The sequence below is a fragment of the Scaptodrosophila lebanonensis genome, unplaced genomic scaffold (genome assembly GCF_003285725.1).
Source record: "Scaptodrosophila lebanonensis strain 11010-0011.00,11010-0021.00 unplaced genomic scaffold, SlebRS2 tig00000197-arrow-arrow-pilon, whole genome shotgun sequence".
Classification (NCBI taxonomy): Eukaryota; Metazoa; Arthropoda; class Insecta; order Diptera; family Drosophilidae; genus Scaptodrosophila; species Scaptodrosophila lebanonensis.
The window spans coordinates 488,041-632,219 of record NW_022060610.1 but is presented as its reverse complement, the minus strand read 5'-3'; the positions used below and the strand labels follow the sequence as shown (position 1 = coordinate 632,219).

Below are 144,179 nucleotides of genomic sequence, written 5' to 3'. Positions count from 1 at the left end.
GTAAAACTGTGCCGTAAAAAAGGGTACTTAGCCTGAATCCCAAAAAAAAAAGGATGGTGGCTGGCTCCAACTACGGCCGAGGTCCCGCACAGTATGTAGCGTCAACGGTCGGTGCTGTCGCTGTCCTTTGCCGCGGATACAATAACGCCCTCCTGCTTCTAGGCGACGCTCGGCGCCGATGCCGCACACAGCACACTTTCCAGGCCGCCCATTGCTACTGCTCTCTATCGCCTATCCTACGTACGTGTCTTTCCTAGTCCTCTTCTTTTCTTTTTAGCCTCTTTTTTTCTTTTTTCTTCGTATCCAAAATTTGCACGTGCGTATCACTTGTGAAAACTGTGCCATTTTGCCCTTGACCGTCTGTCCATTTTATGCATTTTGGACTGCCCTTTCAATGTATCATGCACTTGGACCATGGAGACTTGTGCCCAACGCGTCGTCAGCCTTGGTGCCTTCGCTTCTATGGCTCGTCTGCACCGATTTTCCTCCCTTTGCGGCTCAGCCGCGAACAATCTCTGCACCAGATCCAGTTTTTGTCTCTCCCTTAAACGCGGAGTCGATGGTGTCGCTATTCCGCCACTCGCAACATCCTCTTCTGCGATTGCCAGGGCATCGTCCTCCGCCGCTTCTATTGGCATTGGCACTGGGGAATGAGTGAGCTCCTGCGCCGCTTCTTGCACTACAGGGCTCCGCTTGGCTGAGCGCAGAGTCTGCCTCTCTGATCCTTCGCATAAAAGATAGCATGCTCTCATGCATCGAGTTGCGGAACGCAGCTATCTCGCTGACATCGCTGCGCGAAAGGTTTCGTGCGCCAAATTGATTGCCGACCGGATTTCGCTCGGTATTACGGACTCCGTCCTACTGCTATGCGCCTGCCCACTAAGGGCTCGGTCTTGCCTGCACGCCGTCGCATTGGTCTCGCTTGGCCTTTCATCTGCCATTCTCTCACTCGACTCTGCGTAAGTTGGCGAGGACAAGTGCCTATGCCTGCCGGCCCCCTGATTGCGCCTCACTATACGGATAACATTCGGATTCAAGCCCATTTTAAATCCCAATACCTTTCACGACCACAAAAAATTTACACAAAAACATCTAAATATGTCGACTCGACGACTATATAGTCGGCGAGCATCAATATTACCACCCAAACACATGCATAAACAAATGTAAGAATAAATAGATGCCACAAACCAAGAAAGTCTAAATTAATAAATAAAGGCCACACATGCCCAAAAAACAAAGAATAAAACAAAAACGCAATAAATAAATAAATAGGAGAATAATTGCTACACAGAAAATTGAATAAATAAATGATTCTCTACCTAAATGAATAGAGATTTAAAACTAGGAAACACAAAAAAAAAAAATTCAAAACCCAATGGGACTTAAAAACAGGTCTTATGCAGGGACTTGCTAATATGTACCAAAATATACTTACGATGGTTATTAATATCGATGGTTCCGTCCTCACTGACGTAAATAATAATCTTTCACACTTACAGACTCAACATTGGGCAGGTAACCGTCCTACCGTCTTTGCGGTAGGTACCAAAAGCAAAATAAATTTAATTTTCGCACGCTTAATGCCACCAAACTGCTTTTAGGCCACCACAAAACTAAAATCCTGATTTTATGTTGCTTCTATGCTCTACTGTGTAGGGGAACGATGCTCCATCCGACAAGGACAGGACGTAGACCTTCTACAAGACACAAAAATGTATTAAAACAAGTAAAAAAGCTAAAGTCGGGTGTCCCGACTTTGAAATACTCTGTACATATGTTTAAAATAATTATATAAATTAAAACAAGTAAAAAAGCTAAAGTAGGGTGTACCGACTTTGAAATACTCTGTACATATGTTTACAATAATTATAGAAATTTAAAAAAATTAAGAAAATTAAAACAAAAAATTTTTGATCGATTTTACCTTTCTTGGTATTCGAACTCACGTAAAGGGTGTATAATTGCACATTTACATAGCAATTGCGTCTGTGTGAGTGTATGTATGCCTATTCGCATCTATTCGTGTCTGTGTAAACATGTGTGCAGTCAACCAAAGCACCAGCATTAACAACAGCCGAGGGCAGCGCTTGAGCAGCGCTGCAGCAGCAAATATATTTATGGCTATAACTTCTCATTAAATCGGTCTATTATAATGAAAATAGGCATACGGACACATAATCACTAACAGGGGGTATTTGCAAAATTTTAAATTCCAAGAATTACGGGAGTTAGAGAAAATCACGATATGCGTGGGAGAGGGAGGAGGGACGGAAATTCCAAAATATACAATTTTGTGTATTTTGCGTAGTCACAAAAGGTATCTTTGACCAAAATTTGGTGTTTCTAGGTCTTATAGTCTCCGAGATATAGGCGATTGTACGAAGGGAAGAAGGGTAAACCCCCATAGGGGGAAAATCAAACAAATAAATCAAACTTGCACAGCGTGCACACATAAGGCATCTTCGTGCAAAATTTGGTGTCTCGATCTCTTATAGTCTCTGAGATCCAGGTGTTCATACGGACAGAAGGACGGACGGACAGACAGACATGGCTAGATCAACTCTTCGTGTCACGCTGAGCAAGAATATAAGTTAACAAGTAACCTTCGCACATAATTTTTAAGCGGCCCCTGCACGCGCTGACACATACAATTCTTGAGTTCAGCGGCCTAGCTGCAACAGTCAGCGGCGGTAACCTGATGCTGTTGCTGTGTCGCAAGAGTTTTCGTTATCGCCTGCAATACTGCTGAGTCGGCTCGCCGACTATGACTTTTGCAGCGTTTTATTTAGAATTAAGCTTTTCAATTATTGTCTTTAGCTTAAGTTGCACCAAATTTGGATTCTTGTATTCAGTTCTGTATCAGCGTTAAGCAGGTGTAATACCTTAACAAGATAGAATGCTACAGTCGAGCAAGCCCGACAGTAAAATAGCCTGTACTCTCCACAAAAAAGAAATATTAAAAAAAAAAAACAAGATAGAACGCTACAGTCGAGCAAGCCCGACCATTTTACGCCTGTACACTCCACAAAAAAAAAATTAAAATAAATTAAATTATTAAAAAAATGAATGAATTAATTAATTAAAATTAATTATTTAAATTAAATTAAAATACATGTTTATGTTAAGTTGTATGCTGTTACATTTACATCACGTACCTATGCGTGTTTATATGCGTGTATGTATGCAGCACAAAGTTGAACCAAAGCAGCAACAACAACAGCTGCGGGCAGCGCTGCCGACAGAGCTGCAGGCAGTGCATGAGCAGCGATTTTACTTATGGCTATAACTTTCTTCAGAATTGACCTATCATGATGAAATTTGGCACACGGACACATTAGTACTAACTGGATGTACCTACCAAAATTGATTTCAAAATTCCGAGAATTACGGAAGTTATAAGAATAAACACGAATTGCGGGGGAGTGGAGGGGTGCATCAGAAAAAAAAACACAAACTCGTCCTTTCTCGGACTTAGGAGAACCTGGATACCAAGTTTGGTTATTCTATTTGGGTCGGGCTGATGAGTTGGTCAGGTCCGTGCAGGGAAATAAAGGTTGAACCCATAAATAGTAATCAGATTAATACCCAGGTAGAAAGACTCATAGATGTGAACCAGGTGCAGGCTTTGGTAGCGGTTGCTGTTAGCCAGGCCTTGGCTTAGCAGGAGGAGATTTTCCGATCGCAGCTCGATGCAGTGAAGGCTCATGATGAATATGTGGCGTGGAACATTATAGCGAGGTTAGATTGTACATACGCCGATAGAACGTCAATGCGCCTACTGCGACAGGGTCTGGAAATGGTAAGGCAGGGCGATTTGAGCCTGATGGAGTATTACGACTTGGTCGAGCGAAAGTTAACTCTCGTAACCAATAAAATCGTTATGTCTCACGACAGGGAGAGCTCGGATTTGCTCAACAGGGAGGTTAGATCTGATGCAGTACATGCATTTATTTCGGGCCACAAAAAAGGCTCTAAAGCCAATCGTGTTTCCGGCACAGCCGAAGGACTTACCGCCCGCGCTGGCACTGGCCAGGTTGGCAGATGCGAATATCGAGCGGAGCATGTTTTCGACTTCGTACGCCAAGGCCATCGAAGAAATGGCTCAAGCTACCGGGTCCAGTAAGAACTGCTCGCAGTTTAGGCAGGGAAAGAATGGCAGGGACGAAAGAGGTCAGGAGAAAAACCCTCATTTTGACAACCGTCAGCACAATAATTCTGGCCATGAGCAGGGTAGAAGGGAACAGCAATGACAGGCCCCAGAGCCCATGGAAGTTGATTCCACTGCAAGGTTCAGACAGCGCACAGAATTTGGGAAGCCCCAGATCAATAGTGTGCCGGCCCAGAAGCGGCAGAACACGCCTGAGCGCATGACGGGCCCAAGGCGGCAGCGTTTTAATGTCGTGCAGATTGCTCCTGACGGTCAGGAGATCAGTTATGAGAGCGCAGCCACGGCAGCGGTCAATGATATAGACGACGATAGCGACTCGGCATGTGGCAGTAAGTCGGTGAATTTTATAGCGAACGCTCCCGCCTACCACTCATTGAACGGCAGTTGGCTGGGAGAACCTAAAGAATTTTGATAGACATTGGGGCGACAAGGAACTATGTGAAGCCCATAAAGGAGCTGAACAATGTAGTTCTGGTCGGTAGACCTTTTGCTGTGAGCTCAATACTTGGCTCCAGTAGAATAGAAAGTAAATGCCTGATGAAGATTTCTCGACAGGTCTCCCCATTTTTTTACTTGACACGCTCGATGATTTCGACGCCATCATAGGTTTTGACCTGCTAACGCGGGCAGGAGTGACATTGAATAAGAACATTTAAACGGAGGAAAATAATAATTCTGTCGTCTGCCATTCGGCCTGAAAAATGCAGGAAACATATTCCAAGGAGCCATAGATGAAGTTCTAAGAGAACACATCGGTAAGATATGTTACGCCTATGTGGATGATGTGATCATATTCTCAATCAGGCGCTGGAACTATTCATGGCGAACTTTCATTGACTTACAGAATTGTCGACAAGCCGATGAATTGCTTCAGAAACCAGATCATACTGGAAGAAGCGCTTTTTCCGTTAAAACGGAACTTAAATCCTGGTGTCGTAAACGCGATACACTGCGATTTGCCGACACTGGCAAGTTCCCAAAACGACATGGTTGCATATTTCCCTGCAACGAAATTCTGGCACTGCAAGAATATGGTGTCGGATATAACCAATAGAAACGAGCCTATTGAGATCATCACTGCTGAACATAAACGCGCACACAGAGCCGCTCAGGAAAACGTCAAACTGGTCCTTCGTGAATATTTTTTCACAAAAAATGAGCAAATTGGTCAGCGAAATTATTACAAACTGCAGAGTTGGCACTCAGGCCAAATACGACAGATATCCGAAAAAGCAAGAGCTGGTGAAAACCCCCATTCCAACATATGCAGGCGAAATGCTGCATATCGTTATTTTTCAACAGATAAAAAACTGTTTTCGACCGGCCTTGACAAATTTTCTAAATTCGCCATCGTGAAGCCTATAGCGTCAAGGGCAATAGTCGATGTCAGGATACCCATAATTCAGCTGGTGAATTTGTTTTCAAATATCAAAACAATATATTGTGACAACGAGGCTGCGTTCAATTTGGAGACAACCCATCATAAAAGTGATTAAATACAATTCAAATCAACTTTAAAAAACTGCTATTCAAAATTCATATAAGTCTCCAGCATCAATTGCCTTTATACAGACTTATAAAAGCTCTTTACGGCCATTATCGGCCCTCCTACTGCTTACTTATACAAGGTAAGTGAGCTTGTATTTGTGCTGCTTACTCGTGGATTTGCTATTCTGCCTTTGCTTCTGTGTTTACTTTCCCCGCCACTGACTTTTGCTTATTACACTTTGCATTTTACACACGCACACATTAACATTCCATAAAGCTCCAGCGCTGCATCGGCTACGAATGTGCGCGCGCGCCTTAGAATTTGAACACATAAAAGCTTTCAGCCTATTCCTCATGCCTATGCGTATGCCGCTACGTCATAACTAAAAGCTTAAAGCTTTTATATATTTCTGCTGCCGCTGCCAATTGCTTTATTCTGCATCGTGCAAGCCTCCAGTGTCGCTCGTGGCTATATTAACTCTGCAATCAGTTGTTTATACTCGAATATGACAATATAGAGTATTCATTTTGTGTTACTCTGAATAAAAATAACCTGCAAAATTATCATACAAACTCGCTACAACTCCAAATTGTGTATAAATTAATGAGAAATTAAATTTAAAACCTCATAAAGTGCAACGAATTTAATTTTCAAAGCAACTATTTTTTTACACTTTTTGTTCCTGTGCCACAAAAAATCTCTCTCTGAGAGTAATATACATTGAAAATATTTTATTATAAATTTTTTTCCGTGCCAAACAACTATAAAAAGTGTCCATACAAAGTGTCTGCATCGTAAAAAAAAAGGAAATTATTTTTACAAATTTTTCCTTGTCCCGGCGTCAGCATAAGTCAATGTACAATTGATAAAAGCCTTCGAAAAGTACGTTCTAAAATTACAAATGTGAATCTGTGCTAGTGCACTACACCAAAACGAGCTAAAATTTTGATTAAAACAATCTAAAATCGACCACAATATAACACACTACCTAAATTCTGCTACGAAACAATATAAAAAACCTGCTAAAACCATTCTTACATGCGATACAACCAGCTAAAACCATCATAAAAGTGATTAAATACAATTCAAATCAACTTTAAAAAACTGCTATTCAAAATTCATATAAGTCTCCAGCATCAATTGCCTTTATACAGACTTATAAAAGCTCTTTACGGCCATTATCGGCCTTCCTACTGCTTACTTATACAAGATTATTCAATAATTCTATAAACTACAAAATATTCATATACTACAAAATAAAATTATTAATTAATAAATTATTAAATATAAACTATTCAGTACACACATAAACTACAAATTATAACAACTCCATATTAAGGAATATTAATATAAAAAAAAAAAAAAAAAAAATTAATCAATACACGCAATCTTCAATACATAAGAGGCCTGCGTCAGGTACCATTATGAGTACCAGCTCTGCTGCGGCCAGGACCAAGCCTGGTACCTGCTCTCCAAGTAAGCGGTCCTCATCAGCAAAATCACCACCACCTGCAACTCCAACTCTGGCTGCTAATACTCCTGCCTCTGCCAGGATACCACGTCAATGCGGATTAATGTATATGAGCTCCGTCGTAAGCGTCAACAGTCCCAGGCTCAGGCCCAACCAGAGCTGATCCAGCTGAATAATCAACCAGACGTACCACTAGATAGCAATGTTAATGAAATGAGGAAGCTGTTCCAGGATCTTATTGCCTCACAAGAAAGGGCCCAAGCTGAGATGCGTGAGATGATGCGCGAAGCCATGGCTAGGACGGACAAAATTATGGACTTCATGATGAATATCATGATGACCCTGTCAGGAATGGCATCAAAAAGCAAATAGGTATATCCATTGGCATTTGGAATGCCAATGGACTAGTGAGGAAAGCCAAAGAACTGGAGCTGTTCCTCAAGTCACACCACATCGACATGATGCTGGTCAGTGAAACACACCTTACCACCAGGTCTCATCTTGTTATCTACAGGCGCCTCCTCAAATCCTCCTGGCTCGCCAGTATATTCGGCTCCCACTACATCTGCTGCAGCACTCCTAGCAGCAAAATCTAAAAAACTTGCTAGTGCTACTAAGGCACTAGACAAAGGCAGTGCTCCTCGCTCCTCTGAAGATGCTGATCGGATGGGAAAATATCCTCTGCTGCGCGAGACTCTCTACTAGTGTCATCAAACCGCCGAAACTTGGCTCATGATTCGAACAGGTTCATACTCTTGTCAGAGTCAGATGAACTGAACTCAATGTGTCCCACAGATGATATTCTTGCCAGAAATAATTACAGTGTTAACTCTGCCCCATGTACTAGTGTGCCTGCTGCCAGTGGTTCGGTTCACCAAACTCGCACCGGACTGGTTAAGAAACTGCCTGCACTCGCTGCAGGAGAATCTCTACCTCAACCCAAAACGCCATCACCAAGGACTAGGAGAGCCAATAAAATGGCAAATAGGGTTGTACGTGATCCTGACTTCGACCCAAATTTGGCATCATCTACTGATGACTCCGACTTAGGATCATCTGTTAATAAATCGCAATACGTTAAAAAACAGGCGCCTGCGTCCTCTCCACGTACTGCTGCTGCAAAAGCTCCACCTGCTGGCGCCAGCAACAGCGAGCTCTCCAGCAATCGAGTTGCTAAACCTCCGCCTATCTACACCCAAGGCATGGACTTGGCACTTCTCTTCACCACACTAGATGCTGTCACCGCCAAGGACAGCTATCTAATCAAGATCACTGGAATGAGGTCCTATAGAATTTCAAGCATGAACGCTGAAGCCTATAGACGCATCACCAAAGTCCTTGATGATAAAAGTATGGAATACCATACATATCAACTTAAGGAAGATAGAGCCTTCAAGGTAGTCTTACGGGGCCTTCACTCTAGCACAAGCTCAGATGAGATAACAAAAGAACTCCGTCTCAAAGGCCACGTGGTGAGGTCGCTACATAATCCCTCACGAAAAGGCAGAAATGGTGAACCTGATGCACCAATGAATATGTTCTTTGTGGATTTAGAACCTAGTAGCAATAATGGTGATGTCTACAATATTAAATCCATTTGCCGACAAATAGTCACTGTTGAACTTCCCTACAAAATCAATAAAATCCCGCAGTGCCACCGCTGCCAAGGCCTTGGACACACAGCACGCTACTGCCGTAAAAAAGCCACGAGAAGTCCCTCCCAAATGTGCTCTATGTGGTGGAGACCACCCAGCAAGCTACAAAGGATGCCACGTTTACCAGACCATGGCCAAGAAAGCCCCTCCAACTGCCGCCTCAGCTCGTCATCAAGCCATTCAGATGGAAGCTCCTCAAAACTTTGTGACTGCGCCACCGCCACGCCGCCTTCAGCGATCTTTTGCAGATGTAGCTCGCCAGGCTCCACAGCTTATAACCAACATCATGCCTGATATGCCGTCTGCAGAAGATAACGTGCAGACGTCAATGCGGATTAATGTATATGAGCTCCGTCGTAAGCGTCAACAGTCCCAGGCTCAGGCCCAACCAGAGCTGATCCAGCTGAATAATCAACCAGACGTACCACTAGATAGCAATGTTAATGAAATGAGGAAGCTGTTCCAGGATCTTATTGCCTCACAAGAAAGGGCCCAAGCTGAGATGCGTGAGATGATGCGCGAAGCCATGGCTAGGACGGACAAAATTATGGACTTCATGATGAATATCATGATGACCCTGTCAGGAATGGCATCAAAAAGCAAATAGGTATATCCATTGGCATTTGGAATGCCAATGGACTAGTGAGGAAAGCCAAAGAACTGGAGCTGTTCCTCAAGTCACACCACATCGACATGATGCTGGTCAGTGAAACACACCTTACCACCAGGTCTCATCTTGTTATCCCAGGATACAACTTGCATGTTGCCAACTATCCTGGTAATAGATCGCATATAGGCGGTGCTGCTGTCCTAATTCGAACCTCAATCGGGTACCAACCTCTTCCTTCTATAAGCCTTACTAACTTGCAAATTGCACCTGTCATAGTTAATACGGATAATGACAAAATCACAGTGGCGGCCATTTATTGCCAACCGGCCCGAAGTGATCGTCAGCAATGTACCTTTGACTTCCTAGATACCTTGGGCCCCAAATTCATAATCGGTGGAGATTGGAATGCCAAGCATCGTCTCTGGGGAAGTTATAGATGCTGTCCCAGAGGAGCATCACTTGTCGACTTCATACTAACCAAGTGCATGTCCGTAATTGCTACAGGAGAGCCTACGCACTATCCTCGCAACAGCAATACGCCCTCTGCAATTGACTTTGCGGTAAGCAAAGGCATCCCTAGCTCGCTCGCATGGACTCAGGCCCAAACTACTACCAAAATCATCAAACATAGGTAAATTTAAACGCATCATCGATGAAGGCGTTCAATTGAATATTGAACTAAGGACCCCTCAGGATATTGATGAGACTATTGAGCTATTCACTCAAAAGATTCACAACGCTGCTGCTGAAGCAACTGTCAATGATCGTTACTATAGGCCTCCCCGATTTACTGATGCATCCTGGTCTACTTTAAAAACCGAGGCTCTGCATCAAGTGAAGAGAAGACGAGCCCTACGCAAAGCCTTCATGCGCTCTCGTCACCCTGTGGACTATCAGGAATGGCAACAAGCCTCTAGACAGTTACGAGCCCATCTCAAAGCAACTGAGGAATCTTATATGAGAAGTGCTCTATCCAGACTTGATGCCACAGAAAGAACTGGGTATAGCTTATGGAAAGCAACCAAAAGGTATACTCGGCAGCCTCATGCTCACTTTCCAGTCAAGGCCGCCAATGGCGAATGGTGCCGGTCACCTCAAGAGACAGCGGATGCCTTTGCGGTCTCACTGGCAAATCGTTTCACCACACACACGCTTGCAGATGCTCAACATACAAATGCTATAAAAGCTGCTCTACTTAACCCAGTGAATGTTGGTGTGCCTATTCGACATATCACTTTTCAAGAGTTAAGTATGCATCTTAAAGGGCTTGTGGCAAACAAGGCTCCAGGATATGATTCCATTGATGCTAGAGTTGTCCATGCATTGCCTAAGAGAGGCGTCCTCTACTTGCTTCTGCTTTATAACCGGATGCTGCAGCTGTGCCATTTTCCTACGCAATGGAAATGTGCAACTGTGGTTATGGCGCTTAAGCCAAACAAGTCACCCTCCATTTGTGATTCATACCGCCCCATTAGCCTGCTTCCGATATTCTCAAAAATATTTGAAAGAATACTTTTAGTAAGAGTATTGGAAGAGGTGGAAATAAGCGGCGGTATCCCTTCCCACCAGTTTGGCTTTCGACAAGGACACGGTGCTCCTGAACAAATATATGTATTTGTTATCGACCATATCAGAAAAGCATCTGACAGAAGAGAGTTCACCTCAGCGATCTTCATTGATGTCCAACAAGCCTTTGACCGTGGCTGGATTGATGGGCTTATTTACAAACTTAAGCAGATCCTTACTGGAAATCTTTACAGAATCATGTGCAGTTATCTAAATGATAGATGGTTCTTTGTGTTGGACAGAGGAACAGTATCTGCTATCACTAATATCCGAGCAGGAGTCCCGCAAGGAAGTGTACTTGGGCCGGTACTATACACTATTTACACAGCTGATATGCCATGCCCACAAGCTAATAAAAAAAAAAAAAAAAAAAAAAAAAAAATTCAAACAAGTTGGCAGCAAGCAGACGTGTTTTACTTTCGCTCCGAGAAGTTGTAAAGTTAAATACAACTTTGTATATTCACGGTGAACTCTTATGAAAACGTGTGAAGTTGTTATCACAATTTAATTGCGCGCCCTAAAGAATTGTTTGTTTTTAAATCAATAAAGGCTTCTTAAAGAAGCAACAACAAAAAGTGATTTTTAAGCGCGCAAAGTTACACAAACAGACTTTACAACACCAATACGTAAACACTCACACTCAGCTAAAGTCACACAAAGCATAATTGCATTAGTGCTCAACCATTCACTCAAAAAAAACACAGCGTAAAAACAACTCAAATTACACCTAACAACATGGCACCGCAACCGAACAAACGCGCGCGTGAAAACACCACCACTGACCTCAAGGAAGGCCGCCAGTCAGAAGCTATATCAGCAAAGATACTGGCCATGATCAATCTTCGTTTTAAGGAGCAGGCCAGCCTAATCACCACCAAGATGGGAGATGCTGAGCAGCGCATCCTCAACGCGCTGCTGGAGCGATGTGACCATTTGGCCGGTGAAGTGAAGCAACTTCATGACAGGGTGGACAGTCTAAATGAGAGGATGAACATTATGGAGCGCGAGGTCGGAGATCTGCCTACGTTAAGGGAGCGGGTTAGGGTGTTTGAGGCGAAGCTCGCTGCGGAGCTTAACGCCAATGCCGCCTGTGATATACGTGTGCATGGAGTTCCACACGTGGAGGGTGAAAATTTGCGTACATTATACAATACCCTTTGCTTTGCTATCCCCATCACACCACCGCCGAGAATACGTGAAATCTTTCGTGCTCGGAAAACACAGGTATCTGAAGTCGATCCCGACATTATTATTAAATTTGAAAATTCGAGAGAAAAATCCACGTTGCTGAAGGCAGCTGCAGCATACCGTCGCGAACACAAAATGCCACTGAACTTGCATATGTTAGGCTTCGACTCTCCGGTCCCCATATACATTAATGACCAGCTAACAAGGGACAACTACAAAATCTTAAAAGAAGCGATAAAGCTTAAGAAGCAGAAGCATGTAGTTGCTGTTTTCTCACGAAGAGGCACAGTACACGTGAAGCGTAGGGAGAACGAGAGCGCGAAGCCCATACTAAGCAGAGACGAGCTTTTAAAGTTCGCTCACTGTAATGAGCGTGAGTTTCGCTCTCCCTCTGACTCTAATTCTGCTCTGGAAACCAATGCAAGCTTTTACTAATAATATAAGTTTTAAGTTTCACTTTAAATTGCTAAATTGCTCTTTCTATATACTCTTAATTGTAAATGTACTTGTATTTATAGTGTGCAGACTCATCAGTGCTTTTGTAAGTTGTAAAATGCGTGGGCGTCTGATTGTTTTTCCGAATCCATGCCAGATGACCTAAGTCATATGTCCACAGCGAACAGTCGAACTATTATTCGAGTTCTATGCAAGCAAAAGAAGGGTCTACATATGTGCCACCTCAACGCACAAAGGCTTGTTAAAAAAATGGATGAGTTTAGATATTTATTTGTCAATTCCAACGTCGATGTAGTTTGTGTGTCTGAAACGTGGTTTGTTTCTAGTCTTAGTGATCAATCTGTATGTTGTGATGGGTATAATGTTTATCGTTCTGATGGTGAGCGGCATGCGGGGGGTGTGGCCATATATGTAAAAAACAGTCTGAAATGTCAGATGATTAGCAAACAGCCGTTGGGAAGCAATATTGAATATCTGTTCTTGAAAATAACAACTCGCAGCAATACTGAAAGCATCCTTGTCGGATGTGCTTATAGACAAACAAGTTCACGGATTATAGCGATTTCATGAGCACATTTCACTCGGTTTCTTTAAAACACAACAATATTGTCCTAGCTGGAGATTTTAACAGCAATATGTTAACCGAACATCACCTGAGGGACGATATGAACTCTCTTGGCATGGGACTAGTAAACAATACTTTACCGACACACTTCTCCAACACTTGTGATACCCTCCTTGATGTATTTTTTGTTAATGACACCGAAAAAGCTATCCTATTTGGCCAACTTTCTGCACCAGCCTTCTCTAAACACGACATGATTTTCTTGACGTATGACATCTACAAAGATCAAAGTAACCACGCAATCTCTTTTAGGGACTTTAGGAATATTGACCATAGGCTATTGTATGAATACTGTGATAACTTAAACCTTGACGAAATATTTACTAAGCCCACTGTTGACGAGCAGCTTGAACTTTTCAATAAACACAGTCAGCATCTTTTTTTATCAAGCCAATCGAAAACGAATGGTTCAGTAGAGATATCGGCTGTGCAATAAAAAGCCGAGATCATGCATACAAAAAGTGGAAACGCTATAGGACTGCGGCTTACCTATTGCATTATAAAAAACTTAGACGAATAGTAGGGCTGAAGGTCACAAGTGCCAAACGTGCCCATTACTCTGCCAAATTCAATTCAGCCCTATCATCAAATCAGGTTTGGACTGAGCTAAAAAAGTTAGGGATTGGGAAATGTAAGCCTTCTTTAACATCTGACGTAAACGTAGATGCGCTTAATAGCAAATTTGTAGATTTAGATGTACCTGAAGTCCACGAAAACGCGTACCTGAACCACACTTCGCCGCTAAATTGTGATATTAGTTTTAGTTTTATGTGTGTACGTCAATGTGATGTTTTAGATTCCATCGTCAAAGTGAAGTCAAACGCCACTGGTCCTGAATAACCAATAATATAGTTTGCGAGAGATATAGATTATCCAGTTCAGAAAAGCACTTTTTCATCTTTGCTGTTCGTCTGTGGAACGAGCTACCACATAACTTAAAAATAATCAGCAACGAGACGCATTTTAGAACTAGAATTGAAGCACACTTCCAAGAGTATAACTAATTGAAAAACAAAAAGCACTAAACCTATACTATACATTTACATTCATTAGGCAACTCTCTTGTACCAATTTAATGATAACGATAAGAGCAAAAGAAAAATCACCTTAAATTTACATATGTATTAATAATAATATAAAAACAGGAAAAAACCGAAAGAAAAACAAGCCTTAAATTTATGTATTAATAATATTAATCTTATAAAAATAGGTTAAGTAGGTTATAAACATCACTATTCATTTTATCTAAGAAAATTGCATACTTTGTGACTAGTACATTAATTTATAAGAAATATTCTTGTCGTACTAGGAATTAATAAACAAACAAACAAACATTAAAAAGGGCCAGCTCCTGGCCACATACGCTGATGATGTGGTCTTTCTTGCCAGCAACTCTGTGGCCAATACTGCATCGCGTGAGACACAGACTTACTTAGACATATTCCACTGTTGGTCCACTAAGTGGAATCTTCTGGTTAATGGTGATTGCCCTGCTGTAACTCTGGGCGGCACAATTATACCCCACAAGCCAAAAGTCAAGTATCTTGGCATGATTCTAGATAGACGCCTTACCTGGAGTGCCCACACAAATCATCTCAAAGGGGCTACCTCTAGCCGTATGAATCAATTACGCTGTCTACTCAATGCTCACAGCGGGGTATCTCTCGCCAATAAACGCCTTACCTATGTGCAAACCATTGCACCAATATGGCAGTACGACATAGGGGTATGGGGTTCAGCTGCCGCCTGCCATATCAACAAGTTGGAGGTGGCACAGAACAAGTGCCTCCGGCTCATGACTGGTGCCCCATGGTACGTTCGAAATGAAATATTGCGTCGTGACCTGCGCATTGATACCGTGTGTGACCAAAAAAATTTCCACACAAGCCGGTATAATGATCGACTCTCACGACATGACAATCCATTAGCCAGGATCCTGGCAAACCAACCCAGGCGACAAAACACTAGCCGCCCTCGGAGGCAGAACAGTCCAGCCCTACCAGATGACCCTCCTCACGTCCACGTCCCAAGGCGAAACCGGGAAGTGTTCTATGGACGCCCATCGACCCAAACATCATTATATTGTGATTTTATTCTTGCAAAGTAATCTTAAGTATTAAATGTATTACCTTTTAAATCATCTTGTAAAATAATCTTGTCAATCTTTGTTTAAAATATGTTCATACTGTCTAAAATCAATTTCATGTTAAAACATAGTACTCACGTTTAATCCATGTCATTAGTATTAAGGTTTCACATGTGGAATATGGCACACTAGTGCTGCTGGCCACTTAATAAAATATATAGAAAAAAAAAAAAAAGATGTCAGGGTACCCATAATTCAGCTGGTGAATTTGTTTTCAAATATCAAAACAATATATTGTGACAATGAGGCTGCGTTCAATTTGGAGACAATCACGTCTTTGCTTAAAAATAGCTACGGTATAGATATCGTGAAAGCGCCTCCCTTATACAGTTCTTCAAATTGTGATGTGGAGCGTTTCCACAACACTCTTACAGATAATGCGCGATGCCTTAGAATTGACAACAAAATCAACGAAACGGAAACATTGGAGTACAACATAACTTTGCACTCAGTCACTGATAAAACTCCCATTGAAGTCATACATGCGGCGTCGGACGAGTTCCGCCAGGCCATACATGAAAGAATACCAAGAGCTCAGCAGGTTAACATGGACAAATGCAAAAGGCAAGACAAAATAGAGTCTTTGATGAAGGCGAAAGAGGGTTTCTGAAAAATAATAAAAGGTTAGGCAATAAATTGACCCCATTGTGCTCTGAGCAACGTCGGTTCTCATTAAGGGGAGTGTAGTCTAGAAGGACAACCTCAATAAACTTTCCTTGTTTCGGAGACATTCAAGAGTTTATGTATAAATTAGGTTAATCACAAAACATTCAGTAGGTTAACGATAGAACTAAGAAGCACAAGAGCCTCATAGTCCATTTTCTCTCTTGCAGGTTTGTGGGAGCGATCCTCTCTATCATAGTAATAGTGAACGCTCGGATTACCGACTATTCACATTCCAGCCTCATACCCGTAGTAGACGAGAATGCTCTGGTGTGGGAGCAGCGGGACTACTTGAGTCACTCCAGTAATTTGACGGACTTTGAGAACATCACCGATGATATAAGAAAGTTGTCCGAGTTGTTTCCGAAATCGCACATGCGAAAGTTGTTGGACGTCGACACAGATCACATTAAAAGCCTTTTGTGCGTATTAAAAATACACCACAGAATTTCCAGAAGCTTAGATTTTCTGGGCACAGCCTTTAAGGTGATAGCAGGCACCCCGGAATAAGAATGTCCGAGTCTCAACTGATCGAAACAAACAATAGGCAGGTAGTGATAAACTCTGAAACGAATAAATCAGCTTACGGGCAGCATTAATCAGATAAGTAAAGAGAAAAAGAATAATTTGGTTGACACTCCACATTTGTGCGAGTGCTGCTGGCGAGAAATAGAATGTTAATAACGGAAATTCAAAATTTAATGCTCACAATCACACTCGCCAAGTCTAACATAGTACAGTTTTTGATCACAATGATTTGAAATCTCTGGTTGAGCACGCCATATACGTACCCATAGTTAGCTTAATGGAGGCATCGCAACCGAGGCAACAACTTATACTACTTTCTACAGGCTGGCGAACCATGACACATGCGCACGAGCACTGCACGCTGGAGGGTCAGCTTTCTGCCACTCGCAGCCAAGTCATCGGAATCGTGGATGACGGCATCATAATCGTCAATGAGAGTCCGGCCCACACACCTCGTGAGCGCTCGGCTGTCAAAACGCCGGGCATAGCGGCATCAGCATGCCGCTCCTCCATAGGATGAGTAACCAAAACTTGCATACCATCCGCGTGTTCAGGGATGCGATTGCGTCGGCCAGGTGACTCAACGTCTGGTTTGCGGCTGGAGTGGCGCTTAGCCTCATGTGCAGCGGCTCTCTGCTCCTTTACCAAGTGCTGAGGCGAAGGCGAGATTCGCGGGAGATGCAGAGAGCCATTGATAAGTTCAACACGGCCGAGGACGGTCGTGGTCTTGAGGGCGGAGTAGTTAACAAGTAACCCGCGCACCTAATTACTAAGCGGACGATCATACAAGCGGCCCTTGCGCTGACACATAAAATTCTTGAGTTCAGCGCCCTAGCTGCAACAGTCAGCGGCGGTAACCTGATGCTGTTGCTGTGTCGCAAGAGTTTTCGTTATCGCCTGCAATACTGCTGAGTCGGCTCGCCGACTATGACTTTTGCAGCGTTTTATTTAGAATTAAGCTTTTCAATTATTGTCTTTAGCTTAAGTTGCACCAAATTTGGATTCTTGTATTCAGTTCTGTATCAGCGTTAAGCAGGTGTAATACCTTAAAAATACATTGCTCCGGCATCGCCGTAAACTATACCGTTTGTACATTCGAAAGGTTTGGCTGTCCCAACGAATTATTTAAACGTGAACCGACATCGTACCGCTTCCGGATTAATCGGGAAGGCGTTTTGTATACTTATATATACTTTGTGGGGTCTGCCACGCCTCCTTCTGCCTGTTACATTTTTCAGCTGGCGCAAACCTAATATACTCTTGTACATGAGTATAGAAACAAAAACAACTTTGACTTTCCAGTTGGTGTAAGGTAAATTGTGGGTTTTGCCATTTAGGTTTTGGTAATTTCTTGAAATCTTGCAATTATTCCTGTGCACTTTCCGCTGCCTCGCCCGGCCGTGGGCTGGTTAGTAGGCGGTTCTCCTGGCCATGCCTGGGCACCTGGGCAGAACTCCTCCGCACTGGCGCACTGTCGGGATACTGATGTGCATCGGTAGCTGTAGTTTTGATGTTTCGAACGTGTGCGGATCTGCCCCGTGCTCCTGCTAATTCGGCCGTAGCCGTACAAAGACTAGAGATATGAACGCTTTCACTGTGTATTGCCCGTCATAGCGTGGAGCCTGATTTGCTACACTTTGCTCTGCAGTATTGAAAAAATGGTGCTGTTTGAACAGAACTTCGTCGCCAATTCGGGGTCGCCATGCATGCCTCCCCAAGTTCCGCGCAGAAGTGGGCCCACGTCTGAGTCGGGTTTCGCCTCGTGCGGTCCCACGTTAGTGCCGTGCCCTCCAGGATGTTTGGTAATATTGGCACTAAGTTATCTACTTGTTCCCCGCTCACTTCTGCTTTCTCTTCCAGCATGCGCAAGAATGCTCGTGGGTCCCCGCTGCCGTCGAAATGCACGTCGAAATCCAGGGGTCGCATGTGGTGTCGGTGGCATGTTTACCGCGTGGTCTTGGACGTGCTTAACCTCACTTTATTCCGGGGTCCCTACTCGGGCGCCACTTGCAACGCTGCCCCGATGATACTCGACGGCCAGAGTTGCTCGGTTATTTTTATTTTCCGAACCCTGAAGTAAAGCTTGGAAACCGCTGGGTGGTTGCGTTTCACTATAACAAAACTCTTTATTCCTGCGCCGCCTCCCGTGGCAAATAAAACACAATTTCGATGCGCTATGACCCTTCGCCTTCGTTGCTGTACTTAGACTCTTAACTTAATATTACATTCTTTCTTATTACTATTATTTCTTAAGTCGTCCTCGCCGTCCTTCTCTAGTAACGACACCCAAACAACATAATAGCTACATAACATTAAACACAAAACAGCAACGCAACACCAAACAATTAACACCAATATAAAAACACACTCATAGCCATAAACACAAACCACCAATTTAAATCAATTTAATTAAAATGCATTTTGTATAGGTTAAGAAAAAACTTTTTATACTCTGTACATGAAATGTACAAGAGTATATTAGGTTTGCGGGAAGTGAAAAATGTAACAGGCAGAAGGAGGCGTGGCAGACCCCACAAAGTATATATATTCTTGATCAGCGTGACAAGACGAGTCGATCTATCTGTCTGTCTGTCCGTCCGTATGAACACCTAGATCTCAGAGACTATGAGAGGTAGAGACACAATGACAATTTTGCGCAAAGATGCGTTATGTGCGTATTCTATACGAGTTTGTTTTATTTTTTTGATTTTCCCCCCACTTCCCCCCTATGGGGGTTTTCCCGATTTTCCATTCGTATAATCGCCTATATCTCGGAGTCTATAAGACCTAGGAACACCAAATTTTAATCCAAGATGCCTTGTGTGAATACGCAGAAAATGTTTATTTTGGAATTTCCCTCCCTCCCCCCTCTCCTCACAAATCACAATTTTCTCTAACTCCCGTAATTCTTGGAATTTCGAACTAAAATTTTGGATACCCCGAGTTGGCTATTATGTGTCCGTGTGCCAAGTTTCACTATGATAGACCGATTTAACAAGAAGTTATAGCCATAAATATATTTGCTGCTGCAGCGCTGCTCAAGCGCTGCCCGCGGCTGTTGATGCTGGTGCTTTGGTTGACTGCACACATATTTACACAGACACATAGATGCGCATAGCCATACATACACTCACACAGACGCAATTGCTATGTAAATGTGCAATTATAAACCCTTTACGTGAGTTCGAATACCGAGAGAGCTAAAATCGATCAAAATTTTTGTTTTTATTTTCTTAATTTTTTTAATTTTCTATAATTATTGTAAACATATGTACAGAGTATTTCAAAGTCGGGACACCCGACTTTAGCTTTTTTACTTGTTTTTTTTAAATTTTTTTTTTTTTTATATTATTTTATTTATTTATATTTTTTTTGGAACCAAACCACAACACTGTAAACTAAGATATGCCACATCGCTTTTATTTGATTAAAAATAATTCTATTTTCACTTTAGCACAAAACAACACGTTACTTTATCTTTAATTTTTTATTGAATTTTCTGCAGCATAACCGGCCGAGATGTTCAGTATTGTAATTTACTTTTACACTTACATATATACTAAAATGTTCCTTCGAACTTTTTTTCCTTTTGCACTGCACCACACTTTCGTTTTTTTTTTTCTTTATTTCTTTTCATTATTTACTGCACTGCACACCACACATTTGTTATATTTTTATTTATTTCACTTATTTCTAATTAGGGTACACCCTCAAGAGGGTGAATACTGCTCGGGCGCAAGTTAAGGTCACCCATATGATGGGTTACCTTTTAGTGTTTATTTATTTATTAAATCTCTCTGTTTTAATACTCTTTATTATTTTATTGTTTATTGGTTTTAAGGGCATTATGTCTCATTTTGGAACCGATAGTCTATTTAGATTTACTTGAACTAGTTGTGAATTCCTAGGTCGAAACATAGAAAATATAGGTCTTGGCAGCGCTGCTGCAGTTTGACGGGTGAACAGCCGACTCTCATTTTCCTCCCCAGTGAGGAGCGTGTGGTGGGATAAATACCCACTGGATTGCTTCATCTGCTAGTTTTCTTGTGACCAAATCGATGTGTGACTGCGCTTGCATTTCATCAAGTGCTCGCATGGCTCCAACAAAATTCGTGCCATTGTCGCTGTAGATTTTGGCACACTTACCCCGCAGGGACATGAAGCGACGCAGTGCAGCTAGGAATGTTTCACTGCTTAGTTCAGTGGCAAGCTCCAGGTGTATTGCCGATGTCACCAGGCAGATAAATAAGCATATGTAGCCTTTGATTATGAGCGGTTTGCGCCCGCTGCCTTCCTTGAGGATGATCGGTCCAGCATAGTCGCAACCTGAATTTACAAAAGGAAGTGCTTGAGTTATGCGTATACTAGGTAAATCAGCCATTTGCTGATGCGATGTATCTTGCCGCTGTCGAAAACACAACAAGCACTCATGAGTGATTCTTCTGAAAATATTACGTGCGCCGAATATCCAGAACCTTTGCCTTACAATGACAAAGAGTGCCGAAACACCAGGGTGTAGGCTTACACGGTGCTCGTATTCCAATAACATTTTTGTAATTCGATGATTCTTGTACTGCAATCGCCCGCCAACCCGTAGTAAGTTTTCCTTGTCAATAATTGGGAAAAGCTTTGCCAGTTGCGATTGGTTCCGTGGTTTGTTGGCGCGGAGCAATTGATAATCATCTTGAAAGCATTTCTGTGCGTGCCGCAAACAAAAAATGCGTGCTGCCTTTATTTCGTCGTATGTAAGCGTTTCTGATGTTCCTTTGCGAAGTTCCCTCTTGCAGCGTTGTATGAAGCGTGAAACGTATGCCCATATGTGTATGAGCTTCGGCCATGATGAAACTTGTTCTATAAGCTCATCTAGAGGGTCAGTTATCATTTCCATAGTTGGTACAAGAAGACGACTTCATTTTGTGAGCGTTTCTGTTGTTCAGCCTTTCCTGAAGTTTTTCCCTGTCCCGTAGCCATGAGGGACCATTCCACCACAGCTCAAAGTTGATGAGTTCGGGTGCCATCATGCCTCTAGATGCACAGTCAGATGGATTTGATTTGGGATCTACATGATGCCAATTCTGCCTTGGAATTACTTCGAGGATTTTGGAAGCTCGGTTTCCGACAAATGTTTTTAGTTGGGATGGTGTATATGATAGCCAGGATAGAACGATTGTAGAATCGCTCCAAGCATATATTGTAACGATTTCGTGGCGTAACGATGCCTTGATTGATCGTATTAGCCGACTTAGAAGCAGTGCTGCGCAAAGTTCCAGGCGTGGCAAAGACTGCTGCTTCAGTGGTGCCACCCTTGTTTTCGCTGCCCTTGTTTTCGCTGCAGTAAACTACTGCAGCGTATGCCTTAATGGATGCATCGGCGAATGCATGCAGTTCGATGTCATTTCCATCGTTTTCCACAAACCTTGGAATATGAAACTGTTTGAGTGTTTCAAGATCAGACCGCCATTTCAGCCAGTCGTCTGCCAGTTTAGTTGGAAGTCGATCATCCCAATCCAGATTGAGAAGCCATAGCCTTTGAAACAGTATCTTGAACTGGACCACGCAGGGTGCCAAAAGTCCAAGAGGGTCGAACACTCGTGAGACATCCGACGGAACTTGTCTTTTTGTGCAACTGGGATTTGCTGTGAGACCCAGATTGTATGTGAGTGTGTCTTCCTCAGGATGCCAGTAGATCCCAAGTACCTTAGCCAGTGTAGATTGGTTTGGCTGTGAAGTTATATTGGTATCGTCAGATTGTATGCGATTTGTATTTGATACCCATTTCACAAGCTCTAGATTAGCGCAGAACATCAGTTTTATGAGTTCATTCCGGTTTTGGAGTAACTCATCCTCGTCATTCCAACCAGTAAGCACGTCGTCTACATAAAAATCCTCCAAAAGGATTTTTGCAGTATGTGGAAACTCGTGTTGATGATCCAACACTCGAACAGCCAGGAATGGTGCGCATGACGTTCCGTATGTAACTGTGTTGAGTTGAAAATGTCTTATTGGTTCCGATGGATTCTCTCTCCAGACGATTCTTTGGAAATCGCGATGCTTGTCGCTCACCCAGATTTGGCGAAACATTTTGACTATGTCTGCCGAGAACACAAATTTGTACATCCTGAAGCGCAGGCACACCGCCATGAAGTTGCGTTGGATGCTTGGCCCTGTGAATTAAATATCGTTTAAAGCCTTACCATTGGCGTCGCGAAATGAACCCTCGAAAACAACTCTCAGTTTTCGACCTACTATCGGATGATGTGGCAAATAGAAATGTTGGTCAGAGTTGACCTCACCTGGCGACAGCTTTCTTATATGCCCCAGATTGGCATATTCGCTCATGAAGTTTATATACTGAGTACTTCGTTCTTTATAGCCATAGCTCAACAGACTTGAAGCGAATGAGAGCCCCTTGTAGAGTGTCTCCGAATTGAAGATTTTCAGTGTTAAATGGAAGTTCCACAATATATTTTGCATTTTTATCGCGTGTGTGCGTGACGAGAAAGTGCTTTTCCACCTGTTCATCTTCGAGTCCAACTGAAATCGCGATGTCGACGTTCTCCAGTTCCCAGAATCTCTGAAGTGACGTGTCAATATCCAATGTTGTCGTGAGTGTGATGGGGTTCCTTAGTTGCGGTGTATTGATTGATGTGATCACCCATCCAAAAATGGTAGAAATTGCGATTATATTTCCCTTGTCGTCATATGTTTTCTCTCCAGTCAGAGTGGACCAAACATAATCGCTACCCAATAGTATGTCAACTGGTGCGTTTCTAATGAAGTGTGAGTCAGCCAGTTGCAGTTTTTCGAAAATCTGAAGTGCTGATGCATCGACAGATTGCCTTTCCGACGGTGATGTGATTTTCGCCACGATGTGTGCGTTGACGACCAAGTGTTGATCGGAAATACGGGATTTGATATGAAGTGTTGTACTTCCCCTTGTGGTACCAGCCTTTACTGATGCCATACCCGTAACCAATAAGCGTGAATGTGAACGTGCTGGCTTGCCAAGAGAATGAACGCAACGTTCCGATACATACGACACTTCCGATCCAGTATCCAATAGTAAACGGCAGGTTATAAAGTCTCCGTTTGCGCTTTTAACCAACACCATGGCAGTTGGTAGTGTGCTTCTGTTTCCTGCTCTCTGAATACATTGTGCAGTTTCCTTTGTCCCCTGTGATCGGACAATGTGATTTAGAGTCACCGATGTATTATAAGGAGCGGTTTGTGTACGCTGATTCTCCTCCACTGCTTGCGCGAGAGTTCCAATGAACCGAGATTGAGTGTTCTCTACGTGTATGAGAGAATGGTGATGACCCTTGCATTGTCTACACGTGTATTTTGATTTGCATTTATTCACTCCATGACCAGGTTTAAGGCAGTTGTAACAAAGATGTTTTTCTCTCACGAAAGATCGATGTAGTTCACCTGTAATATCCAAAAATTGTTGACATGCATACAGACTGTATTCTGTTGACTTGCATTTGATGCAGCTGATGCCTTTAACTGCTCCCAATGACTGTGTAACTCGTCTTTGTCCTTTTACTTGTATTGTTGCTTTCACAACAGCTGAAAGTTCACGGCTGCTCAGCTCCAACTCTTCGCAGCGAGAATCCAAAAACGTAAAGAATTCCTCAAGAGTAGGTGACTTCTTGTCCAGACTTCGCTCAATCCACCTGCGCCACGTGTCAGCATCAAGTTTCTCAAGCACCAAGAATATAATCCAGCAATCACGTCCCTTTTGATCGATAGCATCTAGACCTCTTATTATCTCATTTGCGCCGTCAGCTACCTTTCGCAATATTGGAGCATCAATTTTCGTAGTTGCTGGTAAGCCCATGAATTGTTTCAGAAATGAATTAACAATATGCCGTGGACGGTTATATCGTTCCTTTATACGTTCCCAAGCTGTGGTATAAGCTGTGTCTGTGACTGCCAAATGTCGCACTAAGTTGGCAGCATCCTCTATTAGTAGTGTTTTCAAATGATGAAATTTCTGTGTATTAGACAAATGGTGATTGTTATGAATTGTGCTTCCATAAATATCCTGAAAAGCTCTCCACTCTGTGTGGTTGCCAACAAACCTTTTTATTTGAATTTTGGGTAATTCACTCTGAAGGGCAGGCGCCGCGCTGACCGCTTGCAATGCCGTTGCCGCCTGTGTGGCGTTGTTGCCGTCGTTGTTGCCATGCATCATTGTTGTTGTTGTTGTTTGATTAACTGCAAGCCGTTCGAATAGTTGTTGTTGCTGTTGTAGCAAACCTATAATGACGTCGTTCTGATGAAGCCCGTTGCTTTCATCACCTTTGTTTGTTGTATAGTACTTGCAGTTTTGTGTAGCGAACCATGTTTCTTTAAAAGCAAAGCATTTGCCTTTAAATACTTTTCCTCGTAGATCTCATTATGAGAATCTGGTACCACATAGCCCTCCACCTCGCCTAGAAGGGCTATGGAGTCCCCTAGTGTGGTGAACTCTTTCCAAATAATCTGGAGCTGATCTATCCGTGAGGTTACCTATTCCGATTCAACTGGATGATCTCTCTCACTCCAAGCTAGTATGCGTGTAAAATAAGCCTTTACTCTGGCGCGAACCTTCATCAATGCTTTTAATTGTTCCATTGCAAACAATTAACTTTGAGTAATAAATCAACAATTCACTATCCGAGTAGTGGACTGTAATAATAAAACGCGTGTGTACTGAACTGTTGAAACTTTAATACTGAATGATAATTTCACAATTTTAAGAAATGCCGTAGCAGTGGTCACAAATGTTTTTAAAGGGTGTACACACTAATTAGTATACGTGAACATGGATAATGATTAGAAACATAAATCAAATGTGTATAAACATTGTGTTGGATAGAAAGAAGAAAAATATAAGATATTTTGCAGGCGTTCATCAACACCCGGCCCTGCCGATTTATAGGGCTTGAAGCTTTTTATTTCTCACCTGATATTGTTCCCGGATAATAGATCAGGCAGCTTGAGAGCTGGACCCGCGCTTGGCGTGCTGTTGGTCAGTCTAGTGCTTGTGGAGCTTGGAAAGAGGGTACCTAGAAGCAGCTCGAGAGACTCCTCAGTTGAGGGCGTCCAGGTTTTGTCTGACTTCTGAAGGTATCCCAACGTGGGGAGAGTTTTAGAGAGAACTTTTCTTAACCTTGCGGCGTCAGAGGTCAATAGCGGCGCTTGGCGAAGTGTTCCCAGGTGCAAAATTAGTTGCAGTGAACTGGTGTGATATACCCAGTATACCACGTGCCAAAGTAAGGGTATCGGCTAAGCTGGAAAAGCCAGAGGAGATTTTGAAAATTCTCCAGATCTGCAACACTCATATGAAGACGGACGACTGGAGTGTGGTCAAAGTAGAGGAGCCGGAAGGGACCACGCGCCAGATCGTCATAGTCATAAACAAGGAATCTGTGAGCGAACTAGCTAAAAGCAGTGGTCTAGCGAGGTATGGCTACAAGTCGGTGGGGAGACACAGCGTGTGGTAAGCCAACCACGGAGAACGCGGAACTAGTTGACACGGAGCCAGTCATACCAGAAAATCCTGGAATCGAGGTCGCGTCGGACGAAGAGGATATCCTAAAGGGATATTCCTCTGAGACGTCAGGGCTCGTGAGAGGGCTCGCCACTTTAGACCAGGATGATGAGAACTCTATCCTCGATGACGACGAGGCAGACAGAACAGTGGTGGAGATGGATGTAGATGCCCTTGAGGTTTCAACAAATTAATCTCCACCACTGCAAAGCAGCAGCTGCCCTACTGCATAACCTTAGCAAAGACGATGTCGACGTAGTTCTCATTCAGGAACCTTGGGTTTGCAGAGGCAAGGCAAGACCCGAAAATGCATTTTATTCAAGAAAAATATAAATATTTTCTTGTTATGTAATTTTAGCGACGGCGACAACACAGCGGCATGCATAGAGGCTAAGCCAAAGCCTATAAGAATATGCTCCGCCTACATGGCTCATGAGGAAGCCAATCCCCCCCCTCTGTTGACGAGACAGCTCATAGAGGACAGCAGGCAGAGAAACATAGATCTGCTCTTAGGATGCGACGCCAACGCTCATCACACTCACTGACACCAACGCACGGGGTGAGTCAATTTTCCACTACATCCTGTCTACTAACATACTGCTCTGTAAAGTTGGCTCAGATCCAACGTTTGTGATAAGAAATCGAAGCCAGGTTCTTGATCTCACTCTAGCATCAGACGCACTTTATAACCGCATTTCCAAGTGGAGAGTTCTCTCAGAACACTCTTTTTCGGACAATAGATACATTAATTTCGAGGTATCTCTAAATAGTGGTAGACCAATCGCGACTAGGAATCCCAGACGCACAAATTAGTCCTCGTATTCGAAGCATATCAGTAGGCTACTACCAGACTTCCCTCCCCAGGGTCCAGATTCAGTCGAGTTCACTTCGACCCTAATTAATAAGTTCACGGCAGCATGTGAAACCGCGCTGCAAAAATCGTGCCCCATTGGGAAACCAAGGGGCAAACTTAAGCCTACCTGGTGGACTCCACAAGTCAGCGAGTCAAGGAAAAAAGCCAGGAAACTGTTCAATGCAGCCAGATCCCAAGGGGGAGAAAACTGGTGTGCATACAAGCAGAGCCTGTCAGAGTAAAAGAAAATACTCAGACAGGCAAAACGATCATGTTGGCAAAACTTTTCCTCCGACATCGAGAACACCTCTGACGCCGGAAGGTTAAGAAAAGTTCTCTTAAAAACCCCCCACGTTGGGATACCTTCAGAAGTCAGACAAGACCTGGACGACCTCAAGTGAAGAGTCTCTCGAGCTGCTTCTAGGTACCCACCTTCCAAGCTTCAACATTCCTACAGTAAAGGCAGATCCACAGAAACGGCTATCCACGCCGTTACTTCGAATATTGAAAAGGCCCTCAGTACTAAACTTTACACACTAACCGCACTAGACATAGAAGGCGCTTTCAACAATGTGTCCCCAAATGCCATTAACAGCTCACTTACAGACCTGGGTGTGGACGACTCCACTGTGGAACTGGTAAGACAGCTTCTCACCAGGCGGTCTATCAAATCCACACTGGGGCCACATCATCCAGATAGCATCCAGAAGCAGCGCAACGCCTCAGGGCGGTGTCCTCTCACCCTTTCTATGGAACGTGGCAGTCAACGCACTCCTACGATTCTTGGATGGGATAGGGTGATGCCGCGCGGTGGCTTATGCAGATGATGTGACCATCTCCTTCTCGGGAAAATTCCCTCAAACTCTGTGCGAGCGCATGACCGATGCACTGAGCATACTGTCTACTTGGGCGACGTCAAGTGATCTAAACGTAAACCCCAGCAAAACAGAGCTGGTACTATTTACAAGGAAATACAAAATTCCTCCTCTTCACCCCCCATCACTGAATGGAGTACTTTTACCATAGAGCAGTTCAGTCAAATATCTAGGGTTGATACTAGATAGGAAGCTGGACTGGAACATGAATATCGAAGACAGAGTGAGGAAAGTCATAATCGCACTCTACACCTGTAGGAAAGCCATTGGACTGAAATGGGGCATGGCCCTCTACCTGGTCCATTGGCTGTATACTGCAATTATCAGACCCATACTCCTATATGGAGTCTCTATATGGTGGCCATCGCTGACGAGAAATTCGTCTCTTCAGAGACTAAATAAAGTTCAACGGCAAGCTGAACTAACGATCTCTGGATCTCTCCGCACCACCCCCAGCGACGCACTAGATGCGATTCTGGGAATTTTCCCAATACATCTCATCTGGAAAATGAACGCCACGCTGGCGGCCCTTCGCATAAGAGAAACCAACCAATGGTCAGAGGAATGTGTTGATCACGCCAAAATCCTGAGAGGCAAAGATATAATCCCCTCAGTCACTGACTATTGTACCCCAAAGTAGAACTGGAAAAAACATCGATGTTAACATCGATGTATCGATATTTGGGCAATATTGAAAACATCGATGTTTTATTTGCCAATATCGATAATCGGGTACTTTTTGGAAATTCGACAGCAAACTAGCAGCAAGAAAAATGTAAGTCCCAGTTTTCTGATTTATTAATTGGGTTTTCATATAATTTCCTTTATAAATGTAATCGTTTTGGAAGTAGTGGTGTTGGCAAGAAGTGTGGATGTAACGTGGATGCATACAATGGATAAATATCTACAAAGTAAGTAAACATGAAATACATTTGTATGTATGTATATATGTACATACATATGTATGTACTAGCAGGTATTGCCCGTCTTAATCCGGCTCAATATAATGATTCCAATTGTATTTATTTTGTGTGTGCATAACCTACCCATATGTTTTCACCTTATAAGTAAGTTACCAGTAGGAAGGCATTTAAGGTATTTAAATGAACATTTTCTGTTCTTGACAAAAAATTGTTCAGTAGTCCGTTACATTTTTGTTCTTGCCAAACTATTTCGTTAAACGAACATGACCACTATAACTAATATTTTTTAAAGCTCGTTTTCCCCCCTTTGGAGCTAGAATTTTCCAAAAGCCTTTATTAGTGTGCTCCTACACTATGATGGATACTATGAAAGGATACTTGAGTCCAAATTTCATCTTCTACCGTTTGGGCTGTGCGTTGATCACCAATTAGTCAGGACAAACTGTTTTATATATAGAGATAACGCAACGTTTTAAGATAGACTATGTATATCCTAATATAAATTCACATTTGAGTCTTTTCGTGCCATATTGAGTTAATACGGTCACGCACAAGCTCGGAATATGAAACACGGCACTCGTGTCAATGCCGTGCAGCGATGAGCCACGATCAAAAAGCACTGAAAATTCTTATCTCAATTTGCTAGAGTAAAACTTTCGATAGTTGAAGCCACCGATACCATCAAAATATCGAAGTTTGAATGCAATAAGCAGAATATTTAAATAATAAAATCTAATTATTTATTGAGATCGATAAGAACAAATCATATATGTATATGATACATACATCTGCCCGCAATGCGAAGCAGAATATGCGTAGCTCCGTTATTCGGTTTCTGCTTTACTATCGCTTACGAAGTCGTTGCCAAGCGACGGTAACTGTAAACTTTTGGCGTTTTGCCTTTGCAATTAACATTAAATGGTCAAAACGAAAGATGCGCGAGCCAACAACTTGAAGTTGTTGTTGTTGTTTTGTATGTACATGCTACATACATATACAGGCATACATACATATGTATGTACATATGTATGTATGCATGGGCACACATACACACGAACTGTTGCTTGTTGTATGTATGTGTGAGTGTGTATATGGGATGTCCCCAACTATTTGATATTTGATATACATATGGCAAGTAAAAAACATATTGCTATATTTTAATCGTTGAATGCCAATTTGTTGATATAGTTATGTTGATAACATTACCCAAATTTGAAATCGATCGGACAAAATTTATAACACAAACTATTCATTTGAAAAAGTGAATAAATATAAAAACCCCAATAATAAAATTAAATGCGATATATCGAAAATATCGATACTTGTGTTGATATATCATAATACATGTTGAATACAAATACATCGAAAAACATCGTTTGAGAGTTATTGATTATAATACTGTATTCGATTAATCACTGTACACATACATACATGCATACATACATGCATACATACAAATGTATTTGTATGTGTACTGTAACTGTAAACTTTTGAAGTTGTTGTTTTAAAAATTTTGATTTGAAACCATAGAACACTATTTATTACAATTAAACAACAGTGTTCGATGGCCCACTGCATACATACAAACCTATATATGTATATAGGAATGTATGAACGTACATACATACTTATTGATGTACATACATACATATGTACATACTATACATACAAACGTATGTACATATGTATGTACGTATGTAATACATATGGTGCTGGTGTAATTCATAATGCGAAATTCTTTCAAAGGGGAGAAATGTCCCCCCTGCCCAACCTGCGTACGCCCTTGTAGTCCGTTGTCCCAAAAACCCCTTATGCCAAATGTACTAAACAAAGAAAAAATAACATAAAAATGTTTATGTTATAATGTTAATAATTTTTAATTAATTAACATTTCTTGCCCTGTCAGTGCAAGACGAATGTACTTTTATACATATGTATGTACATACATGTGTACAAAGTAACATTCACACATTAGTGTCTCACATTTTACTTTGGCTACTTCAACCGTTTGCACGCAACTACACGAACAGCTGCTTGTATGTATGTATGTGTGTGTGTGTATGTATACTTAGTTGTCCCCAACTGTTTGATATTTTGTATTGTTTGTTCTGCCTGCATTTGTAAAATGCATATTTTAAAAATCTTTAAATGCAAAGTTGTAATTTTAGTTACGTAGATTATATTACCCAAATTTGAAATCGATCGGACAAAATTTATAACACAAACTTTTCATTTGAAAAAATGCATAAATATTAAAACCCCAATAATTCAAGCTCCAACTCGAAAAACTGAGTATGCAGTTTTGTTTGTATTCTTTTATAGATTATAAAAACCAAATTTAAAGTTAATCGATTCAGAAATGCAGAATTTTCAAACAAACTTTGGAGCTACTTTTCTCCTTTTTGGAGCTCGAATTTTCCAAAATCCCTTCTTAGTGCGCATCTACACCATGATAGGATACTTGAGCCCAAATTTCAGTTTCCTAGCTTTTACCGTTTGGGCTGTGGGGTGTTGATTGTGTTTCAATTTTTCCACGGAAAACCCCCCCTTTTTCATGTCCCAGGAAAAATGGTGAAAAACCAAGTATACAGTTTTTCTTGTATTCTTTTTGAGAGTATACAAACTAAGGTTGAAGTTGATTGGATGAAAATTGTAGAATTTTCATACAAACGTTGGAGCCCGTTTTCCCCCCTTTGGCGTTCGAATTTTCCAAAACCGCTTCTTAGTGCTCACCTACACCACTGAAGACAACATGTGTCCAATTGTCAGCCTCCTACCTCTTACCGTTTGGGCTGTGCGTTGATTGCAAATAGCTTTTCGTTTACCGAATTTTCCACCGGAAAATTCATTATTATTCAGGCCGCAGGAAAAATATTGAAAATCCAAGTATACAGTTTTTTTTTATATTCTTTGTGAGAGTATACAAACTAAGTTTGAAGTTAATCGGATAAAAATTGTAGATTTTTCATACAAACGTTGGAGCTCGTTTTCCCCCCTTTGGAGCTCGAATTTTCCGAAACCCCTTCTTAGTGCTCACTTTCACTATAAGAGGGATCTTGTGTCCAAATTTCAGCTTCCTAGCTCTTACCGTTTGGGCTGTGCGTTGATTGCCAATCAGTCAGTCAGTCAGTCAGTCAGTCAATCAGTCAGTCAGTCAGTCAGTCAGTCAGGACAAACTGTTTTATATATATAGAGATGTATGCATATGCTTGTACATATTTACGAAATAAACACGTGCTCGTTTAGGTTGTAATTGTTTGTTATGAATTCGGCGAAATTGAAGCGTCAATAAATATTTCCCTGTTAATAGTTTCATCGAAGAAAAACTGTGTGGAGAAGGAAGAAAAAAATATTGATAGCCCCAAGAGGAGAAAGGAGCCAACCATTGTGTGAAATCACTTTAAAAAATGTAAGGATTCTCAAACGTCGATTTGTAATTATTGCGGTGCGTATATTAAAACGAAGGGCAATACAACCAACCTTTTCCACCATTTACCAATTGGAAATGCAAGAGCCTGCTTTGGGAACAAACATACAAAAGTATTTTGAGCGTGACCCCTCATATAGTTCTGAGTCAAATCGCAAGCTCCAACTGGACAAAGCGGTTCTTCGTATGATATTAATGATAAAGGGTTTCGCGATCTAGTTAATTGATTAGGTCCAGGGTATAAAATTCCTAGCAAAACTTATTTTCGAAATGTGGTTTTGGAAAATAAGTATGAAGCTTGCAAAGATCAACTTAAGTTGATTTTGCAAGCAGTTGATCATGTCACAATAACGACTGACTGCTGGACTTGAGTTGCAAATGAAGGCTACATCGCAGTAACGTGCCATTTTATAACCAGCAGTTATGAACTAAATTCAGCAGTTTTGGCAACCCAGAAATTGGTTACACCAATTAACCACTGAAACTCTGCTTACTGTACTGACCGAGTGGGATGTTGAAAAGAAAGTGGTGGCAGTAGTAACAGATAACCACTCGGCGATGATAAAAGCAGTTAATATATTAAAACTGGAACATTTGCCATGCATTTCGCATACGCTTAACCTTATTCTACAAGAAGTACTAAAATTGAAAGAACTACAGCCCTTATTGAATAAATGTAAACGGATTGTTACATATTTCAAATCTAGCACAATTGCAAATGAGAAATTAAAGGAAGTCCAAGGTGATGAAAACCCACCAGGCGTTATTCAAGAGGTGCCGACAAGGTGGAACAGTGCCTTCTTGATGATTGACCGGTTACTCAAGATTAATCAGTACATTTCGGAAGTACTTCTTAACACCCTAAAAGCTCCAACGCCTATTTCGGCAGAGGAAATTAAAATTTTAAAAGAGCTTGCGAAAATATTACGACCATTTAATGATGCTACTGAAATCGTATCGGCTGATAAAACCGTGACTATATCGCTAATAATCCCAACAATTTGTGAACTGAAGCAGAAAATGAGTGCTATTGCAGCTGAGCCAATGTCAGGCATAGCTACTGCCGTACAGACATTAATTAATAGACGGCTGGCCGAACGTCTTTTTCCGTACGAAAAGCGAAATATTGCAACAATTGCCACTTTAATAGATGCCCGATTCAAAAAGGAAGGGTTTATAAATAGTGTTAATGGCAAAGAAGCCCACAAATTACTTGAGGAAGAAATTTGCAGATATTTATCAAAACACCCACGGGAGCTGCCAACACTACACGATTCAGCAAAAAAACTTAAATTTGGATTCTTAAAAGAAAGAATTGCTGCTAAAGCACTTACAAATCGGTCAGATGCCATAATTGCGATTATGCAATATTTGGAAAAACCAAACGAATCCGAGGAATGCGACCCATTAGAATTTTGGAAGGTAATTATTCTGAATCTTCTTATTATAGTGAACCATATATTTATTTTTTATTTTAGGCAAACAGTGAAGAATCATTAAAATCTGTAGCCAGGCAGATAATGTGTGTGCCAGCCACATCATGTGCTTCCGAACGCACTTTTAGTAAAGCTGGCCAAATTATTACTCAACGCCGAAGCTCCTTAAAAAGCGGAATCGTAGATAAGTTGATATTTCTCAACAAAAATATTGATTTCATAAAGAAAGAATAAATTAAAATAATTTATTTGAATACATCGATAGTATCGATGTTTTGGTTTTTAAATATCGAAAACATCGATGTTGGTGAACATCGATGTTTTTACAGCTCTACCCCAAAGGAGTACCTCCAGGGGGTATGGATCACACTCATTCCTTCCAAGGATGAATGGAATTTTGGCCCTCCAGGCCCCGAAAATTCAACAAAAATATATACAGACGGTTCTAAGCTGGAAACCACGTATGCGGAGGTGTCTTCTGCGAAGAACTAGGCATCAGAAAAACCTTCAGGCTCCCGGATCACTGCAGTGTATGCCAGGCCGAAATCACAGCCATACTGCCAAGCGCAGTCACAGACATCAGAGAAATCTGCATATATTCGGATAGCCAAGCGGCAATAAAATCCCTAGACAACATCACATCGAACTCGATGTCAGTACAGACCTGTCGCAAATCTCTTCACGAGATGACAGCACATTTCTCAGTCTACCTCATTTGGGTCCCAGGCCATCGGGACATAGAGGGAACCAGAGAACAGCAACGAGTATGTTCGACCACCCTTGCTCAATCAAATCAGATCTTTGCTTGGTTGCAAACGAGTTGAGTACTCTCAGCATTTTTCTTATGATCGAACTTGCATGAGCAATCTTTCCATTTTTACGAAGAAGCACCGTTTTTGATTGGTTTGCTTTTGAGCACACCAGGCTCGCTCACTTTGCTTAATGCGGTCGGTTCGAACGAGTACCGGCCTTGACTGGTTGCTTTCGAACAGTTCAGGCTCGGTCACTTCGTTTAAGATGACTGGGTCCTGATCGAAGCAAACCAGACTTTGCAAAATAAGCGTTTGATCGAACGAGTATAGTGCCGTCGAGTATTGTTTGGGTATTGCGTGAGCTATACTCGGGTAATACTCGAGTATTCCGCGGGTTTTACCCGAGTATGACCGTATGAAATATGCATGTATGTACATATTTATGTATTTGTGCGTGCATGTGTTGTTTGCAATTATGCGCAAACATGTTTATATATTGCAATATATAGATATTTTAAATAAAGAGGTACAGAATGAAAAGAAAACATATGTATACATATATTTATTATAGCCTGTACCCAAAGGGTGAAAGGCTATACTAGTTTTGTGCGCATGTATGTAACACACAGAAGGAGACGTGGCAGACCCCACAAAGTATATATATTCTTGATCAGGATGACAAGACGAGACGATATAGCCATGTCCGTCTGTCTGTATGAGCGCAAGGATCTCAGGAAGTACAAGAGCTAGAATAACCAAACTTGGTATCGAGGTTCCCCTAAGTCCTAGGCAGGTCAAGTTTCTTTTTAAAGCCTGTACCCAAAGGGTGAAAGGCTATACTAGTTTTGTGCGCATGTGTGTAACACACAGAAGGAGGCGTGGCAGACCCCACAAAGTATATATATTCTTGATCAGGATGAGAAGACGAGTCGATATAGCCATGTCCGTCTGTCCGTCCGTCCGTCTGTATGAACGCAAGGATCTCAGAAAGTATAAGAGCTAGAATAACTAAACTTGGTATCCAGGTTCTCCTAAGTTCAATTTTGGTAGGTACATCCAGTTAGTACTAATGTGTCCGTGTGCCAAATTTCATCATGATAGGTCAATTCTGAAGAAAGTTATAGCCATAAGTAAAATCGCTGCTCATGCGCTGCCTGCAGCTCTGTCGGCAGCGCTTCCCGCAGCTGTTGTTGTTGTTGCTGCTTTGGTTCAACTTTGTGCTGCATACATACACGCATATAAACACGCATAGGTACGTGATGTAAATGTATGCTGTTAAAACTGAACATAAACATGTATTCTAATTTAATTGAATTAATTAATTAATTCATTAATTTTTTTTAATAATTTAATTTTTTTTTTAATTTTTTTTTTTAAATTTTTTTTTTTACTGCTATTTTACTGTTGGGCTTGCTCGACTGTAGCGTTCTATCTTGTTTTTATATTATGATATTTAGCATGATTTTATTTCATAAAAAAAGACCTCAAATATCTTAAAATAAGGCTGGCAAAAATCCTCTAACTGAACCCTCCTCGAGGGTGCCGGCTGGACAATGGACACTGTATCTGCCTCGGAGAAAACGGGCTATACCTAGAGTCACTTGCACGCTTACACCTTAGGCGATGCGGTGTCTAGCAGAGACGAAGGTATCATGTACCATAACGGCAGGGGCACGACCACTGGAGTCATGGTTAGAGGTGTCTGCCGGTTAGGCATAAAACGCTAGGAAAGATTCCCCGATATAAAAATCAAACTGGAGGTCACGAAGGAAGAAACAAGGGCTGGGATGTCAGCCCAAACGTCGGTGGGAGGCAAGACCGCTACCACCGGCGGACACGGGGAGGCGAAATCCTCTCAGCGTGTCGCCAGCGGTCACACCTCTACCGTGGTTGGAGCAGGCCACGATAGTTGCAAAGCTACTGGCAAGACGACGGCAACAACGGAAGTGCGCAAGAAAATGCTCCGCAGCAGTGCCGTAGACTCTGACTGCGAGAGCATCTCTACGGAGGCCGAGGAAATGCTTCTGCTCTCCCCAACCCCGGCGGGCATCGAAACCTCTAGCAAGGTCGGGCCCAAGGAGGGCATGCGAGCGAAGGCCCAATACAAGGCAGTCCTGAAGATTAAGGCTCGGCTTAGCAGCAACAGCAACCTAATCGCAGAGGAGAGGAATAAGCTGGCCTGGGCTAATCAGAAAATCGAAGAGGGAAGAAAACACTTTGCCCAGAAACCCTCAATGCAGGCAAGGAGCGGAGAGTACGTTAATAAGGTCGAGGAGCAATTAGCCATGAAACGCCAGCGCTCGGCAGAAACGGCGGCAGAGGTATCAGCCAAGAAGCGGCCCTGTCAACAATAACGCCAAAAGGCGATGGCCAGCGATGCGGACCCCAATGGCAAGATCACGAAGGAGCAGTGGGCGACGGTAGAGTCAAAACTGCTTGAAGCTCTGCTGATGAGGATGGCGAACTCAGAGGCAGTTCCCACCTCAGAATGGGTGACTGAGGTGGTGGCATCGATGGATGCCCCGTGGGAGGGAGCTAAGCTGGAGGTAGTTGACAGGACGAGGATCCCGTATGTACCAAAGGCGAAAGTCTTCTTCCCACGCATCCTGCCAGTGGAGCAGACCCTCAATTTGCTCAAATGGCAAAGTCCTGAAGTGCTGATTGGCAGGTGCTACATGCAAAGCCCGATAACAAGGGTCAGCATGTGGTCCTGCAAATCAGCAAAGAAGGAGAGGATTTGCTGTACCCGAGATTCGGAAAGATGGCGTGGGGCGTAGGAAGAAGTAGAAGTAGAAGTAGAACAAGAACAACCATCCTCGTGAGGAAAGGTATCTACTCGTACTTACTGTCTAATTTCAGTACGGATGATCTCACAGTTGTGGCGATTGAGAATGGCAAGGGCAAGTCGATGCTCTTGGCCTCCTGTTATATGGCACATGAAAGGGAGGCGCCGCCAGAAGAGCTACGCAGGCTAGCAGAAGAGGCATGCGCTAAAAAGCGGCCCCTGATAGTCGGGACAGATGCTAACGCTCACCACACGGTATGGGGCAGCCCAGATACCAATGATAGAGGTGAGTCACTCTTAAACTTCATATTACTTAATAGCATAAGTATAGGAAATGTAGGTCCCACATACGTGGGACCAACCTCTTCCAACGTTCTTGATCTTACGCTTCTCTACGGCGCGGACGGTCTAGGCTTACCACCTATTATAACGTCAGTGGAGGGTATTGAGCAGTCTGTAGCATAACTTTTTTTAATTTAAATAAAAAGGAAGGTATTTCTTTTCGCTAATAGTTTTGTTGGCTTCTTTTATTTATATGCATTTACATACTTGTATACGATGTTACTATTTAACTAATAGCCGAAAAAACAATAGAAAATGCAAGTGCACGTGCACTCGCCGATATCATTGGTCATTTCGGTCATGCGGGCATGATTGTAAATACGACGTTCGATCATTTCTTGTACGCAGGCAAAAAGTTTCGGTCACCGCCGCTCATTCTGTGTCTTTGCAGTTGTGAGTCGAACTAACTGGTTGGCGAGCGTTCGTTCGCAACCGGCCATTGCTTGCATTCATGCAAGAAGTTTCGGGCACAACCGCTCACTTCTGAGTTTTTGCAGTTGTGAGTCGAATTGACTGGTTGGTGAGGGTTCGTTTAAGACCAATCATTGCTTGCATTCATGCAAGAAGTTTCGGGCACAACCGCTCACTTCTGAGTTTTTGCAGTTTTGATTCGAACTGAGTGTTCGTTGAGGGCTCGTTCGCAACCAGTCATTGCTTGTCACTATACCCAAATGAAATAATCATACCGAGTATGGGTAAATACTCGAGTATGACCGAAAATGTAGTACTCGTTGCAGTTCTCTGGAGGGAACCTGCATAGCCGACGAACTGGCAATAGAAGGTACAACCGTTCCCGACCTTCCAGACAAGGAGAGCATCAGTATACCGATGGCCAGCTGTAAACTGTCCATTCGGAACCACTTCGATTTCATTGCAAATCAAATGTGGACCAATGACACTAACACTACAAAATCACACGTCAAACGTGGCCCATCCGCGATAGGAAACGGATTTTAGAACTCTGTAAGCTGAGCAGAAGCTGTAATCAGAGCCATCACGGGGCACTGGCTGTTGAGCTCCCTGCCGCTAGACTAGGACTTTAACGCAACGACTTCTGTAGAAGTTGTAGAGACGAAGAAGAGGAGGAAACAGTTTCCCACCTCTTCTGCGACTGCCCAGTCTTGCTTAGGACCAGACAACGCTTTCCAGGAGATGGCCTCCTCCCAAATCTATCGGCGCTAGCAAAAAGAAAGCCGGTAGACATTTCTAAATTCATCCGGGCATCCGGATGGGTGTAAAAATTTGCGCAGAAATGCAGCCAACGACGGGGATATGGGAAGCGGACTTGTCCACTCGGTGAGTTAGGGTTTGCATAAGCTCTGGCTGCCGCACCTACCTACCTACCTATGGTCCTGTGCTAAAGTTGTATGATGCCAGGTTGGAAACGAAAATTCACACGGACGCGTGTAAATACGGTTTCGGGGGAGTGTTACTCCAAAGAGATTCCGAAGATGGAGCATTTCACCCTGTTCAGTATGTGAGTCAGAAGACCACGACCTGTAAAGAAAAGTATAGCTCTTACGAACTCGAAGATCTTGCAGTATTGGGCATAAAGTTTAAAATAGTAATGGATTGCAACGCGTTCACTATGACGCTCATGAAGAAAGATGTTCCATTGCGTGTTGCAAGGCGGGCGATGTATCTCCAGGATTTTGATTTTAAAAGTGAGCTTCGGTCAGGTTCCAAGATGGGACACGTGGACGCATTGAGTCGGGTATCATGTTATGTATTAACTGATAGCGTTGCTCATCGTTTAATGGAAGCTCAACTTTTGCATAATTGGAAGGTATTGAGAAGCATCGTTGAGGAAAAGGGTTATGAGGATTTTTACATCTAAAACCAAATTCTTTTTAAGGATCAAAGTCGAGAGCTCATAGTCTATCCAAATGGAAAATGAGATAATTTCAATTGCTCATAAGGAAGACCATTTCTCAAAAAAGAAAACACAAGATCTTGTAGAGAAAAACTATTATATTCCAAAGTTGAAAGAAAGGGTTTCTCGCATCGTAAACAGTTGCGTAGAGTGAATTGTAGTTAATGCAAAAGCTGGAAAAAGGGAAGGCTTTTTGGTACCAATAGACAAGAAGGATAAGCCTTTATCCACTTATCATATTGATCACGTAGGGCCTATGGAATTGACAAATAAACGCTATAACCACATCTTAGTGATCGTTGACGCATTTTCAAAATTCGTGTGGTTGTATCCGACACGCAGTACTGGGGCCGATAAAGTAATCAGTTGCTTAGAAAGGCAGGCCACCAATTTTGGGAACCCCTCTAGGATTGTGTCAGATAGCGGGACAGCATTTACATCACATGCGTTTAAGGAATACTGCATTACACAGAATATAGTCCATTTATTAATTGCCACTGGAGTACCACGCGAAAATGGCCAGGTTGAAAGGATGCATAAGATTGTGGTGCCTATGCTTTCAAAGCTGAGCCTTGAATGTCCCGAAAGTTGGTACAAGTATGTAGGAAGAGTACAGCAGGCTATTAGTCCCACACCACCCAGAAGTACAATGTTTTCACCGTTAAGAGTTTTGACAGGTCTAGGAATGCGCTTATCAGATGACAAAGAGGTTAGAAAATTAATCACGGAAGAGTTAATTAAGGAAGCGTAATATCATACGTGAACAGACCCATGAAAACATACAGAAGCTGCAAAATGAGAATAAAAGACAGTATGATTCAGAAAGTGTTCACTAGTGAACATAGTTTTATGAAAAGTATTGTCGCCACACTCAAAATATGAGCTGATAGTGGGACTCAATCCCAGGGAAAATAGACCAAGCCTGCGCGCACATGTGGCAGTCATAAACAATCTAAAAATATACAGTCCACTTAAAATACGAAGGAAAAAACATACAACGTTTTGGGCCGCACGCACACATGCGCACTGCAGGTAGCCTCAACTAATGTCACAGTCGCATGTAGATATAGGACGCTCAACGACTAGATAGTGAGGAAAAGGGGAAATAGAGGTCGACCAATAGCAGCAGGACAACTAGGCGATAAGAAGGATGCGCACATGCATCCATAACATTGATAAGTACACTGTCTCTTACAGCATGACATCATACAGACAGCAATAGCTGAATCACCATGTCCAAGTTATCAGCGCTAGCATGTAAGACAACTGTAGAACCTAATTTCAATGAAGATCGTAATGAAAAATTGTATAAAAACCCGGCATTTGCCAAAAATAAACTGAGATCATCTTTGGAAATTCAAGCGTATGTTTATTTCTAAGCCTTCTGGCGGAGCGAGTGTTTTTGCTCTAGGTGATCTTCACTTGATGCATATATGCAACATTTGGTCCTTCGAAACTATTCGAAATCTTTTTGAACAAGGTGAATCAGCGTGAAAACGCGGGCAGCCTTATCAGCAGGCAATATAACAGTTGCTAGCGTGACATTAAGTTTTAACAGCTTAATGAATAGGAAAAATAAAAAAAAACAAGCCCTAGTTCAGGACCAGCCAGGTCTGACACTCATTCAGCAGAAGACGAGAAGCCCGAATTCAGGACCAGCCAGGTCTGACCCTCAGTCAGAAGAAACCAGAGTTCAGGACCAGCTAGGTTTGACACTCACTCTGCTGCAAAATTGAGTAAACTCGAGTTCAGAACCAGAGTCCAGTCAACGACTCACGAACTTAGACCAGAAGTCAGGTCTGAGTGTCGATTTGAGCAGCCCAAGTCCAGGTGCTGCAACGCAAAATTGGAAGAAGGCGCAGCTGAAGACCATAAGGAAGCCGGTCCCACACTCCAAGCCACTCTGCAACTGTTACTTTTACTGATAGTACTAAGATTAATGGAAGAGTTTAATAGGGCATTTAATAATATTATAAAACAAGTAAAAAAGCTAAAGTCGGGTGTCCCGACTTTGAAATACTCTGTACATATGTTTACAATAATTATAGAAAATAAAAAAAAATTAAGAAAATAAAAAAAAATTTGATCGATTTTACCTCTCTCGGTATTCGAACTCACGTGAAGGGTTTATAATTGCACATTTACATAGCAATTGCGTCTGTGTGAGTGTATGTATGCCTATGCGCATCTATTCGTGTCTGTGTAAGCATTTTCGCAGTCAACCAAACAGCAACATCAACAACAGCCGCGGGCAGCGCTTGAGCAGCGCTTGAGCAGTGCTGCAGCAGCAAATATATTTATGGCTATAACTTCTTGTTAAATCGGTCTATCATAGTAAAACTTGGCATGCGGACACATAATAACTAACTGGGGGTATTTGCAAAATTTTAGTTCGAAATTCTAAGAATTACGGGAGTTAGAGAAAATCGCATTTGCGGGGGAGAGGGGGGAGGGAGGGAAATTCCAAAATATACATTTTCTGCGTATTCACACAAGGCACCTTGGACTAAAATTTGGTGTTCCTAGGTGTTATGGTCTCCGAGATATAGGCGATTATACGAATGGAAAATCGGGAAAACCCCCATAGGGGGGAAGTGGGGGGGAAAATCAAAAAAATAAAACAAACTCGTATAGAATACACACATAAGGCATCTTTGTGCAAAATTTGGTGTCTCTATCTCTTATAGTCTCTGAGATCCAGGTGTTCATACGGACGGACAGACAGACAGACAGACAGACAGGGCTAGATCGACTCGTCTTGTCACGCTGATCAAGAATATATATACTTTGTGGGGTCTGCCACGCCTCTTTCTGCCTGTTACATTTTTCAGCTCCCGCAAACCTAATATACTCTTGTACATTTCATGTACAGAGTATAAATAGCAAAACCCTTTTTAGAAGCAGCGTCTGAACCCAATGCGGGGCTACAGAAACTAACAATACAAGAATACAAAAACAGAAACAAGAACAAAAAAATAAATGAGCCTCCAAAACCACCAAAAAAGAAAAAACGTGGTGGCAAAAATGTGCAGTTAAGAAAGAAATTAAAAGAAACTTTCCAACTAGTTTTAATTACTAAAGGGAAAGAACAGAATAGTTATTTAAAAGAGGAAGAAAATATTAAACTTAAAATAAAAAAATTAAAAAAAAAAACAGAAAATAAATAATTAAAATTTACATGTTAAAGTTTTTGTCAACAAAAATGGTCTACACGAGGGAAAAACTAAATGAAGCCCTTCTTAAACAAGAGGCGAATTTTAATAAATTAAACGACCTGTTAAATTCAAATGATTGTCAGCCAGAAAAATTAAAAAAAGTCGAGGAGCTATGGGCGGAATTTAACAATAACCATAGCTTACTGACTCAGTATAAGGATACGCTCGCAGAGAATAATTATTTCTCATCCGATGCGTATGCTAGAATTAAAATAGCACGAAGCCATTTTACAGATAGGCTAAACAGACAGAGGAACGGTAAATAAATCGAGCCGAAACCTTCAGATGCGAAAGACAGACAGGGGAAAGGTAAACAAATCGAGCCGAAACCTTCAGATGCGGAAGCCAATATCTCAGTGCAATTTAGCGAGTCTCCCAAGCACGTGTACAACCTTTGGGATGAGGACAAAAGAATCTTTTATAGAACCGCAGACACCTTTGAGAAAAGGCATAGCATGTTCGAAGTGATGGAAGCAGAAGAACATAAAAGATTTTTAACAGCGGAATTTTCATATTTTACCGACGTCCATAAACAGCTTAACGACAAAATCCCAGCAGAAAATAGGACAGAAAGAAGAAAAATACAGGACAAATTTGAACAAATAAAAGAATTATATTTTAAGGAAATTCAAAATATCAATAGGAACAAAACAGCTAACGATCACATAAAAATGAGGGAAATCGAAATCCATCCTTTTGATGGTCGTTTAGTACAATGGTCAACCTTTTATGACTTATTTAGCAATTTGATACATAATAATTTCAAGTATACAAAAATAGAAAAGTTTTTAAGATTAAAAGAGTTGATAAGGGGTGAGGGTGATGCTTAATTCAGCACCTCCCAGTCTCAGTAGAAAATTGTGAGAAAGCAGTAGAAATTTGCAAGATAGATATGAAAACAGACGGCAACTATTCTCGTATCAATTAAATAAAATCATGGACCAACCGATGATGAATAGTGAATCTGAAAGTGTACAGCTGTTCTTGGACACAACCAGACAATGCGCTCATGCAATAGAGGGAATGGGGATCGCCTTGAATGACGGAATATTTATTGCGAGAATCCTGTTGAGGAAATTTGATAGAATAGGGCTACAACAATATGAGCAATTCACAAGGAAAACAAAAGAAATACAATCATTAGATGATGTATATGCATTTTTAGAACAGCACTTACAAGCGATAAAAACATTGAATCCTACCCAAAAGGTGTCTTTTAAATATCAGCAAAGAACACAAATAGAGAAATGCGTACATTGCAAATTTAGTGGTCACCAAATAAAAGAGTGTAGAAAATTTTTGGGCTTGCTAGTTGAAGACAAATGGAAAACCGCAAAAGATTATAAGCTATGTTTTAAATGCCTCGACCACGACCTTTTCAAGATATGTCCCGAACCAAAGAAACCCTGTATCAAATGTAATGGCAGACACCACACCCTATTACACCAAGTACTGGAGAAAAAAGAAACCTTAACAACAAAGTCATTAGAAACAACCCTGCTGGCGACAGCATTAGTAGAGGTAAAGTCCGCAACAGGAGATTGGATAATTTTAAGAGCAGTTATAGACCAAGGATCACAATTGACATTTGTGTCTGAAGAAGCAGCTCAAGGACTTCGTCTCCCTAGAGTAAGGAAGAGGATACAGTTATTTGGGATTGGTGACAACCTAATAGGAACCGCCAAATCAGCATTAGAAAACCAAATAAGGCCCAGATTCCCTAGCGAAGCCAGATATACCACAGAAGCTTTAATTATGCCGAAACTTTTAAACCCTCAGCCTCGCAAAAGCTTTGAGTATAACTTAGCTCATTGGAATAATGAAATCCTAGCCGATCCTCTATTTAACAAAAAAAGCAGAGTCGACCTGTTAATAGGTAGCGACCTATTACCGAAAATACTTTCCCAAGGACTAAAACAGGAAGGGTCCCTGATAGGACAAAAAACCAAACTAGATTGGATACTATCAGGACCAATAAAAATTCCAAGAGCAGGACAAGTAAAAACCACAGTAGCGGTTAATTTGGAGAAGTTTTGGGAGTTAGAAGAGGTTTCTGAAGACATAGTAGTAACCAATGATGAAAAAAGCATGTGCCTTTTTGAGAAAGCAACTAGAAGGGATGACAAGGAAGATTTATAGTGAAGATGCCTTTTATAGAGGGGGAGGTATTAGGAGATTCAAGGAAAAAAGCATTAGCTCGAATGATTAACTTAGAGAAACGATTAGCCACAAACAAAAAACAGCGCAAACAATATGTAGAATTTATGGATGACTATATTAATAGAGGACACATGGTAGAAGCAGAAAACAATAGGGAAGGTAAATATTACTTGCCGCACCAATCCGTAATACGGGAAGAAAGCGTCACGACGAAACTACGAGTAGTTTTCGACGCCTCGGCAAAAACTTCAAACGGAAAAAGCTTGAACGACATTCAACACATAGGGCCGCATTTACAAAGAACAATTATGGAACTTGTATTGCAGTGGCGAGGATTTAAATATGTATTGACAGCAGATGTAGAGAAAATGTACAGACAAATAAAGATAGATCCAGAGGATCAAGATTACCTCAGAATTTTCTGGAGAAGGAATAACCAAGAACCTTTGAAAGAATACAAACTAACAACTGTCACATATGGCACAGCGTCGGCTCCTTTCCTAGCTACTAGAGCATTACTGGAAATTTTAAATCGATGCGAAAACGAAACAATAAAGAAAATAATAAAAGAAGATTTTTATATGGACGACCTAATGACAGGAGCTGACAGCATAGGCGAATGCGTTCAAATTCAAAAAGAAATCGCGAGCAAATTAAACAAATATGGGCTTCAATTGACAAATGAAGAAAAAATAAAATCAGAGCTACCAGAGTCAGAGGAAGATAAATTAAAACTCTAGGACTAAAATGGAATCCAAAGGAAGACAACTTCACGTTCCACATAAATGTGGACATATCATCGACAATTACCAAACGGAAAGAATTATCGTCACTAGCAACAATATTCGATCCGTTAGGATGGTTAGCACCCATAACCATAATAGCCAACGGTTATGGCTTTCACAATACAAATGGGACGCCAAACTAAGTGAAGATATGAGCAAAGAATGGAATCAATTTTTGCAAGGATTACCATCAATTAAAGGAATCACAATCCCGAGGTGGCTACATTCAACGAAGGAAAGACCCATCGAAATCCACGGATTTGCAGACGCATCCGAGTTAGCTTACGTAGCGGTCGTTTACGGAAAAACGGAAGAAGGAATAACAATGATCACAAGCAAAACGAAATTGAATCCAATTAAAAATAGGAGAACATTACCGAAATTAGAGCTATGTGCAGCCCATCTACTTTCAAACTTTCTGCAAAAAACAATTGCAACAATAAATACAACGGGGCAGATATACGCCTGAAGTGACTCTACGATAACGCTTTGTTGGATCAACAATTTGAAAAGCAAAGACAAGTTTGTCCGAACTAAGGTGGAACAAATTCATAAATGGCTACCGAAAGCCGTATGGAGACATGTAGGCTCCAAAGAAAACCCTGCTGACATAGCGTCACGATGCCTTCAACCACAAAAATTAAAAGGAAATAAACTATGGTGAGAAGGTCCAGAATGGCTAAAAGGAAATCAAGGGATGTGGCCAAAAGAAGACATAACGCAAAAGCAAACGGTCATGTGTATACACACCAATTCTCATTTCTTAGACAGCCTTATTAATAGATGCAGTCAATTAGGAAAACTTATTCGAGCCGTAGCTATGTGATGAAATTCACAAGACTTTGCAGGAAACAATCAGAAACAAAGAAAATTACAATAACCGAATTAGAAAAAGCAGAGTCGCTTATATACAAGCACCACCAAAGAGTAGAGTTCGTAGATGAAATTAACGCAACAACTAGAAATAGGAACATTGACCAAAAGAGTAAGTTAGTCTCACTCTGCCCGTTTCTCGACAAAGATTAAATCCTTAGGGTAGGGGGGAGATTGAGGTTCGCTGACATAAGTTTCAGTCAAAAACATCCAGTTATATTGAACAAATCACATCTGGCGAAACTAATCATACGGAAAACACATGAAGAAACTCTCCATGGAGGCAACAGATTAATGGAAGCAATATTGGATAATAGGCCTGAAAAACGAAATTAAAAAATGCGTAAGGCAATGCATAAAATGCACGAGGTATCGACAACAAACTGCACAGCAACTAATGGGTCAAATGCCAGAATACAGAGTAAAAGTTTCAAACCCTTTTACGCACACAGGGATTGATTATGCGGGACCCATTCAAATTCGGGTTTCGAAAGGTAGAGTGAACAAATCCTACAAAGGATATGTAGCAGTTTTTATCTGCATGAGCACAAAAGCTATGCATTTAGAAGCAGTCAGCGACTTAACAACTGAAGCCTTTTTCGCAGCATTCAAAAGGTGTATAGCCCGAGGAGGGAAATGCTCTCCCATTTATTAAGACAACGGTACGAATTTTATTGGCGCAGATTGAAAAATACATTTGAATTTCACTAACGCATTGAAACAAAACAGCATATAACCAGTATGGGAGTCAGAAAAGGTACAATGGCACTTTATTCCCCCGGCAAGTCCTCACTTCGGAGGAATCTGGGAGGCTGGTGTGAAATCAATGAAATATCACCTAAAACGAGTAATAGGCGACACCACACTGACCTTTGAAGAAATGAGCACCTTGCTAGCACAGATAGAAGCCGTCTTAAACTCTAGGCCACAATACAAGATAGACAGCAGCAACGAGTTTGACGACATTTTAACTCCGGGTCATTTCTTGACTGGCAAACCAATGTTAGACCCCCCAGAACCAATCGACGATAGAACAGTGTCATCGTTAAACAGATGGAAATTATTAACAAAAATGAAAAATAACTTCTGGGAAAAGTGGAAGGAGGAATATCTAACGACCCTCCAACAAAGGTTCAAATGGACCAAGAACCTACTAAATTTGGAGGTAGGGCAATTAGTTTTTGTAAAGAGCGAAAATTCCAGTGCGGCAAAATGGCCAGTAGGACGAATAGAAGTATTTCATCCTGGGGAAGATGGGAAAGTAAGGATAGCTTCTATAAAAACTATGCCCACTGGAAACAAAAAAATGAAAGGCCAAAACTACCACCAAAACAACCTCAGAAAATGCCACTAATAAATTGTATCTTGATACTCTTAGCAACTAGCATAATAAGACCGATAACAATTGAAGCAGGTTCTATTAACACGTCAGATAGAATAACAGCATTGGACAGCAACACCATGATTTATATGGATCAAATCGGGGAAATGGATATTGTGTCTTCAAAATGGAACCTAATAGTGTATTATGATTTAACAACATTTTTTGAGGGAATGCGTAGTGTAGATAATAATACGAAAAAGTAAATGGATTTGTGTAAAAAAGCTGGTACTCATGAAGACGCGTGCACTTCGTTAGTACTAATAACAAAGGCTAGGTTTCGCCGGTTAGACAAGGGAAATGAATTCCTGAGAATACACGCCTTAACAAACACTACAAGAAACAAAAGAGAGAGAATTATTAACATTAGAACAATTAGGCAAGGAAATAGAAATTATTAGGGGAAAATTACCCCAACGCATGAAATTACCAGGTTCAGGCACAAGCGCTGAAATAAGAGAAATTTATAATCTATTAGAAGCACACGCAATGTTAATTGACACAAAACTAATAATCAATGCGGAAATTCCACTGTTTAAACAAGAAACATCTAGAATATACAAAATGATTCCGATACCATTCGAACGCGAAGGGCATGCAATAACTGTCCGAATTCAAGGCGATTACCTAGTTCATAACTTTGTTTTAGACGCATACGTACTGTTTAAGGCTACACAACTAAATAAATGCCTCCATCAGTTAAACAATAGACTGTTATGTAAGGGAAATTGGGCGTGGAGGTCGGCTAATGACAACTCATGTGAGATATCAGCATTTAAACAAACCAAGGACCCGTTTTTAGAGTTCGCGCATACATTGAAAGAAAACGTTTGGATTGAGTTAGCAAATTCCAACACATGGCTATTTAAGACCTTCGACAAAAGCGCATTAGAATTAAATTGTGGTTCACATCAGAGTTTGCCTCTACACATACCACAACAGGGTATTCTTAAACTCAACCAAGGTTGTACAGCTCGTTATGGAACTCATTTAATGATAGCAGGCAATGAAATCACGTCTCAGAGCGAATTACACAGGGAAGTGTCTGCAATCACAAAGGTCGTCGACTGGGTTGGGATGGACGAAGTCAGACCTTTAGCTTCAATTACAATAAATAATACTTGAGACATTACTATATTGAAACAAATAGTGGAAAAATACAAAAATGAAAACATCGAATTGAGAAATCAGTGGACATAGCTCACTAATTCTAACAGGGATAGGGATTACAATAGCAACAATATATCTCATCAAAAAGAAATGTTGTTCTAGATCTCGAGCGATTAAAGTAGATTATAATGTACCATCAATCAAACCAGCCGAGCAGATAGAGTTAGGTCACATGGGGATAAGTTAAACCAAAACTCAATGCATGATGAACAGCACCTTCTGGGAATTATAGCCCGCCGCAAAATGTTCACTAGTGAACATAGTTTAATGAATAGTATTGTCGCCACACTCAAAATATGAGCTGATAGTGGGACTCAATCCCAGGGAAAATAGACCAAGCCTGCGCGCACATGTGGCAGTCATAAACAATCTAAAAATATACAGTCCACTTAAAATACGAAGGAAAAAACATACAACGTTTTGGGCCGCACGCACACATGCGCACTGTAGGTAGCCTCAACTAATGTCACAGTCGCATGTAGATATAGGACGCTCAACGACTAGATAGTGAGGAAAAGGGGAAATAGAGGTCGACCAATAGCAGCAGGACAACTAGGCGATAAGAAGGATGCGCACATGCACATTAGAAATGAATAAGCAATAGCTGAATCACCATGTCCAAGTTATCAGCGCTAGCATGTAAGACAACTGTAGAACCTAATTTCAATGAAGATCGTAAGGAAAAATTGTATAAAAACCCGGCATTTGCCAAAAATAAACTGAGATCATCTTTGGAAATTCAAGCGTATGTTTATTTCTAAGCCTTCTGGCGGAGCGAGTGTTTTTGCTCTAGGTGATCTTCACTTGATGCGTATATACTCTGCAACAGAAAGAGAAACTAATCGTTTATATAAGATGAATGATTTGGTGGCTATTAAGCGCACGCAGAACGGAACAGGGTTAAAATTAAAAGGAAAGTTTTTTAGATCTTATCAAGTAATTAAAGTAAAGAATCATGGCAGGTATGAGGTAGAGAAAATCGGAATTGGCGAAGGACCTTGTAGAACATTGACTGTTTCGGAATTTGGGACTCCTTCGGGTCGAAGGATACGTCTGGACTGCCGAATGTGGGAATCCAAGATGCGCCACAATTAGAGAGAACAACAAGAAGTGGCCGACGCTACTAAATGTCGCTCTCATTTGTAGCTTTGCTCTCTTGCCATTGCATTTCACCATACTTTTAAACGACAGTTGCCAACAAGTGAATAACTTTCGATCCTATATATACTTGTATATTATTTTCGCATTTCTTTATTTTAATTTCTCTATCTCTTTTTTTTTGTTTTGGGAGTATAATTGATTATTTATAGAAACAAATTCGATTTGAGAATATTCTTAATATCTTATTTTTTTCACAATATTCTGTTTAAACTTACTGTATGCTTAAATTGCATATATATATTTTTTTTATTTCTTTGCTTATTTTTTTTCATCATTTTTTTTCACTTGTTGTTTTAACATTGATCCAGGGACAGCTCGTAATTACAAAAATTCTTAGAATTTTTCTTACAGATAAAAAAGTATACATATTCATATTTTAACTTAATTATGCATTACAAGTTTTTATTTTGGCTTAACTATTAATTTTTCCACTTCGGTGTTTTCCTTCCCGGTCGTCTGGGGCCCATGGGCTCAGGCGGTGCGGGCTGGTCATCGCACAACCTTGGCCACCTTAAAAAGGTTGGCGGTGCCAGTGCTGGTCCTTAATCACTTCTGGAACGGGAACAGGTGATCACGCCTTCACCGAGACGCTTGCTTGCGTCGTCCAGGACGTTGCCCACATGATCCACACACATTGAATTTTCTCCTGCAACTCGACCTGCTTTTCTTTCATCTCGTAGTATTATATAATTTCGAGACGCTGTTGCTGGACGAGACGTCCCTTCTCCATGTTAAACTGTTTTTGTACATCAGCATCGCTAAAAGCCATCTTGAGAGATTTTTTTTTTCGTTTTCATGAAGTTGCTCTAGCTCGGTTTGGAAGTACTTGCACTTCACGTCAAAGTCCATAATGCTATTGCGATTGACTAGCAATGGCACATCCGACAGATCCATAGACAGTTGTTATTCTCGTATATTTTTTAATACTTTTTCCGAATGCACCGAACTTTTAATCACAATAATGCAGAAATTTATAATTTTTGTAGTTCGTGTCCTGTCATGTAGTAATATCACGCACTGTTGTTGTTTGTTGAGTTAGCCCCTAGTAATAAACTAGTAGCTAGGTATTTTTACAATCGGTACTTGAACCAAGTGTAATTCGGAGGAGCTCAAAGGGAATTTGAGATCATAAGAGCACGAGTGTTCTTTTTGTTCTGTCTTTATTAACGAAAGAAAAAAGAAAACAAACTTGCACAGCGTACACACATAAGGCATGTTTGTACAAAATTTGTTGTCTCTAGCTCATATAGTCTCTGAGATCCAGGTGTATGGACGGACAGACTGACAGACGAACAGGCAGACAGACAGACAGACAGGGCTAGATCGACTCGTCTCGTCATGCTGATCAAGAATATATATACTTTGTGGGGTCTGCCACGCCTCCTTCTGCCTCTTACATTTTCAGCTCCCGCAAACCAAATATATTCTTGTACATTTTATGTACAGAGTATAAAAATAAAACAAACTCGTATAGCGTACACACATAAGGCATCTTTGTGCAAAATTTGGTGTCTTTATCTCTTATAGTCTCTGTGATTCAGGTGTTCATACGGACAGACAGACAGGGCTAGATCGACTCGTCCCGCTGATCAAGAACATATGTACTTTGTGGGATCTGCCACGCCTCCTTCTGCCTGTTAAATTCTTCAGCTCCCGCAAACCTATACTCTTGTGCATTTAATTTACAGAGTATAAAAGGGTACTTAGCCCGAATTAGCCCTTTTTCTGAGTCATTCCTAGTCCTCTTCTTGTCCCCAGCTATTAAATCCTCCTTTTAGCCTTTTTTCTTCGTATCCAAAATTTGCATTTAGCCACTTTGCCGAGGTTATCTGCTGGCATTCCTAAGGAGTGCCCACCTGACAAAAAATTTTGCAACAGTGGAGGAAACCATAAGGTCAACTATAGAGGTTACTCTGTCTTAAAAAGTCGCATAAGCCAACAAAGAAGCACAGTTCAAAACACAGTTATTCGACAAAATTTGTCGTACATTCCATAAACTACTGCCCACTGCAAGCCCATCCAAATTGCCTAGGGGGAATTGAATCAATACAATGGAAACAATACAATGGTAGCAATACAATAAACAATGCAGCAACTTATGCGCAATGAAAATCTCCTCCTGGAGCTCTTAATCAGGCAGAAATTTACTTAAATGGCTTCTTTAAATATATCTTTCTGGAATGTGAATGGCATTTCATAGCAGAAATGCGAGTACTTGCAGTTCCTCCATCATCATTGACATCATGCTTATATCAGAGCCTCAATTAACGACCAAAAACTTTTTATCTCAATGGCTACAACTTCAAAGCGAGAAATCATCCTGATGGTAACCCTCATTGAGGTATTGGCATTCTTATCAAGCATCGCATCAGGCATTACCCGTTGCCACCATTTCCTACAATAATTCATATTGAAACTCAAAGCATTTACTTAAACCTAGCCGCAGTATACTTCCCACGGCGCTTCTCAGTTTCTGAAGCAGAAATTGTTAATTTCTTCGACCTGCTAGGTGACCGCTTTTTAGCATCTGGTGACTACAATGCCAAACACACACATTGGGGACCCCGACTCATCAACCCTAAACGATGAGAACTATATAAAGCTATAATCACACCACAAAACAAGCTTGACTTTATTTCTCCAGGCTGATCCAAAGAAGCAATCTGACTTGATTTATTTTGATGCCACGTACTCTGATTCGTGTGAAGCACTTAACAGAGATATCATCGGATCACTCTCCAATCCTTCTTCACCTTTACGACCACCGACAGTTCTCGGAACACCAACACTTTCTAACTTCTATCAAAACATATTCAGCGGTGTCCCAGAAATCTCTTCCGCCCAAGCTTCGCCTCAAAACCAATTCCCAATCCACAGAAATCGCGTTTGGGAACTTACAAATGGATGTTTGCTTTGCTAGGAGTTTTGATTAAAAACACTAACAAAGACATTTTTCATAAAAGTAATCATTGGAATATAAACCTTATAGTTTTTCTGAACAATCTGCATTAAACATATTAAAAAAAAATTTTTTTTTATTCCTTTTTACTCCGCTTGGGAGCTTAGGGCTTCTACAAGAACATTTTTCCATCTGACTCTCAATTTCTAGCCCTCTGTCTGTCTTGGCTGTATCCCATGTGGTGTTGTTTCTGGGTTAAATTCTGAAGGTAATCCGCCGCCAGGTTGTCGTCTTTTTTTTTAGGTCTGTCGACCCACCCGATTGTTTCCTTGGAAGTGTTCTTCCAGAGTATCCGTAACATCGACATCGAAGTGGAGCCGTTTTGGGTTCATTTGTCTTGTATAAGTTTCAATAATCATTTGTTGTAAGTCGACCTGGTGATTGGCCAGATGCGACTTATCCCAGTGGTGGGGCTGCCACCTGTAGCCGCCAGGGAGAGGCGTCTTGGGCGGGTTATACTATTGTGTTGTCCAGATAGCGTGGATGGATGTGTTCTTTTTGGTGGATAAATGACCACGACGTTGAAGGCATGTATTTGTGTGAAAATAGTTGCTATACAGCTAGCATTTCCACATCCTCATCGAGCATCAGTCGTCTCTGATAGCTCTGCGTCACTCGTGTGCTCAGGGCCTCCGGCTAGCTGTTACATTGACGACAAAATCGTCTACTCCGGTTCTCACGAGTGTGGGTGCTACTCTTTCAACATGTTTTGAAATTAACGCAAAACTCATTAGCACACAAAAATTTCACAATTTCTACCGACGGTTGATTCCTTATGCAGCAAAAATACAAATTCCTCTTACTTTTTATCTTCAAGGCGCAAGTGGCAAGTGTGAAATAACATGGACGGCAGAAGTAAACAAAGATATCGAAAATTGCAAACATGTGATAACCGAGCAGTATTACTCTCGCCCTTAGCTCAACTATCCCAAAACACAGATGCATCGGATATAGCAATTACAATGTGATGTCTAGGACCCAGTGGGTTTCTTGCCGTTCGTCACTGTGCCTGCAAAAACTAACTAAACCATATGTACCAGCCAGTATACGACGACGAATTTTTAGTACCCAAAAATGTACAACTAGGAATTATAAATTCCCTTTCTCAAATTTTTAAAAACATGTGATAATTTATTTAAAGATTATGCTATTAATGTATCGATATTTGATAGACAAAAATACCAAAATTCCCACTTTCATTATCAGCTTCGTGATTATATTCTTGAGTTCAACAGCACAACTGGTATAAAAAATAATTTAAAATGGGCTGTGATATTATCTGTCACTCGCAACAGTTAAATACTCGTGCCAAACTAACCGTTACTTCATAGTATTCGTCCCTAATGTTCGTGCTTTGAAAACGTTTGTCATAGGTATAGAAGTTCCAATTCTATATTGAAGTACATTTCAGTTAAAGAACGCCAAAAGTTTAGAAAGGTAAAGTAAAAAAAAACGGTAAAAGAATAGAGTAATATCTTACTACTTGCACTTGCATACGTCAAATTCATATAATGGAGGAAATCAACAAAATTTTGCAACAAGGTGAACATGCCACAACTTCAAGCAGCGAAAGTGATTCAGAAATACCACATGGAAAGCCTGCCAAAAGCAGTGTTAACACCGTAACTGTAGCATGTAAAGGTGTAAAGACAAAGCAGAAGAAAAATGGATCGGCCCGTCTACCAACTAGGCGCCCGGATCCTAATGTGTACAACAGGAATGCAATACTTGCCCGTGAAAACCGTCGTAAAAAAAAAGCCTACTTGGAGGCCGTCGAGAAGGAGCTTGATGAAACACGCAATGCCAACAGATCACTCTTGAGGGCACTCAAAAAGCAGTTAAGGGCCAATGTACGGCTGGAGAAGGAAAGAAATTATCTCAAAAAAATTTTAGGTAACTGCAAGGATAAAACGGATTTGACTTCTTTTTTGAATGGGCCGAATATTACATCTGCTGATGAATCTTTATATCCTATAGATACAATTAGCAATGCAGCTAACTTCGGTGGCGCGTGGTGTAAAAACCCACAGAATTCGGAGACCGAATGTGAACCGCATCAGTCACATACAAAGCAACATTCTGCGACTTCGTGGAGTAATTTTCTTGATGATTTATTTGCAGACAATACGATGATGCCTACATTATACAATAATTGGAATGAACTTCCCGACCAAAATAGTATAGTTCTTACAAACATTTCAAACACACCTGTGGAAATAGACAATCAAATTTCCATTTTAGGTGAAGAGCATAATTACTTTAAGCATGGCACAACTTCCAACTATAGTGGAAAAGATGGCACTTGTTTTCATATTGCTGCCGGGACGATTTCGCTAGATTTTTGCCCAAGTTGTCAGTGCAGTTCTAATCGTGTTCCCCCTATGGAGCTGCTGCAAGATAGCTTTGACCACTCAACCAATTATTGTCAGTAGTTGTTTCTTATTTGAAAATCGATTATATTTTATTATTTAAGCTTTATTCTGTAAAGCACTATAATTGTTCCTTAATTAATGTGAATTGTTAATATTCAATAAATATGTATAAGTTAATAATGATATATTTATATACATACATAAGTTAATAATTTGGGTGTTTATCTATATATATATAAATGAAAGTACAGGGTGCGCCATCTTTTATGTCGGTATGTAAACATTGAATATCTTTGAAAATAAACAACCGATTTTCAAGTATGAGATATTTTTATTTAATTTGGTTCTGTACAAATTCTTGAACTGAGGCTTTCAGCACTGGTCTACTCAAATCAATCGGTTCACTAATGACAAAGCCACTCAATATCTACACACCGACATAAAAGATGGCGCATCCTGTATGTATGCATATACATATACACTTAATTCTGTTTTTACATGGTAGATTGGTTCCAGAAACAACCGTCTAAAAAAAGACATTGATCATATGCAAAAATAGGTGATTGGTTCCTTATCTCTAAAGAAATTTATATGAAATGTTTAATTTTCAAACCGCTAAACCGATTTTGATCAAATTTTGTGGCAATATTCAAAGTAGTCCAATGGGTAATCCTGTGTTTCGTGGCAATTCGTCAACGTTATCAACCATCGTTTGGCAAATGCGCGAAAGGGTATCCAAATCTGATCCAAAAAACACCAACAGGGGGTGATGGACATCCTTTGTACAGACGACGAAAGGTAGACGACAGTGGGTACTAAATCAAGGACGTAATCGAAGCCATAAAAAGCGAAGGACGTATTAGAAAGAAAAGGGCAGCAATGCAAACCGGAAACGCTAGTCTATATATATAAAACAGTTTGTCCTGACTGACTGACTGATTGGTGATCAACGCACAGCCCAAACGGTAAAAGCTAGGAAGCTGAAATTTTGACTCAAGTATACTTTCATAGTGTAGGCTGGCGATAAGAAGGGATTTTGGAAAATTCGAGCTCCAAAGGGGGGAAATCAAGCTCCAAAGTTTGTTTGAAAAATCCTCATTTTCAAATAAATGAATTCAAAGAAAGTTGCATATTTGGTTTTTTGAATATTTTCTTAGAGACTGAATTATTGGGGCATAAGAGGAAACCGCGTCAACAGCCCAAACGGTAAGAGCTAGAAAGCTGAAATTTGGTGTCAAGTATCCTATCATAGTGTAGGTGCGCACTAAGAAGGGATTTAGGAAAATTCGAGCTCCAATGGGGGGAAACTAGCTCCAAAGTTTGTTTGAAAATTCTGAATTTCTGCACCGATCAACTTTAAATGATTGATTTTTATAATCTATAAAAGAATACAAACAAAACTGCATACTCGGATTTTCGAAATTTGTGGTGGAGCTTGAATTATTGGCGTTTTAATATTTATTCACCTTTTCAAATGAAAAGTTTGTGTTATAAATTTTTTCCGATCGATTTCAAATTTGGGGACTGTAAGACTATTTTGTGAGTTTATTCATGCGATTTACAAAAGCAGAAACACCCCTTTTACATTCACAACAATCATATTTGGAATTGAAGACACAAATTAGTGTTGAATTAAAAAATTTAATACATACTTATATATGTATGTATGTATATAGGCGGATAACGCCTGCATGAAAAATTTAAATGTATGTACATATCAGCGTTGCCGAACGCTCCAATTTTGGCGGGACGTCCCGATTTATAAATCAAAATTAAATGTCCCGCGTCGGACTTTTCGGGGATAACTCGACCGTGCGTACAACGTGCTCAGGAAGCACACAATTATGTCAGGACTGGCAGTCCGCCCGGTGCGTAACGAAGACATGTATGTATGTACGTATAACCATACAAAGTACTTATTGCACTATATTTGCTTTTTGGAAAATGAACTCTTGGACTTAACCTAACTTTATTTTGGGGGCTCGCCGTCCTTCTCTAGTGACGACACCCTGAGACGGTGGCCAAGGCGTCGATGCAACCTTTGATTATTACATTATAGATTAACGAAATTGGCTTTACATCTGCAATTTGATTTTTGTGACTTGGCGTTTTTGAATAACAGGCTACCCATGGCTATTGAATGCTTGTAGATATTCAGACCATAAGATGTCTCATTGCCCGATTTGCTGCACAAAAATGGGGGAATGAATACCATTTATGTATTTATACCATATGCCATATAGGGCATTTCAGAGTTGTAGGGGTTTTTTCAGCTCTGACAGATCATCCATGAATGGTTTTCCCAGGGTAGGAAGTCTGCGTCTGCTCAGCGGTGGACATTAACAGAGGAGGTACTCAACACTTTCCTCCTCCTCCTCATCTCTGCAGGCTTAATGCCAACTCTGGCAGCATGTCTACCAACCGGGCAGTCTCTAGTCTCACCCACTCTCTTGGTGGGTGCCACCAAGACTTCCTTCCTGCCCAGTTTTATGAGTTGTTGCGTATTTTCGGGGTCCAGGGACGGCCAAGTCAGTTAGCGGCATACCAATACCCTCCCTTTTATGATGGATTAGTACTGTCGTTCCTTCTCTTCCCTCCCTTCGTGAGCTCATCTGCGATGCAGTTGCCCTCGCTCTGCCGGTGACACGGACATACTGGGCCATCTCGTTAAGAGATCTGTGGCAGTTCATGATGACCCTGGTAAAAGTAGAATGGCCTATTACCAACTGTGTGCGCAAGTAAATATTTTGTGGCCTTCATTAATGCAGTAATTTCTACCTGGTAGACCCTACACAGGTCAGGAACACGGAAGGATAATTTAATCCACAATTCCGGAGGGAAGACTCCTCCACCGACTCTCCCTCTCTTTTGGAGCCATCTGTGCAGACGTTGATGGCGCCGGTTCAGATGAGTGAAAGACCATCCCATCTGTCATAGCACGTAGCAGCTGGTTTACAGTCAGCAGCCACAGAAGAGGAGAGAGAACACCTGTGGAGTGCCCTTAAAAAAGAACTCAGGGGTGGTCTGACCGCTGAACTCAGCATTCATAGCTCTACTGATGAGCAGCTGCCCGACGGGAGGTCCTACCACCCCAAGCTCTATCAGAGGTTGAACAGAATATATACACTCTGTGCGCCTCCTCCCGCAAACCTAATATACTCTTGTACATTTCATGTACAGAATATAAAAAGCACTTATTCAATCCGGTGTCCCTGCCGGCTAGTTCTTTGATATATCCTAATAACAATTGTCAAAAAAGCTAGAATATATTCCTAAATTTCTTAGTTCCCAATACCAAACCGTTAGAGGTATTGCATCGAAGCTTTAGTGATTGCACTCATCTTATTCCTTTATCACAGCATGACTTTTTGGATTGTGTTCTTGAATTTTCTATTGTGCAAATTAACCCGGGTTACGTATATAGTCGAGGCTAGATGGTGGGTATAGGAAAGAGCTTGATCGACTAAAGGTTTCTCTCTAGTTATACTCTGTACATGAAATGTACAAAAGTATGTACATTAGGTTTGCGCGAGCTGAAAAATGTAGCAGGCAGAAGGAGGCGTAGCAGACACGACAAAGTATATATATATTCATGATCAGCATGACAAGACAAGTCGATCTAGACATGTCCGTCCGTTTGTCCGTCCGTATGATTACCTGGATCTCAGAGACTATAAGAGATTGAGACACCAAATTTTGCACCAAGATGCCTTATGTGTGTACGCTATACGAGTTTCCTCTTTTTGACATAAGGACACAATCACTACTTCTCCCTGTTACATACATTCGCACAAAACTAGTATACCCTTTCATCCTTTAGGTGCAGGGTATAATTATGAGGTTAAACAATAAACATCCCTTCTTGGGCTAGCAAATATTCTTGGCTGAGCGGGCGATTTGGTTTTGTTTTTTATTTTAAATGTTTTTTTCCGAAATAAATTTACAAAATAACGTTTTATTGGCCTACAGTCAAGCAAGCCCGACAGTTAAACACCCTGCACTCTCCACAAAAAAGTAAAATTAAAAAACCAATTATTTATTGTTATTGTTATGAACAAGAGAGAGTTGATTTCAGTGAAAGACGTGTTTTCTTGAGCTCTGTGTTTTTTATTATTTTTGCCATTATTTATTGTTTTACTTTGTGAAGTTAATGTCTATTTGGCCCATATTGTGCTCAGTTTAGTGGTTGTGCATTTAACAGGTATTTATTTTATAATTTTATAGTTTCGGCGTCAGTGCACTGCATTTTGTTTTTGCAATTATTTTGCATTTTGTTTTTAAGCAGCTCCCTTTGCGTCCAAAAGGTTTCTGTGAGTGTTCGCGGTAGCCCTCCCATTGTGCACTTTGCTCTCAGTCAGCCTTCTTGTTGTTGTTTTATGTTTGCTGTATGTCGCAGAACCTAAAAGCTCATCTTAGTGGCGCTCAGTTTTTTTTGCTCAGTTTTTGCTTACAGCATTCTTCTTAAGCTTTGCACTAACTACGTTATTTAGGTCATTCATCCTTCTATTTATTCCGCCTACAATGTTTTGCTGCAACAAGTCTTGCACAGTTAAAGATGCAATTGATTCTGATCAACTTCGGTTTGTTAACTGTTGGTTGTGCGAGAATTTTATGCATATTAAATGTGCAGGATTAAGTGGTCGTGACCCCGACAAAGTTTACTCACCTAAAAAAGGCTGTGGTGGTTTGAGGTGGTCATGTCCTGTTATAGCTTCGCGACCTTTTTCGCTTAATATTCTGTATCAGAATGTTAGGGGGCCTTTATCCAAACTCGGGAATTTAATTCTGAGCAGTTTTTCTTTTGATTCTAATATTATTGCGTTTTCAAAAACGTGGTTAAATCCTACGATTTCTAATAATGAATTTTTATCAGATGAGTTTTGTATCTTTCGTCATGATCGTCCGAGTCGTCGAGGCGGAGGGGTACTGATTGCAGTCAAATCCAACCTTCGGTTGGAAATCATTGATGGGAATGTGCCAAATGATGTTGAATTTGTTGCTGTAAAAGTAACTTTTCCGTCTTTTGCTCTTTACATCACTTGCTCGTATATACCTTTCTCATCCGATATTCAGGTTTATATGCAACATATAACTTGTATTAAAGGAATTTCCACTCATCTCTGTGACAGAGACGCGTTTGTTGTGCTACGTGATTTTATTTTGCCTAACATAGAATGGTAATTTTTCAATGAGTCCAAATATTTGGTGCCCTCAGCAGAGCATGAATTTTTGGATTGCCTGTTGGACCTTTCTTTGTTTAGGTATTATGTGATTAGGTATAGCCTAATCACCTCAGCAAAATGCTAGATCTCGTCTACAAGTATGTCGCTGACCCTAGTAGCGCAGTAGTCTCTAGGTCTTCACCCCTGTCAGTGCCTGAAGATACTTACCACCCTACTTTAGAAATCTCCCTATCATTTTCAAATCACACCTTTATTCCTACACTTAGTTCTAACAAAACACGTCGTTGCTTTCGCAAAGGAAATTTTTCTTTGCTTAACGAACTTATTTTATCAACTAATTGGTCCTTTTTATACCCTGTACCCGTAGGGTACACATTTCAAATGCACACATCATATATATATATATATAATTATCTACTGTTGTTTAAAATTTAATTTAATTCGGTTAATTCTAAGAAAAGTTATTAGCGAAACAAGTTCTCGCCAGTTCAACCAACCGCCCCCCCCCCCCCCCCAAACTGCAGCAACAAGTTCGCTCTTATTCTTCCTCTTTTTGCTGCTGCTTTGGGCGCATATAACTCAGTGACGGAAGTTTACCTGGGTACAGGGTATTTCACTGTCGGGCTTGCTCGACTGTAGCGTTCTCTCTTGTTGTATAGTGCGGTTGATATCAACATAGCCGTCAAGTCTTTCTATGACACTATTAATGCTCCTTTTGATGTCTGTATTCCAAATAGTGTCATGTCAACTTATTCCTCTGTCTCTATTAGTAGTACCTCTTATCCTTATAGCATTTCATCTTCCTACACTATTTACGCTCCCATTATTACAGATAGCTGTCTATTTTCTGCTATCAAATCATTAAAATCTTCATACTCTCCTGGAGCAGACAACCTTCCTAGTTGTGTTCTCAAGGAGTGTTCTAGTTGTTTTTACAGGCATTACTTAAAATCTTTAATCTGTCACTTGTTTCCTCAATCTTTCGAACTATTTGGAGAGAATCTTTTATTATTCCTCTTCATAAAAAGGGTGGTAAGTCTGATATTTCCAACTACAGAGGAATTGCAAAGTTGTATCCCATACCGAAATTATTTGACAAAATAGTTTGCAGCACTTTGTAGCACCTCTGTAAATCTGTCATATCTCCAGCTCAACATGGTTTCATAAAGAGACGGTCTACTGCGACCAATTTTCTGGAATTTACTTCCTTGGTATATGAAGCATTTACTCTAAAAATGCAGACTGATGTCGTTTACACTGACTTTAGCAAAGCATTTGACTCTGTGAACCATGATATTCTGCTCTTTAAGCTAAGTCGTATAGGAATTCCCTCCGCTTTTTTGTGTTGGATTTCGTCCTTTCTAAAAGACAGATCCCAACGGATCTTGCTTAGGTTGCACATTTCTAAGCCTGTGTTTGCATCATCAGGTGTATCTCAAGGTAGCCATCTTGGCCCCTTACTTTTTACATTATTTATTAATGACCTCCCCGCTACCTTGTCACACACTCATGGATCTGAACTGCATGCAATCTTGGTGCTTAGCTAACCACTTGCACCTCAAATGCTCTAAATGTAAGTTCATGACATTTCACCGAACTTTGCCTCATTTAGGGACATATACGATTGACAATGTGTCATTGCAACGTATATCGACTGTTGAAGACCTTGGGGTTATTTTTGATTCCAAATTGAACTTTAACCTTCACATATCCAGTATTGTCAATAAGGCCAAGGGATTACTTGGATTCATTAAACGTTGGCCCAAGGAATTTAATGACCCTTATACCACTAAGCTTATTTACACTGCTCTAGTACGCCCTGTGCTTGAATACTGCTCATGCGTTTGGTCTCCACAGTATAGAAAGCATCAGGAAAGTATTGAGTCTGTTCAGAAGCAATTTCTTCTTTTTGCTCTACGTGGTTTAAGCTGGGATCCCAATCTCCGCTTGCCATCGTACTCTAGTAGACTGATGCTTTTAAGCTTTCCTTCCTTATTAAATCGTAGGACGGTTCTCGGAGTAGTTTTTCTCCACAAGTTGGTTATCGGTGAGGTTGACTCCTCTGCCCTCTTAGGTCACCTTAATTTTTCAGTTCCTTGTAGACCAACAAGGAATTATTTGCCGTTCATATTGGCAAGATGCACAACTGTGCAAAGCGTAATGCTTTGCACAATCATTTTCGGGTCATGTGCAGCCATTATAATGATCTTTCACATTTACTTTCGACAGGACTCTCTCTCTGTTCTATCAAAATTATTCTTTATAATTATCTTCGGGGCAATCTGTGACCACTTACTGCTGTGAGTTGGGGCATAGCTTGCCGGACTGGCATTTAAAATTTCCCCCACTGGGTTGGAGATTTCTCTCTTTTTCTTTTCGTCTCTCTCTTTCCACCTTTCTCTTTCCCTGTTTCTCTATCTCTCTTTCCGTCATTCTTTTTCTCTTTTCCTCTTTCTCTTTCTACTTCTTACTTTTTATACTCTGTACATGAAATGTACAAGAGTATATTAGGTTTGCGGGAGCTGAAAAATGTAACAGGCAGAAGGAGGCGTGGCAGACCCCACAAAGTATATATATTATTGATCAGCGTGACAAGACGAGTCGATCTAGCCCTGTCTGTCTGTCTGTCCGTCTGTCCGTCCGTATGAACACCTGGATCTCAGAGACTATAAGAGATAGAGACACAAAATTTTCCACAAAGATGCGTTATGTGTGTATTCTATACGAGTTTGTTTTATTTTTTTGATTTTCCCCCCCACTTCCCCCCTATGGGGGTTTTCCCGATTTGCCATTCGTATAATCTCGGAGACTATAAGACCTAGGCACACCAAATTTTAGTCCAAGATGCCTTGTGTGAATACGCAGAAAATGTATATTTTGGAATTTCCCTCCCTCCCCCCTCTCCCCCGCAAATGCGTTTTTCTCTAACTCCCGTAATTCTTGGAATTTCGAACTAAAATTTTGCAAATACCCCCAGTTAGTAATTATGTGTCCGTATGCCAAGTTTCACTATTATATACCGATTTACCAAGAAGTTATAGCCATAAATATATTTGCTGCTGCAGCGCTGCCCGCGGCTGTTGTTGATGTTGCTGTTTGGTTGACTGCGAAAATGCTTACACAGACACGAATTGATGCGCATAGGCATACATACACTCACACAGACGCAATTGCTATGTAAATGTGCAATTATACACCCTTTACGTGAGTTCGAATACCGAGAGAGGTAAAATCGATCCAATTTTTTTTTTATTTTTTTTTTTTTTATTTTCTATAATTATTGTAAACATATGTACAGAGTATTTCAAAGTCGGGACACCCGACTTTAGCTTTCTTACTTGTTTTAATTAGTTCTTAAATAGAATTAATTTTCTTCCTCTATTTACTTTTTGTATAGTTTTTTAGGTCTATAATGTCTCTGACCACATATGGCTGTGAATCGGGGCATAGCTGGCCAACTGCCAAATAAAATTTCCCCAACGTGTCGGAGGCATTAATAGACGTTATTGTAGAGCTTTGTGTTAGGCTTTCTTAACTTTTAAGTTTAGGTTAAATTGTTATATAAAGTTATATTATATAATCGACAGAACTATTGTTGAGGCTCTAAATAAAATAATAAAAAATAAAATATTTAAAACAAGAAAGGAATGCTAAACTCGAGCGGGCACAACTCTTAAATAACCTGTACCACCCCACAGAATAAATTAAAAAAAAATGAATTAAAATGTTTTTAATTAATTTAATGAATTAATTTCATTAAATATAAAATATTCAACACATACATTTATACAAAAGTGTTTGTGTACAATTTCAACAGCATACATTTACATCAAAGTAGTATCTATGCGTGTTTGTGTCCATAGCAACAATAACAGTTGCGGGCAGAGCTTCAGCAGAGATTATATTTATGGCTATAACTTCCTTCAACATGGAGCTATCATGATGAAACTTGGCATACGGACACTTAATCACTACCTGGCTACTGACTACCAAATTTGAAATTCCAAGAATTACCGGAGTTATGAAAAAATAATTATTGCGGGAGAGAGGGGGTGCATCAGAAAAAAACAAACTCGTCCTTTCTCAGACTTAGAAAAATGTGGATTCAAGTTTGGTTCGTCTAGCTCTTTTACTTTCTGAGATTCTAGAAAGGGGATGTGCGGTTGTTTGGATGCTGTGTGTGAATGCTGGTGTTTTAAGTATACATTTAGTAATTTGCTAATTTAATAATATTTACGTAGGATATGCTAAATATTTTTGATGCAGATTGTTCAGAAAAACTATAAGGCTAATATTCCTAATAATCATGTACATAATATGTACAAGAGCATATTAGGCTTGCGGGAGCTGAAAATTTAACAGGCAGAAGGAGGCGTGGCAGACCCCATAAAGTATATATATCTTGATCTGCATGACGAGACGAGTCGATCAGCCCTGTCTGTCAGTCTGTCTTTTCCATTCGTATTATCGCCTATATCTCGGAGACTATAAGACCTATGGACACCAAGATGCCTTATGTGAATACGCAGAAAATGTGTACTTTTTCCCCCCTCTCCCCCGCAAACCGTAACTCCCGTAATTCTTGGAATTTCGAACTCAAACTCAAGTTTCATCCTGGTAGGCCGATTTAACAGGAAGTTATAGTCATATATGTACATAAGACCAAGTAGTGCCCGCAGCTGTTGTTGTTGTTACTGCTTTGCTCAGGCACACGAGACATACACAGACACACACAAATACACACATACACGCATAATTATTCAACACATATGTGTGTACAGAGTATTTCAAAGTCGGGATACCCGACTTTAGCTTCTTGTTTTTATTTAGAAAAATGTCATTTTTCGTGTTTTGAAACATCCCAAAAGCGATTTCTGTGCCACCGAGAATTGGTTTTGAGGAGAAACTTGTGCCGAAGAGATTTCTGTGGCACCCCTGTATATGATATTTCTCTTCCAACACTCTCTAAAGTTTCATACGAGTTTATTTCCCAAACAGCAAATTACTTTGATACGACTCGAGAGCTCTTTTTTGTACCGTTAGCTCGAGCTTTTATTTTCGGAGCTTTCATAAAAATATTGAATGTACTTAAGTCCCATTTGCTAAGCGTTTCTCTTTTATTACTGAAATGCTCTAAAAATGTCTCATGTAGCAGCTATAAAGTATATAAGATAGACAGAGAATTTTGTTCAGAAGTGGGTGAAGCATTTTAAAGACTCAAAAAGTCTATGATTTTGGCGTATTTTCAAGGAATCCCTTCTTATCCGTGCGTCAAGGACAAATAAAATTGTAGCAAAGGGATTTGATATATCTCACGTGGCTATCCAGGAATATTTACGGGCAATAAATGTGAAATGGCGAAACATTTATTTTAAAAAACCAATGCTGACTAAAAAACACACACATGCAGCGCTGCCTTGAGCAGTATCGTGCAGGCCGGTAGAGGCGGTGTGCAGTTGTGAGCAGGCAGGCAGCGGCCGAGCGCTCGATCGTGCTAGGCAGGCATATGTATGTATGTGTGATGTGTGAATTTGTATGATGGCATGCTTGTGTGTATATATTTCAAGGCAGAATGTGCGCAACCTGTTTCATCCCTTATAGCTACACTCAGTTGTTTTGGGTACGTTTACATAGTGTGCGAATTACGAGACACTCGCTCTTACTTATCATACTGTATATACCAGTAGTATGATAAAAGCTGTACAATTTGACAAAGTTATTTGGTCAACTTATGCAACTGCACAACATTTAAATGAGCATGCACATATATGTATATACATACATACATACATATATCATAATTATTTCTTCTACAAGTACTCTTTAATGAAAGGTTACAAAAATACAACGCAGTTTATTCTGAATTCTTTCTCAGAGTAAATACATAAATCAAGTTTAAAGTTAACTGGATTTCTAATTCTCTAAAACCACTTCTTGGTGCTCCCCTACACTTTGTTAGCTTTTTGAGCCTGTCCTGCAAGGGATATTTAATTTTGATTTAAAAATCGGGACGTCTGGCAACGTTGATATGTACATACATATATCTATATATCGCTATATATCCTCATATGAATGTACATACATATCTGTTGTTGTTTGTTGAGTTAGCCTCTATTAATAAACTAGTAGCTGAGTATTTTATAATCGGTACTTGAACCAAGGGTAATTCGGAGGAGCTGAAAGGGAATGTGAGATCAGAGCTGCACGAGTGTTCTTGTGGTTCTATTTGTTTATTGATTGAAATGCAGGGGTTTATATACAAAATTGACAATGTGCGTAGGTCTAATTATTACTAGTAAGTGATTCTTAAAATAAATCGTTGCTGGGGTGTTGTATGCAGCTAGCTGAGTCGGTGCGTGCATATCCAGCGTAGGTGTAGGCAGACGTGGCACCCGGTTGGTGGTTGTTTTGTGCACATGCGCGGCCGCTATTCTAACAATAGCTAAGAATAGCTTCAGATGCACATGCGTGGCCCGTAGCTCATGATACGGTCAAGTGCGTGTGACATTGACAGTACGATGAACTTCAGCGCTATGGGGCATAAACACCAACATACTCCCGGCCGTTAAACATTTGTTTAACCTTCACTTATGTCAACAGTGAAAGCGTGCGAGGTTTCCTCTGGTTGCCGACAGAGCTCATCCAGTTTGATATTTGTCGGATTCTCCTTTGGTTTGATGCGGTACTTCTTGAAGGTGTACACACCAACAATCATAATTGAAATGACAATTGCAATATATGACACAACGTGGTGGTGTGTAATCGGATCCAAATTGTGCGGTAGCTCCTGGTCCAAAATTGGCAAAAGTTGATTTTTTAGGCTTTCTAAGTCCTCATGTCTGCTTGAATTGTGGCTCCTCGTCAAGTCGTCAGAGGATGGCATTTCAATTTGTCCATATCGAATATGGGACGCCTGTATTGTGTTGGTAGCTGTGTTATGACCAGTAACCGTAATACTTGGATTGCGGATTCTGCATACAGGATCGATTGTAAGTAGTCCTGTTTGGTTCAGTTGTAGATTAAAGAGCTCGTTGTTTCAAATAGCTGAGAACTGCATCGATTCTCGGGTGGCGAAAACCCAATGGTTTCATTGCACAGTCAGGTGGACTATGATCGTTGAAGATTTGAAATTCATAATTGTAGTCACTCGAAAACATCAATTGCTTGTCATAGCATATCCATTCATTATTGTTTAGCAGATTACAGTTGCGTAGATCAGTATGAGTGAGCCAGACAAAATGATCCTTATGATTATTGACTGCTATGATCGGAACTTGAATATTGATCGTTGATATACCATAACCGTGGAGCTATACCGTTGTATAGCTCCAGTGGTTGAGATGCTACGATTGGCACAGTCAATTTGAATATGACATGGTTATCCACCACTGTTCCTTCAGCCTTTATTAATTTATAAAACTGAATTATATGGTTGCTACTAGCTGGTACCATTGGTCCCTGTTGTAGGTGAGCCTGCATGAACTGTAACGCAACTGCCATGGCGAGATTAAAAGCGGGTTTATGGTGCTGTGACGAATGTCTGTGAGAACCTTTAGTATCTCTGATTGCACTCGTTGTAGATTGGATGCCAGTAGTGTAAGTTGTGTGGTTATTGCCACATACCACTGGTATTGTTTTGCCATGGTCTTCTAATCCCGTCAGTTCTTGCAATTGTTGTTCCAAATGGTCCATTCTTTTGTACAACGCAAGCTCGTTGGTTTGGTTTTTGATAAGTACTAGTAGATATTCATTATAGCCTGTACCCACAGGGTGAAAGGCTATACTAGTTTTGTGCGCATGTATGTAACACACAGAAGGAGGCGTGGCAGACCCCACAAAGTATATATATTCTTGATCAGAACGCAAGGTTCTCAGAAGGTACAAGAGCTAGAATTACCAAACTTGGCATCCAGGTTCCCCTAACCCCTAGGCAGGTCAAGTTTGTTTTTTTATTTTGATACACCCCCCCACTCCCCCGCAATTCGTGTTTTTTCTTATAACTTCCGCAATTCTTAGAATTTTGAAATCAATTTTGGTAGTTACATCCAGTTAGTGCTTATGTGTCTGCAGCTCTGCCGGCAGCGCTGCCCGCAGCTGTTGTTGATGTTGCTGCTTTGGTTCAACTTTGTGCTGCATACATACACGCATATAAACACGCATAGGTACGTGATGTAAATGTATGCTATTAAAACTGAACATAAACATATATTCGAATTTAATTAAATTAATTAATTAAATAATTCTTTTTTTTTAATAACTTAATTTGTTTTTTATTTTTCTTTTTTGTGGAGAGTAGACTCCGAATAGACTACTGGCTATGTTTCCAACGATGTCTAGAGGGGATCTCCGGGATCTCCACTCCAACAGCTCGTTTTCGGTCTTAAGGTCTTCCTATATATGACAGAAGTGTTTGTGCAGCGATACACATGCCTGTTTGTTATATGTGTGAGGACATAATTTGTTGAGACTTAGTAGGCCAGATCGGAATACATCCATATAATTCCAATACGGGTCTAAGTCGTAGTAGGCAATTATGTTCCATTCTGCAATTGCTAACTTGGCTGTCCTAATTCGTTCATAGAATATTCCAGACTTCGAGCCGAATTTCGTAATCTTGATTGGTCAGCAACACAGTATTGAGTGCTGGGAAGCCTATCGGCTGGTGCCTTTTTGCTTCGCCATATTTCATTACATCGCTCGGATGCAATAACGTGTTATGTTTTTTATTACAATTAAAGCATCATCGGGAACGGCTTTCTAGGGCTCTATGATTTTTTCCCAAGCAGTTTACGCATAATCTTTTCGTTTGTGCCCAGTTTAGTCTTTCTGAGGCTGATTTTGCTTTAAATTTGTCGCATTGAAAAATCCGGTGGTTAGGCTGATTACAAAATGTGCATGTTTAGTCTTTCTCTGCTGAAACCGATGCACATGCTTTATATTTCTCCTTGTTTCCTTGCTGGCTTCCAATGGCCTCCAAAGCCAAAAAGCGTTGCTCAAAGAAGGATTTAAACTAACTTAATGATTGGAATTTCCGTGTGTCCAGTATGGACTGTTCATACAAAGTGTGAGTTTGGCGATCCAATTTCTTCGTCAGAATGTGCAGTAAAATTGGATCCCATGAAAGAGTGTTTATCTTCATAATTTTTTTTGTGTAATAGTCGCTTTTAAAATAGCTGTGGTTTATTATTTGACCATATAAAGCAACAATAACATTATTATTGCCCGCTTGAAATTGCACCCGAAGATGGCTTAGCCTTTCTTCGTAGTAAGTTTTTGTTTTTCTATCCTGGGAATCCTTTTTGTAATTCCTTATCAGGGTTTGAATTTCTTCAGCGAATCCACTGCTGCCCAACGAAGTCTCGATTAGTCGCCTTGTTGACTAATCGTTCCAATACAAGTTATCGGAAAACTGCCTGATAGCGAAATCTCTAGCACGTAGATTCAGCTGGCACAGCTTCCTTGTTGCGGTTCGTCAATCTTGCTTTGTTGAGGTTTCTTGGGCTTCTTTGAGCACGACAAGAACTGCTGCCCAACAAAGCTCTCTTCAATAGAGTTCAATCAGTTTTGCTTCGTTGAGGTTTCTGGGGCTTCTGTGAGCGCGACCAGAACTGCTGCCCAACGGAAGCTCTCTTCAATAGAGTTTCAATAGAGTTGATGTTGGTCGCCTTGTTGACCAACCCTTCCAATCCAGTTGCGTCCTCAAAGTGTGTGATCCTATATTAAGGATCACGTTGGGGTCACCAAAAATATGTTGTTGTTTGTTGAGCTAGCCCCTAGTAATAAACTAGTAGCTGAGTACTTTACAATCGGTACTTGAACCAAGTGTAATTCAGAGGAGCTGAAAGGGAATGTGAGATCAGAGCTGCACGAGTGTTCTTGTGGTTCTGTATGTTTATTGATTGAAATGCAAGGGTTTATATACAAAACTGAGAATGTGCGTAGGTCTAATTATTACTAATAAGTGATTCTTAAAATAAATCATTGCTGGGGTATTGTATGCAGCTAGCTGAGTCGGTGCGTGCATATCAAGCGTAGGTTTAGGTAGACGTGGCACCCGGTTGGTGGTTGTTTTGTGCACATGCGCGGCCGCTATTCTAACAATAGCTAAGAATAGCTGCCTGCGTTGGCTTCATATGCACATGCGTGGCCCATGCGTTGACAGTACGATGAACTTCAGCGCTATGGGGCATATATGAACACCAACAATATCTATATGTACATATACATATGTATGTAAGTGTTTGTATTCAATTGTACAGTTCAACACTTATCCATATGTGTTTTTTGAATATGAATGTTGTTAGTGTAAAAGGCGTGTTTCTGCTTTTGTAAATCGCAAGAATACATTCACGGAATAGGCTTAACGATTAAGGTCTCCCAGAATTCTTTAGAGTACATTTGTAGCGTTGTTAGCTGACGCAACCATTTAACACGAACGGCAAATCGCTTGTAAATATGCGATCAGCTTAGATGCTACAGATGGGCATGTGTCGGCTTTTTTAGGCCCGTCACGGCGCGATTGGCTGTAAAAATACACGAAATCGTATTCACGGTGAATGGATACACAAATTTTTCTTTGTAAATCGAATAACTAGGATTGTCGATATTTAATTTATGCTTGTATAAATGTTTATATAAATTTTAAATGCCAGTCCAGCAAGCTATGCCCCAACTCACAGCAGTAAGTGGTCAGAGATTTCCCCGAAGATAATTATAAAGAATAGATTTGATAGAACAGAGAGAGAGCCCTGTCGAAAGTAAATGTGAAAGATCAAATGTGAAAAGCAAATAATTCCTTGTTCTGTAGACCTACAAGGCACTGAAAAATTAAGGCGACCTATGAGGGCAGAGGAGTCAACCTCACCGATAACCAACTTGTGGAGAAAAACTACTCCGAGAACCATCCTACGATTTAATAAGGAAGGAAAGCTTAAAAGCGTCAGTCTACTAGAGTACGATGGCAAGCGGAGATTGGGATCCCAGCTTAAACCACGTAGAGCAAAAAGAAGGAATTGCTTTTGAACAGACTCAATACTTTCCTGATGCTTTCTATACTATGGAGACCAAACGCATGAGCAGTATTCAAGCACAGGGCGTACTAGAGCAGTGTAAATAAGCTTAGTGGTATAAGGGTCATTAAATTCCTTGGGCCAACGTTTAATGAATCCAAGTAATCCCTTGGCCTTATTGACAATACTGGATATGTGAAGGTTAAAGTTCAATTTGGAATCAAAAATAACCCCAAGGTCTTCAACAGTCGATATACGTTGCAATGACACATTGTCAATCGTATATGTCCCTAAATGAGGCAAAGTTCGGTGAAATGTCATGTACTTACATTTAGATCATTTGAGGTGCAAGTGGTTAGCTAAGCACCAAGATTGCATGCAGTTCAGATCATCCTGCAGGCGATGAAAATGAGAAGGGTCTTTGTAAGTCAGAATAAGTTTTACATCATCAGCATACATAAGAATATGGGAGTTTGACAAGGTAGCGGGGAGGTCATTAATAAATAATGTAAAAAGTAAGGGGCCAAGATGGCTACCTTGAGATACACCTGATGATGCAAACACAGGCTTAGAAATGTGCGACCTAAGCAAGATCCATTGCGATCTGTCTTTTAGATAAGACGAAATCCAACACAAAAAAGCGGAGGGAAATCCTATACGACTTAGCTTAAAGAGCAGAAGATCATGGTTCACAGAGTCAAATGTTTTGCTGAGGTCAGTGTAAACGACATCAGTCTGCATTTTTAGAGTAAATGCTTCAGTTACCAAGGAAGTAAATTCCAGCAAATTGGTCGTAGTAGACCGTATCTTTATGAAACCATGTTGTTAATTTTGAGTTTTACTTTAAAACTTAACCAATAATCATTATTGATGAGCAAAAAAATAAAACTTATAAAATAATGATTATTCTTTGAGTTTTATTTTTTTGATCAAAAATAAAACTCAAGCTGAAATTGTGTCTATTCCATGAGGATTAAGGACATAATTTATATATATCCTTAATCAGTGAGTCAGGGCGAACATTTTGAATTAATTAATTTTTAAATAAATACACAAAAAAATTTTTTTTTAATTTTAAATTTTTATTTCAGAAAATAATTACTTTAACTATGAATTGTTTAATTTTACAAAAAGTAGTTTTTGTAATGAGTTCGGCGTAATGTTGCACCTCAGATCCAGTAACACAAATTTAAGGGCAGAAAATGCCCTTTCGACACTCACTTGCGTTGCAGGAACAGAGTACACAACTTTAGCTAGTTGGTATAAATTCGGAAACTTGAACATTTTTTAGTTAATTAATTTTTTAATTAATTAAAAATTAATTAATTCAAAATGTTCGCCCTGACTCACTGATTAAGGATATATATAAATTATGTCCTTAATCCTCATGGAATAGACACAATTTCAGCTTGAGTTTTATTTTTGATCAAAAAAATAAAACTCAAGGAATAATCATTATTTTATAAGTTTTATTTTTTTGCTCATCAATAATGATTATTGGTTAAGTTTTGAAGTAAAACTCAAAATTAATCATTAAATTGTGAGCGAATGAATAAAAATTAAAATTTATAAATCATAGTGAAAATGCATAGATAATCCTTAAAAAAGGATATCTGTGAATTCCTCGCTTTCTCAAAGTTACTATAAGTGAATGATTTTTTCGTTTAAAAAAAACAAAATAATCATTATTTCCGGTCCCTGCAAAAAGGACCAATTAGTTGATAAAATAAGTTCGTTAAGCAAAGAAAAATTTCCTTTCATGCTCTGCTGAGGGCACCAAATATTTGGACTCATTGAAAAATTACCATTCTATGTTAGGCAAAATAAAATCACGTAGCACAACAAACGCGTCTCTGTCACGGAGATGAGTGGAAATTCCTTTAATACAAGTTATATGTTGCATATAAACCTGAATATCGGATGAGGGAGGTATATACGAGCAAGTGATGTAAAGAGCAAAAGACGGAAAAGTTACTTTTACAGCAACAAATTCAACATCATTTGGCACATCACCATCAATGATTTCCGACTGAAGGTTGGATTTGACTGCAATCAGTACCCCTCCGCCTCGACGACTCGGACGATCATGACGAAAGATACAAAACTCATCTGATAAAATTTCATTATTAGAAATCGTAGGATTTAACCACGTTTCTGAAAACGCAATAATATTAGAATCAAAAGAAAAACTGCTCAGAATTAAATTCCCGAGTTTGGATAAAAGCCCCCTAACATTCTGATACAGAATATTAAGCGAAAAAGGTCGTGAGTCAAGTTTTTGGAAGCTAAACATGACGTTGGTTTCGAAGAAAGAGTACTAGACTGTAAATCAACAAGCAGTGGCGAAACTCGTTTTTTCTGCCTAAACTCATGAACAATCATATGTGGAGGTCAAAATTTTGGATCACATATAATTGAATCATTAATTGAATATTAACCTGAGCAGGAGAAGGCACAGGGGAAATTTCAAACAAATTTTCAGGGGAAGCAGACAACGAGATTGCTGGCGATAGATCAAGATCTACTGGAGAACTTGGGCGTAATGAGGTTGACGGAGCCGAGCAAGGCAGTACCTCTAGAAATTGAGGCTCTGACCAACGTTTGGGCGGAGACACATACTTATATTGACTAAAGGGTGAAAGGCTATACTAGTTTTGTGCGCATGTATGTAACACACAGAAGGAGGCGTGGCAGACCCCACAAAGTATATATATTCTTGATCAGGATGAGAAGCCGAGTCGATATAGCCTTGTCCGTCCGTCCGTCTGTCTGTCCGTCTGTCTGTCCGTCTGTCCGTCTGTCCGTATGAACGCAAGGATCTCAGAAAGTATAAGAGCTAGAATAACCAAACTTGGTTTCCATATTCTCCTAAGACCGAGAAAGTACGAGTTTGAGTTTTTTTTCGATGCACCCCCCCCACTCCCCCGCAATTCGTGTTTTTTCTTATAACTTCCGTAATTCTCGGAATTTTGAAATCAATTTTGGTAGGTACATCCAGTTAGTACTAATGTGTCCGTGTGCCAAATTTCATCATGATAGGTCAATTCTGAAGAAAGTTATAGCCATAAGTAAAATCGCTGCTCATGCGCTGCCTCTGGCGGCAGCGCTGCCCGCAGCTGTTGTTGTTGTTGCTGCTTTGGTTCAACTTTGTGCTGCATACATACACGCATATAAGCACGCATAGGTACGTGATGTAAATGTATGCTGTTAAAACATAAACATATATTCTAATTTAATTTAATTAATTAATTCATTAATTTATTTAATAATTTAATTTTTTTTTAAATTTTTTTTTTTTTTAATTTTTCTTTTTTGTGGAGAGTACAGGCTATTTTACTGTCGGACTTGCTCGACTGTAGCGTTCTATCTTGTTTTTTTTATTTTCTTAATTTTTTTATTTTCTATAATTATTGTAAACATATGTACAGAGTATTTCAATGTCGGGACACCCGACTTTAGCTTTTTTACTTGTTTTTGAGTAAACTTTTTCGAGGTCACGTCCACTTAATCCTGCACATTTAATATGCATAAAATTCTCGCACAACGAACAGTTAAAAAACCGGAGTTGATCGGAATCAATTTCATCTTTAACTGTGCAAGACTTGTTGCAGAAAAACATTGTGGGCGGAATAAATCAAGGATGAATGACCTAAATAACGTAGTTAGCGCAAAGCTTAAAAAGAATGCTGTAAGCAAAAACTGAGCAAAAAAAAACTGAGTGCCACTAAGATGAGCTTTTAGGTACTGCGACAAACAGCAAACACAAAACATCAACAAGAATGCTGAGTGAGAGCAAAGTGCACAATGGGAGGCCTACCGCGAACACTCACAAAAACCTTTTGGACGCAAAGGGAGCTGCTTAAAAACAAAATGCAAAATAATTGCAAAAACAAAATGCAGTGCACTGACGCCGAAACTATAAAATTATAAAATAAATACCTGTTAAATGCACAACCACTAAACTGAGCACAATACGGGCCAAATAGACATTAACTTCACAAAGTAAAACAATAAATAATGGCAAAAATAATAAAAAACACAGAGCTAAAGAAAACTCGTCTTTCACTGACAACAACTCTCTCTCTCTCTCTTGACTCTCTTTGTACATAATATTACTTTTTCGTAAAATATTAATTTAGTCGATCGGTTAAAAAATGCGGATTTTTAATAAAAACGTTTGGAGCGCGAATTTTCCAAATCTTATCACCAACCTAAGCTATAAAACGATACTTGAGTCCAAATTTCGGCTTCCTAGCTTTTACCGTTTGGGCTGTGCGTTGATCACCAATCAATCAGTCAGTCAGGACAAACTGTATACAAGTATATAGAGATATACCGTAACTCATGCTTGACGTTGCATTAGGCTATAACGAAATTTTATCAGATGACTTTTGGCTTTTCCAGCTTCTTGATAAACCTAAAATAGGCGCAAAAACGCGGAAATACCAGAGACAGACGGGAGTGGAATAGTCGATGTAGTATCGCAATGGGCCAAGCTGGGGCCCATCGATATCGTTGTGTATGTTGTTGACGTATGCGATACATAGCAGAAGGTTACATACAAAGTAAATAAGATAAGTAACATTATCGGAAGAGAGCCAATGCTTCCACCTAAGATTAGGGCTTTTACTTGCCTAAAAACTAGGTACCTCAAAGCCGAAAAAAAGACAGAAAGTAATTATTTGGTCAAAGTAATGTTATGAATCATCCCATTTATTCTCTTTCTGCTGTAGGCTACTTGCCTACAGGATTAAAATTGTCAAGCCAATTTTCAATTACAGGTAGATTTTCCATACTCCATTTCGATTCTTCTTTTATGATTCGTAACGAATTTTGAATAATATGTTCGGCACTACCAAACTCCCCAGAATGTTGTTCATGGAGTTTTTTTACCATTTGATAGCCTTCTTCAGTTGTAAAAATGCCAGTAGCAGAACTAATTAAACTATCCCACAATGTAGTTCTATTAGTAAACCTGAAAATATTCGAAAGAATGTATGAGATATAATTTTGAAAAAAATATGATAATAAAATGATTAAAATTTACTTTTGGCGAAGAATTTGCCAGTTTTCCGTCAAAAAGTTGAACAATGTCATATAGCCAACAGAACTTCCTGCCAACGTTCTAAATATTAAAATCTTATCGGAGTCTGTAAAATATGGGTGTTCTTCAATAATTGCTATTTGCAGCAGACGATTATATTTTTCAGGTTGAATAGGACACCCAGTCAATGATTTCAGTAAAAATGTTCGTTCACTTGGTTGACGTGATTTCGGAAATTCCGCAATTCGTTGCAAGCCAAAATTCCATTCCTCAATAGACCCCCATTTAAAAACAGGGCATATGTACTGATTGGGTACCCTAAAAAATAATAATTTAAGCTTTATTTAAATTTAGAAACTCATAAATGTATACTGACGGATTTTCATAATTAGGGCTAGGGCTGTTTTGCCAGAATTTGAATGCATTTTGAGCTTCTTTTACGCAAGGGTGATAGCCCGCTTGGCATAAAAATTTTTTAGCTAATGCCCGTAGATCTTTTTTCCAATCTTGTTCAGGAAGTTGTTCGGTGCCTAATTCCTCATACAATGGAGCTAGAAGACCTCGGATATATGCCTTAATTAACGATAATAGAAGATTTTCATTACAATTTATGTTTGCTAATAATTTTAAAACTTACCTCAAATTTAGTATGAACTTGTGACATAGCAATATGTCTTCCTATTTGATCAATAAAGGTGAACACCGGATTCCATACAATATGATTCCGTTCAAATTTCATGAAGAGCATCATATTTAATGCAGTCGTAAAGCTTAAATCACCAGCGTAAGCTAAATTCCAAGCGTCATGCAAGAGTTTGGCTCTGTAAAAAGCCAATATTATGTATCAGTTTATAATACATGTATATTATTATACTCTGTATACAAAGAGAAAAAAGTATATATATGTTATGTATGTTAATCGGAGGACAACACTGTTTGGTCTCCCACGCCCTTTTACTCAGTCAGCTCGCATCGGTCAGCGCATTCACATCGCACTTCACAGCGATCGCTGCACCATACAATTCAATACACACACACACGCATTGTTACACACAACTATTACAACACCAACATTGTATACTTATTATTAAATAAATAGTTATTAAATCAGCTAGCGCATATTTAAAACTGGCGACGAGGATGGGATAATCCCAAAAAAATTAATTATTAAAGTGTGCTAGTTGAATTGCGTATACATACACTTCTGCTGTCACAAACGCCGCTGCAAAGATTCCGTTACGGCAGCACAAAAGGGAATTGCAAACAACGTGTGTATGCGGTATGAGCATAGCAACAACAACGCATCTATACGTTCCGTTATTCGTTGATATATCAATACTTGTATATATATTTCTCTCACTACGACTGTGAGCAAATGGAAAACAAAGGTTATGTCGCCCAAGCTTCAGAAACAAGCGCCGACACTGAAATAAAAAACGAAGAAGACGAACTGAGAGCAGCCACACATCCACGTATCGCTGGTGTTTCTGCGGTTAATAAAAAGGTGGAAACTGTTACTTCCAAGTCAGAAGAGAGGAACGCGAAACGCACTACAATGTCAGCTGTAGGAAATCTGGAGCCCAGTCAGTCAGTCAGTCCGACAAGTGGGCCACATATATGCAACGTTTTGAGTTATTCCTACTGGCCAATGACGTCACGGAGGAGGCGCCCAAAAAGGCGGCGTTCCTTACCTTAGCGGGCGCACCGCTGTACGAACTCCTGACGTCATTAGCAGCCCCCAAACAGGTCAGTAATTTAACGCTAGTGGAAATTTACAAAGTACTGACAGATCATTTATCTCCCCGCAAATCGGAAATCGCTACGTTTTTCCATTTCCATAAACGCGACCAACAACTGGACGAGTCTGTTGGCAAGTACATGGCAGCTTTGCGTACGCTTGCAGTAGACTGCAATTTTGGAGCTGCTTTAGACCGCATGCTGCGGGACCGTTTTGTTTACGGAATAACGACAATCTTCAGAAAAGCCTGCTGGAGGAAACCGACCTCACATTGCAATGCGTGATGGAGCGTGCGCGACCCAAAGCTCGTCAAGGTACCTCAGGGGCCCGCCAGCCTTGCCTTGGATGCGGCGGTCGACATTTTCGGAAACAGTGTCCCCATCGCGACACTGTCTGCCATACTTGCGGTCGAACGGGCCACATACGGCGTGTCTGCCGAAGCACACGCAGGCCTTCGTCGAAGTCATCAGGAACAGTATCCCCAACTCTAAGCTACCATTCAACACGTGCACGGACATCACGTCAAGCATATAGCCAAAAGTCTGGCGTGCATCAAATACTTCCATTGGTCAGGCAAAAGAAATCTGCATCTGTCGTCATTAATGGTCGAACTTGTCTATTTGAGGTGGATTCAGGATCACCAGTGACCATCATTAAAGAAGCTACATTCAAGTACATCTGGCCTAGAGGTTGCCCCAACCTCGTCAAATGTAATGTGGATCTCAGCGACCACCAGCGCAACTCGATACCGGTAAAAGGGGTAGTTGACACGTCGATCCATTACGATTGCAGAAAAATAGATAATTTGCCACTAATTGTTGTGTCTGGTGGCGGCTCAAACCTACTGGGATGCAATTGGTTCGAGCCACTTGGCATCCGAATCGAAGGAATTCATGCTATCGGTAGTGGAGTCAGCATCCAATCGATATTCCGCAAGTTCGAACATCTATTTTCGGCTGACCTTGGTCGTTACACCGGACCTCCAGTCACCTTACAAATCGATGCTAGTGTAACGCCGCTACGACTGCCACCACGACGCATTCCATTTCCAATCAAGAGTTTGTACAAAGAGGAACTTGATCGCCTTTGCTCCCAAGGAATCCTGGTGCCTGTGGTGCCACGGTACCCGTCATAAAGAAGGATGGGTCTATTTGCATTTGCGGCGACTACAAATCCACGCTTAATAGAGCCATAAAGCCCCATTGCATTAAATTCCTGCAATTAACACGCTGTTGGTGTCGATCGAAGGTGGTTCAATGTTTGCCAAAATTGATCTGGCGCAGGCATATCAACAATTAGCCGTCGATGACCAGTCGGCTCTGCTGCAAACTATATCTACACACAAGGGTGCATTCAAAGTAACGACTCTACAATTCGGCATATCATCAGCACCGGGAATTTTTCAAAGCTGCATAGAAACAATTCTACAAAATATTCCTGGAGTATTGCCTTATTTCGATGACATTGTCGTCATGGGAAAATCGGAAGAAGAATGAGCGGAAAGACTGCAGGAAGTCTTAGTACGTTTCGACAGAGTAGGCCTACGTCTTCGTAAGGACAAATGCCAATTTGGAGTACCTTCAGTCGAGTTTTTGGGATTTAAAATCGACGCTTTCAGTATAAGACCATCAGCTGAGAAAGTAAAGGCAATCCACAACGCTCCCGCACCAAAAGATAAAAACAAGTAAAAAAGCTAAAGTCGGGTGTCCCGACTTTGAAATACTCTGTACATATGTTTACAATAATTATAGAAAATAAAAAAATTAAGAAAATAAAAAAAATTCAATGATCGATTTTACCTTTCTCGGTATTCGAACTCACGTAAAGGGTGTATAATTGCACATTTACATAGCAATTGCGTCTGTGTGAGTGTATGTATGCCTATGCGCATCTATTCGTGTCTGTGTAAGCATTTTCGCAGTCAACCAAACAGCAACATCAACAACAGCCGCGGGCAGCGCTTGAGCAGCGCTGCAGCAGCGCTGCATCAGCAAATATATTTATGGATATAACTTCTTGTTAAATCGGTCTATCATAATTTGGCATACGGACACATAATAACCAACTGGGGGTATTTCCAAAATTTTAGTTCGAAATTCCAAGAATTACGGGAGTTACGATTTGCGGGGTAGAGGGGGGAGGGAAGCAAAATCCAAAATATACATTTTCTGCGTATTCACATAAGGCATCTGGGATTAAAATTTGGTGTTCCTAGGTCTTATAGTCTCCGAGATATAGGCGATTATACGAATGGAAAATCGGGAAAACCCCCATAGGGGGGAAGTGGGGGGAAAATCAAAAAAATAAAACAAACTCGTATAGAATACACACATAACGCATCTTTGTGCAAAATTTGGTGTCTCTATCTCTTATAGTCTCTGAGATCCAGGTGTTCATACGGACGGACAGACGGACAGACAGACAGACAGACAGGGCTAGATCGACTCGTCTCGTCATGCTGATCAAGAATATATATACTTTGTGGGGTCTGCCACGCCTCCTTCTGCCTGTTACATTTTTCAGCTCCCGCAAACCTAATATACTCTTGTACATTTCATGTACAGAGTATAAACAGTTACAGGCTTTCTTAGGTCTTCTTAATTTTTACCACGCATTTTTGCCGCATAAGGCTACCATCGCAGAGCTGGATCGTTTGCTGGATAAGACCTCGCCATGGCAATGGAAACGACTACACGAAGAAGCTTTTACTACACTCAAACAGTTGGTAGCGTCTGAAGATGTGCTAATACACTACGATGGCACCCTGCCAGTATTATTGACATGTGATGCATCGCCCTATGGAATCGGAGCTGTTCTAAGTCACCGCTTGCCAGACGGAACAGAGAAACCGATTGCATTTTATTCAAGAACACTCTCTAAGGCGGAAAGAAATTATGGACAAATTGATAAAGAGGCGGTCGCACTTATCGCAGGAGTCAAAAAAATTTCCCAACTACGTCTACGGCCGTCCATTTACATTCATTACGGATCACCTTCCGCTACTAGGGATTTTCACAACTGCAAAATCAGTACCAAACGTAATTTCGAATCAGATGCTACGTCGAGAAATTTTCCTTCACGCCTATTATTTTAACTTTATACATCGCCCTGGAACCAGAATAAGCAACGCAGATTTTCTAAGCCGCTGTCCAATGCCTTGTCGACACGAGCCTGAGTGTACTGAAGAAATCATGATGATTGAGTGGGCTACCACACCTATCGTTAGCGCTCATACGCTTGCAGCACAAACTGCTAAAGACCCGCAACTCTCAAAAGTTCTCAACTGGGTGTTAAGGGGATGGTCGAATACCAAAGTTCCGAACTCCGACAAATTGTACCCATTTAGCACTCGCCAAAACGAGCTTACAGCGAACAGAGGAGTCCTGGTCTGGGGAAATCGTGTGGCAGTACCGTCATTGTGTAGAGAAGACATCTTGCATGCGCCTCATCCAGGGATCGTTAAAATGAAGGCCTTAGCATGTAGCTACGTGTGGTGGCCTAATATCGATGCCGAAATTAAGTTGTTGGTTAAACGCAGCGTGCCAGCAAAACAGGAACGAGCCAACAAAAACAGCTACACATCACTGGGAATCTGCCAAGCGTCCATGGTCCCGCCTCCATATCGACTTCGCTGGGCCATTCCAAGGCAACACCTTTTTCTTGGTGGTCGATTCATACACTAAGTGCCTTGAGGTTACTGTGGTTAAGTCTACATCTACTGCTGCTGCAATTAAGTTCCTTCGCCAACTCTTCACAACTCACGGAGTTCCAGACGAAATAGTTTCGGACAATGGCACGGCATTCACTTCCGAAGAATTTAAGTTTTTCATGGATAATAACTTAATCCGACACATTAGATCAGCACCGTTTCATCCTGCGACAAACGGTCAAGCTGAGCGCATGGTCCAGAGTACGAAGAACTACCTCAAAAAATGCGACAGTAACATAAACATTGACCTTGCGTTGGCTCAATATTTGTTTAACCAGCATACTACCCCACATTCAACAACAAATCGTACTCCAGCGGAATTACTGTTTAATCGACAAATCAAGACATACTTCGATAAAATACAACCGCAAGAAATAGCTTATGGTAAGACTTGTGGCATCAACAATACTAAGCATTTTGTTTCAGGCAGCTCAGTCTGGGCCAGAAACTACTCATCTGGGCCCAAGTGGATTACAGGAATGGTTACCGAACAAACTGGGCCCATTGCATATAACGTTCGCCTAAATGATGCACGAGTTGTTCGCCGACATCAATACCAGCTACGCATCCGAGAGCTATTAGGATCAGTTCTTGATTCTGGCGATGGTGAGGTCTCAATCAACGATCGTGAAGAAGATGTTTCACCGAGTTCCCTGGGACATCAGCTCGGTGGCACTGGGCACGCCAGCCAACAACCCCTAGAGGATTAATCAAACCCAGCAGATTCACCGGCATTGCCACCTACGCAGTACTACAATGCATCTGGGTGTTAAGGGGTGTTATGTATGTCAATCGGAGGACAACACTGTTTGGACTCCCACGCCCTTTTACTCAGTCAGCTCGCATCGGTCAGCGCATTCACATCGCATTTCACAGCGATCGCTGCACCATACAATTCAATACACACACACACGCATTGTTACACACAACTATTACAACATCAACATTGTATACTTATTATTAAATAAATAGTTATTAAATCAGCTAGCGCATATTTAAAAATATACATGTATGTATTGGTTTGTGCAAAGTATGTAACAGGTAGAAGGTCTTTCGCCAACTAAAATATTTTGGTACCCAAAGGGTGAAAGGGTGTACTACTTAGTTTTGTGCGAATGTATGTAACAAAATCTCAGAAGGTACAAGAGTTACCAAATTTGGTATCAAGGTTTCCCTAAGCGCTAGGCAGGTCAAGTTGGTTTTTATGTTCTAATACACGTCCCCATTCTCCCGGTTCAACATTGTGCTGCATACATACAGTTAACAACCTACGTCACATCAATACCTGTTTACACTAAAACGCGTGCATACACTTTTACGATGTAGAATATTCTGACACGCACCTATTGCTAGCTGCATACTTTTATTTAATTATTTTCATCCCTTAATGCTATGCTGCGTTTGTAAGGCGCAGCGTTAGCTTAAATTTACTTATGCTATCGCTGAGTTTGTAGGACTCAGCGTTGTCTTAATTCTATTTATAAGTACTATCGCGATCTAAGACCCTTTTACCGTCGCCTACGTGACCTGTGTGCAGCCGTCAATAAATTTTATTGCTGCAAAAAGAATCGCCTAAACAATCAGAGGATCGCCGCATGTGGCAATCGCACATGTCATCAGATAGCCTCGGAGTCTATCTGCTGCAGGTCCGTGACGACAGGTTCTCATGTTCATGTTAGTGCCTGAACATTCTGCGGGCGACCAGGAAACACGACAGCTAGTAGCTCCTGTCTCTGATTCTATTCTATTTTTCTTCGCGTACATTATTATCCAAGCTAATATGATTATCACCAAGCCTAACGGTATGTGTCCATTTACCGTGTGAAACACCAGATCCTCGATGCGCACCCTCTTGCTTTCTAGTTCCTTAAGGTTTTGTTGTACTCGTTGCAATTCGGCTGAGTTGTTGACCACGACATGGTGAAGTGTTGATGGAATCCTTTTCATCTAGTACTTTTACACTTTCTGTGTCAGTCGATGTTGTTATTTGTGGGATGATTATGGTGATATCAGCTATTCTAGTCGTGCATCCAGAGGGTATGTCCGAAATTCCAAGGCTCGGTAATGCTACCACTTCATGGTAGCCTCCGCATGCTATGTGAGCTGACGTGTTTTTAAATATTTTTACAAGCCAGCGGTTCGATCTTCCATATGTTGAATGCTTAACCTACTTGTATTAGTTGTAGGTATTGTAGCGGCACTTGGAACTGACAGGATCATAAGAAGGCTAATGATTGCTTTTGTTGGCGTAATTTTTGCTGCCCTACTGCATCGCTACCTTTTTCCAGTAGCTTTAGTTATTCGTCCCATAGGCCATCTGGCTGGGGGCGTGTTCTCTTGTTTAATAAGAACAAGCTGTCCCTCTTTAGGGTTCAGCTAATGTTCTGGAGCTGCAATTAGTGGTCTTCCCACAAGAAAGTGTCCTGGCGTCAAAATTTCTTCCCCATGGTTATCATTGTTCAGATTAAGCAGGGGGCGTGAGTTTAACACTGCCTTAATTTGACAAAGCAATGTTGTAAACTCTTCGAACGTGAAACTGCTTTCGCCGATGACTCGCCTGAGATGGTGTTTCACCGACTTAACTCCAGCTTCCCATAATCCTCCCATGAGGGGGCTTGCCGGCGGGATATAGTGCCAATGGATGCCTTCTTTTTCGAGAACCGGCGCCAGGCTGTTGTTGCTTTTTACTGCGGCAACAAGGAGCTTTCCTTGTCCAATATTCTGGCTGCTCCCACGAAGTTGGTGCCATTGTCCGAGTATAGGTGCTCACTTTTCCCACGTCTGGCGAAAAATCATCGTAATACTTCCAAAAAACGTTTAGCTGACAGGTCGCTAACGGCTTCCAAATATATAGCCTTTGTTGCCAGACAAACAAAGAGGCATATGTATCCTTTGAATGCTTTTTGTCTTCTATCTTTTGAACATCGGATTTGAAAGGGTCCAGCGTAGTCGATGCCAGTATTTTGGAACGGATGATCACCTGTTACTCGATACACTGGCAAATTCCCCATTAGTTGGCTGGCCATTTCGTTTTTATACCTTATGCAGGCAATACAGTTTTGTAGATACTTTTTCAAGGAGTTTCGTAGTCCAAAGATCCAGTACTCTCCTTGAATGCAGTTTCTCATTAGACCGCCATGCAAGGTTTCCTTATGTGCTTTATTTATAAGAAGCCAAGCCAAATGTGACTTTCCAATAATTATTGGATGTTTTACATCATATGGCAGTAAAGCGTTTTGAAGCCGGCCTCCCACTCGTAACACGCCATCTCCATCCAAAAAGGGGTTGAGCGCCTGTAGTTTACTCTTTGCTTCTAGCACTCTTTTCTTTTGGAGTAAAATAATTTCTCTACCAAAATCTAGCTGTTGTTGTAATTTGACAACAGCTGTTTTGGCTTTTTTAAATTTGTCTACACTCAGGTGTCGGGCTCTTCCTCGTACTTTAGCTATGAAGCGTAATACATAAGCTATTACACTCTTTAGCTTGTCGATTTAGGAATACTTCCTTAGTATTGGAATTAGTCTGTTTTCTTCTTCTGTTATAGTTGAAACTATAATGGATTCCGGTTATTAAGGTTGGACCCATTGACTTGAAGGTTTTGCCAGCCAGTGTGGTCCACCAAATGTCACAAGCTGCCAATTGTTTTGGAGATATTCCCCTTGATGCCACGTCTGCTGGGTTGTCTTCTGATGGTATGTAGTTCCATTTTACGTTGGGTAGTTTTTTGTTTATATCGTCAACTCGTGTTTTGACGAATTTGTCTTTGCTGCGCTTATTCTGAATCCAATCCAGATTAATTTGAGAGTGACTCCATGCCTGCAATTTTCTTTGATCTCCTATTATAGCTTGTATTTTATATAGAAGTTTACTCAACAAATGAGCTGCGCATAGTTCCAATTTGGGAATTGTCTTTTTGTTTTTTATCGGATTCACCTTACTTTTTGCTGCCAGCAAGGTGATCTTAGCTCCGATTTTGGTATACACCACGGCTGCATATGCTTTTTCAGAGGCATCGTAAAACCCATGTAGTTCGATGTCGTCCGTAGATGAGTTTCCAGACCAGCGGGGTATGCTGATATTCACCAAACTTGGTAATTCGCTTGCATATTCTATCCAGAGTTTTGCCAGATTGGGGTCTAACTGTATATCCCATGTAAGCGGCAGTTTCCATAGCTCCTGAATAAAGCATTTTCCTTGTAGTGTTACCGGTGTAAGCCATCCCAGTGGATCGAAGATTCTTGCCAATTGTGATAGAATTAAACGCTTTGAAATGCGATTTAATTTTGGACAATCGACGAAAAATGTGAAGACATCCGTGATAAGATCATCCATGTAGAAGTCCTCTTTTATTGTTGTCAGCAATCGATGGTTTTCCTTGCAGTAGTAGTTTGCCAACTCTTGAAGACATCGGACGGCTAAAAATGGTGCTGAAGTTCCATACGTTACTGTAGTCAACTTGAACTCTTTCACTGCCATTTTTGGACTATCTCTCCAGAGGATATATTGGTATTCTTGGTCGTCTTTCGCTATTTTAATTTGGCGATACATTTTCTCGATGTCAGCTGTCATCACGTATTGCCATTGTCGCCATTTTATCAAGATATCGAAAATATCCTTTTGAATTTTAGGACCGACCAACATTACGTCATTGAGGCTTAGCCCATTGGAGGTTTTGCAGACGCGTCAAACACTACTCTAAGCTTGGTAGTTAGACTGTTAGGTCGGATGACCGCTTGATGTGGCAAGTAGTATTTTCCTTGGCCAATTGTGTGTATTGGTTCCATGTGTCCCAGTCTTAAGTATTCTTGCATGAAATCACTATATTCGGTGAAAATTTTCCATTTGGAGGAGCCTTGCCATGGCTTGCTTTCTGGAGTCTCCGAGCTCAAATTCTTTGCGGAATGGTATGGAGACTACAAGCCGGCCGTCACTATCCCACGTAGTTGTTTTTTGGAACACTTTTTCACACTCAGCAGTTTCTTCTGTTTCGTTGGTATCGCTTTCCAACTCCCAAAAGCGCTCGAGATCGTCTAAGCATATTGTTGTAGCTGCGCTGATGACTTTATTTGTAGAAGCTCTGGATATGCTGCCGGAGATAATCTATCCCAGCTTGGTTTTTTGTCCCAAGGTCTAGTTGACTTTTTTAATTTTCTCCAGCATGATTGATGGAAGCAGGTCAACTCCAATAATTATATCGATCCTGCTGGGTTCATTATTTTTGATGAAATCGACACCTTCTGATATCCCCTGGACTTCCACATTGCTTTTAGTACTCCGAAGTTTCAAAAGTTGTGCCGCTTCCTCTGATATAAGTGTTTTTTGTGAGCCTCCATCAATTAGCGCTCTCAACTGCTCATAATTTCCAGTTTTGTTTTTTACCAGAATCAGAGCCGTGGTCAGTAACGTATCTTGCTCTTTGTGGTTTAAGCAAGTACTTGTTACGACCTGATTTCTGGCTTCATCATCATGAAGCAAGTTGTTATGGGCCTTAGAGCATCGATTGCATGTCCAATTCTTTTTGCAGTCTTTCACGCTATGAGCACCTAAGCATTTGTTGCACAGGGAGTTTTTATCCACAAACTGTCTGCGCTTTTGGCATCTGGCTATTTCATGTCCATCTATCTGGCAAAAACGACATCTTCAATTGGTCGTTTTCTGTGCTTCTTTGTAGATGGCATTATTTTGAACAGAGTCTATTGATGTATGTAACTGCTCAATAAACCCCAGCACATCTTGCAAGGACTGAATTTCTCTGGCCTTTTTTACATGTTGCTCGTAAAGTTGTAGGTCTCCAGTAGAAAAACGTCGCAGCAAAATCTGACCGAACAATACATCAGAATCTTGGCTAATTTGTTCTTTTATGATGTATATGTTCTCTCTTGCTGTGTCCAAGAACTTTCGGATATTGCCTTCATCATTGTTCTTCAGCAATTCCAAGTCCATTAGCTGGTTGAAGCGGTCGGAAAATATTTTGCGCTGATTTTCCGACGACCATTTTGGCTTCGCCTTTAAGGCAAGTCCTCTAATAGTTCAGCTTTTTAATATCGCTGATATCTTTTCTCGAGTATATGACCTCTGAGAAAATTTCAAAAAACGTTGGCCACTCCCTTATTTTTCTGTCAATCTTTTCAGATAATAAGTGGACTTTGCATTCTAGATCATCGATCTCGTCGACATCAAAGGCAAATTTTTCATATTTTGCCTCCAGTTTATTGAGCGTTGACTGAACTTTTGACCACAGGAACTTCATTTGTACTTTGTGGTCAAGGATCTCTTCCAAATCGCTCCGGTCTAGGCAGGAATACAACCTTTTTATACATGAAATGTACAAGAGTATATTAGGTTTGCGGGAGCTGAAAAATGTAACAGGCAGAAGGAGGCATGGCAGACCCCACAAAGTATATATATTCTTGATCAGCGTGACAAGACGAGTCGATCTAGCCCTGTCTGTCCGTCTGTCAGTCTGTCCGTCCGTATGAACACCTGGATCTCAGAGACTATAAGAGATAGAGACACCAAATTTTGCAGAAAGATGCGTTATGTGTGTATTCTATTCGAGTTTGTTTTATTTTTTTGATTTTCCCCCCACTTCACCCCTATGGGGGTTTTCCCGATTTTCCATTCGTATAATTGCCTCTATCTCGGAGACTATATATAAGACCTAGGAACGCCAAATTTTAGTCCAAGATGCCTTATGTGAATGCGCAGAAAATGTATATTTTGGATTTTGCCTCCCTCCCCCCTCTCCCATGCAAATCGCGATTTCCTCTAACTCCCGTAATTCTTGGAATTTCGAACTAAAAGTCAAGTTTCACTATAGTAGACCGATTTAACAAGAAGTTATAGCCATAAATATATTTGCTGCTCAAGCGCTGCCCAAGCGCTGCCCGCGGCTGTTGTTGATGCTGGTGCTTTGGTTGACTGCACACTTGTTTACACAAACACGAATATACTAGCATAAACATACATACACTCACACAGACGCAATTGCTTTGTATATGTGCAATTATACACCCTTTACGTGAGTTCAAATACCAAAAGAGGTAAAATCGATCAAATTTATTTTTTTAATTTTCTTAATTTTTTTTATTTTCTATAATTATTGTATTGGGCTTCGTTGTGATGCATCTGCCTGATTATCATCTAGTCCTTTACATGGAGTTGGTCTGATGTGCAGCACTTCCCTTATGTCCGTTTTTTCCACCGGCATCGGGTGATCGTCTTTCTTGGCATGGTCGGCAACTTCGACCTTCATCTCCGAATCCAAATATGTCCGGATGATTGCCATTGTTACATCAAATATTCTGTCATTAAAATATTGATGATCAACGAGACCGATTTTCAATAGCGTCGTGTTCTGGGCAACGAAATCACCTGCCAACTTTTTCACGATGATTTCCTCCCCTCGCTATGGCGTCCAGAATTCGGTCGCGTACTGCATTCTGCTTCTTCAACAGCGCCAGAGTTTGTTCAGATACAATTTTTTAAAATTTTTTGTTTGGCGCAGCGTTATCTTAAATTTACTTATGCTATCGCTGAGTTTGTAGGACTCAGCGTTGTTTTAATTCTATTTATAAGTACTATCGCGTTTCTAAGACCCTTTTTCCGTCGCTTACGTGACCTGTGTGCAGCCGTCATTAAAGGCACAAAGGATCGCCTAAACAAACAGAGGATCGCCGCATGTGGCAATCGCACATGTCACCAGATATGCCCAGTGCAATGCACCCAGACCAAGTCAATCAGGTCTTCGGCGCATGCACTGCATCCGCCACGTGCGCTGGGTCAGCAGATTCCAGCAAGCACCACCGTGGGACCGTCTGGGAGACTCGACACCTCAACAGCGGACACACCAGTGACAGCAGCGTCAGCAGCGGCGGCAACGGCAACGGTCCCTAGCATAACTTTATCATTGTCATAAGTTCTAGTTCATCATTAATAATATAAAGAAGTCGAGCTCCGCTCGCGATTATATTTTTTAAAAACTAATGTAAGATTAACTCTTAATTGGCGCCCGAGCAGCAGCTCAAAGAAATCTTAGTGGTACAGGAAACTGTTGTGGAAAAAAAAACATTGTAAATACAGTGAATAGTGCCAGTAAAATCCTGCCACTATAGTGTACCGCGTTTACAAAAGTCTGCCATCACAGTGCCAGTAAAATCCTGCCACAAAAGTGAACAGTGCCAACTAAACCGCACCCACAGTGAACTACTACGAGTGAGAACAGTGCCAGTAAAATTCTGCCACAAGTGCTAGTGACAAAGTGTCGGAAAACAAAACCGATACTAAGAATTCAGACTCGGGTCCATTGATCGCCGTGAACTCTCTAGTGTCCGTCCGGAGAGACCGCGCATCCTCGAAGAAGGATAAACTTGAAGAAGGTGCCCTAGTCACCCATCGAGCAAGCAAGCTGCTGCAACGAGGGACAAACGGGACTGTGACCGACTTCATCAACGCGAGAACACGCCGAAGGATGATAATATTAATGTAAGCATTAGTTTCTAAGAATCGGTAAAAACGTTGAAAAAATTTTGGTGAATAGTGAAACAGAAAAGTAAAGTAAAGCAGAAGCTAAAAGAAAACAAGATAGAACGCTACAGTCGAGCAAGCCCGACAGTAAAATAGCCTGTACTCTCCACAAAAAGGAAAAATTAAAAAAAAAAAAATTAAATTATTAAAAAAATTAATGAATTAATTAATTAAAATAATTAATTAAATTAAATTAGAATACATGTTTATGTTCAGTTTAAACAGCATACATTTACATCACGTACCTATGCGTGTTTATATGCGTGTATGTACGCAGAACAAAGTTGAACAAAAGCAGCAACAACAACAACAGCTGCGGGCAGCGCTGCCGACAGAGCTGCAGGCAGCGCATGAGCAGCGATTTTACTTATGGCTATAACTTTCTTCAGAATTGACCTATCATGATGAAATTTGGCACACGGACACATTAGTACTAACTGGATGTACCTACCAAAATTGATTTTTAAATTCCGAGAATTACGGAAGTTATAAGAAAAAATACGAATTGCGGGGCCTAGGGCTTATAGGAACCTTGATACCAATTTTGGTTATCCTAGCTCTTGTACTTACTGAGATCCTTGCGCTCATACAGACAGACGGACAGACGGACAGACAGGCAGACGGACATGGCTATATCGACTCGTCTTCTCATCCTGATCAAGAATATATATACTTTTTGGGGCCTGCCACGCCTCTTCTGTGTGTTACATACATGCGCACAAAACTAGTATAGCCTTTCACCCTTTGGGTACAGGCTATAAAAATTAATCAATTACCTAAAAATTCGAAAAGTAAAGTAACTGTGCATAAGATATTGCTAAAATTGTCAAAAAAAAAAAAAAAAAAATTATTATGAAAAATACAAAACAGGGCAAGTGAAATATTAACATAGTATGAGAAGGAATTTAAAGAATCAAAAAATTGTTTAAAAAAGATAAATTTTGAAAAACATAGAACAGAGAGAATAAATATAGTGGAAGAGGCAGATGCGGTTCTAGAGTCCTATAACACACCCATGAATTGGAAAGCAATCTCCAAATGCTTAACAGAGCATTATGCGGATAAACGTGATTTAAAAACGCCTGAATTCCAAATGTTCTCGACGACACAAGGCCGTCTGTCCGTGTCCGAATTTTATCGGTACGTTTACCATCAGCTCTCGCTGATCCTAAATCAAATAGCCGTACAAGAAGAGTCACCGGAGGTAGTGCGAGCTCTCACAAGTCGATATAGAGGCAAAGCCCTGGATGTATTCGTGCGAGGGCTCAACGGCGATTTGCCTCGACTCTTGGCTATTAAGGAGCCAAGAGATCTGAGTCATGCGCTGCACCTCTGCAGTGTGGTAGAGACCCAAGAACATATGAATGCATATGCACCACGTTTAAGGCAACAACTGCCTCCTCTGCCCCCACGGCAGTCACAGTCACATTCGTCCATACATAAGCCTCAGCCTTTGGGAAATGGAAATCATTGGAGACACTCTGACCCTAGGCTATACTATACACCGAAGGTCAGACCTCAGTTCGGCCAATCATACCAACGACCATTTTCACAATTTCCGCCACAACACATGTATGTCCGATAAAATTATTAGGCCCCTCCAAGGCCATTTGCTCCGAAACCGGAACCCAAACCTGTACCCATGGACGTCGACCAGTCCGTCCGAGCCAGAAACGTAAATTATATTAACAGACCTCAGGCCAATGAGATGGTGGGTAAACGCCCCCCTCCTCCAATGCAGAAATGACCCTCTCGCAAGTTCCAGAGGCAGTTACATGTCACCACAGGAGAATTATGGCCAGGCACCGAAGAATTAGAGTATGAAAATACAGAACATGCATATGCAGAAAACCTAGAACAGGTAGATGCTGAGGCATTGCTGGGCGAGCAAACGTCAAATGTTGAGATTTTTTATAGACACGGGATCGAACCAAAATTATATTCAATCTAGTTTAGTATATAGCCCCAAGCCAAATGAAAAACAATTTTTTTGCGACTTCAGTCGGAGGTCTTGTTTGGATGCCACCAAACCCCAATTAAATTCTTTCTACTTCCAACTTTGAAAACTTTCCACAGTATCTTAGGAAACGATACCCTGAAAACGTTAAATGCCATAATCGACGTCAAGAACGACGTATTAATAATAAATAATAATTACAGAATTAAAATTCAACAGTTAGCCACTTAGTCAGTAAATAGTAAAAGTTAGGGCAGAGCATATGTCAGCCCGCCAGAAACAATTAATGGACCAGGCCATCGAAGCTCATGCCGAGTTATTCGCTGAGCCCGATGAAAAACTGACCTACACGACAACGGTAGTAGGGGCAATTAGGACTACATCTGATACGCCAATATATAGTAAACACTCCGCTTCTTTAAAAGCGGAGGTCGAAAAACAAATAAACCAATTGGTGACCTTCACGGTCACCCTATAATGCACCTGTATGGGTGGTGCCAAAGAAAATTGATGCATCGGGAGAACATAAGTTTAGATTGGTCATAGATTACAGAAAGTTAAATTCTGTAACTATATCGGATAGATATCCAATCCCAGACATCGGGGAGATTATCGCTCAACTAGGTGAAAACAAGTACCTTTCAGTTCTTGATCTGAAGAGCGGATTTCATCAGATCCCACTCAAGGGAAGAGATATAGAGAAGACTTCGTTTTTAGTAAATGGTGGGAAATTCGAGTTCACTAGACTACCCTTCGGTCTAAAAAGCTCCCCATCAATATTCCAGAGGGCCCTAGATGATATTCTACGGGACCATGTAGGAAAAAGATGTTACGTCTATATAGACGATATTATAGTCTTCAGTAAAACTGAAAATGAGCATGCTCAAGATCTTGAGAAAATCTTCTCAACTTTGGCTCAGGCCAACATAAAAGTTCAGATTGATAAATGGGAATTCTTTAAGACAGAGGTCGATTTTCTTGGCTTCACAATTTCGGCCGATGGTGTCAAAACCAATAAAGATAAAGTGAACGCCATACAAAGGTTCCCAGAACCGAAGACATTAAAGGATCTACGTTCCTTCTTGGGATTATCAAGTTATTACCGACGATTTATTCGCGATTACGCTAAGCTAATGAAACCGCTCACAACCTTACTACGAGGACAAAATGGCAGAGTCTCGAGAAATACTTCAGATAAAATCAGAATTTCATTAGACAAAAGCTCTTTAGAAGCATTTCAAAAAATTAAAAATACATTAGTTTTGCAAGATGTAATACTTGCCAATTCAGATTTCAAAAAAGAGTTCCAGCTCACGACAGATGCTTCAAATTACGCCATCGGAGCAGTTCTGGAACAGAATGGGAGACCAATCACTTTCATTTCGCGTACACTTACAAAAACGGAGGCGAACTATGCCACCAACGAACAAGTAAAAAAGCTAAAGTCGGGTGTCCCGACTTTGAAATACTCTGTACATATGTTTACAATATTTTATAAAAAAAACAAAAAATAAGAAAATTTAAAACAAGTAAAAAAGCTAAAGTCGGGTGTCCCGACTTTGAAATACTCTGTACATATGTTTAAATAATTATAGAAAATAAAAAAAATTAAGAAAATAAAAAAAAAATCAATGATCGATTTTACCTTTCTCGGTGTTCGAACTCACGAAAAGGGTGTATAATTGCACATTTACATAGCAATTGCGTCTGTGTGAGTGTATGTATGCCTATGCGCATCTATTCGTGTCTGTGTAAGCATTTTCGCAGTCAACCAAACAGCAACATCAACAACAGTTGCGGGCAGCGCTTGAGCAGCGCTGCAGCAGCAAATATATTTATGGCTATAACTTCTTGGTAAATCGGTCTATCATAGTGAAACTTGGCATACGGACACATAATAACCAACTGGGGGTAAATTTTAGTTCGAAATTCCAAGAATTACGGTAGTTAGAGAAAATCGCATTTGCGGGGGAGAGGGGGGAGGGAGGGAAATTCCAAAATATACATTTTCTGCGTATTCACACAAGGCACCTTGGACTAAAATTTGGTGTTCCTAGGTCTTATGGTCTCCGAGATATAGGCGATTATACGAATGGAAAATCGGGAAAACCCCCATAGGGGGGAAGTGGGGGGAAAATCAAAAAAAAAACAAACTTGTATAGCGTACACACATAAGGCATCTTTGTGCAAAATTTGGTGTCTCTAGCTCTTATAGTCTCGAGATCTAGGTGATCATACGGACGGACAGACGGAGAGACAGACAGACAGGGCTAGATCGACTCGTCTCGTCATGTTGATCAAGAATATATATACTTTGTGGGGTCTGCCACGCCTCCTTCTGCCTGTTACATTTTTCAGCTCGCGCAAACCTAATATACTCTTGTACATTTCATGTACACAGTATAAAAAGAGATGCTGGTAATGGTTTGGGCACTCCAAAGTTTACACATGTACCTTTACGGTACCTCTAAAGTTAATATTTATACCGATCATTCGCTCACCGCTCACATTCGCTTTGAGCAACAAAAATCATAACGGCAAACTCAAGAGATGGAAAAGTTACCTCGAAGAGTTTAACCATTAACTTCGATATAAGCCGGGAGCTACAAATGTAGTAGCCGACGCTTTGTCAAGAAATCCCCCAATGGCTCACAAATAAATAGTACTTCGGCAACAGCCCATAGCGATGAAAGTTCATCGCATAACCTAATACCCGTCATGGAATTCCCCATTAATGTTTTCAAAACCAAGTTTTCTTGCTTACCTCGGATGAAGAATCATATGAGTTTAGCCTACCATTTCCCTCTTACCATAGGCACATAATAAAGAAAAACTTTTATTCGGAAAAGGATTTAATAGATATATAGAAGAAACTACTAGATCCAAGATTGGTGGACGGATTGTTCACATCTGAAGAGATTATGGGCAAAATACAGAATATATTTCCCTTACATTTTTGCTCCTACAAAGTTAGATACACTCAGAAACGCGTTACTGATGTGACTGATGAAAATGAACAGAACAATATTATGACTAAAGAACATTCCAGAGCACATAGGAACCCCATAGAAAACAAGATACAGATCCTTAGTAACTTCTTCTTTCCAAACATAAAGCAGAAAATTGAGGCAGTTACAAAGACATGTGAAACATGCAAGTACGATAGGAAACCACCATGTGGAACAATTCAATCTACACAAATTCCTTCATATCCAGGCGAAATCATTCACATTGACTTGTTTATAACTCAAAACAATTTGGCTCTCACAGCTATCGATAAATTCTCTAAATATGCCCAGGTTAAAATTATAAAATCAAAAGCAGCGGAGGATTTAAAGCACCCGCTATACGAGACCATGATGGCATTCGGCATGCCGAAAGTAGTAGTCATGGATAACGAAAAGGCGTTAAGCTCATCATCCATCAAGTTTCTGCTGCAAGATCAGCTCAAGGCAACAGTCTACAGGACGCCGCCATACGCATCTACCAGCAACGGACAAGTTGAAGGATTTCATTCAACCGAAATTATGAGATGTATTAAAAAAGATTCCCAGAGCGCTAGCTTCGACGAGTTAATTTATAAAGCAGTACAACTGTATAATCAATCAATCCACTCCACAGTAAGAAAAAAGCCAATAGATATATTTTTCGGCATTAGAGACGCGAAAGATCCTCAACAATTAGAATTAGAAAGGAATAAATTAGAGAAAAAACAAGAGAGAACGCTACAGTCGAGCAAGCCCGACAGTGTAATACCCTGTACCCAGGTAAACTTCCGTCACTGAGTTATATGCGCCCATAGCAGCAGCAAAAAGAGGAAGAAGAAGAGCGAACTTGTTGCTGCAGTTTGTGGGGGTTGTACTGGCGAGAATTTGTTTCGCTAATAACTTTTCTTAGAATTGACCGAATTGAATAAATGATTTAAACAGCTGTAGACAATTATATATAAATTATGTGTGCAAAGTTTGGTTTAGGTAGCATTTGAAATGTGGACGCTATTGACGAAATTCTGTAGCGGGGGAAGGGGGGGAAAATTAAAAAAAAAAAAATAAACTCGTCCTTACTCGGACCTAGGAGAATCTGGATACCAACTTTGGTTATTCTAGCTTTTATAGTTTCTGAGATCCTCGCGTTCATCCAGACGGACGGACGGACAGACGGACAGACGGACGGACATGTCTAGATCGATTTCTCTCGTCATGCTGATCAAGAATATATATACTTTATGGGGTCGGAGATGCTTCCTTCTGTATGTTACATACTTTGCACAAACCTAATATACCCTTTTTACCCTACGGGTACAGGGGATAATAATCATAAAACAGGAGAAAGATCTTGCGTATCACAATGCAAGAATGCAAGAAGGAAAGGAATAAAAAATTATAAAGCCGGAGACGTAGTGTACGTCAAAATAGACAAGAGACTAGGTTCAAAACTCACACCCAAATATAGGAAAGAAATAGTAGCAGAGAATGGTAACACCACCATTAAAACAAAAACAGGAATAAAAGTTCATAAAAATAATATCAAAACATAACGTTATTTCTCAGGTTATTCCTACCCACATGCATGGGGCTAGCAACAATTCTAAACTATTCAAACTCGCAGCTCATTCCAATAAAAACGGGATCCGCAGCGATTAGTAATGGACATTTTAAGATCATCCACGTCTTCGATATGGGAGAATATGAAAATGTCCTCAAGATAAAATAAATGCGCAACTGGAAAATAATAATAGGCAAGTGGTAATTAATAAGGTATTGAGCAATAGAATGAAGGAATTGAGCAACATTACTAATAATATAATTAAATTAACGCAGGAAAATAATAATTTCAACAATGAAAAAATAGAAATATTTAAGTATAAAGTACACATCTTTCGAGAAGATGTTATAAATTTAATACATTCGATAGATTGGGCGAAAACAAACACAATTAATTCAATTATATTGTCAGAAATCGAAATTAGGGCCGTAGAAAATATTTTAGAGAATCAAAGTGAAATGTTCATAGGCATAGAAGAACTACTAGAGTTCTCAAAGATAAGAATCGCTACAAACAATGAAAGCCTTATCTATATAATTAATATACCATTAATCTCAAACGAAATTTGTACGACATTGTTAATAAAGCCCATTAGGAGAAAAAAATCCATAAATGAAGTAGAATTCAAAAATATTATAAAATGCGAAAAAGAAATCTATGCTATTAAGAGCCCTTGTAAGGCCCATAACGATAAGACAATATGTGAAGACAACAAAATTATAGATTTAAGCAACAATACAATAGCCAAACACCGGATTGCCGCATCATCAACAGTCAACATGTGCCGGATCATGAGGAGGTTTTAACAGGCACCGTGCTGCTCAACGACTTCGACGGATTGGTAAAGATCGAGGATGAGGAAATGGAACTAAAAAGTACATTCCTCATCCAGTTTTCAAATGCCAGCGTAACGGTGGGGCGAAGTACCTACGTGGCAGGAGAACCCCCCGAGGCAACGCCACCGCTCTTGCAATTACTGACACGAAAAAGCAAAATAAAAGAAGTCCTCTCACTTCAGATGTTACAAGAAATCAATATAAATAATACAATGCAACTTGAAGCCTTAAAGAGGACAGGTGCCACCACAAAGGGCATCAGTGTGTCAATTAGTGCGACCCTACTAATATTACTTGGGGTCGCAATATTGTGATTACTGAAGCAAAGACGAGTGACTACGCTAAATCAAGTCACGATGGAAGCGGGGAACCTCAGGATCTGTAAACAAAATCTCCGAAGAAGCAGTGCAGACGCAAAAACGATTTTATATTGCGTCCGCTCTTACAGGGGGAGGAGTTAACAATAGACGTCACATCAATAACAAAATTATGCACAGTGCAATGCACCCAGACCAAGTCAATCAGGTCTTCGGCGCATCACCAAGCGCAAGCACCACCGACACCTCAACAGCGGACACACCAGCAACAGCAGCATAACTTTATCATTGTCATAAGTTAGTTCTAATTCACCATTTTAAAAACTAATGTAAGATAAACTTTTAATTTACATACACGCATATAAGCACACAGAGACACGATTCTGATGTAAATGTAAAATTCAAACTGTACATAAACATGTCTCTACTTTTGTATGTATATATTGAGTAATTTGTATTTAATATAATTTTTTAAAACTAATTAAAACAAGTAGAGAAGCTAAAGTAAAGGTATGCCGACTTTGAAATAATCTGTACATACATAGGTGTAGAATAATTATCTGTGTCTATGCGTGTATGGATGTGTTTGTGTATGTCTCGTGTGCCTGTGCAAAGTAGTAACAACAACAACAACAGCGTATCATATGCCTTTTGGGGGAAATAACAAAGAGAGCACATCACCAATACAGCCGTTCCACATCCACTGTGCTATGGCTTGTACGCTGGATAGACGGCGTGTTGGGATGCTGAAGCGTTGTTCTGGTCCTGGAGAATAGTACATTGCTTTATTTTGCTCGTCATTTCAAAAACCTTGTTTTCAAGCTTTTTTAAGAGTTGACTGATTTGCATGTTTTGCTGTTGTTGTTCCTGTTGCTGTTTCTGTAGCCACAGGAGATGGATCCCGCATCCTTTCTACCCTTAATTTTTGGCGGCAAAGGGTCTTAATTTGATATATCTTATTCATTTTGGCGCAGAGCTCTATATTAAAGACAAGATAGAACGCTACAGTCGACCAAGCCCGACAGTAAAATACCCAGTACTATCCATAAATTTAAAAAAAAAAAAATAAAAAAAAAATTTAATTGGCTAATTAAATTAAATAAATATGTACAATTTCAATAGAATAAATTTACATCAGAATCGTGTTCTGCGTGTTTGTATGTACGCACAAAGTTGAACCAAAGCAGCAACAACAACAACAGCTGCGGGCAGCGCTGCAAGCAGAGCATGGGCAGCGATTTTATTTATGGCTATAACTTTCACCAAAATTTACCTATCATGATGAAACTTGACATACGGACACATAAGCACTAACTGGATGTAACTACTAAAACTGAAACTTGTATGTATGCAGAACAAAGTTAAACCAAAGCAGCAACAACAACAACAGCTGCGGGCAGCGCATGAGCAGCGATTTTATTTATGGCTATAACTTTCTTCACAATTGACCTATCATGATGAAACTTGGCCCACGGACACCAAAATTGATTTCAAAATTCCAAGAATTACGGAATTTATAAACCAAAACACGAATTGCGGGGGACTGGGGGGTGTATCAGAATAAAAAAAATAAACTTGACCTGCCTAGGACTTAGAGGAACCTCGATACCAAGTTTGGTTATTCTACCTCTTGTACTTCCTGAGATCCTTGCGCTCATACAGACAGACGGACAGACGGACGGACATGGCTATATCGACTCGTCTTGTCATCCTGATCAATAATATATATACTTTGTGGGGCCTGCCACGCCTCCCTCTGTGTGTTACATACATGCACACAAAATTAGTATAGCCTTTCACCCTTTGGGTACAGGCTATAAAAATTTAATTAATTTATTAAATTAAATAAGAAAATTTATTTAATACATACATAGAAGACATGTTTATGTACAGTTTTACATTTACATCACGTGTCTATGTGTATTTATATGCGTGTATGTATGTAGCACAAAGTTGAACCAAAGCAGCAACAACAACAACAGATGCGGGCAGCGCTGCAAGCAGAGCATGGGCAGCGATTTTATTTATGGCTATAACTTTTTTCAGAATTGACCTATCGTGATGAAACTTGGCATACGGACACACTAAGCACATAAGCACTAACTGGACGTAACTACTAAAACTGATTTCAAAATTCCAAGAATTACGGAACTTATAAGCAAAAATACGAATTGCGGGGGAGCGGGGGGGGGGGTTGTATCAGAATAAAAAAATAAACTTGACCTGCCTAGGGCTTAGGGAAACCTGGATACCAAGTTTGGTAATTCTAGCTCTTGTACCTTCTGAGATCCTTGTGCTCATACAGACGGACGGACAGACGGACATGGTTAAATCGACTCGGCTTGTCATCCTGATAAAGAATATATATACTTTGTGGGGTCTGCCACGCCTCCTTCTGTGTGTTACATACATTCGCACAAAACAAGTATAGCCTTTCACCCTTTGGGTACAGGCTATACAAATTGTATTAATAAAATTAAATACATGTTCATGTACAGTTTCAACAGCATACATTTACATCAGAATCATGTCTCGGCGTGTTTATATGCGTGTATGTATGCAGCACAAAGTTGAACCCAAGCAGCAACAACAACAACAGATGCGGGCAGCGCTGCAGAGCATGGACAGCGATTTTATTTATAGCTATAACTTTCTTCAGAATTGACTTATCTTGATGAAACTTGGCAAACAGACACATAATCACTAACGGGATGTAGTTAGTTCAAAATTCCAACTACGAGAGGTATGGCAAAAAACACGAATTGCGGTGGAGTGGGGGGGGGGGGGGGGGGGGGGGGGTGTATCAGAATAAAAAAAAATTATGAGAATCTGGATACCGAGTTTGGTTATTCTAGCTCTTGTACCTTCTGAGATCCTTGCGCTCATACAGACGGATGGACGAACGGACAGACGGATAGACGGGCGTGGCTGTATCGACTCGGTTTGTCATCCTGATCAAGAATATGTATACTTTGTGGGGTCTGCCACGCCTCCTTCTGTGTGTTAAATACATTCGCACAAAACTAGTATAGCCTTTTACCAGCGCTTGAGCAGCGCTTGATATATTCGGGAAAAACCCCATAGGGGGAAAGTGGGGGGGGAATCAAAAAAATAAAACAGACTTGCACAGCGTACACTCATAACGCATCTTTGTGCAAAATTTGGTGTGTCTATCTCTTATAGTCTCTGAGATTCATACGGACGGACAGACGCACAGACAGGCAGACAGACAGGGCTAAATCGACTCGTCTCGTCATGCTGATCAAGAATATAAATACTTTGTGGGGTCTGCCACGCCTCCTTCTGCCTGTTACATTTTTCAGCTCGCGCAAACCTAATATACTCTTGTACATTTCATGTACAGAGTATAAAAAGGAGCAATTAGTTGATAAAATAAGTTCTTTGAGCAAAGAAAAATTTCCTTTGCGAAAGCAACGACGTGTTTTGTTAGAATTAAGTGTAGGAATAAAGGTGTGATTTGAAAATGGTAGGGAGATTTCTAAAGTAGGGTGGTAAGTATCTTCAGGCACTGACAGGGGTAAAGACCTAGAGACTACTGCGCTACTAAGGTCAGTGACATACTTGTAGACGAGATCAAGCATTTTGCTGAGGCGATTAGGCTATACCTAATCACATAATACCTAAACAAAGAAAGGTCCAACACGCAATCCAAAAATTCATGCTCTGCTGAGGGCACCAAATAATTGGACTCATTGAAAAATTACCATTCTATGTTAGGCAAAATAAAATCACGTAGCACAACAAACGCGTCTCTGTCACGGAGATGAGTGGAAATTCCTTTAATACAAGTTATATGTTGCATATAAACCTGAATATCGGATGAGGGAGGTATATACGAGCAAGTGATGTAAAGAGCAAAAGACGGAAAAGTTACTTTTACAGCAACAAATTCAAAATCATTTGGTACATCACCATCAATGATTTCCAACCGAAGGTTGGATTTGACTGCAATCAGTACCCCTCCGCCTCGACGACTCGGACGATCACGTTCGAAAGATACAAAACTCATCTGATAAAATTTCATTATTAGAAATCGTAGAATTTAACCTCGTTTCTGAAAACGCAATAATATTAGAATCAAAAGAAAAAACTGCTCAGAATTAAATTCCCGAGTTTGGATAAAAGCCCCCTAACATTCTGATACAGAATATTAAGCGAAAAAGGTCGTGAGTCAAGTTTTTGGAAGCCAAACATGACGTTGGTTTCGAAGAAAGAGTACTAGACTGTAAATCAACAAGCAGTGGCGAAACTCGTTTTTTCTGCCTAAACTCATGAACAATCATATGTGGAGGTCAAAATTTTGGATCACATATAATTGTAAAAGCCTCAGGCGGAACACTTATTTTAAACGAGGCTATTTCACTGGACAGACGTACAGGGTGCGCCATCTCTTATGTCGGTATATAAACATTGAATATCTTTGAAAATAAACAACCGATTTTGAAGTATGAGATATTTTTATTTAATTTGGTTCTGTACAATTTCTTGAACTGAGGTTTTCAACACTGGTCTACTCCAGTCAATGACAAAGTTATTCAATATTTACATACCGACATAAAAGATGGCGCACCCTGTACACAGAAACAAACACGGCTAAATCGACTCCTCTTGTCTTTCTGATTAATAATATTTACACTTTGCGGGGTCTACCACGCCGCCTGTTCAGTCTCAATAGAATACAATTATGTGTTTATGTGTGTCAATGTCATGTGAACAACAAGACTAGCTGCGGACAGAGCTTTGGCTGATATTATATTTGTGGCTTATTTGGAATTGATCTATAACAATGAATCTTGACATGAGGACACATAATTACTTACCAGATATAATTGCCAAAATATAATAAAAATTGGAAAAGTCAGAGAAATGAGAAATATGTGGTTTTTTTTCGATAAAATATTCCAACTTGATAAGGTGTTTACTCAAATGACAAACAAACGAATTTACCAGCCACTAATATTGGCTATTAGATGCAATTTTTATACCCTGTACCCGTAATGTAAAAAGGGTATATTAGGTTTGTGCAAAGTATGAAACAGGCAGAACGAATCATCTCCGACCCCATAAAGTATATATATATTCTTAATTCTCCTAGGTCCAAGAAAGGACGAGTTTATTATACTCTGTACATGAAATGTACAAGAGTATATTAGGTTTGCGCGAGCTGAAAAATGTAACAGGCAGAAGGAGGCGTGGCAGACCCCACAAAGTATATATATTCTTGGTTAGCATGACGAGACGAGTCGATCTAGCCCTGTCTGTCTGTCTGTCCGTATGAACACCTGGATCTCAGAGACTATAAGAGGTAGAGACACCAAACTTTGCACAAAGATGCGCTATGGGGGTTTTCCTTCATCCTTTGGGTACAGGCTATAAAAAGCTAAAGCTACACTGTACATATGTTTACAATAATTATAGAAAATAAAAAAAATTAAGAAAATAAAAAAAATTTGATCGATTTTACCTCTCTCGGTATTCGAACTCACGTAAAGGGTTTATAATTGCACATTTACATAGCAGATGCGTCTGTGTGAGTGTATGTATGCCTATGCGTATCTATTCGTGTCTGTGTAAGCATTTTCGCAGTCAACCAAACAGCAACATCAACAACAGCCGCGGGCAGCGCTGCAGCAGCAAATATATTTATGGCTATGGTAGGTAGGTAGGTCGGAGCGGCAGCCAGGGTATGCACCCCGACTCACTTAGGCCTTGGAGATTGGCCCGTTGTGATACCGCATGGACAAGTCCACTTCCCAAAATACCCGTGTTTGGCTGCATGTCTGCGCGAGTATTACGTCCATCCAGCTGCCTGGATGAACTTGAAGATGTCTATCGGCTTCTTGTTTGCTAGTGCCGATAGATTTGGTAGGAGACTGTCTCCTAGGAATCGTTGTCTTGTTCTTGACAAGGCCGGGCAGTCGCAGAAGAGGTGTGTTACCGTTTCCTCCTCTTCCACGTCTCTGCAGCTTCTGCAGAAATCGTTATGGTGGAGTCCTAGTCTGGCGGCATGGGTGCCCACCAGCCAGTGCCCTGTGATGGCTCTGATTACGACTGAGCATTGGCTTCTGCTCAGTTTGCAGAGTTCAGAAGATCGTCTCTTGTTGAGGATTGGCCATGTTTGGCGTGTGATTTTACAGGAGCCTGTGTCGGTGGTCCACATTTGATTGGCGACCAAGTCAAAGTGGTTTCGGACTGACAGTTTACAGCTGGCCATCGGTGTACCGACGCTCTCCTTGTCTGGAAGGAGGGAGGCGGTAGTACCGTGTCTTGCCAGCTCATCGGCTATGCAGTTTCCCTCGATATCCCTATGGCCTGGGACCCAAATGAGGTATATAGAGAGCTGTGTTGCCATCTCGTGAAGAGATTTGCGACAGTTCTGTACTGACGTCGAGTTCGACGTGATGGCGTTAAGGGATTTTATAGCCGCTTGGCTATCCGAGTAGATGCAGATTTCTCTGGTATGTGTGGCTGGGCTTGGCAGTATAAGAAGAGCTTCTTGAATGGCTATTACTTCCGCCTGGAACACACTGCAGTGATCCGGTAGCCTGAAGGCTTTTCTGATTCCGAGTTCTTCGCAGAAGACACCCCCGCCTACGCGGTTGTCCAGCTTAGAACCGTCTGTATATATTTTGATGGAATTGGTTGGGCCTGGCCGAAGTTCCAATCTTCCCTAGAGGGAATGATGGTGTGGAAAGGAGTATGTGGATACTCCTCTGCGATGCAGTGGTCAGTGACTGATGGGATATTGTCATTTCCCCTCAGAATTTTGGCATGGCCAAAGCATTCTTCTGACCACTGGTTTGTTTCTCTCATGCGAAGAGCCGCCAGCGTGGCGTTCATTTTTCCCATGAGATGTATTGGGAGTATTCCCAGAATTGCATCTAGTGCATCATTTGGAGTAGTGCGTAAAGCGCCCGAGATCGTTAGTTCAGCCTGTCGCTGAACTTTGTTAAGTCTCTGAAGAGATGAGTTTTTCGAAAGTGATGGCCACCATATGGAGACACCATATAAAAGTATGGGTCTGATTATTGCAGTATATAGCCAGTGGAACACATGGGGGGCCATGCCCCATTTCAGTCCAATGGATTTTCTGCAGGTATAGAGTGCGATTGTGGCTTTCCGCACTCTGTCTTCAATGTTCAAGTTCCAGTCCAGCTTCCTATCTAGTATCAAGCCTAGATATTTGGCTGAGCTGTTGAAAGCTAATGGTACCCCATTTAGTAATGGGGGACGAAGAGATGGGATTTTGTATTTCCTCGTGAATAGTACCAGCTCAGTTTTGCTGGGGTTTACACTTAGGCCACTTAACGTTGCCCAAGTTGAAAGTGTGCTTAATGCGTCAGTCATGCGTTCGCACAAGGTTTGGGGAAATTTACCCGAGAAGGAAATGGTCACGTCATCTGCGTAGGCTATCGCGCGGCATCCCCCTATCCCTTCTAAGGATCGTAGGAGTGAGTTAACTGCCACGTTCCATAAGAAGGGTGAGAGCACCCCACCCTGAGGCGTTCCGCCACTCACATATCTAGATACCGTGGACATCCCCAGTGTAGACTTAATGGACCGCCTAGTAAGGAGCTGTCTTATCAGTTCCACAATGGAGTTGTCCATCCCTAGATCGGTGAGTGAGCCTGTGATGGCGCTTGGAGACACATTGTTGAAAGCACCCTCTATGTCTAGGAAGGCGATTAGTGTATAATGTTTGACTTTGAGAGCTTTTTCGACGCCCGAAGTGACAGCATGGAGTGCCGTTTCTGTAGATCTGCCTTTGCAGTATGCGTGTTGAGAGCTTGAAAGCTCTGAGAGGTGGATCTTACTTCTCAAATAGAGACCCATTAATCTCTCGAATGTCTTTAATAGAAAAGATGAAAGAATTATCGGCCTGAAATCTTTCGGGGTAGTGTGCGAGGCTTTACCTGCTTTGGGTATGAAGACCACTCTTGATCTCAGCCAAGCTTCTGGAATATTCCTTGTCAGGAAGATCTTGTGAAAAATATCTGCCAGCCATCTGATGGCAGTATTTCCTGCGTGAATAAGCTGCGCCGGAATGATATTATCCGGCCCTGCAGACTTATAGGGCTTGAAGCTTTTTATTGCCCATCTGATATTATTTTCAGATAGAAGATAGGGTGGCGTTTGAGATGGACCAGCGCTTGCTGAACGGCCGGTTGGTTTGATGCTTGTAGAGCTGGGAAAATGGGTGCCTAGAAGCAGCTCTAAAGACTCTTGACTCGAGGTCGTCCAAGTCTTATCTGGCTTCTGAAGGTACCCTAGCGTTGAGGGAGTTTTAGAGAGGACCTTCCTTAACCTTGCGGCATATATGGCTATAACTTCTTGTTAAATCGGTCTATCATAGTGAAACTTGGCATACGGACACATAATAACCAACTGGGGGTATTTCCGAAATTAGTGCGAAATTCCAAGAATTAATGGAGTTACGATTTGCGGGGTTGAGAGAGGAGGGAGGGAAATTCCAAAATATACATTTTCTGCGTATTCACATAAGGCATCTGGGACTAAAATTTGGTGTTCCTAGGTCTTATAGTCTCCGAGACATAGGCGATTATACGAATGGAAAATCGGGAAAACCCCCATAGGGGGGAAGTGGGGGGGGGGGGAATCAAAAAAATAAAACAAACTCGTATAGAATACACACATAACGCATCTTTGTGCAAAATTTGGTGTCTCTATCTCTTATAGTCTCTGAGATCCAGGTGTTCATACGGACGGACAGACTGACAGTCGGACAGACGGACAGACAGACAGGGCTAGATCGACTCGTCTCGTCATGCTGATCAAGAATATATATACTTTGTGGGGTCTGCCACGCCTCCTTCTGCCTGTTACATTTTTCAGCTCCCGCAAACCTAGTATACTGTGTACATTTCATGCACAGAGTATAATTAGCAGGTCAACCACTCTCATATAAACTTCAACTGTAATTTTTTTAGGGGAATTATTTCCATCTTTTTAACACCCAATTTCGATCCATGGGATTTCTGCCACACTCTTGTATGAACCTGGTTGAACAAACGATTTGCTCTAGCTAGGTATTTAATAGCTTCAGCTACTTCTTCAGCATGTCGATAGTAAAGATCTTGTCGTAGCACTCCATAAGTCAGGGCCAAGACTATAGGGCTAAGGGAATATTGACTCTACGATTTTATCCATCAATTCATCCTATAGAATTATAACTAATTGTAAGGCCGGGTTTCCGCATGACGTTTTTTTGCCCAGTCCCCTGTGGGTTTAAATTTATTTTTTCTCCCCAACATTTCAAACTTTCTCCTCTTGCTAGCCTCGATACTACTTTTCAGATTATGACGAGCAGCTTAATTTTGATCGCCCTCAGTGACAGCTTCGTAACAGCATCTGGTTCCCGTCAAAAATTAAAATTTTGATTAAATAATGCACGATGCATTTAAAAAATAACTTATGCATATGATCAATGAAAAAAATGCTCATTCATTCAGCTGCGATTTCGGATCAGGAAATCATATAGAAATTTCCTGTTATCTAGAATTTAGATTAGCTTGAGATCTCAGAAGTGCAAATATTGCCTGCCAAATTGGCCAAGAACAGCACAATTTTGGCAGGGTTCACGACTTGCTCTGATTAATAGCGCTAATATTCACCATGCTAAAGTCTAGCCTCCATGTCTGAGATTAAAATTTTCCACAATCTCTTGCGTTTATATGGTTGGAGCTTACAGCACAAATTTTAATCGTCACGTTACCAAAAGTCACTTGGGGGATACATGGATTTTCTAATGCCACGCCTAATCCTACTACCAATCAGAACAAAACGCAAACTTTACATCGTATTCACTTTGTTTGAAATCACCAGTTTACATTTCCAAACCTAGAACTAGCAGTATCGCATTTAATGGATGACGTTCTGGCTAGCATTACTCAGAGCATACCATTCGATCTTAAAATACACTGCTGGTTTGTAATTTAAAATGATTTCGTCTTCAAGAGAGTTGCTAAAATGCAAGAGCAGACAAAGGGATTGATTTGTCATCATGTGCCATTACAAATGAATTAATTGATAAAATGGTTTATGCAGGAGTAGACAGAGGGTTTTTAAAGTTGGGCCACCTCGACTGAAACATACGGTTTTTGTTATGTTTTTATCTATATATTAGTTAAAAATTCAATGTACATACTTACCTCGTATATGTGGGAACTTTTTCTCGACCGTCGTCAGTTAGTAAATATTTCGAGATAAGATTCCAATTCTGCTCGTCATAGTTTACTGGAAACGGGCCAATTTCTTCTTGATTCACAATAATGAAGTTATCATTAGAGGGCATGTTGTCAATATTCAATTGACTGGTGTTTCCCATCCAAACGTAAGGCTCGCATCTAGAAAAGTCTAGCTTATCTTGGCGACTTATAGTAATTGGAATCCACCAAAGCATTTTATCCTTTCCTGGAACGTCATGAGGCCTCTCTCGGAGATATACTTTTTGTTTTACTGTCAGAGTTTTCTTTAAATAATCCCTATCCGCGTTTATAACAGGAAGGCGGTCTTTGGAAAGCCACGAATTAGCAATTTCCGCCACATTATATTGGCTTAGCAGCGTACTGTCCCCCAATGCTTGTTTAGTTAGAGCGTTCCATAAATTATCCGCCGAAAATGTGCTATAAAAGTGAGCAGATAAAAATGATCGGATTCCATTTTGAAAGGTATTTTTCCCCAGTGTTAAATGTAACATTCGTATTACAAGCTCAGTTTTAAATGACGTTGTCTCTTGTTTCATGGCAGTAATACGGGAATGAGGATACCTCTTGCTGAACTCATAGTAAATTGAGTAAAGCTTTGTCATAGGATATTTACCGTTAAACTCAACTCCTCCATCAATCTGCATAGTGATATTTTTTATTTATATTTAGTTTAATGTTTTCGCTATTAGTTGTACATACCTGTATTACAATTTCGGAGGCCAAGAAAGATGAAAGTGCTTTATTTATGTGAGCATCGGCCCACCAGAATGGCGTGACCCATGACCCAAGCCATTGGCTAATAAGCTCTTGGGTCAATATATAAAATCCTTCATTTAATAATTCTTCTTTTCTGTACGTAAGGCATTTGAAATAATAACAATATATATATGTTGTGTAGAAGGTATTCAGTAAAATTATAATATAACCATTGTATCGCCCTCTCTTACATTCCTTTAACTAAACTGTTGCTTAAACCATTAATTTGAAACAATATGTATATTCTGTACCTAAAAGGTGCAAGAGTATATTGGGTTTACGGGAAGTGAAAAATGTAACATTTAGAAGGTGACGTGGCAGACCTCACAAAGTATAAACGTGTATATGTATGCTTGATTAGCATGACAATACGCGTCGAACTGGAGACAGGACAAGTCTGTCTGTCCGTATGAACATCTGAATCTCAGAGACTATAAGAGATAGGGATTCAAAATATTGCACATCTTATGTGTGTACACAGTCTGAGTTTGTTAATATTTTTTGGATTCACCTCCCTTATTGCCCCTTTAGAGAATTTGCCATAGCGTATAATCTCATATACATATCTCGGAGATTACAAGACTTACGGACACCAATTTTCGTCCAAGATGCCTTTCAGAAATACGCAGAAAATGAGTATTTTGTACTTAAATTTTTTTTTTTTTTTTGTGTGGTGGTATAAGTTGTTAAAGAGTTGAGCCCGCTCAACTTTAGCATTCGTTTTTACACATATATATTTTTCATTACTTACCGTCTTCCCGCCTAAGCTATAGGGTCTGTATCAGTACTTTTCTTTAGCTTCAAAAGAAAGCGTGTGAGTTAGGATGAATCGTTTCTTGAATATGAGCAGGAATGGCTAGGAATTTGTACATTGGGGCTCACAATGCAAGTATTATCGAACGAGTAATTCGCTCGTCTTGTCATTCTGATCAATAATATATATACTTTGTGGAGTCTGCCACGCCTTTTTCTGTGTGTTACATACATTCGCACAAAACTAATAAAGCCTTTTACCCTTTGTGTACAGGATATAAAAAGGGGTTATGCAGTTAGAAAACCGAGATTTAGTGGTGGAGCAACATAAACCCGGGACGCCACTTATAAATGAGTATATTATAGATAACTTACCTAATTAGAAGTAAGCCCCAATTGTTCACTGGTTGGATAAATGATACTTCTGGTATACCAACAATATCAATTTTCTTAAGAGGAACCGTCACATTAAAAAAGTTTCTTATAAGATTATATATAAGTTCTAGTTTATGTTGAATTTTCTGAAAAATGTTGAGAAAATAATTAGTACAATAGAAAATAAGAAACAAATGTTAATGCGGATTGCGGATTTAAGATTTGGCTTAAATACCCTTTCAAAAAAAAAACCCATTTTTTTTATAATTAAATTTAATAAAAACAAGAACAGAAGCTAAAGTCGGGTGTCCCGACTTTGAAATACATGTTTAGAATAATAAGAAAATTAAAAAAAAAGAAAGGAATGTGCTGACCTACAGAGTTTTTTCTGCAGATATTTAGTTTCTTCAAAATAATAACACGAAATGTTCGAAAATATAAATTGGGGTTGCAGGCGCGCTTATTTAATATTTAATATATTGTGTGCGATGCAAGCGGCCCTTCGATGGCCGTGCTCTGGAGCCAGACACAATATACAAAATACGAAACGAAAAAGGCCGCACGCTGCCGAACTCGAAAATGTACAAGAATAGGCGAAGTAGCAACGACAACTTAATTCAGTAGCGACGAAACAAAAACGACAACTGGGTTCGGTAAAGGCGAAAAGGCAACTGGCTTCTTTGAAGTTGAAATAGTAACAGGCTGTGCCCAAATTGCAGCAGCCTAATTTAATCTATGCAGAAGACAAATGAGCAAACGAAAGAACAAACGAAAAGTATAATGCGTACCAACAAACAAGCGTGGTGTGATAAATACGTTAAAACACTCACGCTGCGCAGAGCAATGCTACTCAAACTTTAAATTAAAATTAATGATGCATTGACTGCTGGACCAAACAGAATACAAAAGTTGAGCGAGCTCAACTCTTAAATACCCTGTATCTCCCCACAAAAAGGAAAAAACGGAAAAAAACTTATTTTCAAATTATATTAATTAAATTGTTTAATTCAATTAAAAACAAATTATTCAATACATATATACAAAAGCGGAGACATGTTTATGTACCGTTTCAATAGCATGCATTTACATTAGAATCGTGTCTCTGCGTGTTTATATGCGTGTACGTATGCAGCAGGGCTGTCAACGAACTAATAACGCAAACATGTTATGGCGACGAAAAGAATAAACATGACACCACTGCGACTCAATATCGAATGCTCCTCCCACTGGAAAAACTTGTACAGAGAAACTGCGACGTTACTACTATACTTGAAGATCCTTCAAGCCAGGTGTACCGAAGATAAGCTAGGGAAGACACTTACAAAAGCACAACAGGAAGCTTTCAACATATAATTAGCAGATCTCCAGGCCAAGGGTATAATCCTTCAACCAAGTAAACTAATCGCGTTGAATGCTTACCTTGACACGAGGTCGCAATCAATCGATCAATCAAAAAAGTAAAACAAACTTGCACAGCGAACACACTTAAGGCATCACTCTGAAAAATTTGATGTCTCTATACGTATAGTCCCTGAGATTCAAACGGACAGAAAGACAGACGGACAGATAGACACCCTGTCACACGGACTCCACGCGGCACCACTGCTCAACACCCGTTGAGAGTGAACTAACTGTGTGAGCAGCGAAATCAAAACCGAGATCAGCAAGGTTTCGGTCATGGTATACTGGAACACGGCATGAAATTGACAACCACGAATGCGGTATTCTGTTCCCTCAGTACACAGAAATGAAATCCTGTGGAAATGGCGTTCAGGCTAATGCTGCAGTGCTACTAAAGTCCAGCAATCCTTTAAGTACGTTCGCTGTCTCGTCGCCATTAAGATGGCGGTATAGGCGCAGTTGAGTTTACTCCTGCGTAACACCCGCCCCGGCAGAACACAGAATCCCATAACGATCTGTGCCAACCCATGCGGGGCCTCCCTGCATGCATATATATAAAGTATAAAATGGAACTATAAAAGGGAACTATAAATTCGAAAAGCGAGAGCGGCTTGAAGTTGGGACCAAAATTAAAAGATAAATAAAAGATAAAAAAGCTAAAGTCGGGTGTCCCGACTTTTAAATACTCTGTACATATGTTTACAATAATTATATAAAATAAAAAAAAAAATTTGATCGATTTTGCCTCTCTCGGTATTCGAACTCACGTAAAGGGTGTATAATTGCACATTTACATAGCAATTGCGTCTGTGTGAGTGTATGTATGCCTATGCGCATCTATTCGTGTCTGTGTAAACATGTGTACAGTCAACCAAAGCACCAGGATCAACAACAGTCGCGGGCAGCGCTTGAGCAGCGCTGCAGCAGCAAATATATTTATGGCTATAACTTCTTGTTATCATAATGAAACTTGGCACACGGACACATAATAACCAACTGGGGGTATTTTCAAAATTTTAGTTCGAAATTCCAAGAATTACGGGAGTTAGAGAAAATCGCGATTTGCATGCGAGAGGGGGAGGGAGGGAAATTCCAAAATATACATTTTGTGCGTATTCACATAAGGCATCTGGGACTAAAATGTTGTGTTCCTAGGTCTTATAGTCTCCGAGATATAGGCGAATTCCGAATGCAAAATCGGGAAAACCCCCATAGGGGGGAAGTGGGGGGGGGGGGGGGAGAAATCAAAAAAATAAAACAAACGCGTATAGAATACAAACATAAGGCATCTTTGTGCAAAATTTGGTGTCTCTACCTCTTATAGTCTCTGAGATCTAGGTGATCATACGGACGGACAGACAGACAGACAGGGCTAAATCGACTCGTCTTGTCATGCTGATCAAGAATATATATACTTTGTGGGGTCTGCCACGCCTCCTTTTGCCTGTTACATTTTTCAGCTCGCGCAAACCTAATATACAAGTACTCTTGTACAATTCATGTGCAGAGTATAAAAACAACAACAACGACGTATTATACTTTTGGAGTTTCTAAAATGGAAGACGAGGCTAGCGTTTTCCAGAAATTAGTGCATTAGAAAAGTTGCACAAAACCACCAAACTATTGCTTGTATGTGCTCCAGAAAAAGAGAAGGCCCACAATCAACACCCAGAGGCAGGACAAATGATGACGGGACACGGTTACTTTAGCTTTACTTTACTTTCTACACAGGATAGGAAAAAGCACAGAACCTAGCTGTGTATACGAAGACGCCGACATGGATAACGTGGAGCACACAATATTCCACAGTGAACAATTCGCTGGGCAACAAAGCCGCCTAACACAAGAAATCAGAAACATCACAGCGGAGAACATAATTGGAAAAATGATCAACAGCGAAGAGAACTGGAGACTAGTCGCTGAATTTGTAGATGACCTTCTTTGACTAAAGAAGAGAGACTTGGATGAAAGGTCATTTTTTTAATTAAAAAAAAGCTGTTTCTAACTGGAAGAAAGGGCACAAAAAGCTGAAAATGTATAGAAAAAAACCTAAAAAAAAGCGGTTTTACCAATTTATGTTGTAAGGTGATATTTACATTAAGTCATTCAGTTCTGCGAGGTTCGCATTTGTACGACATGGTAGTATCATGCGTAAATAATTATTAGGCAATTAATAATAATTAATAGTCAAAGCAGCATAGTTTTGTCAGGCAAATTGACAAAGTCTATTTTTGTTGTTGAATAAAACAGTTCATTGCACTTTGTTGTTGCATGAGTGCGCAAATCACTAAGCTTGGCTGTGATAGTGATCTTGCAACAGCTGCAGTAAGCCCTATGCCCGCCCGAGTCATCTTTGCGAATCAAAGTCTTGAATTCTTCGCTTTCTAGCCAAGCATCTCGGCAGTTTGGTAGTACATAATTCTGTTTTTACACGTAGATTGGTTTCAGAACAAAACCGTGTAAAAAAAGACATTGATCATATACAAAAATTCTAAAACCTATTAAAATCAGTGAAAAAGAAGGATATATGTTTATTTTATTAAAACACATCGTGACGCAGAATCCCGCTGCGTCACAATTAACTATAATTATATTTCTTAATCCTTATTATATTATAAATAATATTACACATTGTATACTCGCTAAATCTTATATCACATTATATTCCTTTCTTATTGTATTACTAGTTTTAAGATTCCATTACTATTGCACATTGAATTTCCTTTATACCAATTGAACTGTTACTAGACTTAAGATACAATTGTATTTCACCACGCTGCATACGATTAGAATTCTAAGTCAGCGACCCTTTGAAATGGAGAAAGGGCAAGCAAGCTGGCATCGCCGCCCACGCTTAGATAGGTATTTTGAAGTAGGAGAGAAATGGTCACACCGCATGAAGCTACAAGCCAAGGAGAGAACGGAAGCTCCATCTCTTTTTCCGTGTACCGCGAACCCGAGCAGACGTGCCTCGCGCTCTTCTCCGGCGACCATTCACAACGATAGACGTGCGACGCGACGGATACAAGCAGCGAAACACAGGAGCTAACCTAAGTTGACCGAGGTAATTAAATCGAAGTGAGTCTGAAGAATCCTCAAATAAGTGTGGTGCAAAGTAGGGTCAACAAGCCATTGTGAGTAATATTTCAGTGCGCGTTTAATTGTTTCATCCAGAAATCCTCCGCCACTATGAGCGCGGCTTGCATATATACCAGGCTTGAGTCGGTATATATGTAAAGTGTGACTACAAAAGCAAGCAAGTGTTGGTTGTTATATTTAGCCGTGCATGAGCCGGCAGCCGCATCCCCCAGCGCCAGCGGGGGACGCGACGCGATATATGAAATGGTCCGCTTGACCAACGGAGTTTTGGAAGTTATATTTGTAGCGCATGAGCCTGCAGACATAACGTCAAAACACCGGCCACGCGGCGACTGATACCTTATAGTGAAAATACGTAGCTTTAAATAAATTAAAAATAATTAAGCAGTAGAATTTTTTCTTACTTTATGTTATTTAAACAGTTGCAAATATTTACTTGTAAGTTAAAAAACTAAATAAGGTAATATTAAGTTGGGGAACATGGATTTGACTTTATTTCAAATACTTATAGTAATTAAAATGTTATGCATTTTGGAAATTAAGTCATTTCAAGTCGACTCAAAGGTCCTACAATCAAAATACAAAATCTACAATTGTTATCCGATTAACTTCAAACTTAGTTTATATACTCTCACAAAGAATACAAAAAAACTGTATACTTGGATTTTCAATATTTTTCCTGCGGCCTGAATAATAATGATTTTCCGGTGGAAAATTCGGTAAACGAAAAGCTATTTGCAATCAACGCACAGCCCGAACGGTAAGAGCTAGGAGGCTGAAAATTGGACACATGTTGTCTTCAGTGCTGTAGCACTGAGAAGGGGTTTTGGAAAATTCGAACGCCAAGGGGGGGAAACGGGCTCCAACGTTTGTATGAAAATTCTACAATTTTCATCCAATCAACTTCAACCTAAGTTTGTATACTCTCAAAAAGAATACAAGAAAAACTGCATACTTGGTTTTTCACCATTTTTCCTGGGACATGAAAAAGGGGGGGTTTTCCGTGGAAAAATTGAAACACAATCAACACCCCACAGCCCAAACGGTAAAAGCTAGGAAACTGAAATTTGGGCTCAAGGGATTTTGGAAAATTCGAGCTCCAAAGGGGGGAAAAGTAGCTCCACAGTTTGTTTGAAAATTCTGCATTTCTGAATCGATCAACTTTAAATTTGGTTTTTATAATCTATTAAAAAATACAAACAAAACTGCATACTCGGTTTTTCGAAATTTGTGTTGGAGCTTGAATTATTGGGGTTTTAATATTTATTCATTTTTTCAAATGAAAAGTTTGTGTTATAAATTTTGTCCGATCGATTTCAAATTTGGGTAATATAATCTACGTAACTAAAATTACAACTTAGCATTTAACGATTTTTAAAATATGCATTTTACAAATGCAGGCAGAACAAACAATACAAAATATCAAACAGTTGGGGACAACTAAGTATACATACACACACACACACACACACACACATACATACATACATACAAGCAGCTGTTCGTGTAGTTGCGTGCAAACGGTTGAAGTAGCCAAAGCAAAATGTGAGACACTAATGTGTGAATGTTCATTTGTACACATGTATGTACATACATACATACATATGTATAAAAGTACATTCGTCTTGCACTGACAGGGCAAGAAATGTTAATTAATTAAAAATTATTAACATTATAACATTTTTATGTTATTTTTTCTTTGTTTAGTACATTTGGCATAAGGGGTTTTTAGGACAACGGACTAGAAGGGCGTACGCAGGTTGGGCAGGGGGGACATTGCTCCCCCTAGAAAGAATTTCGCATTATGAATTACACCAGCACCATATGTATTACATACGTACATACGTCTGTATGTATAGTATGTACATATGTACATCAATAAGTATGTATGTACGTACATACATTCTTATATACATATATAGGTTTGTATGTATGCAGTGGGCCATCGAACACTGTTGTTTAATTGTAATAAATAGTGTTCTATGGTTTCAAATCAAAATTTTTAAAACAACAACAACAACTTCAAGTTATTGGCTCGCAAATCTTCTTTCGTTTTTATCATTTACGGCTGTTAATTGCATACGCAAAATTACAAAAGTTTACAGTTACCGTACACATGCAAATAAATTTGTATGTATGTATGTATGTGTACAGTGAACAATCGAATACAGTATTATAATCAATAACTCTCAAACGATGTTTTTCGATGTATTTGTATTCGACATGTATTACGATATATCAACACAAGTATCGATATTTTCGATATATCGCAATTAATTTTATTATTGGGGTTTTAATATTTATTTACTTTTTCAAATGAATAGTTTGTGTTATAAATTTTGTCCGATCGATTTCAAATTTGGGTAATGTAATCAACATAACTATATCAACAAATTGGCATTCAACGATTAAAATATAGCAATATGTTTTTTACTTGCCATATATCAAATATCAAATAATTGGGGACATCACATACACACACTCACACATACATACAACAAGCAACAGTTCGTGTCTATGTGTGCCCATGCATACATACATATGTACATGCATATGTATGTTTGCCTGTATATGTATGTAGCATGTGCATACAAAACAACAACAACAACTGCAAGTCATTGGCTCGCTCTTCTTTCGTTTTGAGCATTTAATGTTAATTGCAAAGGCAAAACGCCAAAAGTTTACAGTTACCGTCTCTCGGCAACGACTGCGTAAGCGATAGTAAAGCAGAAACCGAATAACGGAGCTACGCATATTCTGCTTCGCATTGCGGGCAGATGTATGTATGTATGTATATGATTTGTTCTTATTGATCTCAATAAATAATTAGATTTTATTATTTAAATATTCTGCTTATTGCATTCAAACTTCGATATTTTGATGGTATCGGTGGCTTCAACTATCGAAAGTTTTACTCTAGCAAATTGAGATGAGAATTGTCAGTGCTTTTTGATCGTGGCTCATCGCTGCACGGCATTGACACGAGTGCCGTGTTTCATATTCCGGGTTTGTGCGTGACCGCATTGACTCAATATGGCACGAAAAGACTCAAATGTGAATTTATATTAGGATATACATAGTCTATCTTAAAACGTTGCGTTATCTCTATATATAAAACAGTTTGTCCTGACTAATTGGTGATCAACGCACAGCCCAAACGGTAAAAGATGAAATTTGGACTCAAGTATCCTTTCAAGTATCCATCATAGTGTAGGAGCACACTAAGAAAGGCTTTTGGAAAATATTAGTTATAGTGGTCATGTTCGTTTAACGAAATAGTTTGGCAAGAACAAAAATGTAACGGACTACTGAACAATTTTTTGTCAAGAACAGAATATGTTCATTTAAATACCTTAAATGCCTTCCTACTGGTAACTTATAAGGTGAAAACATATGGGTAGGTTATGCACACACAAAATAAATACAATTGGAAACATTATATTGAGCCGGGTTAAGACGGGCAATACCTGCTAGTTGAATTATAAAAAGATGTGCATACATACATATAAACATATACAAGTATGTATTTTTATTTATTTAATTACACCAGTCAAAACACCGGCCACGCGGCGACTGATACCTTATAGTGAGCATCGAAAAATAACCCTGGACAGCTCAGCCATACCCCAGGTGGAAAAATAACTTCTTTACAACATATAATGTGCATAACGACCCACATAGCTGTTCGTCAGCTTTTTAATTCGCACACCGTGTTAAATCAAAACCGTGTAAAAACATAGCTTCAGGTAACCCGACTGGGAGCTGTCGCATTCGTGCTCTCTGTGAGCGAATTTCATTTCATTCGCAGAGAGGCAGTCAACAGTGACGGTCGATCTGTGCCGCTTATGCTCTTTGAATGTGTGCGTGCACATATATGCATGTATACGTTTATATGTATTTGTTCTTTTGCTGTTTTGCGAGCAGTAGCTCCGCTTTTCGTTTTCAGATTTCGCCTGCTACATGGGCATGAGAATTTCATACACTGTTGCCATCTTCTGTCGCATGCGTATGCAAGTGAACTTTGTCAACAGTGTATGGGTTTCTAAGAACGCCTATAAAAGCACACATACATATGTACATATATGTGTATGTATGCATATGTAGTGTTCATATGCAAACAGTAGCCATGACATTGTCATGACCTATCTCAACTTGTATTTATGCACAAGCAATTTTGTTGATTGACTATTTCCTATTTTTGTTTGATTGGCTTGCATATTAATTTAAAAATATTTGGTAAAAATGTCAGTTGGCATTCAAATCAAATTAATTTAAAAATATTAGTTTAAAAATATTTTATTTAATTTAATTTATGTATGTTCTTGGTAAAAATGTCAGTTGACAAATTGGCCGATATTTTATATGAAAATATGTACTATACATTTAAAAGTTTCAAAATCTTGTAAAATTTGTAAAACTGGTGTAATTAAATAAATAAAAATACATACTTGTATATGTTTATATGTATGTATGCACATCTTTTTATAATTCAATAAATATTGTTTTTTCTTATTTAATTCGCCGCTCAAATTTGTTACCGATCTAATATATGAGCAAACATCTTAGATCGGTATCCAGGGAACACCACGTGGAGGCAATCAACATTTTAATGGGGTCCTAAATTAATTAATAGGACCTTTGAGTCGACTTGAAATGACTTAATTTCAAAAATGCATAACATTTTAATTACTATAAGTATTTGAAATAAAGTCAAATCCATATTCCCCACTTAATATTACCTTATTTAGTTTTTTAACTTACAAGTAAATATTTGCAACTGTTTAAATAACATAAAATAAGAAAAAATTCTACTGCTTAATTATTTTTAATTTATTTAAAGCTACCTTGGAGTTCTTACTTCCAGCAATCCTATCTGTTATCCATTTAAAATTTTTTCTAATTAAAATCAAAATGAAATCATTAAATAACTGAAAGTTGGTAGTCACATTAGGTTAGTGATTATATATCCGTATACCAAGTTTCATTATGATAGAATGATCGGAAAGAAAGTTATAGCCATATAACCAGGTCCCATGCACACATACATACATATGTACAAGTACACAAACACGCATAAGGCACGATTCTGATGTAAATGTAAATGTATGTATGCATGCATGGAATATTTTATATTTAATTTAGTTAATTAATTAAATTAATTTAGTTAATTAATTAAATTAAATTAATTAATTAATTAAATTACTTTTTTGTGGGGTGGTACAGGGTATTTAAGAGTTGACCCTGCTCGTCTTTAGCATTCCTTTCTTGTTGAAATTAAGACATTTCAAGTCGACTCAAAGGTCCTATTAATTAATTTAGGACCCCATTAAAATGTTGATTGCCTCCACGTGGTGTTCCCTGGATACCGATCTAAGATGTTTGCTCATATATGTACATTATTAGATCGGTAACAAATTTGAGCGGCGAATTAAAAAAGAAAAAACAATATTTATCTCTATATATATAAAACAGTTTGTCCTGACTGACTGACTGACTGACTGACTGATTGGCAATCAACGCACAGCCCAAACGGTAAGAGCTAGGAAGCTGAAATTTGGACACAAGATCCCTCTTATAGTGAAAGTGAGCACTAAGAAGGGGTTTCGGAAAATTCTAGCTCCAAAGGGGGGAAAACGAGCTTTAAAAAATATTAGTTATAGTGGTCATGTTCGTTTAACGAAATAGTTTGGCAAGAACAAAAATGTAACGGACTACTGAACAATTTTTTGTCAAGAACAGAATATGTTCATTTAAATACCTTAAATGCCTTCCTACTGGTAACTTATAAGGTGAAAACATATGGGTAGGTTATGCACACACAAAATAAATACAATTGGAAACATTATATTGAGCCGGGTTAAGACGGGCAATACCTGCTAGTTGAATTATAAAAAGATGTGCATACATACATATAAACATATACAAGTATGTATTTTTATTTATTTAATTACACCAGTTTTACAAATTTTACAAGATTTTGAAACCCTTAAATGTATAGTACATATTTTCATATAAAATATCGGCCAATTTGTCAACTGACATTTTTATCAAGAACATACATAAATTAAATTAAATAAAATATTTTTAAACTAATATTTTTAAATTAATTTGATTTGAAATACGCTCACAGAGTGCAGGAATGCGACAGCTCCCAGTCGGGTTACCCGACGTGCGACAGCTCCCATTCGGCAAATACCCGAACAGCTATGGGAGCTGTCGCTCACAATTTTGATGGGACGTTTTCGTTGTATGAAATGAAGCATCTATATGTTGTATGGTTAGTTCCTTAGGCTAGGGGGGGTATTGGCAAATATCGATAAAAACAATGATGAACCGCCAGTTTTTTGTAGTTTCTATGTGACTGGTGACAAAATTATAAAAAAGCGGGAAAAAAGCCAAATATATTTCTAAACAAGAAAGGAATTCTAAAGTCGAGCGAGGTCAACTCTTAAATACCATGTACCTCCCACCAAAAAGGAAAATATGCAAAAAAAAATTTTAAATTAATTTTAAAAAATTATATTAATTAAATTATTTAATTAAATACTACTGTCCGTCCGTCTGCCCGTCCGACCGTCTGTCTGTACGAACGCAAGGATTACAGAAAGTATAAGAGCTAAAATAACCAAACTTGGTATCCAGATTCTCCTAAATCCGCAAAAGTACGAGTTTGAGTTTTTTTTTTTCTGATAGACATTTTTTTTAAGTATTTTAAGTTATGTACCTAATTTACTAAAAAATGAAAACACGAAAGTAAATATGAAATTACGTAACTGCCAATTTTAGTGCGCTGTCAACTCTGCCGAGGCTGTTAGACTATGTCATCAACAGTAAGCTGGAGCACACAGCTCACTGGAGGGGATGTTTGGAAAAATGAAAAACAGCCGTAGTTAAAATCTCTAGGGTTTCCTGTGGGACCTCTGCATATGTGTAAAATTATTATAGAAATTTAAAAAAAAGTACATAAAATTGAAAACAAGTAAAAAAGCTAAAGTCGGGTGTCCCGACTTTGAAATACTTTGTACATATGTTTACAATAATTATAGATAATAAAAAAAATAAAGAAAATTTTAAAAAAAATTTTGATCGATTTTACCTTTCTCGGTATACACGTAAATGGTGTATAATTGCACATTTACATAGCAATTGCGTCTGTGTGAGTGTATGTATGCCTATGCGCATCTATACGTGTCTGTGTAAACATATTAGTAGTCAACCAAACAGCAACATCAACAACAGCCGCGGGCAGCGCTTGAGCAGCGCTTGAGCAGCGCTTGAGCAGCGCTTGAGCAGCGCTTGAGCAGCGCTGCAGCAGCAAATATATTTATGGCTATAACTTCTCGTTAAATCGGTCTATCATAGTGAAACTTGGCAGATTGACACATAATTACTAACTGAGGGTATTTGAAAAATTTTCCAAGAATTACGGTAGTTAGCGAAAATCGCGATTTGCATGGGAGAGGGGGTGGGAGGGAAATTCCAAAATACACATTTTCTGTGTATTCACATAAGGCATCTGGGACTAAAATTTGGTGCCCGTAGGTCTTATAGTCTCCGAGATATAGGCGATTATAATAATGGAAAATCGGGAAAACCCCCATAGGGGGGTAGTGGGGGGGAAAATCAAAAAAATAAAACAATCTCGTATGAATACACACATAAGGTATCTTTGTGCAAAGTTTGGTGTCTCTACCTCTTATAGTTTCTGAGATAGGGTGTTCATACGGACAGACAGACAGACAGACAGAGCTAGATCGACTCGTCTCGTCATGCTGATCAAGAATATATATACTTTGTGGGGTCTGCCACGCCTCCTTCTGCCTGTTACATTTTCAGCTCCCGCAAACCTAATATACTCTTGTAAATTTTATGTACAATTTAAAGGAAGCGTAATATTACATTTTTTTTGATCGAATTTACCGCCTAGGGTAATCGAGCTCACGTAATTGGTGTATAGCTGCACATTTACATGGGTGTGTCGGTGTGTGAGTATGTGTGCACCAGATGCGGGCAATGCTTGAACAGATATTGATATTACATACAGTTGTGCTCAAAATAATAGTAGTGATACTTTTCACTACGTTCGTATTTTTATAGCCTGTACCCAAAGGGTGAAAGGCTATACTAGTTTTGTGCGCAGAAGGAGGCGTGGCAGACCCCACAAAGTATATATATTCTTGATCAGGGTGACAAGCCGAGTCGATTTAGCCATGTCCGTCTGTCCGTCCGTCCGTCTGTATGAGCGCAAGGATCTCAGAAGGTACAAGAGCTAGAATTACCAAACTTGGTATCCAGGTTCCCCTAAGCCCTAGGCAGGTCAAGTTTATTTTTTTATTCTGATACACCCCCCCCCCTACTCCCCCGCAATTCGTGTTTTATTGTATAACTTCCGTAATTCTTGGAATTTTGAAATCAGTTTTAGTAGTTACGTCCAATTAGTGCTTATGTGTCCGTATCATCATGATAGGTCAATTCTGAAGAAAGTTATAGCCATAAATAAAATCGCTGCTCATGCTTTGCCTCCAGCTCTGTCGGCAGCGCTGCCCGCAGCTGTTGTTGTTGTTGCTGCTTTGGTTCAACTTTGTGCTGCATACATACACGCATATAAATACAAATAGACACGTGATATAAATGTAAAACTGTACATAAACATGTCTTCTATGTATGTATTAAATAAATTTTCTTAATTAATTTAATTAATTAATTTAATAAATTAATTTAATTTTTTTAAATATTTTTTTTTTTAATTTTTCTTTTTTGTGGAGAGTACAGGCTTTTTTACTGGCGGGCTTGCTCGACTCTAGCGTTATATCTTGTTGGGTTTCCTTTCATTTTTAATCGTTTCTTTCTGATCTGATCTACAACAAGAGCGCAATAAAATATCGCGTTACTTTAGCCTTTTGTGCACTTGTTGTTGTTGGTATTTGCATTTTCCACAGCTAGTCCCTATTCCCTTCTCAAAATAATAGTAGTGCTTGCACAAACATTCCAAAAATATTAAGTGTGTCGCTCCTTAAGCTCACGAAAAGTTGCAAATAGTAAATTCTATTATAGCCTGTACCCAAAGGGTGAAAGGCTATACTAGTTTTGTGCGCATGTATGTAACACACAGAAGGAGGCGTGGCAGACCCCACAAAGTATATATATTCTTGATCAGGATGGGAAGACGAGTCGATATAGCCATGTCCGTCTGTCAGTCTGACCGTCTGTCCGTCTGTCTGTATGAGCGCAAGGATCTCAGTAAGTACAAGAGCTAGGATAACCAAAATTGGTATCAAGGTTCCTATAAGCCCTAGGCAGAACGAGTTTGTTTATTTTTTCTGATACACCCCCCCACTCCCCCGCAATTCGTATTTTTTCTTATAACTTCCGTAATTCTCGGAATTTAAAAATCATCATCATGGTCAATTCTGAAGAAAGTTATAGCCATAAGTAAAATCGCTGCTCATGCGCTGCCTGCAGCTCTGTCGGCAGCGCTGCCCGCAGCTGTTGTTGTTGTTGTTGCTTTTGTTCAACTTTGTGCTGCATACATACACGCATATGAACACGCATAGGTACGTGATGTAAATGTATGCTGTTTAAACTGAACATAAACATGTATTCTAATTTAATTTAATTAATTATTTTAATTAATTAATTCATTCTTTTTTTTAATAATTTAATTTTTTTTAAATTTTTTTTTTTTTAATTTTTCCTTTTTGTGGAGAGTACAGGCTATTTTACTGTCGGGCTTGCTCGACTGTAGCGTTCTATCTTGTTTCTTATAACTTCCAATTTTGGTAGGTACATCCAGTTAGTACTAATGTGTCCGTGTGCCAAATTTCATCATGATAGGTCAATTCTGAAGAAAGTTATAGCCATAAGTAAAATCGCTGCTCATGCGCTGCCTGCAGCTCTGTCGGCAGCGCTGCCCGCAGCTGTTGTTGTTGTTGCTGCTTTGGTTCAACTTTGTGCTGCATACATACACGCATATAAACACGCATAGGTACGTGATGTAAATGTATGCTATTTAAACTGAACATAAATATGTATTCTAATTTAATTTAATTAATTATTTTAATTAATTAATTCATTCATTTTTTTTAATAATTTAATTTAAAAAAAATTTTTTTTTTTTAATTTATTCTTTTTGTGGAGAGTACAGGCTATTTTACTGTCGGGCTTGCTCGACTGTAGCGTTCTATCTTGTTTTTTAATAGTTTACAATAGTTTCCAATACACATTTTAGTTTGTTTTTTTTCTGATATGGGTAGAGCCAAGCACTGCACTCCTGAACGACGTGCAATCATTCAAAAATTGATATTAGAGGGCAAAACTTACAATGAAGTTCAAAATGTAGTAGGTTGTTCTCCTACAATGGTGTGTAATGCTATAAATTTTATCCCAGGCCCTGAAGCACGTGAAAGACCTCGCGCTATGTCAGATAAATTGGCGACCCGTATATATGGCTATAACTTCCTTTCAAATTTACCTATCAACGTGAAAATTAACAGGCGGACAAAAATTCACTTACTGAGGTGATAAATTTTTCGAGATGTAGATGATTATCCAACGATGCTACTCTGCCGCGGGTATACTCGCCGGCTGAAATTTAATTTATAGGTACCCCAAAGTGCAAACATTGAAATCCGCGGTTTCCCAAAAATATATGTACTTTAATTAATAACCATGACCTTTTACTACACGTCCACTCCTAAACGCCTCCAGACTCCGATTTACCTAAAACTAAACTCAAGCCACGTTTCTTACTTACACTACTACAGAAGTCAATATATATCAACTTATATACTAAACTTATAAACTAGGATTACAACTACACCCATGCCCGACGTGTCGCAGCATCCAGCTAGCGCGTCGTTACAATTATACGAACGGTGTTTCCGAAAATCTCCAAAGGGGGGAAGTGATATATAAAATAATAAGACACACGTATATCGTACACATATAGGGCATCTGTGTACAAAATTTGGTGTCTCTAGCTCTTAATGTCTCTGAGACCCAAGTATTCATACGGGCGGACATGCAGACAGGGGTAGATCGATTCGTCTTGTCATGCTGATCAAGAATATATTAATTTGTGGAGTCTACTACGTACACATGTACAGAGTACAATAAAAACAAGAGAGAACGCTACAGTCGAGCAAGCCCGACAGTGTAATACCCTGTACCCAGGTAAACTTCCGTCACTGAGTTATATGCGCCCAAAAAAAGGAACAAGAAGAGCGAACTTGTTGCAGCAGTTTGGGGGGGTTGTACTGGAGAGAATTTGTTTTGCTAATAACTTTTCTTAGAATTGACTGAATTGGATAAAATTTTGAACAACAGTAGACAATTATATAGTAATTATGTGTGCAAAGCTTGATTTAGGTAGCATTTGAAATGTGGACGCTATTGACGAAATTCTGTAGCGGGGGAAGGGAAAATAAACTCGAAAATAAACTCGTCCTTTCTTGGACCTAGGAGAATCTGGATGCCAACTTTGGTTATTCTAGCTTTTATAGTTTCTGAGATCCTTGCGTTCATCCAGACGGACGGACAGACGGACGGACGGACGGACATGTCTAGATCGATTTCTCTCGTCATGCTGATTCAGAATATATATACTTTATGGGGTCGGAGATGCTTCCTTCTTCATGTTACATACTTTGCACAAACCTAATATACCCTTTTTACCCTACGGGTACAGGGTATAATAAAGTAAACTCGTGTTACCTAGGGACTAGGAACGTATACATGCCAAGTTTATGCCTAGCCGTTTCCAAAATTCAGGCGTACATCCAGACAGACGGGCAAACGGGCGGATGGACGGAAAGATGGACGGTCGTGTCTAAGTCGATTTCTCTCGTCATGCTGATTAAGAATATATACTTGTATACAAGTACTTTATGGGGTTTGTACGTCTCTTTCTACTTATTACATTTTTCTTTTGCACAAACCCAATATATTCTTGTACCTTTTAGGTAGATCATAGTTGGCGCTATTCGCAAGGATTTTTAAAGTTTCCCTAAAGCAACACAAGCTCAACGGAGTAAACCTCCCCTTCAGTAATTCTCAAAAATATTTATACTATTTTAGGGAGTTTCAGTATCACATACAAAAAGAATACTCTAGTATATAGTATATACCTGTTTCAAATGGGTTTAATTTTTTAGTACATACCTGAAGATCCTCCATATTAATATTATTACTCCAGATATTTATGTTAGGTTGGACTTGTGGGTCTATTTGTTCACTATACGGGTCTAGTTTTTGGAGTTTTGTTATTATTAAGCCAAACGTAAAAGTTGAAATTGGTGGCGTAGTCTCGAAAAAATCAATCATATATTCATCCAGGGAAGAGCTTTCAAAGGACATGTTGTCTTTAATGCTATTGTACATATATTATAAACATTGCAATAAAAATACTTACTGTAATTCACTTCTTTGTAATGGTGTATTGAATAGAATAACAAATTCTTTAGGCCTTGCAATCGACACCGTAAAGGGTACCTAAAATTAACAAAATTGTACTTTTATACTTCGTACATAAAATGTGCAAGAGTAAGTATATTAAATATACTGTACCCCATCCAAAAATAAGAAAAAAAGTAAAAGAAAATATTTGAAACATTAATTTAAATTAAATACAGAATTAAGTCAACAAACAGCAACAACAACAACAGCTGCGAGCAGAGATTACATTCATGGCTATAACTTTCGTTCTAATTGACCTATTTATAAATATGCGCTAGCTTATTCAGCACTATTTATTTAATATAAGTATACTATGTTGGTGGAGAAATAGTTGTGTGTAACAATGCGCGTGTGTGTGTGTATTGTATTGTATCGTAATGTATTGTGCAACGACCGCTGTGAAGTGCGATGTGTATGTGCTGACTGATTCGAACTGACTGACTAAAAGGAGTGGGAGACTATACACCAAGAAAAAGGTGTTGCCTCGGAATGGCCCAGCGAAGTCGATGCGGAAGCGTGACCATGGACGCTTGGCAGATTCCCAGTGATGCGTAGCTGTTTATATTGGCTTGTTTCTGTTTTGCTGGCATGGTATGTGGCGTTTAACAAACAATTCGGTTCGATGTAGCTACGAGCTAAGGCCTTAATTTTAAAAATCCCTGGATGAGGGGCATCCAAGGCACTTACAAGGTGTGTTCGAAAGTAAACAGGGCTTTTTGAAACTAGCGCCCCCTGGTGGTGCTTTCTATATGTCGACTGGTGCGTTAGAATCTGCTATCTTTATCGATTTTCCATGACATTTCACCGATTGGAAGTGAAGTTGTTGCGTTTTAAGTGTCAGTGTTTGTGTTATCGGTGCGAAAATGAGCTTCGAACAAAGAGCCAACATTAAATTTTGTTTTAAAATTGGTAAAACTTATATCGGAACGTTTCAATTGATGGAACAAGGACATAAATGACGATCAACATGTGGGCCAATCAAAATTCGTGATCACCGAAAATTCCATCGAAACTGTGCGTGAATTCATCAAAAATCAGCCGAAATCGTCATTGAAATTGATGGAAATTGAATTAAACATCTCCAAAACATAGACGTATCGCATTTTGACCGAACATTTGGGCTTACGAAAGGTGTGTGCACGGTTAGTTCCGCACAAATTGACTGACGACCAAAAATTGCTCTTATCGATCGACGCTTGTGACCGATTATTTGACCAAAAATCATATTTTAACCATTAACCACTCGCCGTATTCACCTGATATGGCACCGTGCGACTTCTACCTTTTCGGAAAAATGCATTTGTCCATGAAAGAAAAGCGTTATGCAGACGTAGAGGCCATTCAAAAGGCGTGCACCGGCATACTGGCGGCCATACCGGCCAACGAGCTAAAACACTCGTTCGACATGCTTTTGGATCGTGCAAAAAGCTGTATTGAAGCAGAAGGAGACTATTTTGAATAAAATAAATTGATTTTGCCGAAAAAACCATTTGTTCTGTTTTTTTTTTAAAAGTCCTGTTTACTTTGGAACACTCCTTGTAAGATGGCTTGTCTACACAACGGCGGTACCACCACACGGTTTCCCCAGACCAGGACTTCTCTATTGGTTGTAAGCTCGTTTTGGCGAGTGCTAAACAGGTACAATTTATCGGAGTTCGGGACTTTGGTTTTCGGCCAGCCCCTTTTTACCCAGTTGAGAACTTTTGAGATTTGCAAGCGTATGTGCGTTAACGATATGTGTGGTGGGCCACTCAATCATCATTATTTCTTTAGTACACTCAGGCTGCGTTGCCTATTCTAGTTCCAGGGCGATGTATAAAGGTAAAATCATAGGCGTGAAGGAAAATTGCTCGGCGCAGCATCTGATTCGAAATTACATTTGGAACAAATTTCGCAGTTGTGATAAGTGCGATAAGTGCGATCGCTTCTCTATCAATTTGTTCCTAATTTCTCTCCGCCTTTGAGAATGTTCTTGAATAAAAACAGTCGGTTTCTCTGTTCCGTCTGGCAAGCGGTGACTTAAAACAGCTCCGATTCCATTGGGCGATGCATCACATGTCAATAATAATGGCAGGGCGCCATCGTAGTGCATTAACACATCATCAGACGCTACCAACTGTTTAAGTGTAGTAACAGTTTCTTGTGTTGTCGTTTTCATGTGCGCACAGTCGTAGTGAGAGAAATAGCAATTGCTTTATCAACGAATAGCGGAATGTGTAGATGCGTTGTTGTCGCTCATACCGCATACACATTTAGTTTGCAATTCCTTTTGTGCTGCCGTAATGGTATCTTTTGCAGAGGCGTTTGCGGCAGCAACAGTGTATGTATACGAAAATCAACTAGCATACTTTAATAATTACATTTTTGGAAATATCCCATCCTCGTCGCCAGTTTTAAGCGGGGTTCGTAAAATGCGACCAAAACTCATTCGGACACACGAGAAATTCTGTCGCGGGTCGCTGCCGATAGCAGTAGAGTGTCGTACGAGCCGGGCTGCAGAAGCCGAGCACTCTGTTGCTGTCGGCAGCAATATATATATATATACTTTGTGGAGTCTGCAAGGCCTCCTTCTTTGTGTTACGTATGTACATTCGCACAAAACTAGTATACCCTTTCACACTTTGGGTACAGGGTATAAAAATTCTTCAAATAATATCTCATATTTAGTCTAATAAGGTAAGTTACAACTTTATAACTTCAATTGTCAATTATTTATTTAGCTTTTGACTTAAGAAATTTGAAGAAGTGTGTTTAATATGGTAAATATGCTAAATATGTTACCTTAAATTCTGGTTCATCGAAGCACGGAATCACTCGTCTAGCGTTATTCGGTCTCATATTTGTAGCAAAATATACTTCTTTATTATTTTTTGATGAGTTGATATAAAACCCTTTAAAGAGTCCTTCTGAATTTTCCCAAACATCTCCATTAAACGGTATTTCTAATACGCATTCAGTACCTTGTTTTATGGTATCTTTTAAATAAATAATATATATTGTTTTTTTTGGCATCCTATCCCCTCGTACAATGGATATGTTTTCCAACGATGATTCATTACCACTATAAATAAACACAACTTAAAGAAAACAGTATATATCCTTAAAATATATTTAAATGTACTCGTATATGTATATATATATATATATATATATATATATATATATATATATATATATATATATATATATATATATATATATATATATATATATATATATATATATATATATATATATATATATATATATATATATATATATATATATATATAGAGTATATATGCGTTTTCCCGAATTTGAATGGAATTTATTTTTTATAATACTTACGGATTCGTCCAAACACTTCTTTTTAATTTGATATTTCTATCATTTATGTATAAGTCATAATGAGCATGAATCATAATTTTCTTTGAATCAGCTTTACATATTAAATTCATTCTTATAAACCCATCAAAAGTACTTTCATTGATCTTGGGTTCTAAATAAATCTCGTAGCTAGTTGGCACAACATCTTTGGATAGGCGAACATCTGAAATAAGTGCATGCGTTGCAGCTAGATCTATGCTTCTTTTGACGGCTTGCTGCAATTTAAAAAAAATATTAATGTATCGTATGAGTGGCGGATATGGTCATGTAAAATTAATGCAATTCCGTAATTCGTAAATCATGGCAAGTCGACTCACAACCTTCTCGTGGTATCTGCTTGGTGTCAGGTCTCCATATGGAATAGATGGTAAGTTAAATCTGGCAGGTAATGTGAGTGGCGAAGGGTTCCCCCGAATGCCAGGCTTGTCTGTGCCAAAGGGTGTAGGTTTGCATGAGGTGAAAAATGTAACAGGCAGAAGGAGGCATGACAGGCAGGCATCTGTCTGTATGTCCGTTCGTATAATCACCTATGTCTCGGACACTATAAGACCTAGAGGCAAGAAATTTTAGTCGCTTATATGAATACGCAAAAATTTGTATTTCAGAAATTTCCTCTTCCCCTCCAGTTAGTGATATGTATCCGTATGCCACACAGACACGCATAGAGTCAAATAGACACAACTGTTATGTAAATGTGCAATTATACAGCCTTTATGTGATTGCGCAGTGTGCAATTGCGTCTATGTATGTTTATGCGCGTGTATTCGTGTCTGTGTAAGCATGTTTGCAGTCAACCAACAACAGTCAGCATCAACAACAGCTGCCGGCAGCGCTTCGGCAGCAAATATATTTATGGCTATAACTTCCTGCTAAATCGGTCTATCATGATGAAACTTGGCATAGGGACACATAGGCACTAACTGGGGGCATTTGCATTTGAGTTCGAAATTCCAAGAATTACGGGAGTTAGAGAAAATCGCGATTTGCGGTGGAGAGGAGGGAGGGAGGGAAATTCCAAAATATACATTTTCTGCGTATTCACACAAAGCATCTTGGACTAAAATTTGGTGTTCCTAGGTCTTATAGTCTCCGATGTATAGGTGAATATACGAATGGAAAATCGGAAAAACCCCCATGGGGGGTGTGGGGGAAATCAAAAAAATAAAACAAACTTGCACAGCGTACACATATGATGCATGTTTGTGCAAAGTTTGGTGTCTCTACCTCTTATAGTCTCTGAGATCCAGGTGTTCGTCCGGACAGATAGACAGACAGGGCTAGATCGACTTGTCTCGTCATGCTGATCAAGAATATATATACTTTGTGGGGTCTGCCACGCCTCCTTCTGCCTGTTACATTTTTCAGCTCCCGCAAACCTAATATACTTCTGTACATTTCATGTACAGAGTATAATTAAGAAAATTAAAAAAGTTTACAAAATTTAATGGGTGTAGAACTAAATGTTTACAAAGGAATTGTGCTTGTCTATGTAAGTTTGTCTGTGTGTGAGCATGTATGATAACAATAACAACATGGAAACTCCGAGTCAATACACAAACAAGTGGAGAAGCTAAAGTCGAGTGTCCCAGCTTTGAAATACTCTGTACATATGTATGTGTAGAAAAATTATGCCTGTATGTGAGTGTGTCTGTTATTCTATCGTGTGCCTGCGCAAAGCAGTAACAACAACAACAGCTGCATGCATTGCTTGCGCAAGATGACATATACTATATGGCTATAACTTCCTGTTAAATCAACCTATCATAATGAAACTCGGCTACTGACTCATAATCACTAACTGGGCTTTTCCGATATTCAATGAAAAATTCTAAGAAATACGGGAGTTATGAAAAATCAGTGAGTGAGGGGGAGAGGGACATATTCACATTAGGCATCTGGGACTAGAATTTGGTGTCCATACGTCTTATAGTCTGCGAGATATAGGTGAGATTATGCGAACGAAAATCCCCCATGGGGGGACATCTTCGTGCAAAATTTGGTGTCTTTAGCTTTTATAGTCTCTGAGATCCAGGTGTTCATACGGACATTTTTCCTTTTTTTTGTGGAAGTGGGTATAGGTTAATTAAGAGATGAGCCCACTCGACTTTCTTTCTTTATTTATTGATATAATCAAATCACAGATGGATAACTTTTGTTTTTGTGGGCGTGTGTATAGGTTATTTAAGAGATGAGCCCGCTCGACTCTAACATTTCTTTATTTATTGATATAATCAAATCACACTTGGATTACTTACGTTTTCTTCCGTTTTACTGCAGATAATCGCAATCACCAAAAAAATTTTTTGTAATATAAAGAGCTCCATTTTATCTAAAAAAATAAAATTATTTGAAGTTTTTATGTATAATTGAATGAATAGTATTTACACATTTTGTTTTTTTATACCTTGTACCCAAAGGGTAAACGAGTATATTAGTGTACATGGAACACAAAGAAGGAGGCGTGGCAGACCGCACAGGGTATATATATTCTTGATCAGGATAACAAGCCGAGTCGATATAGCCATGCCCTTTTGTCTGTCTGTTTGTATGAACGCAAGGATCTCAGAAAGTATAAGAACTAGAATAACCAAAGTTGGTATCCAGATTCTCCTACGCCCGAGGAAGGGCAAGTTTGTTCATTTTTCCCGATGCACTCCCCCACTTCCGCGCTATTAGCGATTTTCTATAACTCCCGTAATTCTTGGAATTTTGAACTAAAATTTGGTAGTCACATTCAGCGATTATATATCCGTGTACCAAGTTTCATTATGATAGGTTGATTTGAAAGAAAGTTATAGCCATTTGACATAATTATGTAATGCACAAATATACATATATGTACAAGTACACAAACACGCATAGGCACGATTCTGATGTAAATGTAAATGTATGTGTGGAATATTTTATATTTCATTTAATTAATTAATTAAATTAATTATTTAATCAATTCTTTTTTTGGGGTGGTAGAGGGTAATTAAGAGTTGAGCCTGTTCGACTTTAGCATTCCTTTCTTGTTTTTTTGTGGGTGGTGCAGGGCTTTTAAGAGTTAAGTCTGCTCAAATTTAGCATTCCTTTCTTGTTTATACGCTGTACCCGCAGGGTAAATAGGGTACATTCCGACTTTGCATAGGTAATCTATATACAATTATTAACTTTTTCTTCACATTTCATCCAAATCGGTTAATTCTACGAAAAATTATTAGCAAACAAGTAAAAAAGCTAAAGTCGTCTGTCCCGACTTTGAAATACTTTGTACATATGTTTACAATAATTATAGAAAATAAAAAAAAAAATAAATAAAAAAAAAATTGGATCGATTTTACCTCTCTCGGTATTCGAACTCACGAAAAGGGTGTATAATTGCACATTTACATAGCAATTGCGTCTGTGTGAGTGTATGTATGCCTATGCGCATCAATTCGTGTCTGTGTAAGCATTTTCGCAGTCAACCAAACAGCAACATCAACAACAGCCGCGGGCAGCGCTTGAGCAGCGCTTGAGCAGCGCTGCAGCAGCAAATATATTTATGGCTATAACTTCTTGGTAAATCGGTCTATCATAGTGAAACTTGGCATACGGACACATAATTACTAACTGGGGGTATTTGCAAAATTTTAGTTCGAAATTCCAAGAATTACGGGAGTTAGACATTTGCGGGAGAGAGGGGGGATGGAGGGAAATTCCAAAATATACATTTTCTGCGTATTCACACAAGGCATCTTGGACTAAAATTTGGTGTTCCTAGGTCGTGCAAAATTTGGTGTCTCTATCTCTTATAGTCTCTGAGATCCAGGTGTTCATACGGACGGACAGACGGACAGACAGACAGACAGGGCTAGATCGACTCGTCTTGTCACGCTGATCAATAATATATATACTTTGTGGGGTCTGCCACGCCTCCTTCTGCCTGTTACATTTTTCAGCTCCCGCAAACCTAATATACTCTTGTACATTTCATGTACAGAGTATAAAAAATTTCACTCCAGTACTACTCCCAGAAGTATCAAAGCTGCTCTTCTTCTTTCTCTAACTCAATGCCGGAAGGCTATATTAGTTTTATGCGAATGAATGTAACACGCAGAAAAAGAAGGAATGACACCTATGTATGTATAATTACTTGTATAATTGTCCAATTAATTAATTAATTAAATTATGTAATTACATTTCTTGGCTGTCAGCCAATGGGTATCACAAGGGGATCACGTGTAACCATCAAGCCAGATGGTACGCACCGTATTGGTGATACACTACTCGTAGTGCGACTATACTCCCCTCGCGAGGGTGGCGGGAAGCAAGCCCTTAGCAATGTCATGTCTTTGCCAAGTGGTATTGACGAATGGTAGTCGGGCGAGAGCTGAATACTCTATCAAATTTTCCTCAATCCAAGGCGGAACAGCTTAGGCCGATGGATGCGTGGCTGAGGGGGGTGCTCAGTTTCTACTAAGGACGAATTTTGGAAACCTGCTGACCTCCAGTTTTAACCAGGCTTCCCGTGGTACACGGGCTATGCCACGGGTGACCCACCCCTTCCCGCGTACTCGTGGGAACAAACACAATGAAATTAAAAACAACAAGAGAGAACGCTACAGTCGAGCAAGCCCGACAGTGTAATACCCTGTACCCAGGTAAACTTCCGTCACTGAGTTATATGCGCCCATAGCAGCAGCAAAATAGGAAGAAGAGCGAACTTGTTGCTGCAGTTTGGGGGGTTGTACTGGCGAGAATTTGTTTTGCTAATAACTTTTCTTAGAATTGACCGAATTGAATAAATATAATATATTATAAATTTCGAACAACAGTATATAATTATGTATAAATTATGTGTGCAAAGTTTGGTTTAGGTAGCATTTGAAATGTGGACGCTATTGACGAAATTTTGTAGCGGGGGAAGGGGGGAAATTCTAAAAAATAAAATAAACTCGTCCTTTCTCGGACCTAGGAGAATCTGGATGCCAACTTTGGTTATTCTTGCTTTTATAGTTTCTGAGATCCTTGCGTTCATCCAGACGGACGGACGGACGGACATGTCTAGATCGATTTCTCTCGTCATTCTGATTCAGAATATATATACTTTATGGGGTCGGAGATGCTTCCTTCTGCATGTTACATACTTTGCACAAACCTAATATACCCTTTTTACCCTACGGGTACAGGGTATAAAAATATCAAAACAAAAACTGAGACCGGAACTCGCCATTAGCCGGGCGGGACCATAAATCCCTCTAACCAAACGGTCATAGACTTAACCTTCAATAGGATGGAAGCCTCTAGCTCTCATCCCATCGCTGTCAGTGCACGTGGAGACAATCCGACATGCCAATTGCTTGTCTCAGAATCTGAGGATAGTCAGACCCCTCCACTTCGAAGTCGAAGCATCTAAGCCAAGCTACCAAACCACAAATCTGCAGAGCCAGGCACTTCGGCGATGATGCCACCAAAGCCCAAAACAAAGTATGAAGACAAGAAACGCGCAGCAGATATACTGCAGGAGCACCATATCACTCCGGAGACGTCCCAAGACAGTCGAAGGAATTTTACCGGAGCGCAAGCCAGAAATTCCGATAAAACGTTATAGGAATGCCCCAAAGAGGCAGAGGTCGGCAGAAAAAATGCCGCCATAGCCACCCAAGCGAATGCGACCACAGCGCCTACATCGTACCTTCGCAGAAGTGGCGAAGGATAAGATCCTCATTGGTTGTTGCCGCCAAAATCATATTTTCAAATTTAAAACAATTAAAAATCTTCTAACACTATTAAAATCACCAATACATTACTGATCGTAATATCGATATATTGTCACTCCATACTTATTGTATCGAGAATCCTTACTAGCAAGCTAACAGTTAGTTGGTTAAACACTAGCGGAGTAGACACACGAAAAGTTTTTTAAGCTTCCTCAGTAAACTTCCTTCTTCAGCACTTTATTTCATGGCATTATATTATATCAGTATCAGTTATAGTTAAATACACTTATTAAAAACGATACACAGGAGTGGTATATTTATTTCGGTTGCTCTAAGAAGTTCGTGATCTCTGACAAGCCAACATTCTTAAAAAACTTTTCAGCGTTTAATTGGATTGTATTTTCGGAATTGTGTTTCGTTTGCAACGACGCCAAATATGGTGATCGTCTTCACACTTGTGTAAAATAAAGGTGAAGATAACTGCAGAAGAGACAGATTAATATTCGCTAATACGCAATATACAAAGACCGAGTAATGAACAAGTGCCAATATACATACATACTATAAGTGAATAACCAATACTCACTCGGGTCGCACATACATACAAAAGTGCAACGAGTGATGAGTAATATAACATACATGAGTAATATAACATATATACATACATTAAAATGGCGACATCCTGACGCGTCGTGTATATATGATCGGAATGTAACGTTTCTTTTGGTTGGCGTCTGCATATACTACATGTAGGATAGGCAGGAAGTGACAGTTGTAGTATGTATACAGGGTAATAAGGGAAGGGGTATCGATATTACTATTCGATAGGATAGTCTACACAAGCGAAAGGCACTTGTGATACGTCGTTCAAGGGAGGAGGTCATGATACGTCCGCTAAGGCGTCTAGTTCAGTTTTGTGGTTGATCGTGTTTGTGTGCATCTTTCATTCAATAAATTAAAGTAAACCTTTTGTAAACGTATACTTAAATACTAATATTATCATTAAATAATTAAAGCACTTAGTGAATAAATTAAATAAACTACATTTGTGTAAAACCCACAAATATTGTGGGCTCGTCCGGGAAGTTTTTTTTTCTTAAGTGCGTGTATTTAACAAACGTTTGCATACGTGCGCTGTAACGTACATGAAACTTTATATATTTTATGTATGTACACAATTCTACGAATTTTGCCAAACGCGCCACCGTTATAAAACCACGTGAGTGCGACTAAGAGAGAAGAGTTGGAAGTGACGCGATTCTCTCTTGCAAGTGAGAGTGAGACGACGAGAGCGCAACATTTCAAAGGCAGGCTAATGGAATTCAAAATCTAATGGAGAACGAAGCAAGAAGTTGTGGTTGAGGGACGCAGAAGAATTTTTCGACAGCGGCGAGGGAGCTGCAACTGAAGGGCGCAGAGTCAACTAGGTACAAAAATTGTGTGTACGCTTGTTGATCTGCATTTTGCAGCACGAACCTGAGCAACGTCGAGAGAGTTGCAGTCGAAGGGCGCTAATTACCATACCAACAGCGTGGTTGGTAGCAGATGGCAATAGTAAAACTATGGTGAAAAGTAGTGCACAAGCAGTTGGTATTTGAAACCAAACGGCCAAGTGTCTGTTTATGCTACAACAAAAATTCTCTTTACTACTCATAGACATTAAGATCGTTGTTAATTGTTTGCACAGATCCAAAGAAGCAACCAGACTTGATTGATTTTGCTGTTACAAGAAGAGCGGCATAGGCTCAGATTTGTGTGGAGCACCTAACAGATCTATCATCAGATCACTCGCCAATCCTTCTTCACCTTCTTCTTCATGACCAGCCACAGTACTCGGAGCACCCACACTTTTTAACTTCTAGAAAAACTGACTGGCTTAACTACAGGAAGTACGTAAGTTCCCATATTAATGGCTACCCAAACATTAACTGCAAAGATGACATAGATAGCTCAGTTGAAGTATTAATGCCTGTAATGTCACTGGCGGCAAAATATTTCATTCCAGCAATCACAGCTTATAAACTTTACAAAAGCAGTCGTGTTCCCAGACATATTGAAGAGCTGCTACGGCGGGAGTGGCAAGCGCACAGATCACCTAACTCAAAGGAGCCCTAGAAGATGAGAATCACCGAGCTCAAATGGACTATATGGAGCAACTCTCCCCAAACAGCAAACGATTCCCATTGTGGAAAGCTAAATCAGGCTTATGTCCACCAATCGAGAGTGAATCACCATTACGTACACAAAGAGGAAAGTGGGCTTGCAGCAACGAAGAGAAGGCAAATCTATTTACCGCCCATTTAGAAAAAGTCTTCAAACCACATCCAGCAACAAATAGCTTTGTGCTCCCACCAACCAATTATCTTGAAGCTACCACGCCTATCGTATTCCAAGCAGGAGAAGTTACAAGTGTCATTAAGGGCCTCGATTCAAAGCAAAATAAACGCAGGGCCACGATTTAATTTCCCCCAAAATGATCATTGATTTGCCGAGCTATGCAGTATATTTTCTCACCATTATTTTCAACAGCAAGATGAAATGGGGCTATTAACCTCAACAATGGAGAAAATCTGTCATCACAATGATCCATAAAGCCGGAAAGGACAAGTCTCAGCCATCATCATAGAGACCTATCAGTCTCCTGCCGTGCCTATCGAAGATATTCGAAAAACTACTCCTGAATCGCATCAAGCAGCACCTATATACCAACAGTGCAATCCCAAATCACCAATTTGGTTTTCGCGAAAAACATGGAACCATTGAACAAGTCAACCGAATAACCTCTGAGATACGAAAAACGAGAGTATTGCTCCGCTGTTTTTCTCGATGTCGCCCAAGCCTTTGACCGCGTTTGGCTGGATGGCTTGGTTCGCAAAATCAAAATATTACTTCCACAACATATCCATTAAATTCTGGAGTCATACCTACAGCAAAGAAGTTTCGCAGTTAGATGCAAAGATTTCGTCTCCGAATACCATCCAATTGAAGCTGGTGTACCCCAAGGGAGGGTGCTTGGACCGACACTGTATATCATATACACAGCAGATATACCGACAAACAGTCATACAACAATTTCGACATTTGCTAATGATACTGCCATCCTAAGTCGCTCCAAGTGCCCAACAAGAGCTACAAAACTCTTATCATCTCATCTCGTGGCCATAGAACAATGGCTAGCAGACTGGTGCATACATGTAAACGAGCAAAAGTGCAAACACGTCACCTTTACCCTAAATAAAAAACTTGTCCTCCATTGTTGCTTAACAACATCAATATTCCACAAAAAAAACGATGTAACTTACCTTGGTGTCCATTTGGATAAACGGCTTACTTGGCGCAAACACATCGAAGCGAAGAGAGATCAACTGAAACTAAAAGCTATTAATCTACATTTGCTTTTAAACGTTCGTTCACCACTAAAACTGGAGTACAAATTACTCTTGTACAATGCAGATCTCAAACCAATTTGAACATATGGCTCTGAACTATGGGGAAACGCTTCCATTAGTAATTTAGAGTTAATCGAGAGAGCTCAATCGAAGATACTGAGAACCATCACTGGGGCACCCAGGTACATGCGGAGTGAAAATATCCGGAAAGATTTAAATGTAGGACCTGTTAAAGATGAAATCGCCAAGGTGAAAAGTACTAGCTTAAGCTTCGGAACCATCCAAATAGACTTGCGCAGAATTTAACTTGGCAGGCTAGCCATACACGACTCCGGCGAAGATACCTCCCAACCCAGCAATAACAGTTAGGGCCATAATTCAAATATTAAATTGTAATTAATTAAAGAACTATATTAGATTAAGATTTGACTACTTATCATAAGTCTCCGTGAGAGAAGATTCAATAAATAAATAAAACTTGGAAAAAAAAAATTGTTTGCATTATTGTGGTACTATTACGTGAAACTTGCAAACGACAATAATTCTTCAGAAAGTGTGTTTGAAGCCGCTCGCGATGATCAGCTGTTCGCGATTTACATTGCGAGATGTGCAAGACAGTATTTCTTCATTCTCGGGTACGGCTCAGCTTGACATTAATCAATGGTTGAGTGAATTTGAGGATGGTGCGATCACTTTTGGGTGGGACAACTTGCAGAAATTTGTGTACGCTAAACAATTGTTGAGTGGAGCTGCAAAAATATATGCTAGAGCGTTGACAGGGGTGCGAAGTTGGTATAAGCTGCAGTCAATGTTAAAGGAGGAGTTTGGAAAGCAAATGTGCGCAGCAGACCATAATTCTGAAATTTTTAATGGAATACTTATACAGTTTGATAGAAATAGGAAAGACTATTACTATTCATAGATGGAATACAGGATAGTCGAATCAACAAGTCATGTTTATATCGAGCTAGAACAATAAAGGAACTAAAATCGGAAATATAAGTCTATGAGAAAATAAGGAGCTCAAAAATAGACAAATTGCATAAGTCACACCCTGTGTCAATTAAAGCTTGAAACTCCAAGTCAGCAATGGCGCATTTTTTATAAATTGGGCCTGTCTTTTCGATCCCAGCTTTCAACACAGCTGCTTGTTGATTTCTTGTACTATCCTGTCTTTGTTGGCACTGTTTTGCACAATGCCCCGTTTTATTACAGATAAAGCACACTATTGGCTCGCTAAAAGACAGGCCCAATTTATAAAAAATGCGCCATTGCTGACTTGGAGTTTCAAGCTTTAATTGACACAGGGTGTGACTTATGCATTATTAGAGAAGATTTATTTGAATAACTAATGATGTGCATCTAAAAAGAAATTCACGACAGTTGAGAGGCATAGAAATAGGCGTGATTGTAACCATGGGAAACCAGTATGGAAATAGACAACGTATGTTTCAGTGTTACCTTTAACGTCATCAAACAAAAGGACTTGGAATATACAGCTATGACATTAATAGATGACGTGCTTCAACAACTGCAGGGATCGAAAATTTTTACAATTCTGGATCTAATGAACGGATTTTTTCATGTGCCAATAGAAGAGAGTTCTAGAAAGTTTACTTCCTTTGTGACCCACAATGGGCAACATGAGTTTACCCATGTTCCTTTTGTTATCTCAAACTCACCGGCAGTGTTTTGTCGTTACATCAATGCTGTATTAAGGAGCCTGATTCAATCAAAGAAAATAATCGTCTATATGGATGATAATGTCATTCCAACACAAAGTGTGGAGCAGGGAGTTGATCACTTTAAAGAGTTTTTACAAGTGGCAACTAAAGCTGGCTTGCGTATTAAGTGGGAGAAAGCTCAAATTTTGAAAAGAAACATACAGTTTTTGGGGTATGTAGTTGAAAATGGGGCAATATCACCAACAGAAGATAAAGTGCAGGCAGTGGTGAATTATCCTGTTCCAAAAACTAGGCAAGCGTTGCAACGATTCTTAGGGCTTACTTCCTATTTACCATTAACTACTTAGGAAGACACATACGCAAGATAGTAAATTCATCGAATTAAAGGAAGATGGTGTGATCGCTTTTGAATACCTTAAACAGTTAATAATTAAGGCACCAATTTTAAGGCTGTACGATCCATCCGCGGATACCGAGGTTCACACCGACGCCAGCAAAAATGGGTTCGGCGGAGCTCTAATGCAAAAAACCCAGAGGACCAGTTGTTCCATCCAATTGAGTACATGAGCCGTGAAACAACACCAAGTGAAAAGAAATAGCTTATATCAACTTGAAGCCCTAGCAATAGTTAATGCTATTAGGAATGGCGGCTATACCTCCTTAGTTTGAAGTTTAAAATTGTGGCGGACTGAAATGCATTCGCTATGACATTGAAAAAAGAAGACGTGCCTACTAGAGTAGCAAGGGCGCTATTTTTTCAGGAGTTTAACTATCATACGGACACATAATAACCAACTGGGGGTATTTCCAAAATTTTAGTTCGAAATTCCAAGAATTACGGGAGTTAGAGATAATCGCGATTTGCATGGGAGAGGGGGGAGGGAGGGAAATTCCAAAATATACATTTTCTGCGTATTCACATAAGGCATCTGGAACTAAAATTTTGTGTTCCTAGGTCTTATAGTCTTCGAGATATAGGCGATTATACGAATGGAAAATCGGGAAAACCCCCATAGGGGGAAAAATCAAAAAAATAAAACAAACTCGTATAGAATACACACATAAGGCATCTTTGTGCAAAATTTGGTGTCTCTATCTCTTATAGTCTCTGAGATCCAGGTTTTCATACGGACGGACAGACAGACAGACAGGGCTAGATCGACTCGTCTTGTCACGCTGATCAAGAATATATATATTTTGTGGGGTCTGCCACGCCTCCTTCTGCCTGTTACATACATTCGCACAAAACTAGTATACCCTTTCACCCTTTGGGTACAAGGTATAAAAAATAATGCTCTAAAAACAACAACAACTGCAAGTCATTGGCTTACTCTTCTTCTTTCGTTTTGACCACTTAATGTTAATAGCAAAGGCAAAACGCCAAAAGTTTACAGTTACCGTCGCTAGGCAACGACTGCGTAAGCGATAGTAAAGCAGAAACCGAATATCGAAGCTACGCATATTCTGCTTCGCATTGCGGGCAGATGTATGTATGTATATGATTTGTTCTTATTGATCTCAATAAATAAATAGATTTTATTATTTAAATATTCTGCTTATTGCATTCAAACTTCGATATTTTGATGGTATCGGTGGCTTCAACTATCGAAAGTTTTACTCTAGCAAATTGAGATGAGAATTGACAGTGCTTTTTGATCGTGACTCATCGCTGCACGGCATTGACACGAGTGCCGTGTTTCATATTCCGATTCCGATTTCAATATGGCACGAAAAGACTCAAATGTGAATTTAAAATTAGGATATACATAGTCTATCTTAAAACGTTGCGTTATCTCTATATATGAAACAGTTTGTCCTGACTAATTGGTGATCAACGCACAGCCCAAACGGTAAAAGATGAAATTTGGACTCAAGTATCCTTTCATAGTATCCATCATAGTGTAGGAGCACACTAAGAAAGGCTTTTGGAAAATTCTAGCTCCAAAGGGGGGAAAACGAGCTTTAAAAAATATTAGTTATAGCGGTCATGTTCGTTTAACGAAATAGTTTGGCAAGAACAAAAATGTAACGGACTATTGAACAATTTTTGTCAAGAACAGAAAATGTTCATTTAAATACCTTAAATGCCTTCCTACTGGTAACCTTTAAGGTGAAAACATATGGGTAGGTTATGCACACACAAAATAAATACAATTGGAAACATTATATTGAGCCGGGTTAAGACGGGCAATACCTGCTAGTATATATATATATTGCAGAGCTCAGACGTGTATGAAGACTTTTTTGTACGAAACGATATCTTTTACAAAGATGCAAACATGGAATTGTTGGTTGTGCCAGAAGTAATGCACGATGAAATTATTAGCATTGCATACAGGGAAGGTCATTTCGGGGTTAAAAAGACTAGGGATATTCTTGAGAAAGCATACTATATATAAAAATTGAGAAAATAGTAAACTGTTGTGTGGAATGTTTGATCGCAGAAGCTAAATGTGGTACAAAAGAGGGTTTGCTAATGCCAATTGACAAAGCTCAAGAGCCACTAGTAATGGCTATGTCTGTTATTGATGGTTTCTCAAAATTTGTGTGGCTCTACCCTACAAAATCAACAGGAACAGAAGAAGTTCTGGATAGGCTGAAAAAACAATCATCGGTATTCGGGAATCCCAGGCGTATTATTACAGACAGAGGGTCCGCC

At 39.9% G+C, this 144,179-nt stretch overlaps 2 protein-coding genes across 4 annotated transcripts; one reads left to right on the top strand and one right to left on the bottom strand.

Annotated features, from left to right (window-relative positions):
* The first annotated feature begins 54,442 nt into the window (after positions 1 to 54,442).
* Positions 54,443 to 55,647, top strand: LOC115629989. Of its 3 annotated transcripts, none has more exons than XR_003995969.1 (3): positions 54,443 to 54,513; positions 54,619 to 54,969; positions 55,054 to 55,647. XR_003995969.1 is itself a non-coding variant. In XM_030526614.1 (3 exons), exons 1-3 carry the CDS (start codon positions 54,588 to 54,590, stop codon positions 55,506 to 55,508), a joined length of 774 nt encoding a protein of 257 aa, XP_030382474.1. In that variant the 5' UTR covers positions 54,561 to 54,587; the 3' UTR covers positions 55,509 to 55,647. The 3 variants fall into 3 exon arrangements, 2 of the variants coding, with proteins under 2 accessions (XP_030382473.1, XP_030382474.1); XM_030526614.1 differs by lacking the exon at positions 54,443 to 54,513 and having other exon boundaries at positions 54,561 to 54,969; positions 55,054 to 55,254; positions 55,318 to 55,647; XM_030526613.1 differs by lacking the exon at positions 54,443 to 54,513 and having other exon boundaries at positions 54,560 to 54,969.
* A 20,671-nt stretch (positions 55,648 to 76,318) lies between these two features.
* LOC115629991 (aminopeptidase N) lies at positions 76,319 to 133,086 on the bottom strand. The gene is made up of 12 exons (XM_030526617.1): positions 133,018 to 133,086; positions 130,740 to 130,977; positions 130,178 to 130,371; positions 127,353 to 127,432; positions 127,103 to 127,283; positions 110,444 to 110,589; positions 109,259 to 109,409; positions 108,503 to 109,197; positions 77,322 to 77,505; positions 77,061 to 77,257; positions 76,688 to 77,002; positions 76,319 to 76,615 (listed from the first exon to the last, which is right to left on the bottom strand). Exons 1-12 carry the CDS (start codon positions 133,084 to 133,086, stop codon positions 76,375 to 76,377), a joined length of 2,691 nt encoding a protein of 896 aa, XP_030382477.1. The 3' UTR covers positions 76,319 to 76,374.
* Between the last annotated feature and the right edge of the window lie 11,093 nt (positions 133,087 to 144,179).

Excerpts from the sequence above, each read along its gene's own strand:
- LOC115629989 (XM_030526613.1), top strand. The coding sequence starts at position 54,588 with ATGGAGGAAATCAACAAAATTTTGCAACAAGGTGAACATGCCACAACT. Across the intron at positions 54,970-55,053 it reads TTATCTCAAAAAAATTTTAG|ATACAATTAGCAATGCAGCT; the intron begins GTAACTGCAAGG and ends TATATCCTATAG.
- LOC115629991 (XM_030526617.1), bottom strand. The coding sequence starts at position 133,086 with ATGGAGCTCTTTATATTACAAAAAATTTTTTTGGTGATTGCGATTATC. Across the intron at positions 130,978-133,017 it reads GCAGTAAAACGGAAGAAAAC|CAAGCCGTCAAAAGAAGCAT; the intron begins GTAAGTAATCCA and ends TTTAAATTGCAG. Across the intron at positions 127,433-130,177 it reads TCGATGAACCAGAATTTAAG|GTACCCTTTACGGTGTCGAT; the intron begins GTAACATATTTA and ends TGTTAATTTTAG.